General features: G+C 36.2%; 13 protein-coding genes and 1 pseudogene across 24 annotated transcripts; 8 read left to right on the top strand and 6 right to left on the bottom strand.

Moving 5' to 3' along the window:
* The first annotated feature begins 8,819 nt into the window (after positions 1-8,819).
* Positions 8,820-11,727, top strand: LOC147282600 (nucleolar essential protein-like protein). The gene is made up of 7 exons (XM_086247581.1): positions 8,820-9,252; positions 9,656-9,748; positions 10,065-10,209; positions 10,325-10,435; positions 10,510-10,592; positions 10,677-10,734; positions 11,359-11,727. The coding sequence occupies exons 1-7, from the start codon at positions 8,959-8,961 to the stop codon at positions 11,436-11,438; spliced, it is 864 nt and encodes a 287-aa protein (XP_086103707.1). The 5' UTR covers positions 8,820-8,958; the 3' UTR covers positions 11,439-11,727.
* A 7,099-nt stretch (positions 11,728-18,826) lies between these two features.
* On the top strand, positions 18,827-20,809 carry LOC147282599 (uncharacterized; annotated as a pseudogene).
* Positions 20,810-24,955: 4,146 nt separating this feature from the next.
* Positions 24,956-44,221, bottom strand: LOC147282598 (P-loop containing nucleoside triphosphate hydrolases superfamily protein). 3 transcript variants are annotated; one of them, XM_086248021.1, is made up of 33 exons: positions 44,019-44,221; positions 43,774-43,863; positions 43,554-43,672; positions 42,772-42,885; positions 42,605-42,686; positions 42,101-42,168; positions 41,948-42,022; positions 41,652-41,797; positions 41,027-41,129; positions 40,617-40,697; positions 40,365-40,433; positions 40,203-40,262; positions 39,961-40,122; positions 33,078-33,134; positions 31,334-31,579; positions 31,198-31,260; positions 30,944-31,117; positions 30,686-30,790; positions 29,508-29,594; positions 29,168-29,317; positions 28,860-28,973; positions 28,686-28,772; positions 28,394-28,597; positions 28,123-28,305; positions 27,347-27,553; positions 27,136-27,225; positions 26,875-27,015; positions 26,493-26,587; positions 26,310-26,388; positions 26,061-26,207; positions 25,793-25,912; positions 25,637-25,708; positions 24,956-25,397 (listed from the first exon to the last, which is right to left on the bottom strand). In XM_086248021.1, exons 1-33 carry the CDS (start codon positions 44,140-44,142, stop codon positions 25,167-25,169), a joined length of 3,945 nt encoding a protein of 1,314 aa, XP_086104147.1. In that variant the 5' UTR covers positions 44,143-44,221; the 3' UTR covers positions 24,956-25,166. The 3 variants fall into 3 exon arrangements, with proteins under 3 accessions (XP_086104147.1, XP_086104148.1, XP_086104149.1); XM_086248022.1 differs by having other exon boundaries at positions 24,956-25,394; XM_086248023.1 differs by lacking the exons at positions 43,774-43,863; positions 44,019-44,221 and having other exon boundaries at positions 42,772-42,903; positions 43,554-43,630.
* A 4,751-nt stretch (positions 44,222-48,972) lies between these two features.
* LOC147282597 (DNA glycosylase/AP lyase ROS1-like) lies at positions 48,973-54,824 on the top strand. The gene is made up of 19 exons (XM_086248235.1): positions 48,973-49,169; positions 49,581-49,726; positions 49,810-50,388; positions 50,541-50,631; positions 50,743-50,811; positions 50,884-51,088; positions 51,225-51,304; positions 51,569-51,653; positions 51,736-51,827; positions 51,927-51,995; positions 52,118-52,336; positions 52,731-52,949; positions 53,198-53,234; positions 53,325-53,382; positions 53,489-53,610; positions 53,718-53,783; positions 53,897-54,011; positions 54,086-54,124; positions 54,673-54,824. The coding sequence occupies exons 1-19, from the start codon at positions 48,973-48,975 to the stop codon at positions 54,822-54,824; spliced, it is 2,640 nt and encodes an 879-aa protein (XP_086104361.1).
* A 1,006-nt stretch (positions 54,825-55,830) lies between these two features.
* On the bottom strand, positions 55,831-61,766 carry LOC147282596 (Haloacid dehalogenase-like hydrolase (HAD) superfamily protein). Its single transcript, XM_086248025.1, has 6 exons — positions 61,327-61,766; positions 60,708-60,814; positions 58,480-58,588; positions 58,231-58,392; positions 57,404-57,577; positions 55,831-56,097 (listed from the first exon to the last, which is right to left on the bottom strand). The coding sequence occupies exons 1-6, from the start codon at positions 61,663-61,665 to the stop codon at positions 56,068-56,070; spliced, it is 921 nt and encodes a 306-aa protein (XP_086104151.1). The 5' UTR covers positions 61,666-61,766; the 3' UTR covers positions 55,831-56,067.
* Positions 61,767-76,810: 15,044 nt separating this feature from the next.
* Positions 76,811-81,991, bottom strand: LOC147282595 (protein argonaute 5-like). Of its 10 annotated transcripts, none has more exons than XR_015122906.1 (13): positions 81,815-81,991; positions 81,588-81,693; positions 81,244-81,422; positions 80,569-80,640; positions 80,402-80,453; positions 80,100-80,266; positions 79,818-79,936; positions 78,875-79,098; positions 78,506-78,560; positions 78,174-78,409; positions 77,893-78,042; positions 77,661-77,794; positions 76,811-77,554 (listed from the first exon to the last, which is right to left on the bottom strand). XR_015122906.1 is itself a non-coding variant. In XM_086248031.1 (12 exons), the coding sequence occupies exons 10-12, from the start codon at positions 78,323-78,325 to the stop codon at positions 77,716-77,718; spliced, it is 381 nt and encodes a 126-aa protein (XP_086104157.1). In that variant the 5' UTR covers positions 78,326-78,377; positions 78,506-78,560; positions 78,875-79,098; positions 79,818-79,936; positions 80,100-80,266; positions 80,402-80,453; positions 80,569-80,640; positions 81,244-81,422; positions 81,588-81,693; positions 81,815-81,991; the 3' UTR covers positions 76,811-77,715. The 10 variants fall into 10 exon arrangements, 7 of the variants coding, with proteins under 7 accessions (XP_086104157.1, XP_086104159.1, XP_086104155.1 ...); XR_015122904.1 differs by having other exon boundaries at positions 76,811-77,288; positions 77,458-77,794; positions 81,815-81,990; XR_015122905.1 differs by having other exon boundaries at positions 76,811-77,567; positions 81,815-81,990.
* Positions 81,992-83,746: 1,755 nt separating this feature from the next.
* Positions 83,747-85,345, top strand: LOC147282594 (uncharacterized). Its single transcript, XM_086248024.1, has one exon. The coding sequence runs from the start codon at positions 83,762-83,764 to the stop codon at positions 85,343-85,345; it is 1,584 nt and encodes a 527-aa protein (XP_086104150.1). The 5' UTR covers positions 83,747-83,761.
* Positions 85,346-87,534: 2,189 nt separating this feature from the next.
* LOC147282592 (protein STRICTOSIDINE SYNTHASE-LIKE 2-like) lies at positions 87,535-91,260 on the bottom strand. The gene is made up of 3 exons (XM_086248903.1): positions 90,930-91,260; positions 88,619-88,885; positions 87,535-88,108 (listed from the first exon to the last, which is right to left on the bottom strand). Exons 1-3 carry the CDS (start codon positions 91,244-91,246, stop codon positions 87,535-87,537), a joined length of 1,158 nt encoding a protein of 385 aa, XP_086105029.1. The 5' UTR covers positions 91,247-91,260.
* LOC147282593 (uncharacterized) lies at positions 90,175-90,898 on the top strand. Its single transcript, XM_086246328.1, has 2 exons — positions 90,175-90,816; positions 90,893-90,898. Exons 1-2 carry the CDS (start codon positions 90,175-90,177, stop codon positions 90,896-90,898), a joined length of 648 nt encoding a protein of 215 aa, XP_086102454.1.
* Positions 91,261-97,959: 6,699 nt separating the features above from the next.
* On the top strand, positions 97,960-99,788 carry LOC147282591 (uncharacterized). The gene has a single exon (XM_086248470.1). The coding sequence runs from the start codon at positions 97,960-97,962 to the stop codon at positions 99,751-99,753; it is 1,794 nt and encodes a 597-aa protein (XP_086104596.1). The 3' UTR covers positions 99,754-99,788.
* Positions 99,789-102,373: 2,585 nt separating this feature from the next.
* LOC147282589 (protein STRICTOSIDINE SYNTHASE-LIKE 2-like) lies at positions 102,374-109,218 on the bottom strand. The gene is made up of 6 exons (XM_086248234.1): positions 108,762-109,218; positions 104,244-104,269; positions 103,917-104,152; positions 103,462-103,495; positions 102,648-102,947; positions 102,374-102,536 (listed from the first exon to the last, which is right to left on the bottom strand). Exons 1-6 carry the CDS (start codon positions 109,167-109,169, stop codon positions 102,374-102,376), a joined length of 1,167 nt encoding a protein of 388 aa, XP_086104360.1. The 5' UTR covers positions 109,170-109,218.
* LOC147282590 (uncharacterized) lies at positions 105,424-107,217 on the top strand. Its single transcript, XM_086247073.1, has one exon. It carries the CDS (start codon positions 105,424-105,426, stop codon positions 107,215-107,217), a length of 1,794 nt encoding a protein of 597 aa, XP_086103199.1.
* A 9,259-nt stretch (positions 109,219-118,477) lies between the features above and the next one.
* Positions 118,478-122,165, bottom strand: LOC147282588 (protein STRICTOSIDINE SYNTHASE-LIKE 10-like). Its single transcript, XM_086247514.1, has 3 exons — positions 121,699-122,165; positions 119,610-119,873; positions 118,478-119,134 (listed from the first exon to the last, which is right to left on the bottom strand). The coding sequence occupies exons 1-3, from the start codon at positions 121,986-121,988 to the stop codon at positions 118,567-118,569; spliced, it is 1,122 nt and encodes a 373-aa protein (XP_086103640.1). The 5' UTR covers positions 121,989-122,165; the 3' UTR covers positions 118,478-118,566.
* Positions 122,166-122,453: 288 nt separating this feature from the next.
* On the top strand, positions 122,454-125,461 carry AKRP (ankyrin repeat protein). The gene is made up of 7 exons (XM_086247764.1): positions 122,454-123,216; positions 123,553-123,629; positions 123,933-124,031; positions 124,130-124,228; positions 124,320-124,418; positions 124,511-124,609; positions 124,867-125,461. Exons 1-7 carry the CDS (start codon positions 122,508-122,510, stop codon positions 124,963-124,965), a joined length of 1,281 nt encoding a protein of 426 aa, XP_086103890.1. The 5' UTR covers positions 122,454-122,507; the 3' UTR covers positions 124,966-125,461.
* The last annotated feature ends 5,986 nt before the right edge of the window (positions 125,462-131,447 follow it).

The following is a 131,447-nucleotide window of genomic DNA, read 5'->3' as shown; positions in this document are numbered from 1 at the left end:
TTTTGACTCATCAAACCTCTACCAAAATCAACAATCTTATACTCGTTTTGAAGCTATGCATCTCCTCTTTACAACCATATAAATATTACTCAAAATGGAATTCTAGAACTCTAGATAATGAATAGAGTTGAGGGTGTAGATGAGAGTGTAAAGTTCAAGGGTTAAAGTGTGAGAATTTTACTTTCAAGGAACAAAGTGAGAAAAAAAAAAAAAAAAAGGTTAGTTTCAAGGGGCAAATCTACGAATAAGCCTATATTGTTTTACAAACCCAACCCGATTTTGACATTTTTACCAGCTTTTTAAACATCGTGAGTGTATGACCCAATATTTACAACCTTTTCTATGGCTGTTAAAAATGGGCCAAGAAAGCTGGCCCAAACCCGATGTCGAACACTGATGAAAATTTGTAATGATCATTTTAAAAATTAACAATTTTACAATTTTTACATAGGGGTGAGGCTAGTCCGACCACCCTTATGTGCTAAGTTGACCACCCTAAAATATTTTTTTTATAAATCTTCCTATTTTACCCCTCCAACCCAAAACAGTCACCCTTCCCCACCTCCACCTTAGCTGACCTCCTCCCCTACATCTTCTCTCTCTCTCTCTCTCTCTCTCTCTCTCATCTTTCTCTCTTTTCTCTCTCTCTTCTCGAGTTTGGGGGGATTGGGTGGAGATAGATGGGATCGAGTCTAAGGGGTTGATGCAGGGCTAGGTAAGGACGGGGTCGGGGTTGATTCAAGGATAGGTAGGGGCTGGGTCGGGTTGGGGGGTTAAGGGGGGCTGGGCTGGGCTGGGTGGGGGCGAGGCTTGGGGAGGAGATGGGGTGGTGGAGGAGAGAGAAGAGAAGGTGGCAGGGGATGGGAGAAAGAAGAGAGGGTGGCAGGGGAGGGGAGGAAGATGAGAGGGTGGCAAGAGAAGGGAGAGAGAATAGAGGGTGGCAATTGTGGTTGTGGGATAGCAGGGCTGGCTAAGTTTATGGGAGGAATTGGTGTAAGGGAAGAATTAGTATTATCCCTAAAATAATTTTTAGGGTGGTCGGAATAGCCTTACGCTTTTACGTAGTTAGTGTTGTCCACCTAAGAGATAAACAGGGAGTACCATTGAATAATTTTATTACACTAAGTGGTTGGATCTAATATAATGAGTCAATGTATCATTAATATCAGCACTTACAAATTCAATCTAACGGTGATTATACATAATCCATTATGTTTATTCAAAATTTATTACTCATTTAAACAACTTTGCTAATGTTATTAAGCGAAAAATTCCTAACGTCTGCACATGATACCTGCTCACTTACAAATTCAACCCTAAACCCTATACCTGCTCAGTTCTTTGTTGAGAGTTAACCCTACGCTCTTCATTGGACACCACTCATATGTTTAACCTCAACTAGAGAAGCATACCCAAGTTTCTGATACAACTGTTCCAAACACCCAGCACCCCATGCATACCCACCAACTGCATCAAGATCTCGCAAGAAACTAAGATACCCCACATTTATCGTAGTAACACTTTTATCAACAAAGAGAGTACAACCTAGTAGGTATAACAAATAAGCTCTGGCTGCACACATGTTAATTAAAGTGGGCTGAGTTTATATCAGTCACACCGGAAAAAGTAGTTCGTAATCACTCAAACTTCAAAGACTAACCACCAATATCTCTCAAAGCCTCCTCAGCCTCTTCCTTAGGCACTCCCAGCCAACAGGTCGCTCACTAGATCACAAGTTGTGTCACGTTTCAATGGAGGTGTAGATAGTTCTATGCCGGTGATGAAAATACCCAAAATGTAAGAAACATCGTTCAATGTGATGGTCAACTCACCAAGAGGTAAGTGAAAACTGTTAGTCTCTAGCAACCACCTCTAAAGAAAAACATAAACAACAATTTTATCAGTTGTGTGATAAGAACACTGAACCAATGGTAATGAGTCGACATACCCTATGATCTACCCCATAAACACATTATTATTGGTTAGTGATAGCCAATTCCATTCCGAAAGCGTAGCATTTTTTGACATCAGCTTCAAGGGATCACGATAATCTTGTTGTACATAATAAAAGATAATTAAATTATACAACAAATGATATTTGTAAAATTCATAAACTAAGATACAATGATAAGTTGAATAGGGTGTGCAAATAATAGTACCTCATCATTTCAAATTTCTATAGCTACATGTGTATCAAAGCTAAGTAGTAGATACTTATCAATTGGACCTATAGGGATTGGTTGGTTCAAATAAAGTACTTGTGCCTCATCTTGAGTCTCTTCAATAGCGAGCACATCCATAGTAGCCGACACATCCTCAACAATAGGATTTGATGCCTCATTTTGCTTAGCTTTCTTTCGTCGAATGAACGTTGTAGAATGCTCTCCAGCACCTTAAGATGACCCCCTCTATGCATACCTACCATAAAAATTAATAAACTATTTAGTATAAGAAGATAAATATATACAGTCAACACACATTCAACCAGAGACAGCCAAAAACAAAACTTATGTTCGAAGATCAGCCACCGAATAATACAGTCTCATTAGGTTGGCTTCCGCCAAACAAAACACAAATATTCGATAGTTCAATACCGAATACATCTCCCCTAATTGGAAACCTCCCGCCAAATAGACATATTAAGCAAACATTCTTTTGAGTCATTTGGTGGGGTTGTGTCGAACATAATACACAAATTCAGTGGCTGGCTACCGAATATTATCATCGTATTCGACATACCACTATTGAACAAGTCCCCTTGAAATGAATACTCATAAACCTCATTTACACGCAAAAAAAATCAAATTATTGTTTTAGATTCATACAAAAAAAATAATATTTATCAACAAATATGAATAATCAATCCAAAAAACTTAGAAAAGGTGTTTGATTTACCTAATTGGGGGCTGCCACCAGTTAATTGAACTAAACTATACTAAATCATGCACTAATAAACTCTTATAAAATCCTAATAAACCTTATACAAATATAAAAAAGAATAAAAAAACAGTAAATGTCTATAGGGTTGGGAAACCAATAGAAATACAACTAGAGCTATGAAAGCGTTGGACATCCACTTGGAGGTTTCCAATAAATTTCTATTTTAAGATTGGGTGAGAGGTGAAAAACATGGTGGGTGGGGAAATAGAAAGAGTAATTTTATTCAATATACCATTTTAATACATCATAAACTATTTTGACCCCCAAGCCCAAAATATAACTTTTATGACCCTTTCACATTTAAAATGTCAAAAATACCCTCCATATAAAGGAAAAATTATAGCTAAAGAACTCCAAGTATATCTCATATCTCTATTTAGGATATGAATTTCACTTTGTATCAATTGAGGACTAAAATATTCATTTTGTGTCAATTAACGACCCCGTTTTTTTTTTTTTTTTCAATTTTTATCTCAACTTTGGCTCAATGTTGGACCCATTAAACCTACACCAAATTCAAAAAAATTATACTGGGTTTAAAGATATGCATCTCCTCTTTACAACTATATTAAGATCACGCAAATCAGACCACTATAACTCCAGATTATCGGCCCTAAACTAAGGTACCCGAAACTATCTAATTTTTCAAATATTTTCTCAAAGGTCCGAGTAGACAGTTTCAGATACCCTACTTTGGGGCCGATTATCTAGAGTTGTAAATGTCCGATTTGAGTGATTTTTATATGGTTGTAAAAAAAAGATGCATAGCTTTAAACTCAGTATAAGTTTTCTAAATTTGATGGAGGATGAATAGTTCCAATGTCGGACCAAAGTTGAGATAAAAACTGAAAAAAAAAAAAAAAAAAAGTCATTAATTGACACAAAATGAAAGTTTCAGTCTTTAGTTGACACATAGTGAAATTTATGTCTTGAATAGAGACATGAGGTATAGTTGAAGTCCTTTAGCTAAAATTTTCCCTCATATAAAACCTTTTTTTTTCTGTAGTTTTTTTTTTCTCTACCCCAGCCAACCATTGCCCCTCCCCTCCCTCCCTCCCTCCCCAGCCAACCACTGCCCTATCGTTGCCGCGCCACTCGCTGTCCCAGCCATCGCCACCCTCATCACCCACCGCTACAGTAAACTCAGCAGATGCAGCAAACCCAGTAAATCCAACAAACCTAGCAAATACCCAGCAGATGCAGCAAACTTAGCAAAATCCAATAAATTAAAAAAGTCCACGTCGCCCAGCAAAATCCACAAAAAAAATTCAGCAATACCCTCTAAATGGTTTTTCTTTAAATGAATTTTTCTCTAAAAAACCCAGATCTTGTTGAATTTTGGTCGCCACATTACTATAGCACATTCCACCATGTGGCGACCACAAAGGGAAAAATTTTCAAACAGGATATCTACTTTGGGGTCAATCTTAGTTTAGGACACCAGTTTGGGTTTGTACTAGTTTATGACACATATTTAGGATTTGTATTAATGTAGAACAATCGGTCAACTCTGTTAAGATTTCCGTTAAAATGAAGAATAATTTTGTTATTTTATATTTTAAAAACAAAAAATAATAATAAAGAAACTATAAAAAAAATTGCTACTACTGAAAAAATCATTAAAAAGTTTAAAACTGAAAAAAGTTAACATTTCAAAAAGATTAAAACTAAAAACCCACAAAAATAGAAAATTACATGAAAACAAAAAAACATAAAATGAAAAAAAAAATTACCCAAATCCAAATCGGGCTGGGCTTGCTACTGGGAGGGGATCGGGGTGGGGAGGAAAGGGGGAAAGGACGAGAGTGGGTTTTGGGTTTTAGGTGGGTTTGTGGGTTCTGGGCTTCGGGGGTTTTGGCAGTTCTGGGTTCTGGGTTTCAGGTGGGATTTATGGGGTCTGGGTTTCGGTGGTGCTGGTGGTAGAGGGTGAGTGGAAAGGGGCGGGGAGAGAGAGTGAGGCAGAGAAAGAAGTGAGGGGGTGGGTTTCAGTGGGAAGCAGGGGGGAGAGCCGGCGACAGGGAGGAGAGGGGAGGGGGCGCCTGCGCCTACTAGAGAGAAAGGGAGGGAGAAGAGAAGGAAAGAGAGAGGGGCTCAGGGTGGGGGGACGAAGAAGAAAATGAAGAGTGGAGAGGTGTGCACGGGATGAGGCTGGGAGAGAGGGAGATGGGGCTGAGAAGGTGAGTTCGGGGTTGGGAGGAGCACCGGGGTTGGGTGGAGATGGGATCGAGAGAGATGAGAGTTTTCACAAATGATAAAATTAGTTTTAAATATTTTGATTTATTTTTAGTAGTAACTGTTTTGCATTTTTGCTTTTTTTTTTTTTAGTTTTTTTAGTTTTTTTAATTTTTTTAACAGAATTGACGAAAATTTTAATAGAGTTGACAGATTGTCTCATATTAATACAAATCCTAAATATGTGTCCTAAACTAACACAAACCTAAACTGGTGTTCTAAACTAAGATTGACCCCGAAATAAGTGTCATGTTTGAAAATTTTTCCCGACCACAAATTCGACCATGTGGCGACAAAAAATTCAACAAAATCTGGCTATAGCACATTCCACCATATAGCGACCATTAATTCGATCATGTGGCGACAAAAAATTCAACAAAATATGGCTATAGCACATTCCACCATATAGCGACCATAAATTCGATCATATGGCAACAAAAAAATTCAACTAGATTTGGCTATAGCACATTCCACTAGATTTGGGTTTTCAATTTTTTTTTGTTTTTTTTGTTTTTTTCAGATTTGGGTTGGGAGAGAAATTGATGGGTTGTTGGCCAGTGCCCACCACCATCCTCCACCTCCCCCACCGACATCTCATCTCTCTCTCTCTCCCCTTCCTTCTCAACCCATTTAGAGAAAAACCCAAATCTGGGTTTTCGAATTTTGTTTTTTGTTTTTTTCAAATTTGGTTTTAGAGAGAAGGGAAGAGAAATAGAAAGAGAAGATGATGGGCATTGACCGATGATGTAGGTCGCTCTCCATGGTTGTTGTAGCCTACAGGAAGAAGATGGAGGAAACGACTGCTACAGTACACACGAGTCGCCATGGTTGCTGGATTTGTTGCAGAAGGGTATTTTGGTCTTAAAAAAAAGGTCATAAAAGTTATATTTTGGGCTTGGGGGTCAAAATAGTTCAGTGGGTATTAAAAGGGTATATTAAATAAAAGGGTTAATTTTAGGAAAAGAACTCCAACTTAGGTGTCGGAGCCAGATCATGACTCCTCCTTCAGAAGTGTATCCGTTAAAACTAATATTTCACTTAAGCCTCAATTAAGGGTCTTCCGTCAAATCTGTTACACTTTCTGTAAAAAAAATTGATTGCGTGTCATGCATGTGATCAATTTTTAAGGACAAAATTGACATTTTTCACTATTAAAATATTTATAAAAATAAATCTAAAAGAAAAATATTAATAAAAAATAAAAAAACAAACTAAAAGAAGAAAAATAGCAAAATTAGAAACAAACTAAAAAAGAAAAAAATTAAAAAAAACAAATTGAAAGGAAAAAAAAAAAAAAGGTGGACTGAGGAGCAGACCCTCCCTCCTCCACCCTCAGCCTTGCCCCACCCAGACCCAACCCCCTCCCCGCCCAGCCTAGTCGCACCCTCTCCCCTCCCCAGCCACCCCAGCCCCGTCGCCACCCTCACCCTCACCCCCACCCAGCCCCCTCCCTCTCGCAGCCACCCCTCCCTCCCACAGCCTCGCCTCGCCCTACCCATACCCAACCCATCTCCCCTCCCCCACCCACCTATCCCCTCCCACCCACCTAACCCCACCCCCACTTAGCCCCTCCCTCCCCAGCCACCCCAGCCCCGTGGCCACCCTCCCTCACCCAGCCCCTCCATCTCGCAGCCACCCCCTCCCTCCCACAGCCTCGCCTCGCCTCACCCATACTCAACCCATCTTCCCTTACCCACCCAGCCAGCCCCTCCCACCCACCCACCCCCACTTAGCCCCTCCCTCCCGCAACCACCCCTCCCTCCCAGACCCAGTCTCGACCCTCCTCCCTCCCCCTACCTAGCCCTGACCAACCCCCCTCCCGCCCAGCCCTTCTCTCCCGCAGCCACCTCCCCCCAGGACCCACCCCAGCCCCGCCTCGTTGAAGCCACAGATCTGGAACGCTAGGTAGAGAGAGAGAAAGATAAGGTGGTCGGCGTGGATGGGTGGCCGGCGCGGGGAGCCTGCCTGAGTGAGGGAGGGACGGTATGCATATTTTTTTTAATAATTAATATTATAAATTTTATAATTATTTTTTAATAGTATGTGAAGTGACAATTTTACCCTTAAAAGTAACGGATATTTGCATTAAATTGATGGAAGACCCTTATTTGACCCTTAACCGTGTGTTTGGATGGAGGAAAAAAAGTTAGAATTTGAAGGAAAGTTGGGATTACTAGAATTATACACGCTAATTACCTCGTTTGGCAACTCAAACATGGAAAAGTTGAAATTACGTGCGGAATGTTTACCTCGTTTCACTTTCCTGCGCGTCAAAGCCGTAATTATGTATTAGCACTGAGTTAAACATCCTGCTTTTTAGTACTGCCAAAGCCATGGAGATGGAAAAATGTCTACTCCTTGTAAATTTTTACTTTTCTTGGGTTGCTCTCTACTTTTCTGTTTTTTATAAAGGCTCATCAGATTTGAGATTAGACTTTGAGCATCTCATTCTATTTATGTTTTTTTTTTTTAATTCAAAACTTCAATGCTTTCAGAATAGGTTTGTGATCTTGGTACTTTCTGAATAGATTGTGTAATTTTTGTAGATTTCCAAATGGGTTTTGTGAAATTGAAATTTTTCCTTGTTTTAATTCGATACAAGTTCGGTTAATTTTGGGATTGGATAAATTGATATGAGTTAATTTGTATAAATTGATGTCGGTTCTGTTTTTCCTGCCATTGATATGAGTGTTGGCTGTTAACTTGTGTGGATTACATTTGGTGGTGTTGGCTTATACTGCCATTTTTATGATTGTTGGTTTTTACTGTCAATTTTATGGATGTTATTTGCTTTTGTCTGCTATTTAATTATGCTAGAAATGGACTCCTCGTTGGCGCCGACAACATCTCTCCCTCCAAGACTCCCGGCGAGAATCGAACAACCGAGCAAGGAGATTGATGAGTTCTTCGCCACGGCCGAGAAGTACGAGCAAAAGCACTTCACAGAGAAGTACACTTTGGAGGGTCGGTATCAGTGGGGTCGTTTGAAGCCATAAACACCAAGAAATGCCTATATATGTTCATCACAAGAATTTTCTCCATTAAAATAGGGAGGCACCATTTTTTGTTTGCGAAAAGGCAGACTTACTATTTTGATATTCTTTTGATTAATTGATTTGGTAAACATATGTCTAGACTGTCTAGTAAATATCCAAGCAATATTTTTCTTTTTTCGTATGAGTTAGTAATAGGTTAAATTTTTAATGTAAGCTTTATGAATTATCCAAACAATAAAAATTGTAATTCCTATCATTTTTCAAATTCCACATCTATGACATCCAAATAATGAAATTTGCAATTAATAGAATTTTAAATGATTGAATTATAAATTCCAACATTTAAGAATTTCTATGAAATTCAAAATTAGTTCATCCAAACACATTGTAAGTGAATTTTTAGTCCTAACGAATAAACTTTTGAAGGAAGAATCTTGATATGGTTGCGACACACAAGTTAGAGTCATTTTCCTCAAATTATCCCTAAGTAAAATTACTTAAATAAAAACAGTGCGACAATAGACCCACTCATTTTAATTTCGAATCTCATCTAATGGGTTTTGTTCCGTGGCCTCAGCACATACCCAATAAGCCCAAAATGTTAGCCCAATAAGCCCAAAATGTTGCCCTAAATCCTAAACCTGATAATCGTCTTCTCAAAAAAGACGTAATATCTCCCTTCTCAGTGCCCACACTCTCCCCTGAGAAGCAGATAAGCTGATATACTGGTGAGACAATATCTAGTTTGGTGGTCTGAGAAGCTGATATACAGTGACTGAGAGCTATAACAATGGTGAGACCATATGCGGTGAAGGGAAAGAAGCGAAAGAAGAGGGAAGGGAAATATGACAGGTCAGAAGAAGCCGCAGAACCAGAAGAAGCAGAGGCTTTTCAACCAGAGGAACCCAATAAGAGAGCTATGATTGAGAAACAGAGTAATGGAGATGAAGCAGAAGAAAAAGATGGTGACCCAGTTGAATTTCAGGGTATTCCAATTGCCCCAATAGGCCAGGACCCCAAGAATGGACCTGGGGTCATTTTTATCCTTGAGAAAGCTTGTTTGGAAATTGGCAAAGTTGGAAAGGTTCAATCTCATTGCTTGTTTTTATTTTTTATTTATATTAGTTTCATTTTGTCATTTGTATGTTTTGGTAGAGGAGGTGGTAAATGGGTATTTAGGCTTTTTCAGTTTGGGTTTCAAATTTCCATTTGTGGCTTTTAGTTATTTCTTCGGGGTTGGTGTTTCTTTTCTTAGTTCCCATTGTCATGTGCCACAAAGATGTTTAATTTGAGCTCAACTATGGCATATAATATGAATTAGAATAAACTCTTAAGTGTATTTAGAAGCTTTTTCAAAATTGAATTGGCATCATATTGCTGACCATGCAAAATTTGTTTCAATATAAAACTCTTTCTTTTCTTCTAATTCTTCTCTTTTTTTTTTTTGTTTTTTTTTTTTTTTGTTTACACTTGTTTTGTGCTTACAGACTCATCAGCTATTGAATTCTGATGATCACGCAAACTTCTTAAGGAGGAACAAGAAAGATCCTGCTCTTTACAGGCCTGATATTCTTCATCAGGTTAGCAGACTCGAGCTAATTGTTGCTTATTTGTTGTATCCGTGAAACTTCTCTCTACGAACTGCATTATTTTTCTTTTATTGTGAATAAGCTTAAAGTGAATTAGTTCTCATCGTTGTGTGCCACAGAGTTGTTTAGTTTGAACTTTACTATGGCATATACAATGAATTAGAATAAGATCTTAAGTGTATGAAGCAGCTGTTTCAAAATTGCATTGGCATTACATTGCTGACTATTTATTAAATGATGTTTCATGTACTTCTTTAGTTTCTAGTTTACAAGAGGGTTATGTGATCCTAATTATTGAGGTCTACAGGCTCTCCTCATGGTTCTAGATAGCCCAATTAATAAAGCTGGGAGGTTGCGAGCCGTGTATGTGAAAACTGAGCAAGGTGATCTTATTGAAATTAAGCCACATGTTCGTATCCCAAGGACATTTAGGCGGTTCTGTGGTGTCATGTGTAAGTTCATTGGTTTTCCTTATCTTCACACACTATGCTGAATAACTTGTTTCTGTTCTTTGCTTTATTTGGACCCCATTTTGTCATTCATTTAATCCTGCCAACCACCTTACAGTGCAGCTGCTGCAAAAATTGAGTATAACTGCTGTTGGCAAGCGTGAGAAACTTATGCGTATGATCAAGAACCCTGTAACACAGTATTTACCTGTCAACTCTCGTAAAATAGGTGAGTATATTATGCTTTATAAGAATTTGGGTAATATTTATTATGAAAAATGACGATGTATTCTTGCATTTCAGGCCTGTCATACAGTTCAGAAAAATTAATTAACATACAGAAATATGTTGCTACTGCTGAAAACAACGCAGACCTTGTTTTTGTGGTATGCTCAGAACTACGTTATTGGCCTTATATTTCAGTAGTGTCTGTTTAAACTCCTACCTCTTCTCTAATACTGCATTTTTAGGTTGGTGCTATGGCTCATGGGAAAGTTAAGACAGACTATATTGATGATTTTGTATCAAGTAAGTCTATTACACATTGTGTTTTTATTTCTCTTTCATGATTATGTTTTATAGAAATGCTAGGCATGCCTATAATCTTCACCCGCATGTTAATGCTCTTGAGGCATAATTTTGTTTCCCCTGTTTTGAAGTTAGTGGAACCTTTTGTTCAGTTTGACGACTACCAAAGGTTAAAGACCTATGGTTGGGATCTGAAATCATCTAAGGTCCATTTTAGGGGAAGGATCTAGAAAGATGATTAGAATTTTAACAACAAAGCTATATTTGTTGGAAGAACCATAAAAGTACTGAAAATACTAGATACAGTGTATTTGAAATGACTAAAAACTAGACTTGTCTAATTACTATACTAATTTGGATTATCAATGTTAAGAGTGTGATCCTTCTTTTGATAATTCTTGCTTTGGCTTTGATTTTGTATGTCATTTTTATTGATATTGTTGTCAGTGCCTTTTGCCCCCTTTTAATGTGAAAACCCCTGTTTTCTTATCCACGTAGTTTTGTTGCACTTCGTGATGTGCTTCTGTTTTTTTTTTTTTTTTTTTTTCTTCTAATGCTCGTGCCGAAATTATTGAATTCTATAATGTGCTATTTAACATCTATCTTATTTCTTAACTGTGGCAGTATCTGGTTATCCATTGAGTGCTGCATACTGCATCACGATGATTTGCCAAGCATTGGCTGGAAAGTGGGATATTTTGTGAACCTTCTTCTTCTGGTTCTTGGTCAAAATCGTAGTGCTAATGCTATTCATATTTATGTAATACATAATCTTTCAGGCTTATTGCTTTAGGGTCCTCAAAAGTATTTGTATCAGACATATATGAGATCTGTCTATTATTTGTTGAAATCTTGTGAGGGTTGAGATATTAGCATCCGATGCTATTACTAAATAGTTTAGCGCAGATTGGACTAAAATTTTGCAACAAATTTTCATAAGAATGATTGTCATAAATTTTGTATTACCATGAAGGGTAATATCCAGTTCTTACACGTTTAATCTAGTTTATCATTAAATGATTAAAACCTTCTTGAAGCAAATAGAATTAGCTTAGATGGTAAAACCCTAAAATAACACTTGGTACTTGAACAAGATAAAAATCATCCTGGCCAAAAAACAAAAGAAAGATGAAATGCATCCTATGGAAAATGAATTTTCATGTTGACGGCTTCATTTGCAATTTCACAAAAATGCAAAAATTTTCATATGCTAGATAATCTGACATTTAGGTTCTTAATGGCCTCTGCTGCTCCCTGCGTACATAACAAAGCATAAACAGAGGAAACTTGTAGTTTGAGAGTTACAAATTGTGAACAGCTATGGCACAAAGTAGGTTATTAAAATTTGATTCATTCCTATCATAAGCATGACAGAGAGACTTGTTAGACTCCATAAAAAACATTGGGGAAAGCTTTTATCAGGCCAAAGTAGCCAAACAATGTAGTAAAACAAGTGAAGCTCTTTTCCAGGTGCCACGTATCAAATAATTAATCGAATTTTTATTCAACCTTATAGAATTGTTTTTTTTATTTATAGATAATTACAAATAAGTCACACTTTTACTAGATTCCAGATTTTCTTCCAAATTGGTTGAAGAGAGTGGTTTGAACTCGCAGTTGATCCATCACCATCTGCAGGAGCAAGGTCCCTCGCAACCCAATAGCCAGATCCCAAAGTACAGTGGCCACTTTTTTTCGTACAACCCCACACTTGTCTATGCCAACCTTCTTGTTATAGGGCATTTATAGAGAAGTCCAAATAAGGGAGGCAGTGTACATAATTATTTACTGTCCTAATTTTATTTTTTCACGATCGACAAGTGACCACTTATTTTTTCAATTACAACTGGTCAATTATGTCTAAAATCTATTATACAAATCTCTATAAAAAAATATAATGGATTTTTAATTATCTCCAAGTTCGAATGGCTGAGATTGTTTCGGCTTAAATTCAATAGTTGGTTATCTATTTCTCAAATTTACTTTTCCGCTCATGAGAATTGGTTTGCCGCTTCTCTCTCCTTAATTAATTTTTCCAAATTTACTTTCCGTTATCTATTAAACTGATTATGCTTGCCAAAATATTAGTTTTTGCGCAATAGAAAGAGCCGCTTCGCATTCGCGGGAGCGAATGCGGAGAGGCTAATATCTTTTATTACATGTTGTATGCACTAATACAACATTTTAATACACACGAAGTGAGGAATGGTCACAACAAGTGAGCTACAGAGCTTGGGAGTGAGGAATGGTCAGTTTGGTGTTTTGATAGGGAGGATGGGCATGCAGCAAGGTCTATGGGACTGGGATTGGTCCAATTAAAAAGGCCTTGATGTTCTAAATAAAAGAAGATCATTCATTTACACAAATCCCAGCCAAGGACGTGAGTCTAGCCAAGAGAGTTGAATGTGTGGCTAAGACCATGTCGATGGGATTAAACATGGGTGATTAAATAAGGTGGCTATTTTTTAGCAGGGACGGATCCAGGATCCCCAACCTAGGGGGTCATGGTTAGGTAGAGCTTGGTGCTGCGAAGCGGCGGTGAAATTTTTTAGGAACCCAGCAAATGACCGGCTATGGCGGTGGGGGATTGCAACCTGGTGGGCAACATGGATTGGCGGTAGGCGGCGATGTGCCCTAATGGTGGACGCTGGTGGTGGGGGGTGGGTTGGGACGTCTGTGTGGGTTTGGGAAATTTGGTTCAAGAAGAAAAGTTGGGGACTTGGGATTGGGTATGTGAGGGCACACAGGTTGGGAATTTACTTTGCAGGTGTGTGTGTGTGTGTGTGTGTTTTTTTTTTTTTTTTTTCCTAATTCCTAGCTCAAAACGACGCCGTTTTGAGCAAGAAGCTAAAAAAAAAAATTTAAACAAGCCTGGCCAAAACGATGTCGTTTTGGTTAGGCAACAAACAAAAAAAAAACAAAAAAACAAAAAAGCCCAAGAATTGCAAACTTGCAGGCTTGCAACTGCAGCATCTCGCCCAGGAATTTCATCGAGCAGGTGAGGGGGTCACCGTTCTTCTCGAACGTTTAGTATTCATATCTTCAATGTAATCCATGTCAATGAATTTGTTGTGTGTGTGGTGTACGTAACACTATGTGACATGCTAATGTGGTGTTATCAATCCATTAAATTTTTTTATTCCAATATTACCTTTTATATATATTTTCTTATTGTGGTAACCTCGCTAATTTCATTATGGCATTTGTGTAAGAAAAAACCTTCACTGCTAGAGAGGAAAAACACTCTAAATTTTCATGTGTGGCAGTCTTGGTTTCTCAGGCCGCTGCAGGCTTACGATTTGACCATCTTAGTTTTGGTTTCCTCGGCCATGTCTTGATCTCAAAACAGGTTTGTCCCTTTCTTGATCTTAGAGATGATCTTTCTAGGGTTTTATCATAAACTAGTTTTGTTTGGTTTGAGTGTTGTCATGTCTCTTGCAGCGGTTGTGGTCATGCATTTTCCTAAACTAGCATTGTATTCCATCATCTTGAAGCGAGAAGGAAGAAAGGTTTTGTCTCTAGAGCATATTGACAAAAAGCTTGTTGGTGATTTTCCCTATTTGAATTAAGAATGACTGCTATAAAATTGGGGAAACTACTTTATCGCTTAGGGATTAAGGGGTTTCTTAGTAGTTAAACTGGGCGTACAACATGCTTTGCCTTTTATTGTGGAGTCAGACTCTCTTCAAGCCTGCTTAATGGTTAATAATCCGGTAGAGTAAGTCAAATTGTTGGGTCTAGCCAATCTTAATGGTTAATCTTCAGGCAGAATAGGTCAGATCATTATTGGCTTTAGCCAATCTCTCGGGTTTTTTTTGTGAGCCGAAAAAGCATAATATTATATATTGCTTGTTTTTGTGTTAAAGGATCGTGGTATGTCTTTTTGGTAAGACCGTAAGACAATGGTTGTGCATGGTTTGTAGATTGTATTAAATTTGTGTATCCTATAACCAATCTTGATTTTTAATAAATTAAAATTTAGTATTTTCTTCTTAAACAAACTATTCTTCATTTGATATTTCTGATTGTATAGGTTTGGATTATGATTGACCTTCCATTTTATTTGATTTGTTGCACATGCACTTTTGTTAGCTTTTCAAATTTCAAAATTTATTATGATTTGATTAGCATGGGTGATGATAAATAATAGGCTCAATTACAATTACATCCACTAACTATAGGGGGTATTTCAGATTGGTCCATTAACAAAAAAAATATTTCAGATTAATACACTAACTAATAAAAATTTACAAAACAGCACATCCGTTACAAATTTCGTTAATAAGGACGTTAAATGTCAATGTAGACAGTGCTGACGTGGATTTTTTGAATGATGTGGACACCAAATTTAAACCACATAGATTAATGATGTCATATTTAATTTTATTTTTATAAGGTTTAAAACTTTTGTTAGTTTTGTTTTATTTTTTAAATCAATATGACATTATAAATCCATGTAGAGCAAAGTGACATTCAACTATCTTTTTTGACGGAATTTATAATGGATATGCTGTTTTGTACCTTTGTATTAGTTAGTGGACCAATCTAAAACATTTTTTTATTCATAGACCAATCTAAAATACTACCTATAATTGGTGGGTGCATTTTGTAATTGAGCCAAATTACACTCATTTACTTGAAATGTACATATACCTAAAATTAAAAACCTATTACGATTCACAAAACTAACCAACAAGAACACCTAACTAAAATTCAAAATACTATTATGTATAGAAAAACTTGAACCATTCCCCAGCTATAAAAAAACTATCATTAAACCTACACATTTGTAGAAATTGTTGGAGTAGCCCAGTTTGATAGGCAATTGAATTACTCCCCTTCCCCTAATAAATAAATAATGGCTTAATTACCGATTTACCACTCAAAATTGTAATTCATTCCCACATTGCCACCTGAAAGTTTTTTTGTCCCAGATTACCACTTGTAACTTACATTCGTGTCTCATTTTACCTTTTTCTGTCAACAACTCTGTTAAAACTGCTGACTTGGCCGTTAATGTTGACGTGGCATGCTGGATGCGAGCCACGTGTCACATTTTTTCTTGTATTTTCTGATTTTTTTTCCTATTTTTATAAATTTTGAAAATTAATTAAAAATAGCTCAGAACTCAGAAAAATACACTGAAAATTCCTATGAACTCGTCTTGACTAGTGCTAATTTATGATGGGGTCAAAATACCAATTTTCTCTCTAAAAATTTCCAGAAAATTTGAGAAGTCCAAATTTATTTATAAAAAATTAAAATACTCTACACTCTTTGAAAATTCAGAGGATAACCTCCCGAACTCCAAAAAATACGAGTTCTGCACCATTAGTCTTCTAAAAACTAACAATACATTTCTCGTGAACACTTGCTATCCAAAAGACCTCTTGGTCTTAGAGAAAAGTAAATTTTCATATATAAAATAAATTTAAAAAAAATTCTAGAATTTCTGTAAAGTCTCAAAATAATTCTCTAAAACAGGCTTTTGGTAATTTCCAAAATATTTTTTAGAATTCGTCCAAGAGTTTACAAAAATTCTAGAATTTATTTAGAGGGAAATTTATTTTAATTTTTTAGAAATAAATTTAGACTTTCCAATTTTTTTGGAAATTTTTAGAGGGCAAATTGGTAATTTAATCCTATAGTAAATTAGTGCTAATCAAGACGAGTCCGTAGGAATTTTTCATATATTTTTCTGAGTTTAGAGCTATTTTTAATTAATTTTCAAAGTTTATAAAAGTAGGAAAATAAAAGCAAAGATATGACACGTTGCGCATGACCAGCGTGCCACGTCAGTATTAACGGCCACGTCAGCATTTTTAACGGAATTGTTGACGGAACAAGATAAAATAAGACAAAAATGTAAGTCACAGGTGGTAATATGGGACAAAAAATATTTCAGGTGACAATATGAGAATGAGTTACAATTTTGGATGGTAAATCAATAATTAAGCCATAAATAAAAGACCTACACATTTGTAGCACAAGCGTCCATCGATCTGGAGGCTAGTAAGGTCGCCAGCCTCTGCAACAAACCAGAGAGAGCGCAAAAGGCAGAGAGAAAAGAAAGGGAAAGAGAGAAAGGGGGTGAGTGAAAGGGTAAGGGATGACAACCTGCCAACGATAGTCGCAGAAGGTTGGACCGCCAACGGCGGGTAATGGGGGTGTGCTAGGTTTTGTTGTATAATGAGAGTATTTCAAGAATTTTAGGGAAGTGTATTAAGAAATTGATAAAATTAAAAAAAATGGGGTGTGAGGTGAGAAATGTGTGTGTAGTGAGAAGAAGAGGGGTGCACATATAGCAGCCCTTAATTTTTTTGACAACATTAGTAGATGTGAATGCATCAGCCCAAAAATGGAGATTTTCATAGACATATCATTTATATATGGGATTAATACCATTTTGCTCCCCCGACTATTACACTTGTATCAGTTTGCTCCCCAGACTTCTAATTTGGAAAATTAAGGACTCTGACTTTTTCAATTTTGCCAATTGAGGTTCTTTTGTCAATTTACACATTTTTTATCCAAATCTTTGAGGGCAAAATGGTCCCTTCCAATTAGATCTTATCATTTTTTCCTCATGCATCATTTTTCCTCTTTTATTTCTTGCTAAATTTTGCTTGATCATCTCGACATTTTAAATGAAAAATGTATAAATTGACGGAATAACCTTAATTGGCAAAATTGAAAAAGTCAGGGTCCTTAATTTTCCAAATTAGAAGTCTGGGGAGCAAACTGATACATGTGTAATAGTCTGGGGAGCAAAATGACATTAATCCCTTTATATATTTACATATACGCCAAATTCAAAAGTAGGCTTTTTAACATTTTATCCATCTGAACCTTGTGGTCGATTTCATTTTATCACCTAATAAAAAATTGTACCAATTTACCATCTAAATTTAAAAACTTTTTCAATGTGAGACCTCATGCAGATTACATCACACTTTTAGTTAAAAATAAGCACGTGAATCACATATGACATAAAAATACTTAAAAGGTACGTGCATCGTAAATGCTTATTTTTCACAAAAAGTGTGATGGAATCTCGGCGAGATCTAACATTGCAAAACATCTAAAATTATGGTGGTAAATTAGTACAATTTTATTATTAAGCGATGAAGTGAGATCGATATTAAAGTTCAGATGGATAAAATATAAAAAAAGCCTTCAAAAGTGATCATGTAAAAGAATAGAAAACTATTTTGACAAAATAAAAAAAGAAGGCTATATACCACTTTTGCCCTTGACATTGCAACGAAATCTCAATTCACCCATCTCGTTTCATTTGTATCAATTTGTCACCTAATAGTATATTTCGTGTTTCAATGTGTCCTTTTGGCTCAATTTCGTTATAACCTCCATCAATTTTGATGACGTGGCAGGGCATATTGGTCATTTCGTCACCTAGATCATATATGAGTTGGCACGTGTACCAAAAAAAAATTCTAATATTTTTAAAAACCAAAAAAAGCTCATAAATATATAAAATGGGGCACACGGCACACGCAAGGTTCTGGTCGAATTCTCAGTTAGCTAAAATCACAGACTTGATCTTTCTGAAGAAAATCCATTTGAGCTTTGTTCCCAGCTTTCTCTGACCGTGGGCTCCGAGATGCTGAAGACGACGATGTGGAAAATTGTAATTTCTTTCTGGATAAAGCCTTAAGCTGAAAGGATTTTGGACGTCCGTTACATTTGCAAGCCCACCCAGCAGCCTCCCAACCCAGCCACTAGCGGGTGGGCTGGAAATTGGGCTTGAAGGCTCACCCACTAGTCCACCTGCAAGCCCACCCAGTAATCCAAACCGAGATCCATTAGTTCATGCACTCCTCAACCGGTTGCTCCAACACACATTCCAAAACCACTTGAGCTGACCGTGTGCTCCGAGATGCTGAAGACGACGATGTGGAGAAGTGCTTCTTCTTCTTGCAACAGACACAGAGGTATTCCTTTGCCTTGTCTTCACTACTCTACTCATCTTCTTTTCTTCAACAATTACTTTGCCTTGTTTCATTCTCAATCCTCAAACCCAACAAAATCTACAAACCCCCAACCCAAACCCACTAATCTCCACGATGCTTTCAATTTGTTCAATACCATGCTTCAAATGCGTCCTCTGCCTTCGGTTGTCCGTTTCACTCAAATCTTGGGTCAACTTGCCAAATTGAAACATTATTCGGCAGTCATCTCTTTGAATAACCAAATGTGCCTGTTGGGAATTGCACCTGATGTTTATACTCTAAACATTATCATTAATTGTTTTAGTCATCTGAACCAAATGGGTTGTAGTTTATCTGTCTTGGGAAAATTCTTCAAATTTGGCTTTGAACCAAATGTTGCAACCTTCACCACTCTAATCAGGGGCTTTCTTCTCGAAGATAGAGTTGCTGAGGCTGCAGGACTGTACAGAAATATGGTGGAGGGAGGTTGTAAGCCCGATGTGGTCACATATAATACATTAATAAACGCTTTTTGTAAAATGGGTAAGAATGGCGCGGCTATTCAATTGCTTAGGAAGATGGAACAAGAAGGCTGTAAACCTAACGTAGTTTCCTATAGCATGATCATTGACAGTCTTTGTAAAGACACGCTAGTTGCTGATGCATTGAACCTCTTTACAGAAATGATTAGTAGGGGTATTCCTCCAAACGTCATTACTTATAACTCTTTGATTGATGGAGTTTGCAAATTAGGAGAGTGGGAAGAAACTACGAGATTATTGAAGGAAATGGTGAGTAAAAAAATCTTTCCAGATGTACGCACCTTCAGTGTCTTAGTAGATACACTTTGTAAGGAGGGGAAAGCTGTGGAAGCAAAAAGTGTGGTTGAAATTATGATTCAAAGAGGTATTGAACCTGATACAGTTACGTACTGTTCGCTTATGGATGGTTACTGCTTGCGAGGAGAAATGGACAAGGCAAAAAAAGTTTTTGATCTAATGCGTAGCAAGGATACCATTGTCAATGCTCATAGTTATAACATATTGATAAACGGATATTGCAAGCATAAAAAGATCGAAGAGGCCATGATGCTTTTTGAAGAAATGTCTCTCAAGGAAATCATTCCAGATACCATTACTTATACCACTCTTATGGGTGGTTTTTGCAAAGTGGGGAGAACACAAGATGCTCAAAACTTGCTCTCTAAGATGCAAGCTTGTGGCCAACTTCCAAATGTCCAAACTTATGCTGTTTTACTGGATGGCCTTTGTAAAAACCAACGACTTTCTATGGCAATAGAATTGTTTAGAGAGATAGAAGGCAAGAAGTTGGATATGAATATTGTGATTTACAATATTCTAATTGAAGGTTTGTGCAAAGCTGGAAAACTTGAATCTGCAAGGGATCTCTTTTGCAGTTTATCATCAAAGGGATTTGAACCTGATGTGTGGACATATAATATAATGATTAGTGGATTTTGTAAGAGGGGCCTAATAAATGAAGCAGAGAAGTTGCTTGCACAAATGAAAGGGAAAGGCTGTTCTCCAAATGGTTGCACGTATAACACAATTAAGGGGTTGTAAATAACAATGAGGCATTAAGGGCGACGGGACTTATTCAAGAAATGGTGGAAAGGGGTTTCTCCGCAGATGCATCAACGTTGGAATTGATAGTTGATTTATTGTCTAAGGATAATGTAGATCCTGCTTTGTTGGCATTGATAACATGAGTTGATTTGCATCTTTGAAAATTCAAAGTTTTTTCAAATCCTCCTCATTATCACAATAAACTTTGAAACTACTGCACTTTTAACAACGATAGATGTCGGTGTCTATGTTATGTGAAATTTATGTCTCTTATCATGTAGATTCTTCTGGTCTTTAGAGCTGGGTGTGAAAGTTTGTTGGTGTGGTAGTTGTTGCAGGTTGGTTGATTGTGGTGATGGTGGTGTTGGTGCAATGATAGTTTGTTGTGTTGGTAGAGGTTTTATGGTCCAAGTGGTTCACAGTGCTTATGGGTATGCGAGGACCTGGTATGAGGCTTGACCTGGTATGGTTCTTCCTTCGAATGGAACAAAGATATCCCTGAAAAGTTAATATGTAAGTTTAGTTTACACTTGGTGGATATTCTCGCGTATAACCTTGTATTTTCTTAGGACTCTTATGTTTTAAATGAAAAAAATTCTGTGATAATATGTCACTTCTTTTACATAGAAAATGTAGGAAGCAGTTTGGGTTTTGTGTTGGGCATTGAAAATCTTGAAAAATATTCATTTAACTTCACAAAAAAGAAAAAGGGTTGAAAGCAAAAATTGCGTAAAGATGAAATTACCTTATTGACAACCAAATCCATTTTGGCAATTGGTAGAAAACCAAAAAAAACATCGAGACTAGCCAATCCGAACCAATCCAGGCGGTTTGGTTTGGTTAGCCAACAGAAATAGTCAATCGGTCCAAGCAAACCATGCCAAACGGATCTAAGCCAGTTCCATGTTGGTTTTGATTTTCTAAAAATTGTGAAAACCAAACTCAACCACCCCTTCTAATATTATATTATTAATGCTATATTTACCACATTCTTATACCAAATTTTTATAGCATCTCACTTGTCATTACTTTATCATTAATGCTAGATATACCATATTTTTATACCACAATTTCATACCACCTTATGTGACAACTTACATAGCATTCATATATTGGATACTAAAAAATCAAAATAAAAACTCAAAAAAGAAAAGAAAAACTCTGTCCAATAAAATAATGACACGTGAGATGGTATAAAAATGTGGTATAAGAATGTGATAAGTATAGTATTATTCTTACTTTATTGGACATAGTTTTTCTTTTCCTTTTTGGGTTTTTATTTTTATTTTTTAGTATCCAATGTATGAATGCCATGTAAGTTGCCACATAAGGTGGTATGAAATTATGGTATAAAAATGTGGTATATCTAGCACTACTGTATTTTTTCCATGTGTATTCCTATGATTAGTGTTCTGCAAAACTAAACACCCTCCCACACTTGATCATTCTCTGACTCTCTCTTTACAATTGTTGCCCAGCTCCACTCCCTCATTTCTCGTTAACTGAGAAATGGTTCATGATCCATTATTAGGCTAGCTTTTTGTTTTGTGTAGGTTTTTTTGGCTTATCTCCTGTTAAAATAAACATCTCAACTAAAAAACTATTTTTCATAATCATTTCAATTCTTCCTTGACCCACAGTTAACAAAAGCATCAACATATTTTACCAAGTTCTCAATTCAAGGTAGAAAGTTATGTTAAAACAAAACAAAACAAAAAAGAAACAAGTGCTTTACATCGAAGTAATTGAGTAAGTTCTTTCCATGATGACCAAAAGAAAAAAAAGATTTTTAGATTGAAGTCCTTTAATAAGATCATTTTTTTTTTTTCATAGAAACTTGATGGGGGTTTGACTCCCAACTGTACGTTAGCATTCATATCTTCAGTGTAGTCGGTAGCTCAATGAAATTTTTTTGTCTATGAGACGTAGCATGCTAATTCGGTGTTACCAATCTACTAAATTTTTTTTGCTTCAATATTACGTTTTTGCATATATTTTCTTATGGTAGGTCAAAAGAAAAGGGTAGGAACATAATTGAGTAATTTTAATCAATATACCATTTTAATACCGCATAAACTATTTTGACCTCCTAGCCCAAAATATAACTTTGATGACCCTTTTGCATTTGAAATGTCAAAAATACCCTTCATATAAAACCTTTTTTTTTACTGTAGTTTTTTTTTTTCCTCTTCCCCAGCCAACCACTACCCCTCCCTCCCTTGAAAAAACCCAGCAGATGCAGCAAACCCAGCAAAATCCAATGAAAAAAAACCTACGTCGCCCAACAATACCTTCTAAATGAGTTTTTCTTAAAAAAAAAAAAACCAAGATCTGGTTGAATTTTTGGTCGCCATATGGTCAAATTTGTGGTCGCTACATGGCTATAGCACATTCCACCATGTGGCGACCACAAATTCGACCATGTGGTAACCAAAAATTCAACCAAATCTGGCTATAGCACATTCCACCATATCACAACCATAAATTTGACCATATGGCTACCAAAAATTCAAGCAGATATGGCTATAGCACATAGGGGTGGGTATAACCCGATGCAACCCGACCAACCCAACCAAAATGGGTTGGGTTGGTTCGGTTTCTAACACCCAATTTAGAATGGTCGGTTCATAACCTGACCAACACGATCTCAAATGGGTTGGTTAGCAGGTAATCGTGTTGGTCAGCAGGTTGAGGTTCCAAATAACCGATCAAACCCTACCCGACCCAACCCGACCTAAAAATAAAATAAATTAAATATGGCTTAATTGTGTTTTTACCACCCAAAGTTTGGGGTGATTCCCACTTTACCACCCAGAACTTTATTTGTCCCACTTTACCACCCAAAGTTTACATTGATTCTCACTTTACCACCCAGAACTTTATCTGTCCCACTTTACCACCCAAAGTTTACATTGATTCCTACTTTACCCCCTGAATCTAGAATGACAGAATAGACGGAAAAAGGTTAACTGGGACACGAAAAATAGTTTTGGGTGGTAAAGTGAGAATCAATGTAAACTTTGGGTGGTAAAGTGGGACAAATAAATTTCTGGGTAGTAAAGTGGGAATCAATGTAAACTTTGGGTGGTAAAGGGGGACAAATAAAATTCTGGGAGGTAAAGTGGGAATCAATGTAAACTTTGGGTGGTAAAAACACAATTAAGCCATTAAATATTCACATGTCTAGTTTCTCATCTCACCTTGTTTAGAATGGTCAAAGGCTCAAAGCAATGGGAACTCATCTCACCTTCCCTAGTTTCATGGTCTATGTTCTTTAATATCATAATAAGTTAATATTAATCTTTCACATGACTTTGTTCTTTAATATATTAATATTAATGTTTCACATATATGGCTTTCTTGTTTTACGTGTGATTGTAATTGTTCCACTATAAAAGCAGGCATGCACTGAATTGGGTTCAAGTGTAGAAAACAGAGACATTAATTTTATAACTTAAAGAAAGTTTCATTCATTTTTAATTTGAGCCTAAATTTTAATTGTATTTTGGGCCAAGCCCAAACTGATCAAACCGACCAACCCAACCCAATTTTAATTGGTTTGGTTTGGTTCAGTTTTTTCACTTTTATTGGGTTGGTTTGGTTTAAAAAATCACCAACTCGAAGGCAATGGTTTAATCAACGGTTTGGGGACTAAACCGAACCAAACCGACCCATGTCCACCAAATCTAAGTTTTCAATTTTTTTTTGTTTTTTGTTTTTTTTTCAAATTTGGGTTGAGAGAGAATATGATGGGTCGTTGGCCGATGCCCACCACCATCCTTCACCTGCCCAACCGACCTTTCTCTCTCTCTTTCTCTCAACCCATTTAAAGAAAAACCCAAATATGGGTTTTTGAATTTTTTTTTTTTTTCAGATTTGGTTTTAGAGAAAAGGGGAGAGAGCTATGGAGATGATAGGAGTTGGCCGGTGATAGAGGTCACTCTCCATGGTTGCTGCAGCCTGTAGGAAGATGGAGGAAACGGCTACTACAGTTACTCGCCACATGGTCACCAGGAGGACTGTCTGGTCGCTACAGTGTATTTGTATAAGGGTATTTTGGTCTGAAAAAAAAAAAAAGGGTCATAAAAGTTATATTTTAGGTTGGGGGGTAAAAATAGTTTATGGGGTATTAAAATGGTATATTGATTAAAATTATTCAACATACTTTGCCAAGATTTTGTGCTGGAGTTATTAAGTTGTTGGCATTGGAAAGCTTCTAGAATAGAAGTTAGTAATGTTGAGAACTGCTTTTTCATGATGGATTAGGAAGAATGGAATTGATGTATTATGCTGATAGGGCAATGCATGAAAATTCGTAGGTGAAGACCCAAGTTATTGGATATGTACCCAAAAAAGTGCCGAGTGAGATGGGGCTTTTCAATGACAATTCATTTACATATATGCCCATTGAAAAAAAAAAAAAAAGCTAACCTGTTTTTAAATTATTTTAAGATTGTCTGTAATCAAGATTGAGCAATATGGGGATGCGAGATCTAAACCCACATCTCGATTCACATATAGACGACCTCAACTTGATCATTTCAATTTCGAAGGAGTGAGAGAGCATTCAAATACCTTGCATTGTGAAGAGTAGGGGTGGAGGAAAGGAGAGATCTATGGATCCAATGGAAACTCTAATGATTGATTAAGCCTGCAGTGTGAAGAGGATAGAGTAGATGGGTGAGATGAGCAATGTGCGATGGTAATAGAAGCACTCATTCATAAGTCTCCACAAGACAATAACAACCATGATAGGTAGTATAACATGAAACTTTGAGAACCATTGTTCGTACTATCTATTCATAAATACTACACAAGGCCCTAATTAACGAGAAGTCTAATAGAAGGCTATAATTACAACCCATAAGAAGAAACTTATGGATGCATTTTTGTTTCATTATAACCCCTTTGCAGCAGAAAGCTGCTTCTTGAGGTTGAGGACCTCGACTCCTTTTGATGCTAACAGGTCCTTTAGCTTGACTGTAGCCTCCTCATACTTCCTGTTCATAAGATCGGACTCGTCCAGTGCTTCCTTGTATCTACTGCGAAAGGCATCTAACTTTGCTTGTGTCCCTCGAAGCCTCATCCGAAGCTTTGCATTTTCTTTGTTGTTTTTGACTTGATCCTGCTTAAAGTATACAAGGCCAAATTAAGGACTAGATTTGTGAAATCTGACAGCTCAACATGAAAAATTTTAACATTTTTTTGTCCTGACTTCATTCGGAGAGCGTAAATCACAATATCCAAACTGATATTTAACCAAAAGCTAGCGAACCCAATTGTTAAAACTTTTGTCGTACAACTATTGTTTATAAGCAGAAGATGACACCTGCATTGAACAATAAATGCAAGTACACAAACCCTTACATTGTGAATCTTGACCTCCATGCTTGAAATTCTTCTTGTCAGTTCCTCCACTTGAAAGTTTGCCTCCACCAACTGGTAGTAAGTTCATCATTACGTAAGATGACTCTCAAAACAATTTAGGTGTCAATGAGAAAAAGTATCTTTTTAGTGACCTACCAAGTCATTGTAATGTTTACTGAGAATTTGTTCTTCAATTACATGTTTCTGCTGCTCTTGGATCTGAGTCACTAATTTATCCCTTTCCTTTGTCATAAGAAGGAGCTGGTTGTTGAGACTCTGAAGACAACATACAATCACTCAAACAAATGCAATAAGTTTTCAAGAATTAATCCTAGTTCCTCACCATAATTGCAATAATTTTTTCCCAAACCATTATCAAATATTTTATCTGCTAGTCTGTAAAGAATGGAAGTGGAGATGATACCTGGTAGTCATTTGAAAGTTCTTGTAACTCTGTTATTCGAATAAACAGATCTTCTCTTTCTTTGTTCAGAAAGCTGAGCTCCTTCTGAAGCACATTCATTTCCTCAAAATCATGAATTTTGCGCATCTCCAAATTTGAGTTCAACATCTGAATGGTTTAAACTTTAAAGTAAAAAAGCTAACTTGTGCATACCAAAATAATACCTGGTGAATGACCATAAAAATATTCTAAGCTAAGGCAAATACTTACTTCTTCAGACTGTTTGCTCAGATCATCAGCTATATGTTGGTCATTATTTAGTTGATCAATCTCCAAAGACTTCTCCATGCTAAAACAAAAGTAGAATAAAATAATAATGTTTTGTTCTTCGAAATTATAAGAAAGAAACAACCAAGAGGGTAGAAAAGATGGGGAAATGACACTGAAACAAACCTGCATGTCTTTTGTCCTGCTGTTTCCTCGGAACAAGTTAATCTTTCCCTAAGGACCATGCATTCTTGTCTATGAGACTCCAATTCATTCCTCACCTTACATTTTGGCATAATCATAATCAGAATAAGCATATATCATTATGTGAACAATCAAGTAAAGAATAGTGCGTTTTAAACATTCAATTGCAAAATATTATAGTCGCTTGCGTCAATATGAGACCAAATGTATATATTTATATTATAAATAATTACACAATGACAATAATACCCCTAAAAGTCAAATCCTAATGAAGACTAATAAAATACAATAGCAAGGCCAAATAACACAAGCTACACAAGTAGAGGTGAGTGTCATGATTTACACAAGTAGAGATGAGTTTCACCTCTGACATTTCCCTGGATAATGATGTAATCTCCATGTTGTATAAATTTGATTTCTCTTCTATGGCTTGAAGGGAAGCCTTCTCCTTAGCTGACCATATTGCCCTTTCCTCCTCCATTTCCAAAAGAGAATCTGTAAGTTGCTGCAAAATCAAAGATACAATCAGATAAGTAACATACACCAAGAAACACACACAGATGCAATAACACACTGAAAAAAAAAAAGGAACATTCACACAAAGGGAAACCCAAAATTTGGCTACCATTGCCAACACTTCCTTTTCTTCAATGAACATTTTAATGGAGCTTTCCATCTTTTGCTGCTCAAATTTAGATTCTTCCAACCTATGCCTCTGGATATAGAAAAGAATAGCAATGAATAAGAACACTTCACACAATAAAGCACACCAGCCATTTATTCTTTGAAATGAAAATAAGAAAGGACTATGGAAGTGTAAAGACAAACAAGCTTACCAGGGCCGAAAGCTCTTCCTGCAATGCATTCAGTTCCAAGGTTGATGCACTCAACTTTTCAGACAGGGTTTCTAACTCAGATGCTAAACCTTCATTACTAGACAAAGCATCTTCCTTTTCCCTGTATACAGCTTCTAATTCTTCTTCTAGAGAAGTAATCTTTGTCTCCATTTCAAAAGCATAAACTTCCAGCTTTTTGTATTCTTCCTGAAAAAAAAAAAAAAAAACAAAAAGTATATAAAGATTCTATTGAGTTATTTTAACTAAATGGAGACTCAAAAAGCTTAAGCAGAGTAGAATGACCTAAGAATCATTAAACATAACAAGTAATTTCATGTAAATTTTACTATAAAAAGTTGAACAAAATATTAACTATGACATGTTCTCTTCAGCATTGACAATTTTCCTGATAAGTCTCTTCATTTAGGCACTGACACTTAAAGCTAACAATAACTTGCATGTTGCATCACACAATTGATGCAGTATAATATTGGGTCGGCATTGTGGGCATCAGTATCTTCAGATTTTAGGGGGATATCTTTTTCTGCTATCATGATAGATTTGAAAGCTGCTGTTAATGTGCTAGTTTAGAGGTTTGTAGTGTTCTGATTTAGGGGGTGGCATTCCATGGTGTAAGAGGTTCTGTTGTTGGGGACACCTTGTCCACAATATGTATTTGGATTTTTTCTATAATGAAAGTATCTGTTTCTTTTAAATATATATATATATATATATATATATATATATATCGGAACAGAAATTATCATTGTCACCACCTGCAATGTCTGTTCAAAAGCAAGGCCTTTTGCTCTTTTAGGATCAGACATCTTCAAACCCTTATCATTAACTGAATCACGCCTTCTACCAGCAAGTGAGTCACGCTTATTTATGTCACGTTCAAGAAGAGAGTTCTGACCGTGCAATCGTTTTATTTCTCGTTCAGAAAATGCTTTCTCACCCTACAAATGGGCGAATATGTTAGTGAAAGGTTCTGATTTGATGATAAATCAATCAGCATACGAAAAATAAAGGAATATAGGATCAAACCTCCAGTTTGGTTTTCTCCTGTATAGCATTCTTAAGCTTAAACTCAGTCTCCTTCAACTTCATTCTTGTTTTCTCAAGATCTTTTCTCAAATTATCCTTTTCCTTGGCCAAGGAACACGATGATAGACCCGATATTTCCTTCTCAAGAACTTGTATATGAGAAAAATATTCTCCCTTTTCCAAATCCTGTTGTTCCAAAAGTTCCTGAAATAATACCACAATATCAGAGAGGCTCTTACTATTTATTAATACTAATAATACCAATAATGATGATCTAATAGTAAAAGCTTACCGTCAAGGACTTTTCAGAATTTTGAGCATCTAGTTTCAGTTCTTCTAACTGGTTCTGAAGATCAACTGATTGGTTGTACAAAAGACACTGCATACCAGATATTTATGCAGCAAAAAATATTTGAATTGGTCAGGAAGTAATCAGAATTTCATGTAAATTTAGTCACGACCAGACCTTTTCATTCTCAAGTTCAGAAACCTTCTGCATCATGTAAGAGTTTAACTTCTCGTGGTTACTGATAAGTAGTTTTTGTTGCTGAGAACACTGGAACATCAAAGTCTTGAAATCCTACATCCAATGAATTTAAGCCAATGGATGTTCAGAAATATACAAGCGTGTATAGACCACATAAGATTGAGAAAATAAAACAAAAGAAAAGAAACTCAATGATAACAGCTTAAGATATCTACAAACAATTTCTTTAGAATACTAATCGAATATAGGAATAATCATTTATGAAATGATATTTCAAAAATACTTACTAGGAACATATCAAATACCACAGAGAAACTCTTAGAGACCTCTTCCACAAGTGAAGATACACTCTCAATGACAATTTCTGAGCTTTGAAATTCCGATATTATTTCTTGAACTTCCTTTTCAACCTTGATAAAAAATTCAGCATTCCCATCCTAAATGAAGCTATAAAAAGTTAGCTGCAGAGACTTCGAGAGAGAGCGATTGTGTATACTCTAAAATTATGAACACCAAAAAATCTTGTAAAGAAGAACAATAACTAAATGGTTCCGACTAAAAAAAAAAAAAAAGAACAATACCTAAATGATTGTCATCACAGAAATTAACACAAAAGGAGATACATACATCAACTTTTCTTACAGATTCGTTCCAAGTATGCTGTTCACGAGCGACCCTGGCCTCCTCACGTGCAATTAGAAGCTCTTCATAGAGCTAAGAAGATGAACAATTACATGCCAATTTAAAAATCAAGAGACAGAAAGAAATACATTTAATAACAACTTAAGACAATGAAGTCAACAAAATAAGAGTTCTGTGGATCATACTAGAAAGAAAACAGAGAGCAGCAAGTGGGTGGGCAAGCACATTTATAGTTGGAAACTTAAACAAATATAACAATTTGAATTGATATGTAAGCCACTCACTGAAAGCCCAAAAAATTCAATTTATCCAAACCTACTACTTTTGGCCAAATTTATGAAACATGGCTTCTTTGACAAGAGAACATATGAGGGAAATATACTTAAAATGTTTCAGCCAATAGGCAAACCCTAACATACATCTTTTCATTGTTGAGACATTCAAATCGCATACTTTTCTCACAAAATGCTCTAATTACTATTGATGAAGTATCACCAAATTTTGACCCTTGAAATGGAACTTAATTTGAGTATCAGTAGCACCACATTATAAAATATTTCCACAATAGTTTGGAGGGATTTCATAGGTGATGTGCCACTCTAGTTTTAACTTATAATTTTATTAAGAGATAAACTAGATAGATTAGTTTGGACTTTGGAGGCTTTTCACGATTTAGCACTCTAATTTAATTTTTGGTTTTACTAAGGGATAGTTAGATAGAGGGAGGGAAGAAGAAAGAGAGAGAGAGAGAGAGAGAGAGAGAGAGAGAGAGAGAGAGAGAGAGAGAGAGCTTAAACCCTGCTATACATTAAAAATAAATAAATAAATAAAAATGTAGATGCAAATTTTGCTGAAATGCACTGAGTCTCACATGCAAGTGCATGTATTCTTCACCATTTTTCTTCTTTTCTTATTACAGATGGGTGGGTGATAATAGGCTTAAAGTTTAAAATTTTGCAGCATATAAGCATATTAGAACTCCCAAAGAAAAATATCAGGAAGCTTGATTGTTCAGTGCAATTATCCACATAAATGTTTATGCCTCCTAACACCTAAAAAAGTCCAGCAGATTAGCACTCCAAAATAATTGATGAGGCTGCCTGTAGATTGACATCTATTCACAAGCTTATATAGCACAACTGACTAACACAAACCAAGATTACCTCACCAAACTTCTCCCTGGCACATATGTTTTGCTCTGTTGCCAGCTCGACAACACTATCCAGATTTTGCTGGCTTGAAGACTTCTCCATTTCTAACATCTTAATCTACAAGATAGAGGACAGACAAGAAATGAAAAATATGCCAAAACTAATGAAAATAATAAAAACAGCATTAACAAGATATTGATTGTCAAGAACCTGCAAAACTAATAAAGTAATTAAAAAATTAAGTACAAGAAAAAACAATGAGAGGCCAACTTGCTCTTGAAGTCGCTTAATCACAAGAATAGCCTCTGACTCTCTTAAACTAACATTCTTGTCCCCAGTATTGACATAAGTTGTGGATTGGTCATTATACATTGCTCCAGAAAACATATTAGCCTCAGCAAGCTTCTGTGTCAAGCAATCGATTTGTATCTCACTCAAAGTTCTCTGCAAGAGATAAAGATCAATATAGAGCAAAAATACATATGCCGATGTATTGAGGAAAAGAGAAAATGAAATATAGTAACCTGAGTTTCAAATTTTATAAGCAAATCTTCATATTCTGCTTGCAAATCTACTAATCCATTGTCCTGCCAGATGTATGGAATTAAAAATGTGGATTGCCAAAAGTTTACATGAAAATGTAATGAAAATAGTACAAACCAGGGGTAAGCTTCTCTTCCTGGGTGGCACCTTTCTCCTGTTAGTAACATGCAATAAAGCGCATGGATCAGGAATAGCACAGTCCTCCAATGTGTTGTTTTTGCATTCTTCTTCTTCTTTGCAAGACTCAGCCTCAGCAACTTCAATCTGATGCACCAGTTCTTCAAATGGAAGAAGTGGTCCCATCTCACGCTTGATTCTCAAGGGCTCTACATCAGATGCCTTTGATTGGATGGTGGATGGAACCTAAAGTTGAGCAAAGTAGCAATAGCTTAAAATTATAACATAATTGATATGACATGCTCAAAAAAATTTTAGAGATCACACCAACAAAGATAACATTAGTAATTAATAAAATATTGACAGCAGTCTGTATCTTATCTTATTATCCAAAAGTGGGCAATATAACAATTGTAAAATAAAACTTAACAGTTTTACACAATCTATATATATATATATATATATATAGAGAGAGAGAGAGAGAGAGAGAGAGAGAGAGAGGACCCCTCAAATGAGGTATACCTCATTTTAGCCATAATGAGGTATCCCTAGTGGGACCCACTCCGCATTGTAGTTTGCAAATTGGAGCCGTCTATTTTCTAAGTCAAATAGATGTCTCCAATAATCGAACTACAATGCAGAGTGGGTCCCACAAGTGATACATCATTATGGTTAAAATGAGGTATACCTCATTTGAAGCTTCCTCTACATTGAATCCAGCCAGCTTTAAAAAATTTGTGGAGTTACACAACAGTGGACTTCTTGTCCACTGCTAGGTGACCACTTTTTTACATAGCAATATTACCTAATTCCCACTAAGGAATGTCACAGAAGTATTCTACTTAACAATTTACTTTGTATGCAGGAAAAGGAAAAATTTCTCAACACAACCGAATGTTAAGTTCCAGCTGCAGATTCCTTTTCCCCTATATGCAGGACTATTTAGGACCATATTCATCACATGCCATCACTTTTCTAGGTGGCAGTTTGCTCCATTTTTTTACCCTTTTTTCCTCATTGTCTCACTTATGGTTGTAGATTCTTGACTCAATGTGAGACCAAGCATGTATATTTATATTAGAAATAAAGTTAAATAACACGCACTAAACACGGTTTCCAACAAGTCCCAATTTAGAGGCTCCATAAATCAAGTGAAACCAGAAGGGAGTGGTTTTTTAACCTCAATCCCTCTCACAAAAAACTATAATCAGTAAATTGATTTACAGTTCAAAACTTTTGAAATCCATACATTTAAGCTGAGCAGAAGTTACTAAATCCAATTAACCTAAGAATATCATGTACAAGATTCCTCTTGCCATGATACCTTTTAAAACTCAATCAAAAGAAGAAAATGTAAAAGATTGACAAAATAGAAAAAGTGACGGATGCCATCTTGAATCATTGGTTTCCTAGACAAGCTCAACTTTTATAAGGGATTCTTATTACGAGTTATCGGAAATCCCCCCACATTCAAAATAGTCCCTCAAATCCACTAATCATCACTTGCCAATTGCAACTTTGTAAATTTTCATGCAATTATTGATAATCACATTTCCAGTAAGTACCCAACAACACTATGTACGATTTTCGGATTTTGCACTGCAAAAAATAAGAACACAATATGCATGCAATAAAACATATGTAAAAGAAAAAATCTTTGACGTATATTTTGAAATTGGGAACTTACAATTTAGTGAAAGATGAGAAAGTAATCATATGCACTCAAAGCAAAATAAAGTATTACCTCTCCAACAGTCTCCCTTGAGAGCTTACCCGGACACCAAGTATCCCGCCTCTTCTCCTGCAGCAGAAAATAGGAAAACTTTACAAAAACCAGAGAGAGGGAGGGAGAGAGGGATAGGCACAAAATAGGGAGGAAAAGCTAGTAGGACTATATTTTTTTTTGAGAAGAAACGAGAACTTTTATTAAAAAGACAAAGTAAAATAAAAAACACAGAGTGGATCAGGAATCCACAAACTTATAAGAAGAATAAAAGTAAAAAAACAAAACTGATCTTAGATAAGAAAAACCCAAAACATCGCCCCAGAACTAGTCTCACTGCACAACAGCTAACACGTTCAGCATAATAGAGGATATAGAGTGTGCCCAAAAATCAGCCGTAACTGATGCCCATAAAGCAGCCCAAAATTTCGCTCGCTCCCAAAGAACTTCCACTTCAACCCCCTTATAATCATCGAAAATTCTTCTATTGCGCTCCATCCATAAAACCCAAAAAACAGCCAGCACCAAGCATCTCCATAGGGTTTTTGCTTTTTTCCCCTTCCCTAAGGCTTGAAAGCAGGTACTCAAAAGCTCAGAACAGTTTTGTGGTATTACCCATGAAGCGCCAACCTCCCTAAACAACTTCCACCACAATTGTAAAGAGTAAGAGCAATGAAGGAAAACATGGTCCACACTCTCCTCCCCCACTTTACATAGAATGCACCATTGAGGTGAAAAACAGCTAAAAGGCCTCCTCCTTTGAACAAGATCACAAGTGTTTACCCTCCCAATAGCCACCAACCAAACAAAAACTCGAACTTTAGGAGGAACTTTTGCTGCCCATATTTGGGGATAAGGAGAAAAATAAGGGTCATTGCTTTTGTTGCATAAAAGAGTACTATAGGATTTGGAAGAAAAACACCCTGACCCTTCTAGCTTCCATCTTCTAGAATCCACCCTTGACGGAAACAGAAATAATGGAATACAGTTTGGCATAATGATGCAGGAGCATCTGCTAGGGTTTCCAGAATTTAGTAGTTTTTTTAGTAACTTTCTAATTTTTGTTTCCTAGTTCAATTTAGAGTGTTTACTCTATGTTTTCCTAGTTAGCTAAAGTTTATTGCTTTCCTAGTTAGTTAAGGTTTATGCCAGTCATCTTAGGTTTATGTTTCCCCATATAAGTAAGTTAAAGGCTGAGGTTGTAATAGAGAGTCTATGCATTATATTTTTCTGATAATTCAGATTTGAGAGTTTCTTTTGGGCTCCTAAACCCTAGAACTCATCTATCAACGTTCCATCTTTGATTCTATAGCTTAAATCTCTATTTTCTCAACTGTTTGTTGCTGGAAAATCTGTCTATTCTAGACTTTTTGCCCTAATATAGCAACAAGACAGCAGCCTTTGCTTCTGTCGTGCATCACATAAGCTATACATGGTCAGGATATTGTCGGGCTCTTTTTCAAAAATTTCGGTCCTGCGATCTACTTCAAGCAACCCTTCACATGTGTCGTCAGTTTCCTGAAAAATTGTTTTGGTCCATAGGTGCAGCAGCAATCCCCTCCACTGCAATTTAGCCTCCATAGCTAATTGCCTCACCTTTATTTGTCATGACACTATGTCCCCACCTTGATAATAAGACGTTAGGCTTTATGGAAAGGGTTCCTAACTCTTCTATCATAAATGCTTCCCCTTTATTCTTGCAGACAAACAAAGCTTTATTGCTCTGAAAATAATACAGGTTAGTTTCTCTACGTATCAACTCCAATAATGGCCTCTGAATCACCCCCCATGATTAGTGTAAAACCTGCCTCTCACATACCACCGCGCACCCCCAATTGTATTCCTCTTCCTCAGCTTTCCTCTTGCTCCAATTTCTCTCTGCCCAGATCTTCTACTTCTTGCTTATATATGTTTTTGATTCTCTCAAGTCTTTCCTTTCATCACAATCTCTTTCTATTTTAACTGTGGAACTACTCTTGATACAACCTTTTACTTCCCCCCTCTATTTTGATGGTTCTCCAACCTTTTCTCTTGTACAGGAAAGAATATTGTTGGGATTAAATTGGTGCAAACCGAGAATTAGATAAAAACACAAAACTAACCACAATTTGAGCAGAATAAATAAACGAAGAAGAAAGATAATGCACACATGATTTATGTTGTTCGGCAAATTTCTTGCCTAAGTTCATGAGAGATGATTTATTCTTCACTATAAGACTATAAATGGTACAAAAAACACTTGCGCTAACTCACATAATCCAAGCCCAAAACCCTTGTACACCGACTCTCATAGAATTCCCAAGAACCCACTCTCTCTCTCTCTCTCTCTCTCTCTCTCTCTCTCTCTCTCTCTCTCTCTCTCTCTCTCTCTCTCATGCACTCTGTAGTTGACACTTGATGCTTATTCATTCGCACCAAAGCCGCCTACATACTTATAGGAACTAAGAGTTGGAATGCATTGAAGTAGCAAGCAATTTTCCTTTATAGTGAACAATTTGGCACCTACAAAGTAAGTGTAGTGAAAAACACCTTTCAGCCTTGTCTTAGATGTATTCTAGAGTTAGAATAGTTAGCACACAATATATAGCAGCAAAAGTAAACACAAAGAACACCAAGATTTGTTCTCGAGGTTCGGCTAACTTTGCCTACGTCCCCGTGTGATCCTTTGAGAATCACAGCTGCACTATGATTAGAATAAGAGTACAAGAACTTGTTGAAATAACCCTAGAACTAACCCAACCCGCAGCCACTACTTCTCTCTCCCTGATCACTGAAATCTCTCACCCTGTTTCTGGTGCTCTATCTACATTTTTCTAGCCTTGCAGCAGCCTATTTATAAGCTTATAGGCTGCGGCATACAATAGGTTACAGCTGGGAAATCCTATTCCTAGTAGAATTAGGTAATAGGCCTAATTACTAATTCTAACCTTGTACACTTAGGAAAACTTAGAACTTCCTTCCTTAACTAGGAAAACCTTGCGCAAGCTTTTTAGCATTCCTAAGAAAACTGTACTCAACTAGGAATTATCTAAAAACAGCTACTTTCCTATTTTAATCAATTTCCAGAAATATTCCGGCGAGCCAAACACAACAATCTCCACCTTGGTGAGTCGGAACCAAAGCTACGAATGTTGCTCCTTCGAGATATCCTACCAGTCTTGAAGTAACCCCGAAACAATCCTCCAAGAACCCTTCACATTGGCAAAAAAACCTATTGCCTCAATGCACCTTAAGTGAGAAGGTGCTCCACCTCAATCAACTAAGTTTGAAGATTGAACAAGCTCAACCCGAGCTTGTACCTTCGAATCTTAATTGCAGCCTCAAGATTGTCTTCGCCTTTTGTTCCATAAACCCATTCATAGCCAACGTTCTCCTTGGATTTAGGATCTAACTTCCAACTGAAGTTCCTTTGTAGAGACAACCTAGCACACCTCCGACGTTCCCATTCCTTGCTCTCACAAGCCCCCTTGAATGTAGCCAGATTTCCCTTACTAACACCATAGTAACCTCTATCCTTTTCCCACCAAAACTTGTGAGTTAGCTTGATGGTACTTTTGGGCTTGGACTGCCTTGTGCTCTTTTTCTCCACCTGTTCTTGAACCTTTGTTGATTGTTGTTGCTGTCCAAACTCTTCAACCCTTGTGTCATGCTCCACTAGCTCAGAGTTGGCCTTCTCTTGAACTGAATTTACCTTCATAACCACCTTGGTTGCCTTCATGGTTGCATCTTCCTTAACAACAATCAAACCTTCCTCATCTTCCTTGACTTCCCTTGTTGCATCTTTGAAGTCAATCTTTGATGAATAACTAACCAAGCAACAATCATGGTTTGTTGCTTTTTCTTCCTTAGCCGTAGCACTTATTTGATGAGACTCTTCCTTTGTGAGATGATGCCTTTGCTCTCCCTTGTTACAATGCTCCATGAGCTCAACATCTAAGCTCTCTTTGGTAGACGCAGCTGCTCCACCTATCACTGTAACCCCGTAAGCTTGTAGAGATTATTAGATTGCACAACTCCCTTCAGGATCACACTTGATCCTTTTGAGACTTGGAGCTTCCCTGCTCTAGACTTGAATGCATACCCATTCTTCTCTAGAGTTCCAAGAGAGATAAGATTTCTTTTCAATGTAGGAATATATCGCACATTCCCAAGCAACCTAGCAATTCCATCTTGCATCTTCACCTTGACTGTGCCGACGCCATGAACCTTGCACACAGAGTTATCTCCCAACAAAACTTTGCCCTCACTAGATTCCTCATATGTATGAAACCACTCCTTGTTTGCACACATATGAAAACTACATCCGGAGTCCAAATACCAAGCATGTGGAGTAGAATTACCTGAAGATATCACCAAAAGCTCCCCATCGTCGACCACGACGTTACTTGAGTTTTCAGCCCTTTTCTTCTTCTTCTCCAGCCATATCTGGCAATCCCTTTTCCAGTGGTCTAGTGAACCACACTCGAAGCAACCACCTTCTTCATCGGAATCATTGGACTTCCCCTTTTTGCTAGATCTGCCCCTCCTTTCCTTCCATCGACTCTTCTCCTTGCCCTTAGCGTAAAGGCCTTGTGATGACTGAGTGCCTTCAGTTAAATCATCTAACTTTGCATATGACTGGAGCGCTTGCACCACGTCATCAAGCTTTAGAGTCTCCTTTCCGAACATCAAAGTTGTTCGGAAGTGCTTGAAAGAAGATGGCAGGGATCTCAGCAAGATGATAGCCTTATCATCATCCTTGTAAACTTCTTCGACCTTGTCGAGATTAGCTATGCAATGCTGAAATTTGCATACATGATCCGCTACATCTCCACCTTCTTCTAGTCGAAGTCCGAAGAGTTCATCCTTCAAGAAGAGTTTATTGGACACTGTCTTGCCCATATAAACACTCTCTAACTTGTCCCATGCTTCTTTTGCTGTCATCGCCTCTGTGATGTGAGACCTCACGGATCTTGTGAGGTGGATCTCTATTGAACTCTTGGCCTTCTTGAGAACCTTGTTCCATGTTCCTTCTGACGTGGTTGTCGGCTTCTCACCAAGAAGTGCATCATCCAGATCCTGCTGCACCAGCACGTTCTTCATCATCCGTTGCCAATCTGTGAAATCATCCTTGCCATCATATGGCTTCAAAGCATACCTTAAATTCCCTAAGTCCATGCTTCGACCTCCTCTGGACATCGCGGACACCTATTAGCCAACCTGGCTCTGATACCAATTGTAGTGAAAAACACCTTTCAGCCTTGTCTTAGATGTATTCTAGAGTTAGAATAGTTAGCACACAATATATAGCAGCAAAAGTAAACACAAAGAACACCAAGATTTGTTCTCGAGGTTCGGCTAACTTTGCCTACGTCCCCGTGTGATCCTTTGAGAATCACAGCTGCACTATGATTAGAATAAGAGTACAAGAACTTGTTGAAATAACCCTAGAACTAACCCAACCCGCAGCCACTACTTCTCTCTCCCTGATCACTGAAATCTCTCACCCTGTTTCTGGTGCTCTATCTACATTTTTCTAGCCTTGCAGCAGCCTATTTATAAGCTTATAGGCTGCGGCATACAATAGGTTACAGCTGGGAAATCCTATTCCTAGTAGAATTAGGTAATAGGCCTAATTACTAATTCTAACCTTGTACACTTAGGAAAACTTAGAACTTCCTTCCTTAACTAGGAAAACCTTGCGCAAGCTTTTTAGCATTCCTAAGAAAACTGTACTCAACTAGGAATTATCTAAAAACAGCTACTTTCCTATTTTAATCAATTTCCAGAAATATTCCGGCGAGCCAAACACAACAGTAAGACCAAAGATTGGTCTTTAACATCCAGCTTCCTAAATAACGCTTGCCTCGCCATCTTTCAGTCAGTGCCTAGCTATACAGTAAGCTAAACTTGTAGCTTACTATTCCTTCCTTCATAGTGAAGGACTTTCACGGCACAACACCAAGACATAGCTTGGTCTACAATTGTAGCTAACTAGTGGACCCATAATTAATGCACCAATATATGAGCCAATCCACCAATACAATTTTCCCCCCATCTTCCTCCAGCCCTCCACATTTTTCCATTTTGGAAGAATGAGGCTCTTCATGAAACCTTCCACCCCACACTCAGAAAATCTCAAGAAAGTTGCATGTTTATTGCTATATTTGTACCCATAACTGATAGTTATTTCCCCTATATTTTTTGAATAAGTTCTACTCCACCATCCTTACTTTTTGTAACTGATCTGTGAGCCACGCTACATATCCCAACCTAAAAGAAACTAGGTAGCACTTCAATCAATTTATTTCTGTGATTAAGAGAAGCACGCCGCAAGACTGATTATTGATCTTGATGGAAATGCTCTTGAATTCTATTCTAAAGACTCTAGACAAGTGTTTGAAACCCATATTTCTCTCTTTACCTCCACTTTCTGCCTCTTACCTTTTCTCTACCTGTCATTGTGCCCTCCCCTACATTTCTACTTCTTTCTCCCTATCTGCATTTCTTAACCTCTCCACATGCAGGATGAGGCTACACGTGAGGGAATGTATGGCTTGATAAGTATTGTTGGGACTTGGATCACTCCCCAAAAGTTTAAGTTTTTCGGGTCTAGTGGGTGTCTAACAACTAATGATACTACCTCTCGATGTATAATATACCAAATCTTCAAATGACAAATCTTACTTCAAGATCCTATAATATTAAGATCAACTAAATCTTGTCTCACTGGAAATGAAATAGTAAGTAACCAAGCTCATATTTGTGTTTATAGATAGATAATGGAAGTTTGAACTTTGAAGCAGTTAGACTCACAATATTAAAACAACAGAAAAAGATAACCATGATACATTCATTTGAAAACCAAAGAAGCTCATTATACAGAAGGTAAGAGAAATGAAAATTAATTAATCATCATGCAAACCTTCTTGAAGCGATCACGTTTCTCGTCCCTATTTGAATACAAAACCATTGAGCTCAAATTTTCAATTTTCTTAGCTTGCTGTTGCACCATCTTCTCTCTTTCAGCTTGCGCTTTCTTTTCCTCCTCCAACTCCAAAGCTATGCGCTCCCTCTCCAACTCAGTCTGCACAGTAAGTATGCAAGTTTTAGAATACACTTGCATTCTTCTAATTACAAGAAACCATAAATCGAATACCATCAAACCTGTAATAATGTATTCCGCAGATTGAGGATTTCTTCTGCCCAATGTTCTGAATGAGAATCCTGAAACACAAAGAATAATAAAAAGACTATATTTCATATACATGATGTACAATTGATAATGATTATACATGAATGAAAACACCTGGTAGCAATAAAATCAACCTGTAATTTGGCTCGAAGCTCCTCAATTTCTTTCTTTTGACGCTTTAGAAGAGCAGCATCTGTCAAAATCTGACATGAAGAAAGAAAATAGGTTGAAATTCAAGTAATTAAAACATATGATAGGCATAAAAGAATCAATTGGCAACTGTTTGCCAATAGATGCTATTAGGAAGAATCTCAAAAGGAACATTTAAAAATTGCCAAAGAAAGGATGCCAAAAATAAGAAATGGCAAGCCAAATTAAAGAAAAACCTCATTGACATGAGCACAGTTTGTGACACGTAATGCTCTACTTGCAAATTGGAGACTACTTTTAGTCTCATCTGCATGAACCTGCCATAAAATCAGAGGTACTGAGAATAAAGACAGATCATACATAACAAAAATTCAAAATTAAAGAAAATTCAACTACCAAGGTACAGAAAGGTAAACAAAAACAAGACAGAGGGTGCACGTAATACGTTGGAAAACAGATTCGAAGAACTTGCTTGACATATTCAGGATCAATCCAATTTAAGCTAACAACCAAAAAGGCCAAAGATATGAACTCACAACACAGATGCATACATATGTGTAGGTTTTTTTTTTTTTTTTTGGTGCACATAGAACCCTGCAACCAATATGTGTAGTTTAGCATGTTTAATGACTACAGGAAAAATTACCTGTGCAAGTGTGATGTTGCATATTATGGCTGTATTTGCATTTCCACCCAAAGCAGGTTGCAAAATGCGTGTAAGTTTGCTATCCCGATATGGAACATGTCCCCTGCATCATATATTGAATAAAGTCAATCTCACGTACAAAGATTTAACATATCCCTGCAACATATATTGAATAAGGTCGATATTATAACTGTATTTGCATTTCCACCCAAATGTCTAATCTTCACTTTACCAGCAGCACCATATTCTTCACCACGGGGGAGAAGGACAAGTTTGTTAGGTTGGTCAAGATTGTTGACCTGTTTGGGTTAGTGTCGGCTCATACAACTAATCTTTCCAAGAGTGTGTTGGTGGCCATCAATTTATAGGAGAATAGGCAAGTATCTTTAGCTAGTGAGTTGGGGTGTGAGCTAGGTCAGTGGCCTTTGGGTTACCTGGGTCTTCCCTGGGGAGAAACCCGTCTGCAGTTACTTTATGAGATTCAGTAGTAGATAAAGTTAGGAAAAGACTAGAGGGATGGTTCACTTAATTGGCTGGGACCTAGCACAAAAACCTAGGGAGAAGTATCTTCTTTCCTATCAACAAAAAAAAAAAAAAAAAAACATTCAACAAATGCAGAACCTACCCTTGACTCTCAGCACCTTCACTCAATTTTTTAATGACAGTTCCCAATGTCATGAGGCTTTTATTAATGTGGGAACCCTCTTTGAGCCGGACACCTTCTGCACCAGTTTTTGCAGCACGTTCCGAACCAGCAAGGTCCACTAAATTCTGGAACCAACAGAAAACATGAAAAGCCAAACAAACGAATTTTTAAAAGACTTGCAAATTTAACAAAAAAGGTTTGATCCAAAAATAAGGCTAAACAAAATAGGAGGGAAAGGTAAAAGTAAAGAGATTTATAGTTCTAATAAAACATACCAAAACTGAAACACGGACCGCATCACAGGAACTACCAACATCTCCGTCTTCATTTTTATCTCGACTTTCAATTATCTATTTAAAGCATAATAATAAGCCATAGAAGATGTATAGTTAAATGACACACAGCAATGGTAAGGACAAAAAATTTACCATGCGGAAAATAGTGTGGGACCTGCTACTGTAGAGATTCATATTTGTCTCTCCAATATGCCGATGAGCTGAAATTTAAAAGGATGCCAAGCGTCAAATGGCCAATATATTTAACAGAGGGCATCAAACAATGGAAATCTATGATTCCTTGCTTTCAAGTGAAAGGGGGGATTGAGAGTGTGTGTGAAGTTTGGGGATGGGGGATGTCGCTATGTGTGTGTGAAAGAGACAGATCTAAAGATTGAATTGATAGAAGTTCATATCTTATCAAAAAAGATAGAACGAGTTCAGAGAGACGACGAATTAATGAGAAAAGAAAAAGGCTTATAGATGGAATGAGTTTGAAGATTGATTGCAATACTTGCAGCTCATACGTATTTTAAGCTTATATAATTCAGAAATTATAAAACAAAGAGTTAAGCCATTTTTGGGAGAACTAAATACAGTGATTCGACTAAATAGTTTAAAACAGAATACGTAAGAGAAAGTGTAAAGGGTAATTACACTCTCCAAACTCCATGAGATCAAGGACTTGCTCAGGAGAGGCAACAATTTCTTCTCGCAGCCCAGCAACATATATCCCCCGCTGCATACACAAGGGGAAACGGAACTTGCATTTATTTAAGTACTGACAAACTACCACAATAATTAGACTGTAGTAAATTCAATACCTCTAGACTTTCATGAATCTGCAATTTTCGATGCTCAGGAGCCAATAAATCATTTATTTCCTCATTATAGATCTCCATATAAGACATCCGCAAAAGAAACTCCCGATCCATATCCTAAAAGCAAGAAGGAACCTGATTATGTACGCACAATCACATTACAAACATAATATTAAAATAAAAAATTTATTGAAAGCCAAAACCATGAAAGACTTATTAAACAAATTTATAAATTCAAAAATAAAGAATTAAGATCACTGGAAAATTTCAAAGAAGATTTGACTTCAAGAGCTCTATCCACTAACACACAAATAATAGTTAAGCTGCATAAAGCCATAAATCAGATGTAACCTAATGAGTTCAGCTGTTAAATGTTAATGTAGTATAACTTCAGCCACCCTTACCCTAAACAGGACCAAGCTGCATTTTAGAGTCCCAAAACATGAACAAAGTGGCACAGCTACAAAAACGATAACAAATTCACAGATGGATTGATCTAAATATGCTGGCTACCTTAGCACTAAATATTACCAAACCCGGAAAATATTATTACAGAAATTAAACAACATGGTGCAGTAAAGTTTTCTGAAGCCAACAACCAAAATGATAACATGATATTTAGAACATGTAATCATACAAATTTTCACTAAAACTTTTAAGCATTAGAACTAGCATCTAATTTGGTCAGACAGTTTGCGGAAATTAGTTATGCTAGCAATTTACAATGTTACCACTAATTTAAACCATTTAACGCATTTCAAAATTCAACCCACACCAAAAAGCACCTCTTGAATGAGCTCGAACATATCGCGCACTGCAAGAGGAATCACCCCAGGCTCAGTAGCGGACCCTCGGATTGTGTAAGTTTTCCCGCTGTTAGTTTGCCCATAAGCAAAAACTGTTCCTACAAATAAGCAAAAAATAAAAAATAAATTAAAGTGAAAATTCAAAAAAAATATTTTTTTTAAAAAGGAAAAATATATGAATTGGTATTGTTGAAGGTACCATTGAACCCGCGAACTGCGGCCGCGACTAAATCTTTGGTCCGAGATTGGTAGACCTCGATTGTCTTACAGTCTTCACCGAAAATCCGATCTACAAGCCAAAAAAGAAAGTAAGAAAGAAGAAGAAAATGTGAGAAAATTGAAAATGAAAAAAAAAAATGCAAACTTTTCCCCTGAGTGTAAACAATTTGAAGTGAAAATCGAAGAGTAACAGAGGCGAGAGAGAGAGGAGGGGGGGTTGAATACCAAATTCGAACTTGGAGGAGTTGTTGGGGATGAAGATGGAGTTGGCGGAGATACGCCAAGGGCTGGTTTTGGCGTCGTCAGCTGAGAGCGGCCGAGCACGCACCGATACGTGTATTCTCTCCATTCTCTCTTTGAAGAATGGACAAGGCGGTAGCGACTGGCGAGGACCAGCGATGAAGGTGGTTTTCGAAACTTCTTTTGGGTTTTGGGGCGAGGCTGATTTTCCCGCCTCTGTCTACGCCTTTCTCTACTTTGCAAGTGCAATACACAGTTTTTTTTAGGGCTGCTATTTGCACACCCCTAAATTTCTTTTTGCACACCCTTTTTGAAAAAAAAAAAAAAAAATTCAAGAGAAAAGACCATTTGGCCCTTCCCTCACCCACACACCCCCATCCCCATCTCCCCCCGGCACACACCCCCTTGCTCTGTTTTTTTTCCCTCCGCCCGATCACCACCTTCCTCGCACCAGCACCACCACCACCTTCCTCGCACCAGCACCACCACATTCCTCGCACCACCACCACCGCGCGCCACCATCTTCCTCGCAGCACCACCACCTTCCTCGCAGCACCACCACCGCGCGCAGCACCACCCAAAACAGCCACCATAACCAGCCCGGCAACCCCTCCTCGGCTCCTCCCTTTCTCCTCTCTCTCTCTCTCTATCTCTCTCTCTCTCTCTCTCTCTCTCTCTCTCTCTCTCTCTCTCTCTCTCTATCTCCTTCCCTCTCTCCTCTCACCCAAGCAGACAGCCAAACAAGTTAAAAAAAAAAATTGCAACGGGTTCGGTGGACCAGTGCCGAACCCGGTGGTTTCGTTCGACAGGTACCCGCCGAATAGAATAGGATTGTTCGGTGGGTACCTACCGAACGAAACCATTGGGTTCGGCACTAGTCCACCGAACCCGATCCAATTTTTTTTTTTTTATGTTTTCTTCTCCGGCGCGCGACGGTGAGCTTGCTGGAGGAAGGGAGGTGGTCCGAGTAAGGGGAAGAAAAAGAAGAGAGGGTGGGGTGGTCGCCGGTGGTGGTAGGCTGCTCGGGGATGGGTGTGTGCCGGAGAGAGAAAAGGTGGGGAGGAGGTGTGTGGGTGAGGGGGTGTGTACGGGGGGGAGGGGGGAGATGGGGATGGGGTGTGTGATTTTTGGGTGTGTGTTTTTTTTTTTTGTTTAGGAAGGGTGTGCAAAAAAAAAAAATTGATGGGGTATAAGGTCTTTTCCTTTGAGTTTTTTTTTTTTTTTTTAAGAAAGGGTGTGCAAAGAGAAGAAAAGGGTGTGCAAATAGCAGCACTCTTTTTTTTTGGCCACTAAGTGCAATACACAGTTTAAATTACCGAAAAGGGCATCATTTTCGTACTCTTCTAAAAATAGAGTTAAAAATGTGAATACGTAAAAATACGAAATAATACGGGAATAGCACGTGTATGAGATGTTTCGATTGAAAAATATGCATTTTTGTTCATATCGATCTTTTGAAAAATATGAAAAGCGGAAGTTAAAAAAAAAAAATGTACGCACGCGTATTATATGCGAATTTGCTAACTATGCTCACCACCATCTCACTTCATTTAAAATTTTGGGTCAATTAATTTCCGCTCAAAAAGTAGTTTTAATATTTTTTTTGGGTAGTTTAAGTAAAAATCAAAAATGAGAAATAAATTTAACTCACAGCCCAATCAGTCCAAAAATTAAGTAGAAGCTCAAATTGTCCACCGAACACTCGACAATTCCTATCGAGCGTTTGGCGATTCTTTCTGAACACTTGGCAAATGCATCTGCAACCTAATCATGCACCTGAAAGCTCCATCTACAATCTAAAACATGTCATCTGCAACCTAAAAAGATGCATCTGCAACCTAAAAAAAGACATTTGTAATATAAAAAGTTGTGACGCAGTGTAGATGATGAATCACAAGTCACAACACACACACATAAACCCTAGACTTGTTGATTCTCTAGACTGAGAATACCAAGAACAAGGGGGTCTATAACCTTGTTAATCCGAAAATTACAGCTGATAAAAGATGTTTAAATGTCACCAAACCCTAGGTAACTCTCAAGAGGTCATAAATTGTAAGTTCAACAGCCAAATTAAATACTGAAAGCAATAAAAAACAATTAAAAATGTCCAAAAAAATTCAAAAAAAAAAACAATCCGTCTTAGCTCACCGTCTGTGGCAATTTTTGGATTCGCCTCGTCATTCCCTTTTTGAAAAGGTATTGTGCGCAAAAAACGGACACCGAGAGCCTAATGGCCAGATTTGCACATATAACTTCGAAGCCAATAATCATGCGCAATATTTATTGCATCAAGATGCATCTGCAATCTAAAAATATGCAGATGTAGATAGATGATGCATCTGCATCCGCCGAGCTCTCAGAAGCCTACTGAGCGCTCGGCCTACCGAATCCTCAGAAGCCTACTGAGTACTCAGTATCGTGTTTTTTTCCCTCCGTACGCGCGTACATAGATAGATTAGGCTTCAAGCCTTCAACTCAATTTTGTATTTGGCTGAGTTTCTAGTTAAAAATCTTTCAAAAACTATATTTAGGAGTAATTTTTTTTTATTTTATTTTTTGTTACATTGGAATGAATCAAAATCCTGGACCTAGCCTAATCATAACTCTTACCCCACCCTCACCACCTAGGCTAACCCCAATGGCTTAAGTAGATTTAATATTTAAAACAAAGAAATTGTATATTGCAATAATGAAATTGGTTTTGAGTCTAGATTATTCTAGTATTTAGTGTTCTTAGTTTTAAATAAAATATGCAACATGTTGGTGGGAGTTTATAGCTCTGGTGGTTGATAGCATTTGCCTTTACATCCAATACTAGAATTCGAATCTCCTAATCCCCTTTAGCCTCCCTTGTAACAAGAAAGAAATATGCAAATTACTACTAAATTACTACTCACTCTAACATGCTTTGTTATATCCCCTTAATAGTAAATTAGATACTGGTACCAAACCATTAAATAACTTGGTGAGAAATACATTATCCTAATAAGTTGATGTAAAAAACAAAATGACAGATGGATCTCTTACAGAGGTAGATGATAGAATTAGAGCGTCCAACCCAAAACCAATTGGCAATGGGTGGAGAGGCTCAAGATTTATAAGCACATATACGAAGCTCTAGTTTTCCGATGTGGGACATTGCTCCACATTACTCTCAACACGCCCCCGCACGTGTGGCGAGATTTTGAGCCTTACACATGAACAAATTGTATTGGGTGACGTGGGAGCACGTGTGGCCGTTGGGCCTTACACGCGGATAACTTGGCTCTGATACCATGATAGAATTAGAGCATCCAACCCAAAACCAATTGGCAATGGGTGGAGAGGCCCAAGACTTATAAGCACATATACGAAGCTCTAGTTTTCCGATGTGGGACATTGCTCCACATTACTCTCAACAGATGCATCTCTTGCAAAGGCATATGCAACTCCCGCAGAGGCAGATGCATCTCTCGCAGAAGCATATGCAACTCCCGCACATGCATATGCATCTCTCGTAGAGGCAGATGCATTTCCTGCAGAGACATATGTGTCGTCTCTCGTAGAGGCAAATGCATCTCCGGCCCGCAGAGACAGATGCAGTGGCCGGCCTGTTTTTTTTTTTTTTTGAGAAGAAATGAGAATTTTATTAAAAATACAAAGATTAAAAAACACAGAGTGGATAAGGAAGATGCAGTGGCCTGTAACTCAATATTTTGGGCTGATTGTGCCAAGAATAGTTGTAGTCCATCCCTTAAATCTAATGCACCCTTTTCTTAAACCCCTTTTGCTCTGTTCTTTTCTATTCACACGTAAATACTGTTCCTAATTAAGTCTGACTTGATTCATATTCATCATTTTTCTGATGACATCAATGGTTTACTGTATTACTTACCTTCTCCTGCTACATCTAAAAAGTGCTTACCAACTTCTCACCTATATACATGCATGATCTAATTAAAATAAATAAATAAATATACATGCATGATCTAATAGAAGAACTTCAGAAACACATGTCAATGGCATCAACGAAACGTGGCGATCAACACACTGCCATTGTCACATCATCATATGGTTCGGGTTGCTTGGAGAGGATGGCTTCTTTTTTCTTTTAATATATATATATATATATATCATATATAACCTTTTTTTGTAGCTAGAAAAACTTAATTTGGGTGTACAAAACCCACTGATCCACGTTAATGCTTTCAACTGTTGTTAGTTCTTAATCAGATGAAAAATCAGATAATTTCCTCAGCAGTCAATCCTTCAGGTATGCTCATTTTCTTGCTCATACTTGTCACTCTGCGCGTGTGACTCTGAAATTTCTACTTTGTCGTTTGTTCTATTTATGTTTTTTTGTTTTCAATTTGTGACTATTTATCACATAATCAGGATAATTTATTACAATATTTCACTTCCGCTTGAAGTAATTATAATTTTATATTAGATTGCATCATTGCATGTATGTTTTGTTCTAATTTTATCACCTACATACAATTGTACATATTACACATATATATTTTTTATTTTTAGGATCATGCAAAACTTTTGAGAACTCTATTTTTGTGTTTGTGTTGTATATAGCTGCAATTCTAAGGTCATCCAAAACAGGTGAATTTTTTTTTTTTTTTTTTTTTTTTGTGTTTCCTGGTAATTTTTGTTTAAGAATGGCCATAATTTTCAATCCATGCAGCTTCCCCAACCCCTTTTATTTTTTTGATCGAATGCTCTTGTTATTTAATTATCCATATATTTTCTATGAAAAATTACTGATTAAAAACCAGAAACAAAATTTAAAAAGTTTCTGCGTAGTGTTAACTGTTATAGAGCATAGGAGAGACATATTTTTATTTAATTACTCTGCCTATGTTGTCTAGAATTGGCAGGTCCCCAAGAAGTATCAAGAGGACTACTTAAAAGCCATTTAGAGGAAGCCAAATTCACATCCCAAACCATGGCAGAGCAGACTTTGGAAGAGATTGATGAGATTCAAAAGAAGATTATAGAGTTTGTAGCAAAGCGGAGAATACTAATGTCAATGCATGAGAGCAAAGAGTCTGAGATTGCCAAGTTGCAAGCAAATGCAGATGAAATCAGAAAACGCATCCGCGAAGTTCGGATTGATTTTGAAAGTTTAGCTGTTGATCCTTGGTAACTACTAACTAGCATGATTTTTGTATATATTATCCTTTCTTGATTACTAATAAATTTGACTCTGAATAGGAGTAAGACTAATAAATTAATAATGGTAATTGTGCATTTGCTAATTTAATCTTGTTAACAAATCAGACTAGTTGCATTGTTGTTTGTTGTTGTCTCTCTTCTCTTCTGATGGCTTTTGTGCACTCAGGCCTTCTTTGCCTGCTGACAGCTTTTTTCCTTTTATTTTCTGTCCTGGTTTTTCTATAATTCTTCACGAAGATTGCTTGTCCATCCAACTCATACATGAAGTAGAGAAATAATAAAAGGAATAATTTCGTAATAGAAAGCTTTTATCTCATTTTCTGCCTCTAATGTTTCGTACTCTTGACATTAATTGGCTAAAATGTTATACAAATTTAGGTTCAGAAACAAGACAATACTAGAAGAAATGGAACTAGTATTTGACAATCCATATGAAAGAGAGTTTCAGAAAGAGGCCAGCTGCTGGATTCCAATGACCCCTCCAAAGCCCATTCCAGCAAGGCCAGAAATGCAACAAGGAAATGGTAATAGTAGTAATAGCCTCTGCCATGTTGATATGACTGCTCAAAAACATTTGTGTCTTCAACTTCTACTTCCACTGATGCAGCAACTGCACCAGGTAACTGTAGGTCGAAGAAGAGAGGCTTTGATGGCATAGACCTGAGTCAGAAGCTACTGAAGAGAGCAAGAAGAAAAATGGAAGATAAGTCCAAAGCAACAATTATTGGAGGCAAGCCCAAGAAATCTCCAAAACCAGGAAGTCTGAAAGAAACTTGCAGGAGAAAAGCTAATCTCACAGAGAAAACAGATAATCCAATCACTTCTAAACCTACTACTAGGTCATCTAAGCGTCTTACCACTCAAAAGTTTCCCAGTATTCAATGTTCTCAAATTACAACTAGATCTTATAAGAAGGTTTCTGTTCTAAAGTTGCAAAATGATAAACAAACTCAACTCATGAAGCAAGATCAGAAGGCACGTGGGCGGATTAAAAGAAAGTGCAACAAATCGGTTCCTCATGTAGGGTCATCTGATTGTACCCTGAGATGGCATTTACAACCTCAAGTTGATCTAAGCATAGGTGAAGCTGACAATAATAAAGAGAAGGAGAAATGGTGGGAAGAAGAAAGGGAACTGTTCCATGAACGCGCAAAGTCCTTCATTGCCAGCATGAATCTTGTCCAAGGTGACAAATTGGGGTTTGAGGCATTATATCCAAATTATAGACATCATATAAAAATTGACTAATCATTTTCTTAACCAACTTTTGAAAAATGACTAGCGCAGAAATTGTAATTTTCTGCAAGTTTACTAATAGCACACTGATAAGTTTTGCAGGCAATAAATATTTTTGGATGTGGAGAGGTTCCGTAGTGGACTCAGTTGTTGGAGCATTTTTAACTCAAAGAGTGACAGATCTCTTCTCAAGGTAAAACTTGTCTATACTCTAATTCTCTGACAGAATGTCTTATGACCTGCTAAAAGAATATTTAGAAGTAGGCTGAGAAAGGAGTATATGTTGGCCTTTTCTGGTGTGCAGCTCTGCCTTCATGTCACTTGCTGCGAAATATCAGAGTGGTCGAATCGAGCAAACATGTGATCAGATAAAGTCAAGTAGGAACGGATCAAATTTGGAAAAACATGAACTTTCCTTTGGTGCAAAGGCAACTACCTCTAGAAGAAATGACAAAAATGTGAGGAACTGTGTCAAAGAAGATGATTGGGATAGTTTAAGGAACGTCTACTCCGGAGGGACACAAAGCGAGAGAAGTGATGATACAATGGACTCTTTAGACTGGGAAGCTGTTAGACAAGCGCCTTTGACTGATATCTCCAAAAGCATTTTGGGGAGAGGAATGAGTAACAAGCTTGCAGAACGCATCAAGGTATACGATAATTGTAGCACGAACAGTTTAAATAGATGAAGACAGCTCAAAAAGAATATGATGATGATGATTATTTTCTTAAGATCTCAAATCCCTTGAAGTGAAGGAATGTCAATAATTGCTCTAAACCTTTCAGGATTTCCTTGAAAGACTGAAAAGAGATCACGGGAGCATTGATCTTGAATGGTTAAGATATGTCCCGCCAGAAGAAGTGAAGTAAGTCCATATCAAAAGTTAAAGCTGATATTATGGATTGTGGTTCTTTTTAAGCCAGATCGAAAAGAGAAATATTGAATTTTATCTTGTTCTTTAATATGCATAAGTGTAATTTCCACCTGAAAAAGTAAATTCAAGTTTACATGAATCCTTCAACCTATAATTGTAGGAATAGTTTTCATCTTTTCTGCATAAAGATTTTGTAGCTCTTTAAGATATGTTCTAATGAATGTGAAGATTTTAAATGTTACCCTATGTATGTAGGAATTACTTGTTGAGCATAGAAGGAATGGGTTTGAAATGTGTGGAGTGTGTGCGGCTCTTGGCGCTGAAGCAGCTTGCCTTCCCAGTAAGAATTTGAAAGAGCATTAGTAGTTGGCATGACAGAGTTTCATTCTGGACCTGATATTTTGCCTTTTCTCTTCTATCAGGTTGATTCTAATGTTGGTCGGATAGTTGTACGACTCGGTTGGGTCCCTCTTCAAACATTGCATGGGAAACTTCAACTACATCATTTAAAGAGGTCAGAAACACACACACACAAACACACACACACATATACTGAATCATCAGTCTAGAATTTTTTAATTGCATTTGAATATCTAGCATTCTTTCTGTGTAGGTACCCGAAGGAAGATTCAATTTATAAATATCTGTGGCCAAGGCTGTCTAATTTTGACCTACAAACATTGTATGATTTCCTTTGATGTGTTGTCTTCAATATAATCTCCACCCCATAAAATTACTGCTTCTCAATTAACAGAGTTGTACTCAAACAGCACTTGTATTGATTAAAATACTAATCTTTGACAGGTATGAATTACATTGTCAAATGATTACATGTGGTAAGGTATGCATATTGTTCTTTCAAGATATTGTACAAGAAAAGAATGCAGCTTGGTATCTTCCTTGTTTCTCAATCATCACATTGTGCTTTGAACATGTGCAGGTTTTCTGTACAAAAAATCAACCAAATTGCCAAGCATGTCCTATGAGAGGAGATTGCAAGCACTTTGCAAGTTCTTTTGCAAGGTTTTGGATCTCATTCCTTGCTTAATTATATATAAATATATACATATGTATATCTTGTATTAATAACTTGGTGATTAAAATGGGTTCAGACATTTTAAAGGAAAAAGAAAGAAAAGATAGATTTAACCTGGCATTGAAGGTTTTAGGTTGTTCTTAAATAATGCAACATTAAGATGACCTTAATTTCACCATAACTTTCAAATTTTTCATGTACAGTTATAGAAGATTTATTATTCAAAATTATGAACTATACAGTGGGCTATTAGATTTCCCATCTTTTTGAAAACACAGAAGAACCTCTTATAGAAAATTTTACTTTAATTGGAAAAATGAAATTCATATGGGGTGTTTCTTTGATAATAATATTTCCCATTCATGTTGAATGAAGTGCAAGGTGTGAAGGTGACATTGAAGATTCTTTTGTAAAGTCTCATGAGAAGATTGCTAAAATCAAAGTCAATGATAAAGAGTCTGTAGAAAGCTTGCAGAATTGTTTAGACGGGACTAACGTGTTGCTTCAAAAGGGTAACATGTCAAATAATATAGCTCAAGTTGCAACTAGTCCCACACCCAGATTGAAGAAAATGAGGCGATATAGGACAGAGCATCTAGTGTAAGCACACAATTTCCTTCTTTCATGACTGAAGAATCATCTGTACACACACACTTATACTGAAACTAGATGCAATTTCTTTTCAACCTAAATGTATATGAAACTGATAGCCAGCTTTTCATAGAGCCAAAAATCTACTACCAATATGATTTTTGTGACTTATATTTTTTGAAACAAGTTGTTAAATATTATCACGGTAATTTACATTATTAAATTGCATATACTGATACAATTCTATACATATGCAGCTATGAACTCCCAGATACTCACCATATTTTGGAAGGGGTTAGCTATCTCAATTCTCAACCATCCTCGATCAGATGGATGTATTTGACTTTTAGATGCAATAACCCTTTTCATGAATAATGAATGCAGCTAGAGAGAAGAGAACCTGATGACCCCTGCCCTTACCTTCTTGCTGTATGGACACCTGGTATGATTGATAAAAGCCATTGTTGTGATGATGCAGCATTATTTTACAAGTCACTGGTTATAATAGTTTAAATTACTGTAATTGTTGATGAAAGTTTTAATTTCAGGTGAAATATCCAATTCTGTTGGATTAGCTGAATGTCAAACCAATTGGTTTGATGAGAAGAAGCCATTTTGTTGCAACAATGTTGCAGAAGATACTGGCCGCACTGTTCTAGGAACAATTTTGGTAAGGAGAACACATAACCCCTGGCATGTATTTTAACTGTGGCATATTTTCTTATGCTAAAACAACAAAAGGTGAAAATCTAACATAAACAACAATTCATGACATAGATACCATGTCGCACTGCATTGAGAGGAACCTTCCCCCTTAACGGAACATACTTTCAAGCCAATGAGGTAAAGGTTTCTGAAGTTTTTGTTCTCGTCTAAGCTTACATGTCCAGCATACTTGGGAACTATACTCTTTGAAAACAAGCTGGTCTGCTGAAATAACAATATGATCACCACAGGTGGTAGCTGATGATACAACCAGTAAAACACCAATTGATGTTCCTGTAGCATCCATGCAGAATTTGACAATGCGAACTTTATATTGTGGAACTACTGTCTCAGGAATTTTTAGAGGTATATCTTTTTACAGCACTTGTTTACAATGGTTGGAATCTTTTGTATACTAAAGCTCAATATCTCTGAACTAGGTTTATTAACTGAAGAAATCCAGCGCTGCTTTAAGGAAGGTATGATGTGGAATATTAAATTGCATGTTATCGTACTACACTTACCAAAACATGAAATTATTAAAAGAAAAAAAGAACCAGATGCTCTCCTTTAGTTCGAATTTGTAGTTTCTAGTCAAGAGAGAGATGGACAAAGCTTAAAACCTAGGATTGCAGACACTTCTTGCCTCTTCATTTGTAAGCAGCAATGTTGTACAATGCAAGAACGTAATAATGAAAACACTGAAGCTTTCTTGGGTGTAGACACATTACTTGCTTACAAAAATAAGCTGGACAATACATGGATTTCAGGCTGGATTCACTCGATTTCACTGCATATTTCGTTAAGGCTATATAAGAAAGTGGACAATAATCTTATTGATGCAAATTTAGCTATCATAATTTATTGAAACTGTGCTTGAAGAGTGGATTGTGAGATCAGTTGTGGTGATAATGAACTCTGTTAAAGCTGTTGTGATTGAAGAAAGTGAATGTATGTTCCCTGCTATACACTTGGAATCATGCTAGCTGCTTAATTTACTAATGAAGTTGGTGATTATATTTTGCAGGCTTCATTTGTGTGAGAGGGTTCAATCACAAAACAAGGGAGCCTAAACCTTTAGCAAAAAGATTCCACCCTCAACATTCAAGCAAAGGAGATACAAAGTTGAGCAAAGAAGATACAAAGTTGAACAAAGGAGATACAAAGTTGAGCAAATGAGATACACTAAGTTGAGATGGGGTTTGACTCAGAAAGGAGAAGAGCAGCTAATTTTTTGTGCATCAGATATGCAATTCTAATGCTGGTTGTTTTGAAGCATATGGTATCCAGCTTTTGTATATGCTTGGAAAGTGGTGGTGGATTGGATATGGACCATAGTATAGTAATAGGTGCAACAAAATTAAGGCTCAAATTAGCAGTAGATCAGTCTTTTTGTTTTCTCAGATTTTGATTGCTTCCACACCACTTTTGACATAAACTATATGGCTTGTTAAAGTTGGATTCACCTAATATACATTCACTTCTCAGGAATGAAGCTACATTTCAGAAATCAGTGTCAAGTCTCTAATTGTATACTTAATCGTTACTAGTATATGGAAATGCCCTTATTATAGCTGAAATTAGCTACTATGATAAATTAGCACCATCTAAGGATAAAAATAATTTGGTTATTTTTTTTTTGTCTTGAAACTTGATCTTAATATTTTTAAAACCATAAAGTAATTCTATAAATGTTCGACACAATTCGTACAATAATTATTAAAAATGAGAAAAACTAGACATTTCTTTCATATAATACTAGTTTTTTTTTTTTTTTTTTTTGCGTCAAATTTTCATTTTTAACACTAATCTCATCGATTTATTACATGCCAATTAATGATAAACTCAAACTCATTATGCCAATTAATGTCAAATCGTCTTGTAATAATAATAATAATATTATCACCACCCCTAGTTGATCACACCACAACCACTGCTTAGCATTGAGACAAAATTGATTCATTTGAGACAAAGCTGATTCTAGAAGTACCCGCATCACTCACTCATCTTTAAATTATATATTTTTTCTTTTTTGGCTTCTCATATATTATACTAATTTGTTAAATGATTCAGACTTCTGATATTTAATTCATAAATTGCAGGTACTAAAAAGTTTCTAAGCAATTTTTGAGGAATTGATCGTCTTAGGATCTTCAAATAAGGTCTAATTCAAAACAGTAACAGATGAGGACCAGAAGCATAGAAATTGCACACCATTTTTCACAAGAAAGACATAAATGTCTTAACATTGTCTCACATATCTCTTTAGGTTTCACATAGGTGTTCTTGCCTCACGTCTCTCTTTATGCAGATTACAACAAAGCAGAAATATACATCCCCCACCTACATCCCCCACCTCCCCAAATGAAGCTAAAGAAACCTGTACAAAGAGAGCATCATTCATGTTGCACAAGACATTATTTTAAACCTGAACGCCTACCCTCTGAGCCACCTGCATCAGCAGAAAGTAATGAAACTGTTATAATAATAAATTGGGAGACGTAATTTACTAGAGGTAACTCTGTATAATTTTTAATTTTAAACCATGGATATAACTTTTGTCAAAAACAAAAATGTCAGAAAAATGAATGACAGGACATAATAAGGAGGATGAATGCCGTGAGAGTTTGACGCATTTTCTATCAACCCTCAAATCAAAATATCAGATCAACAAGTTCAGTAAATTGGGCTTTTCGGAACTGAACATATATACAAATGCTAGAGGAAGACAAAGTATGTTCACTCCTATGCCTTTAGAGGACCTAGAAAGCATAATATAAACAACATCTATGTATCCTGGTCTCTTACACATGACTACAGTAACTGCTAAGACACTAGATATCCACAACTCAACTTAGTTACCATGTTACTGTTAGCTTGATACGGCAGCACCCATGAGAGAGAGAGAGAGAGAGAGAGAGAGAGAGAGAGAGAGAGAGAGGAAGAGAAAAAGAGAGAGGTGGGGTTTTTTATAACTGTTTTAGGCTTTTTTATTATATTTGAGGATAAAATGGGAACTTCTGAGGGAAAAATATTCATGGGGTACAATGAGCAATTTTAGCGGGTACACATCGAATTTCTCATCATGGTATTAGAGCTCTGGTTCTAGAAGGTCTTTGGTACGAAACATCTCAACCCTATTTCCTACTTATTTGTTAATTTGCAATGTGGGGCTACACCTATATGTCTCTATCTATATCTCCACCTGAAGGAAGGATGTTAGCTTGACTATACATTGTTGAACCATTCTCATCCCTAAAAGCTTAAGCTAATGGGGCCTAATGGTATCTATTAGTTTCAAGATATAGCTCAAGTTGAACGCATTTCTCTAGAGGACCTAGAGAGCATGTCCACTCTTATGCCTTCTTAGAGATTTTAAGCAATTTCCTCTTTCCAAATTTTGATTTATTTTCTTCATTTTCATCTATTCTTACTTCTCATTGTTAACTTTAAATAGGATGAAAAGTTGAAAGACAATTATGAAGACAAAGTTGGGATATATGTTACATAACTCTCAAAGGTTGCATGGGAAGCAACATCAAGGGGAGAGAGGGGAGAGGGAGGGAAGGAGAGAGCAAGGGAGAGAGAGAGAGAGAGAAACTTTGCTTCAAATTGAATAACCTGAAGTGTTATTTTCAAGAATATGACCCATGATAGGCCCATGCTCCTAGAGGTTTTTTAGGACATTGTAAATTACACATCGTAAGCACCCTTACCCAAACATCCCATAGTGTAGTAGAGATGTGATGAGAACGTACCTCCTTAAAGGAGTAAACATCACTTCCCCAAAGCCAAGCATCACAGCCTGCATCTCTAGCGCCCCATATATCATTCCTACGATCATCCCCCACATGCACAGCATCCTCAGGTTTGACTCCTAATAACTCACAAGCTTTCAGAAATATTGTTGGATTTGGCTTCTCTGCTTCAACCTGTTTATAAGCGAGAATCACTCCATCAACAATGGAAAAAGGATGATGGGGATACTAAGTCCTAACAACAGAACTATTTTTTCATGAGAAATGCATATCTTTAGACTGTGGGGAACAAAAAACACATTTTGTGAGTATTTCTTGTATGTATATACAATTAGGTAATTTCTTTTTAACATGTAAAGTAATCACTTCATGCAGGATACATGCATACTTCAGAAAGATTCTAAATATGCATTTGTGTGCATGAGAGGGAGAGGGAGGGGGGGGGGGGAGGGAGAGAATTTCTGTTCAACATGTAAATTAATCACTTCATGCAAGATACATGCATACTGCAATTCCAAATGTGTATGTGTGTGAATGAGAGGGAGAGGGAGGGAGAGAGAGAATTTCTGTTCAACATGTAAATTAATCACTCATGCAAGACACATGCATACTGCAGAAAGATTCTAAATGTGTATGTGTGTGCATGAGGAGGAGAGGGGAAGAGAGGGGAGGAAAAGGGAAGGAGGGAGGGAGGGAGGGAAAGAGATAGGGAGAGAGAGAGAGAGAGAGAGAGAGAGAGAGAGAGAGAGAGAGAGAGAGAGAGAGAGAGAGAGAGAGAGAAGCAAGACACATGCATACTGTGGAAAGATTCTAAACAATTCACTTACTTCAGCTGACACTGCTACTGCATCAAACCAATGTTCACAATTTAGAGCCTGCAAAAGTGGTCTTAATCGGGTATCAAAATTTGAGACAACAGCTACTTTGACACCTGCTTTTCTTAGAGCCTCAAATACTTTCTCAGCTTCAGGATCACAGAGGTGCCAAGCCTATGGAAGAAAAATCAGAGAAAATATCATAACCAAATTCACACTTCTACATGTCATACAGAAAATGGTACTTATAGATCACCCAACCTTGTCAGTTGTATAGTAGTTATAAAGTTCTTCAAAGTACTGAGAATCTGAGCAGCCAGTGGAAGAACTGACTATATATTGCCAGAAGGGTCTCCCATCATTTACATATCTGCAATGGAATATGAGAAAAAGGCACACTTCAAGATTAAAACAAAAACAAACAAAAAAAGATTTATTAAAGCTAAACTTCTATATTTATCTGAAGCAAAGGATTAAGGGAAAGAAAAAGAACGGAAAATAATTTCTTTCATTTGATAAGCACAGAAAGGATTCATATTTACTTGTCCAAAAATTAATTACATGTTAATCATATTTTAGTAAAAGTATTTAAGACATAAGACCTGGATTTATGTACCAAGACGTGATATATCCACTAGTCAGGGTTATGAAGAACCTGCAAGCACTACACATGAATAATTGGTCCTGGGAAGTGGGAAGATATTCTGATTGGCTTTTCCTTTACAAGAATAAAGTTATTTAAAAGTTTAAACTATTTGACCCTTCAAATAAAAAAGAGAAGAAAATGCGGGAAGAAAATGCGGGAAAATAAACTAACACCAATCACATAACGACAAATTTACAAGGAGACAAAAAGATTCAATTCGGTTACCATTCCGATCAACCAAACCAAAAATCAGTTACCATAACTTTAGACAATCAAGGCATGCAGGAAGATACAAATAACTCATTTAAAATATAAGCAGATGCCAATGTAAACCTTGAAATGATGCAAGTGAGCGCAGGTCTTGGGCTTATACAGGACAAAAACCGACTGCCCCCAAAATTTCCCTTGCATCATGTGCAGAAGGACCAAGGAAAAATAAGGAACTTCTCTATCCAATGGTTTTATGTTTCATTACAAGTTTGGCAGAGTGAAAAAGGACACAAATAGTTCAAGTTTGTTCATAGTTGAACCAAGTAGTACAATTTCCATATTAACTCAGGGACCATATGTGACATTGTTACCACCTCTTGGCTAAAACAAATGAGACATCACCAAAGATAATCACCATTTCAAGAACTGTAGCACTAGATTTTTCAACATTAATAAATAAGTTAATATCCATAAAATAAAATAAAAAATCACCTACCAAACAAAATTGGAGAATTGTGATTTCTATTGCCATCATACAAATTTTATCTACTCTTAATTGTGTGCATGCATACTTTTTAAGTTATTCTCAAGAGCACAAATGTAGGAATAAATTAAATTAAAAAGGAAAAGGTATATTTAAGTGATGCATATGCAAGCCTGTTAGTATGAGCTACTATCAAGAGCCATGCAGTGGATATAATATAATCGAGGTCCACCTTTTTAAGGCAAGTTATCCAACCCTTGATTTTTTTCTAAACCTGAAATGCCTCAGGATATGCGCATTGGAGCATCAAAGTTCCCAGATCAGCCACAATTGCAATTTTCTTTTCTTTTTTGCTAAATGATTGATTTAACTTGACTCATTTAAGTTTGGGATATGACAAACATTTGGTCACCGTGCCTCAAAAGGACATCATAGTAGTGAATGATAGGTCATGCATAAGCAAGCTTTCTTATTTGCAAAGCCAATAGGACCCCACACCCTTATCTTAGCACAAATTTGTCCAAAACTTACACAGATTCATGACAGAATCATCTCCAAATTTCCCTGTGAGTACGAGCTTAAAGATTTGGACCATTGGTTGTTGAGTAAAATCAGAAAGATCCCTTGACCAAACCCATTGATTACACATTGGACAGAAAGGGAATATTCTATGATAGGACTTAAGGACTGTCAATATATTTCACAAAATGGAAGAAGGAACCACAATTTTTTTAGACTGTTAGATCTCTCCAAGTCACTCAATTGTAAGAAAAGAAAGTGAATTAGCTCTCCAACACAATATTTTGAACTTTACAAAACAGAAGTCATGAATTAGCTTCTCACCCCCCATTATACCAACAAAAAAAAAAAATTAGCCCAACTTCCAGATGCAAAATCATAGCTATTGAAGGCAGAAATTGAGTCCATTATTTTTATACAACACTTCCAAACAACTGTCCTGATAGCAAACCAAATCAGGCAAGAACAAACGGCAGACAGAAATTCATTATAACTAATGGGAAATAAAAATATAAAGACATAAAATCCAAATTAAAAAAAATAATAACAATAGCAGATGGATAACTGGAAACCATATAATCCATTATAAAAGTAGAAGTAGAAAAATGGAGAAGCAAAATGGGAAGAGACCTGAGACGAGATTGACCCCAAGGCTGCTCGTAAGCCCTTCTGTATCTGTTCAAAATCTCTGCCTCTGAGTACTCCACCCCATACTTCTCCCCTATCTTCCTATATATCTATGTCAACAGCACAATATTCAATGTATCAGCAAAGAAATAAAGAGACAGATAATGGCGCAAATATAAAAAAGGCATAATCGTGCAAAACCTATAATTTCTATACTCAAAAGCCACAACGATAATGTAATTTAAAAAAAAAAAAATCCCAGAAATCCAATTCTACCACACATAAGTCCAGAAACGCAGAAAGTAAATACATGCTTTAAAAATCAATGTGGATAAATATAATCGTTCCACGCCAATATGCACAAGTAAAGTATGTTAAAAGAAAAAACTAAGAGTATGTTATTGTATTTGCATTTCTGTATAAACATAGCCCAAAACACAAAATGAAAAAAAAAACCAAAAAATCAATTCTCAGATATACAAACCCAGAAACTCAAAAGTTGAATTACATTCATACAAATCTTGTGTACAGAAATGAATATGTGGTTGTGCATGTAATCTTTGTTTGTGTGTGTGTGTGTGTGTGTGTGAGAGAGAGAGAGAGAGAGAGAGAGAGAGAGAACCTGAGCCATTGGCTGAGAAGGAACAACAAGGGTGCCAACAGCATCAACAAGCACAGCCTTGTGAGTGATTTCACCATAAAGAGACCTCCTGTAGTCCTCATAGTCTTTCACACCCAACATCTCCAATCCCATGTGCCTCGACCCAACAGCCTGTGTCTCTTTCTGTGCCGCCACAGCAGAGGACGAATACCAAATCGACCCACCGAGTCCACTTCCAGGGTCGACCCGGACCGGTCCCTTGACGCCATTGGAGCAAGACCCAGATCCGAAAATCGATGTTTTTGCGGTGAGATTCGTCAGGAGCCTAGAGAGCTTTGTTCTGGTTGCCATTAGCGCCATTGCTGAGGCTTCATTTGAGGCTCTACTGCCACACTCTCTCTTTGTTTGTGTTTTTTGGCTCTCTGCGTGACTCAGCTTATAGCCTTATACCAGAGCAACAATGGCTGCCAACATGGTTAAAGATCCTCATTGTGGGCAGTATTTATAGAAACGCTTCTCGGAATCTGTAGTATGACGATAATAGCCTCTACACTTTTACAGTTTTACTAATTTCCACTGATTAGTGATTAGTAGAATTATTGATTTCCAAAACATTAATTGTTACAACATTAGTGATTAGTGATTAATTTCCACATTAATTGTTTAAAGTACTCTTGCAACATTAATTTTGTTATAATAATAAAGAGTGAAGTTTCATCTGTTAAGTTGATCATTCTAACATATTTTGTCAAACTTTTTTTTTTATTTTACCTTTTATTGCAAAAATATAATGAAATCACTCAGATCTATTCAGTGGTCATCTACCGAAACATCTACCAATATTTGACAAATAATTGTCGAATAAACACAAACATTGCGGCAGATATTTATTGAATGCCTTTTTCATTTTCATTTGGTGGTTATCCACTGAATAATTCACCAATGTTCAGCAGATTACTGTCGAATAACTATAAATATTTTGGTAGATAACTATCGAATGAATCGACGAACAAAATTGAAATTTGTTGTTTTAAGGGTAAAGTTGAAATTTTGAAATAGAGTAGTCAACTCAGCAATTTAGGGTGGTCAGAATAGCACTGGCCAATAATAAATTAGGTTTATTTTTAAAGTCCAAAACAAAAAAGCTCATGATCGGTCGGCCCACTTGCAAAAACAAGATGACAGGCCAATCCACTTTAATGAGCCAAGCGCTTAGCACTTTCACCGAACACTCGACACCTTCACCGACCACTTAGTACTATTCACCAAGTACTCGATAATTGCTATTATGCGACAATAACTATTTAATTGTATAAAACATTTGTGTTATACTATTACTAATTGCTACCATTAAACATTGGCAATTAGTGTCAATTTGCCAGTTCCAAAAAAAAAATAAAAAAACACAACGAGTGCTCGGCACTAAAAACACGGAAGAAACGTAAGCTTTATTTGTACAAAGTGGACCTATTTATCATTGCAACGTTTTAGGTGAGATTTTTATCATTAAGAGCTGTAAAATGGACTTTAGAGTAATTCACTTTATTAAATTATACAAACACCTTATGAAATTAATATAAAAGGATCTATTTTTTTATTTAAAGTTATGATTTTTTTTTTTCACTAGCATTTTTATTTATATTAGAATTCGAAGGGTTGTATTAAATTGAGATTGTAATGGATTTTAAAAGAGTTATAAACTCTTGCAGATTTTATGAATGCTATAAATTCTTATTGAATTCCATTCCAAAAGTGAAATTATTCTATATAACCGATATACTGTCACGTAGTGTAACCAATCCAACGTATCATAATATGAGTGAATGTTATTAATATTATACCCTACTAATATAAATATATCGTTCAGTAATACCCTTACACGTTAGATTGGTTACAACATATGGCAGTGTACCGAATACACCGAAAGAGAAAATGCTGGGATTCTCATAGTCTTTGTTATTTCAACAAAATCCACCAAAATCCACTAATAATAAAATCATTTAAAATCAATGAGTTTTTTAATACACTGGCCTAGATTTTCATGGAATCATTAAAATTCTGAATTGAATACACCTATATTTTTATAAAATTTTTAAAAGGGAAAATATTTTGTATCACAGGAGGGCATAAGATCTATATGCCATAATTTGATGTGGCAAATCTACTTCATACATATCATTAATTATTTGCCACATAGATACCGTTATACCGCATCACTTTTAGTAATTACGATATTACTCTTCCCAAATTCAATTTCTCTAATTCATCTCACCCATTAATTTTTCTTTCAATTTATTCTTCCCACAGCTTTAAATCCTGTTCTTATGATTCATCTTTCAATTCCTTTATATTTTTTATTTTGTTATATAATTTTTCATCACAAGTCTTTTTTGTTTATATTTTAATTTTAAACCCAACTATAGTCCAAGAAGGAGGGGATAAGTAGAAAGCTAGAATGGTGATGGTGGGTCTTTCCTCTTAATATATGGCAAGATTTCGCAACAATGTTGCAAGAGGAGGAGGATATTGTTTTGGTGGGTGGTGGGTGGTGGGTGGTAGGTGGTGGGGTTGGAGAAACTGATGGGATGAAGGGAAAGAATGGCAATAGTGGGATCGGGCAGTGAAAACATGGTGGATGTAAAGAAGAAACTAGGAAGTTATGATGTATTTATTTCTTTTGCTTTTTCTATGCATTTTTTGTTTGTGTTTAGGTTGTAGGCAAGGAGTGAAATTTCGAATTTCGCATAAATTTCGATGAAAATTTTAACAGAAATTTCAACGGAAATTTCAATGAATTTTAACTTTCGACAAAAATTAGACAGAAACAACAGAAATTGCCATCAAAATAAATAAATTTTGAATGAAACTTTACTATATGTTTATTTAACATATTATCTATTACATTGATAAAAAACATTAAAGAAACCAAATTATATAGTAGGTTTCATGTAATATAAGATGAATATAATGCGCGCTGGAAATAAATACTGTTAAAAAAATAGTTCACTAATTAATAATTACATAAATTTGATTAAACAAACACCTCAGAGCTTGTGTAATTTATTTTTCAGTTTTTCATAAATGAAAAGAACTTTTCAGAGCTTTAGATTGTTGTTGTTTGTGCTTATTTGAAGTTGTTCCATTATTACTTTCCTTGAAAATTTCAAGAACGAAATTCTTTTAAGGGAGTAGATTGTGAGACCTCGTATTTTTCTAAGTTTTATTTTGAAAAATATTTTAAATATTTTTTAAATTTATTTGAGAAATAAAATATTTTGGATTAATTTTATAATTTTTGTTTTAAATTAGTTTGACATGTTCTTTGACTTTTTGAACTATTGGGCTTTTGACTTCGATTTGTGGCTTGTTGGAAAGGTCTCAAACACACGAACACGTGAGCACAAACTGTGCATCGATCGAAGCTACGGTTTAAGAGATACGAGCATTTGAAATGATGGACATTTTTGTAAATTTATAAACATGAGTTTTAAACACTCAAAATCAAATTTTTTATTTTAATTTATCTTTTCTCATTTTACATTCACGCAGCCCACCACCTGACACTCTCATTCTATCTCTTCTCTCTTTCTTTTTCCTTCTCCTTTCTCTTTCTTTTTTTTCTTCTTCTCCTTTCTCTCATTCCTCCATCAGTAAGTCCATCCTTTCTCTCCTGTGCCGACCACCAGCCCACCCTCTCTCTCTCTTTCTTCACCTGCGCCGACCACTAGCCCACCCTCATCTCTTTCTCCTTCCTCTTGCCCCCTATCGTCACCCTCTGCCGCTAAAACCCACCAAAACCCAGAAATCCCACCCAGCCGAAAACTTCGCCGAAATTTCAAGAATTTCGACAAAATTGTCGAAATTTCGGCAAAATCATCGAAATCCAAACGAAATTTTGTTGGTTTAGTTTAAAAATTTCTATATCTCAAAAAATAAAAAATTTCAGCAAAATTTTTGAAATTTAAATCCTTAGTTGTAGGTGGTTTAGGATAAAAAGAAAAAAGATTTCTGATAGAACTAGATTTCTTTAATTGATTTTATTTTTTTCATAATTTAAATGTTATAGGAATTATATGAAATGTTAAAATGGTCTTTGCCAATAATAATGTGGCAAATCAATAATAACTTGTATTTAATCAAATCAGATATTTCAATTATTCAAAGTCGTTTATTTTTTAAGTTTCTATTCAAACACGATTTCTACAAAAATTAGACAAATCGAAAACCGTTCAACAATTTGGTCATCATTTCAAGTGTTTAATGAGAATATTATATTATATTATTTATTTGATTACAATTAGATGATTTAGTGGTTTCAGACTATTTTTGTATAGGTAATCCTTAAATGGAGACTTAAATAATAAACAACTTCAATTATTGAATTACAATACGGATAGCGTCTCACAAGTCATATCTCATTATAACTAAATAAGGTATACATCATTAGAAGTGTCTTCCTCATTTACAAACGGTTAATAGGTTTAATTAAACTTTTTTTAGTCCTAGAATTTTTAACATTTTCTACTTTTCCAGTTAGTTAAATTTTGGCTTATTCGTGGATTTGCCCCCTGAAACTAACCTTTTTTTTTTTTGTTCACTTTCCCCCCTGAAAGTAAAATTCTCACATTTTGCCCTCCAAACTTTACACTCTCATCTACACCCTAAACTCCATCCATTATCTGGAGTTCTAGAGCTCCGTTTTGAGTGCTCTTGATATGGTTGTAAAGAGGAGATGTATAACTTCAAAACGAGTATAAGATTGCTGATTTTGGTAGAGGTTTGATGAGTCAAAAGTCGGGCCAAAGTTGAAATAAAAACTGGACTAATAGATGAAATTGATGAAACTTGGCTATTAGGAGTCATTTGTAAAATTCGGGAGACAAAGTGAGAGAATTTTAAATTTCAGGGGCAAATCCATGAATAAGCCTTAAATTTTTTTCATGGATACATTTTCTATTTTTATTTTTCTATTCGCTTAATAATATAGTTATTATAACCTCTCTTAATTCTTTTTTTTTTTTTTTCTCTCTCTCTTCATCTTTGGAGCTTCAATATATCACTTAGACATAGCTCTTAATCCTTTGAAAGGCCTACATAAAAAAATAAAAATTGTTTGAAAGACAAAGACACATAGCTTTACCAAAAAAGAAAAAGAGTATCCACCTACATGATCTACATCAAGGCATGCGTATGCCTAAAATCAGTTTTTTTGTTTTCCTAACATTTTAAATAAGATCCGTCTTATCTCTTAATCGTTACTTCATATATGGCATAATTAAGGAATACTATGTATTTGATGACTGTATGAGAAAATGTATCCAGTCTTTGTACATCTTAATTTATGTGTACAATGTGTACGTGTACATATAATTGAATGTATAAGTAAATTAGATTAGTAATTCAATATACTTTTGCCTATAGTTTTTTTTTTTAAGAAGATACTTTTGCCTATAGTTAAATCTTGCGCTCATTTTTATGGTTCTAGATAATTTTATAATATAATCAGATAAATAACATGCTTTGCATTGAATGTTTTAATACATTGAATACAGAGGGGATAAGAAAGAACAATGTTTCCTCCTTGTTTATTCTGGTAAACGGATCATAATTTAATATGTGTTGACTTATAATAAAAAATTAATCATTAAAAGAATGAATATGTGTTAAATTGCTACTGAATTGTAACATGATCTTACATACATAGAGTCGGGTCCTTTTATGAAAAGGATGAACCAATTCAATTAATTTTTTAGAAAATTAGGATTAAATATCAAATATCAATAGTTTTTTAATAAAGCAGCAAGACACTAATTTTTTTTAGTTTAGGTACTAACCTATAGTAAAACATTTTGGATTAGGTCACAAATCAGTTTGTTATACAGTTGTGACTGTCAAACAGTTATAGTTGTAATTGTCGAACAGTCACAGTTGTGATTATTTAAAATTTATAAAAAATCAAAATTTTTAAGGGTTTCATACTTTAGATTTAGATTTGAGGGATGAAGTCCTATAACCCAAAGACTAAACATTAAAGTTTAAGCCTTGAAAATATTGAAAAAACAACAAATCAATAAAAAAGTTATGACTGTTAGACAGTCACAGTTCGATATAATCATGTTTTTTAAAGTTGGTACCTAAACTGAAATTTAGTACCTAAAGTGAAATGACATAAATGTTTTAGTAGTTGAAATGAAAAAATATTATAATTTGGTACCTAAAGTCAATGGACCTTTAATTTTTTTTTGTTACATTGAAGGGAATCAAACCTTGAACCTTATTTAATTAAGGGCAAATTACACAAAAGTACCTCAACTAATCACCCTATTTCACTTGAGTACCCCAATAAAAAAAAATTTGCTCGTAAGTACCTCAATTACTGATTTTGCACACCCAGGTACCTCCGTCAACTATTTCGTCATGAAGCCGTTAATTGTCCACGTGGCACACTGACATACCTTTAAAAAAAGTGCCACGTGGACAAAAAAATAATAAAAAATGAAATAAACTTTAAAAAATGAAATAATTATTTTAAAAAACTCAAAAAATTAAAAACTAAAAAAAAAACAAAAACAAAATAAAAAAAATGGAGTTGCAGGGGCTAATGCAGCCTCCCTCAGAGACCCACTCAACCCAGCCATCCACCCCTCCGACCCCAGCTACCCTGTCGCCAATCCACCCACCACGCCGCCGACCCACTCGGCCACCCACCCCCTTTTTCTCCCCCCTCTCCTTTCTCTGCCTCACTTTCTCTCTCCTCGCCCCTCACTTTCTCTCTCTGCCTCGCTTTCTCTCTCTCTCTCTCCTCGACCAAGCCACCCACCCCTCTCTCTCCCCTCCCCTCTCCTCTCTCTCCCCGAAACCCCAGCCCCGACCCGCCCCGTCCCGAGCTCCACCTTTGTTCAGATCTAAAAGAGAGATGCGAAAGCATCGGAAGCTTCATCCATGGCAGCCTTTGGCTTCCACAATATGTTCTTAATTCCAATTTTCAGAGCTGATTAATTGGCTCAGTGTGGTCCTGCACAGCAAGCCGCTCTGACACATCACAAAGTGATTTGAGATTGCACTGGATCAAAGCTTCAGCAAAGTAGTAGGTCTCATCCTTGGTGGGTCACTGGATTGGGTGGCCGACGCGGGGGAAGAAGAGGGAGGAGGGCTCGGGGCTGGGGTTGGGCTGGGGTTTCGGGGAGAAAGAGAGAGGAGAGGGGCGGGGAAAGAGAGGGTGGGTGGCTGGGGTCGGCGACAAGGTGGCTGGGTTGGGTGGGTCTCAGAGGGAGGGGTGGGAGGCGGAAGGAGGGGTGCTGCAACAGTGCTCCCATGTTTTCAGATTTTGGTGAAGACGATACCAACCAAAATCCAAACAATTTCAGAGAAAGAGAGAGGATGGGAAAGAAAAAAAGAGAAAGAGGATAATGCTTGAATTTTGGTCATGTTGATCTTCTGCCGCTGGTTGTTGTTTTTGTGGGTTTAGGGTTTCCATTGAGATTGGGCTAATGCTTGAATTTTCATAGGGTTCCTACCTAACGTCAGTCGACGACGACAATGCTAGGACCTTGTAGATCGGCGTCATGGTGACCGACCGGAATAAAAAGAGGCGTCGATGGTGTTGGAGAAGGGGATGCCAGAAAGATGGGAGGGGGATGAAGTGGGTTCCTGCAATTGGGGCTGCTGGGTTCTTTCATTTTTTTATGTTTTGGTAAGGTAGCTGGGGTCGGAGGGGTGGATGGCTGGGTTGGGTGGGTCTTGGAGGGAGGGGTGGGAGACGGAGGGAGGCTGCACTAGCCCCTGCAACTCCATTTTTTTTCTTTTGTTTTTTGTTTTTTGAGTTTTTAATTTTTTTAGTTTTTTAAAATAATTATTTCATTTTTTTAAAGTTTATTTCATTTTTTATTATTTTTTTGTCCACGTGGCATTTTTTTAAAGGTATGTCAGTGTGCCACGTGGACAATTAACAGATTTCTGACGGAATAGTTGACGGAGGTACCTGGATGTGCAAAATCAGTAATTGAGGTACCTATGAACAACTTTTTTTTATTGGGGTACTCAAGTGAAATAGGGTAGTTAGTTGAGATACTTTTGTATAATTTGCTCTTTAATTAATCATAATTTTTACCTCATCCACCCTCACTACCTCGATTAACCCCAAAGCTTAATTCAATTAGTTTTTTTTTTTTAGCACAGATGTAATCATATTTTGTAGCTTCATTGTGGTGGCAGAAACACCTAAACTTGATCGGTATGTATGTGCATGTTTATCAATAATTTATTATGTACAACGTTGTTTTATTAAATAATTTGGTATGTTATGCTCTATTATTGATATACTTTGTTTTTAAATATGATCAGATTGATATGCTATTTTTTTTAATAATTATTTGGTCTAGTGGTGACATTCAATTTTTTTTTTGTTAGCGTAAATTCTGAATTCAAAACTTATAGACAATAGTTGATTAATAAAAAAAAATTGATATACTTTTTTTTGTGGGCATTGACAATTTGTAAGTAGGTAATTAATAAGTGTGAATTTGTTTTTGTCAATACGATTAATATAAGAGACAAAATATGAGAAACAAGTGGAATACATCACATCTGAGAATTAGATTTATTTCAATAAAGTAATTACTACTTGAATTAGTCACTATCATTTATGAGGGTGGTGCTGTGCGAATGTGCGATCTGTACAAAAACTGATTTTCACTTGAGAATATTTCTAAGCCCTTTCGTATCAACCTGCAAACATCAATCGGTGAAGGTGATTCATACCTGGTTTGTGACTGTTTGTTTTTTTTCCCCATATTACCGAGCTGGAGACCATACATGTACATATTGATAAATATATGGGGCCAAAATCAATGGTAATTATCTCGAGGATGAATTAGAGTTAAGGACTTAACACCAAATTCACCAATTTTATCCTTAATATATTTATTGTTTATTACTTTAAAGTCCTAAGATTACTTAAAAAAGGTAAATTTAATTTGTTATTTTAAAATTTTTTTTGTAACAATAGAGAAAATTTTCATGTGCATCATGCGATTCTTATACCTCGATCAATCGGCAAATGTAGTTACAGCTGTTGATCAATTGTTTTTCTTTATTTTCTCCTTGAATCATAAATTTGTGATGTTTATTAGGATTTTTTTGGTGTGTTGAAGTATGTTATAGGGAGTTTATTGATTTAAGATTTAAAGGTTGTGCTTTTTAGGCTTATTCGTTAATTTGTCTTTTGAAACTAACTTTTTTTTTCTCACTTTGCCCCCTTAAAGTTAAATTTTCTCACTTTGTTATCCGAATTTTACAAATGACTCACAATAACCAAGTTTCGTCAACTTCATCCAATAGTCCAGTTTTTATCTCAACTTTGTCCCGATTTTTAACCCATCAAACCTCTACCAAAACTAACAATTTTATACTCATTTTGAAGCTTTGTACACTCAAACTCAATTATGCTAATTATGATAACTTTTTATAACTACAAAATGATAAAATGAATATATTTAAATCAATTCGTTTTTTAGATGTGAAATTAAAAGAAAAAAGAAACAAAAATTAAATTTGAGAAAGAACCTCATTCTCTAGTCCTCTAACTCTCTTTCACAAAAGCATATTTATTTTCTTTGAGAAGGAGATGAGTATTTTGTAAATCGTTGTAATAATGGGTGAATCAAATGAATTTATCAAATTCGGTATTTTTATTATAAAATTTGAACTCACAATTTTCTCTACAATATATTATATAAGTGAATTAGTAACACTTAAGTGGCAATGTTATTGTCCCACTCAAAAAAATTCTGATTTTAAGAGTCACCACTAAATCAAATTGGGTGTATTTTTAATAACTGAGAGTGTTTTGGGCCAGTTTTTATGCACCAAATTAAATTAAATTGGGTGTTTTTTTTGGCAGACAAAGGAAAGCCGTTTCGAATCCGTGTCAGCAAATTTTCCCCTATGCAGCATCAACCATATCGCAAACTAAAGTTGGGTCCCACCTCATGACTTCCCACGCATGTGTGGGTCCCACTGCTGTTTTCCGTTTTCCTTAATCATCGCCATTCATTCGTCAGCTTCTCTTCTTTTTCTTCTATGATTCTATCAGACTATCAGTTTGTCCTCATCCTCAATTCCTCATACACCTTGGATTTTGGCGTTTTGTGTAAAATATTTGAGGGCTGCTATTTGCACACCCTTTTTTTTCTTTTTGCACACCCTTTTTCTCTTTTTTTCTCCTACACACCCCACACACTTACTTCAAATTCAAAATCTCTCAACACACACCCAACCCATTACTAAAATACCCTCATTTCATTACACACCCTTCTTTCTTTTCCTCTATTTTTTCTCACGTTCACACCCCCCTCCCCCTGTTTTTTTTTTTTTTCTTCTTCTTCTCCAGCCAGCCAGCCAGCCCCTCCACCCAACCAGCCAGCCAGCCCCTCCACCCAACCCACCAAGCCCCTCAACCCCCTCACCCGACCCACCCCTCCCTTGGCGCCATCGACTGCTGGTGGTGAGGGATGCGATAACATGACCATGATCTTGGTGCAGTTCAAGAAGCCCCTTCGGTCCACTGAACCTGCAAATGACCAATACTCGCCAGTCGAAGCAGCAGGAAGTGATTCAAAGTCAGGTGAAATTGAATCGAATTAGTGGCTGCCTTGGACCATGAATTACAAGAGCTTTCATTGCGTTTTACTCTTTCAAAAGAAATGGTTTCTCAGATTTAGTAACTGTAGATGATGGTTTAGCATGAAGATGAATGGATCAGTATTTAGTAAAATTCGTTTTTCTGCTCGTGAATGTTTGCTTATGCTTGAAATGCAAGAATATCACAACTTGAATAGTATGTACAGATAATGACAAGTCAACCAACTGTTTGAACAACAGCAGCATCTACCCTATATTTGAGCTGTTTAATATCATCATCATTTCTTTTCTCTTCCCCAGCCCACCCCAACCCAGCTCCGACCACCCCTCACAGCCCACCCCAGCCCCGACCCACCCACTCAGCCCCTCACCGGACCACCTCATTCCCTCCCGCACCCCAGCCCTGTAGCAGCAGCACCTCCTCTCTCTCTCTCCTCCCGCGCGCAGCTGCGCATCCGTTCGACACTGGCCCGCCGAAAATGTCACACTCGTTCGGCAGGCATCCGCCGAACGATGTGAGTGTTGTTCGGTAGGTACCCACCGAACATCAAGGACCCGTTCGGCAAGTGCCCGCCGAACCAGCTACTCGGAGAGAGAGAGAGAGAGAGAGAGAGAGAGGGAGAGAGAGAGAGAGAGAGAGAGAGAGAAGGGCACGCCGGTGGTTGGAAGCCGCTGCGCGCGGTGGCTGGAGGGCTGGGGTGGTCGGGGCTGGGTTGGGGTGAGAAGGGGCGGGGCTAGGGTGGTCGGGCCTGGGTTGGGGTGGGCTGGGGCGGGGCTGGGGTGGTCGGCAGAGATGGTAGAGAGAGGGAGAATGGTGGTGGGCGTGGCTGTGCAAGCTTGAGAAAGATGGAGGGGCTGGCTGGCTGGCTGGCTGGAGAAGAAGAAGAAAAAAAAAAAAAAAAACAGGGGGAGGGGGGTGTGAACGTGAGAAAAAATAGAGGGGGGGGGGATGGGAATGGGGTGTGTGGGTGTGTGGGTGAGGGGAGGGTTAAAGTGGTATTTTTCTTGAGGCTTTTTTTTTTTTTTTCAAAAGGGGTGTGCAAAAAGAAAAAAGAGGGTGTGCAAATAGCAGCCCTCAAATATTTTAGTGCAATTATGCAAATGACAAATTAATGTGTCGTTAACTTTGAGTGTAATTATTGGAATGGAAGCCTCAGAATCCATTATATTAGTCTTGGTTTTTCATGTGTAATTAGAGCTCGTCGCTTTCATTCTCTCTCTTTTTCATTTTTGTAGAATTTTTTTTCTTATTATATACAAGTTAATTATAAAATAATTGACATCAGCCAATTACAAGTCTTAGATGTACAAGAATTTTACTACATTTATGACCGGCATTATGATCTCAAGAATCCGCAGCGAATTATAAAAATGGGTGAACCATTCTTTAAACAAAAAGCACATCACCATCTTGATGAATACAAATATAGAGTTCAAAGAATTTCTCATATTTAGTTTATGTTTTGTTCTTTGCTATTTGATAAAAGAGTACTTTGGGTGTATTTGAGGTTTGGGTTTGTGAAAGTGAAATACTTTTTTGTAATCTCCTTTTGATTAGTGGAATTTTTTCACCGTCTTCACACGAAAACATAATCCAATCACATTAATTTAGTAAACCATCGAAATCTTAACGTTATGTGTTTTGTGAGATTTGGTGTTTGTCATATTTTGCAATCACATTGATTTGTCAATTTCGCATAACAATTGTGTAGCACTACTCTCTAAGTTTGTCATGTGTCTTATAAACTAACTCTTACAATAAATACATATATTATGAAATATTAAAGAGAGAGACCAAAGTCTCATCTCTCTCTCTTTCTCACTATATAAATATGGACTAGGTTGATTTATAATGTCAATTGGTTGATTAACTTTTAAGTAAGGACCAGTCGAAGGCTCATTTATATTGTGGACCGGATTGATTTAATTATAGATTAGTAAATTTATATCATTGACAAGTATGTGGATCATTAAACTTTTTTAATTACATTATAAGTGATAATAACACTTTTAGATATTTAAATTATTGTTTCACCATATCAATCAACTTTGCTTATTTTTTATATACTTTGTTTTCAATATTTGGTTAATTATTCCACTTTTGGTTGTTATAAAGGCGTCCTAGTCAGTGCCACGCACCTTGGTAAGTAAAATCAAAGCATTTGGGCTTAATTCAAATTTTGTGTTGATGGTTACAAAATATCCAAGGCAGTGCACTTACCTACTTAATTGTAGTTTGTAAAGCTAGCCAAAATGACAAGTCGGTAGAAGATAGAGGACATTAATGGATAAGTGAGTACGTTTTTAATTACTAATTAATAATGTAATGCAAGTCGATTAATAATTTACCATATATGATTAACCTTTGGTGAATGGATTTCTTTCTGTTTTGATTACCACTCTTATTTTTTAATTACATGTTAACCTCATCTGACCTTACTCCAAACAAGGAAATCCCAATTGAACCAAATTTGGAAGTGAATATACTTTGTTGTTTACTTTTCATCTTCTCATGGTAGTTAAAAGTTAAAACACTTGAATAGGACTAGTTTCCACGGTTAAATCCTTTCGCATCTATGAAGATAATTATTTTAATTTTCTTTTTTGAAAAAAAATTCACGGGAAAATTAGTTGAATGATATCACATTCTATTAGTGTTGACATTTCGTATCTCAAAAGAGCTTAGAAAAGGATCAGAAGAAAAAAATTGTAGTAGAGAACCAAATTGTAATTGAAGAAGCTAGCTTGTCTTATATGAGACGTTGGAATATATCTTAGAATTTTCTTTAAAAAAGTTATTAAATCTTAGAATTTTGTATGCATGAAGAAGGCTATTTATTTTTTAGAATTTTCTTTCCTTTTCATTTTTTTTTTTGAAAAACTATATAATTGGTGAAGATGTTATAAAAAAGTTTCAGGAAAAGGATGTCAAGAAAATTTTATATGAAAAACAATCAATTGTCAATAAATAAATGCAATAACAGTTGGCAGTAAAGAAAAGTCTCACATAATTAAATAAAGATGTGTAGGGTACGTCTTATATTCGTCAACTCCTACACATGACTTGGAGTTGTGTATCAACATTAATTCTAAAGTTGTAGATTGTAGATGATCATGGTGCAAAACACTAGATGTACAAAATAAATCATGACCATTGATTCTTTTGAATTAAACTATTGATTCATAATCATAATGTAACTGAACAAACCATTTAATTGATTAAAATATACAGTCGTTGAATGAGACGAAACAAAATGGATAATGTCATATACATTCTTGTCATTCTCATCTTTACTTTGTTCTCCAATCTCTAATTTTTCTTTTTCATCAACTGTATGTTATCTGCTTAGAAAAATAGAAAGAAAAGAAAATCGTCCTTTAAGTCAGGCTCTTTCAAACAAACAAGGAACACATATAATCCATGGACTAATGCCCCACTCCTCCAAGTCCAAGCACGACATTGGTGAAGCATACTCCTTGGTTCATCTTAGCCACATGAATGATATATATTGGGTGAAAATGACACATGAATTTGATGGTTGAAAACTACGAAAGAGACATAACCAGACAGTGTTGTTGAGGAGTGTGACTGAAATTAGATCATTGGGCTTGGGCAACCAAGCTTGTGGACATAGTCTTCTAGACCTTCTCCACCTCAATTTCTGATAATTTTATGGGGCCACAGTGCCACACCCACACTTTCTAAACCTTGTGGCCTTTTTTCTACATCTTTTTGCTACAATTTAAAATGTGTGACACTGCTTTGCTTAGTAAAACAAGGACTTTGTTGTGATGGAGAATCATGTAGACCGAGGACCCACCTGGTCCTATGACTCACTCCTTCATATGGTCATCTGAGTCATGACATATGTGAGCAAGGGTCCAGCTGTTCTCAAAAGGATTAGATAGTTCTTAACACACTACTACAAAAAAGTTCATACATATCAATAATTTACTGATATCTAAGGCCCCTAAAATTCGATATAGGAAATCGTGATATCTATTCTCATTAGTTTACATATCAGTTTTGAACTGATATCTATAGAGGTTTTTAAATTAGTTCCTTTTTTAAATGCGATATATTTTTCCTTCCTGGATGGTTAAAAACTCAATAAATGATATATTTATAATATATTATATTAGTATTATATTTATAACTGATATCATATACATTAATAATGTGTTTTAATCGTATAACTGGTATAATTATTTCCATAGACATCTATATTGTGTATAAGAACAGATATCTTAAATCAGACTTATATGTTCTTGAATTATGGAACTGGTATACACTATATCATAGACATTGGTTTAGTTCTCATAAATGATATATGATATGTGAATTATATGTGTTTGAAATATGAAACTGGTATTCATATTCTTATAGATATCGTTATTTTTTATAAGAACTGATATCATATATGTGAATTATATGTTTCAAGAGTATGAAACTGATATAAATATTTTTATAAATATCGGTATTGGTGATAAAAAATGATATCGTATATTTGACTTATATGTTTTAAAAGTATAAAACTGGTATAAATATTTCCATAGATATCGGTATTGGTGATAAAAATGGATATCGTAAACATCTATTATATGTGTTTTTATTGTAGAATTGATTATGAAGCCATGATTGATATCAGTTTATTTTCCCAAAATAGATATCTATTCTCTATACCATTTCAGTTTTTATATTAGAATTGATCTAATATATTTCGAAATTAGGGTTATGTGACACCTGTTTTGATATCAGATTTATTTTCAAAAAACTGAAATAATTGGTTAACACCATTGAACCATCCAGTGCATATTTATTTAGTGGCCAATTTTACCTGCACAGATAAGCTAAACTGATTCATTTCATTCAACAATCCATTCCATTCATCAAATGTCATATATTTCAAAGGACCCAAAAGTTGTCATATCACAAAAATTAGGGGGAGATCTCATCATCTCTAACTACCCCTTCCTTCAAATATGTCTAAGCTATAGCTAGGCTAGGCATCACTTAAAACTACCCTTTACAAAAACTATTAGGCAGTAGGCTAGGCATGCATTTTCCCAAAAAACTAGGCAGTAGGCATGCAATTCCCCATTTCCCTTTACAAAATATGGGCATAGCAGCATTTAAATTAATTGATCTAAGTTCTATAATATCCACAAAATGGCACATCCAGCCATCACCACATATACCTAAGCCTACACATAATTCAAGTTAACAAGGCGAGAGAATATTATCTTCGTGGATATTTGCAATGTAATTCACAGGAAGTGATATCCAAAATGGCACCAAGTCAAAATCATTCACAATAAGAGGTTTGCACTCACAGAATAGCCTTGAAAACAAAATGCATACAACAACCGATTACATGGGGAAATTCAATAGATCTTCATGTTAACATATTCAGCTTATAATATAACCTATAAATGTTATGAATAACTTGTCCTTCACATTCAGAAAATTAGCAGGCAATTTATGGTGAGTAACAGGAAAATGGTGAATACCTTAATACAATCACGCTAAGGCAAAGGCCTGGACATATCTCAATAGTTAAAATGCTTAGCAAGAAATTCAGTCACCAGGATGGGATCATAAAAAGATCTGGCAGACACATTTGCAACATTGAAACAGAACATGAAGCCAAGTCATTTTTATTGCTTGACTTAGAATAATTCTTAAGACAGGGAAATGTAGGTAGAAGCCTTACCAACATTGAGCGACAGCCCCAGCTGGGTTGGCCTCAGACTTTGGTAAAATCCTCTCTAGTATTCCAGACCATCCCCAAGGTTGCCTGGCTGCCCAAGCTCAGTGGAGAAAAATGATCTCCCGACAACAGTGTACCTGTGCAAGAAAATACAAAATTCAAACAATAGTGAGAAAACCAAGTCATAAAAATTTAAAACAAAAAACTACACATTTTTAACAAATAGAGACATTACTTTTCAGATGGTGTGGCCCTAAGAACAACATCAAGAACTTGTATAGCCTCTTGAGGCATTTCAAGGTGTCTGCTGCGTAAGAACTGTTGTAGTTGATAAATGTCAGGCTTATTGGCCAATTTGACAGCCACCTTAAACTCTCTATCCTTCCTGCAGGTTTAAATGAGTAGAGCATACAAATACAATGAAGTTCAAAACCAGAAAGAACTATAAAAAAATACGTAAAGAAAAACAAAAAGACAAACAAGCAGTGACACGGTGACACCTCACTGGGAAAATACCTCTTTGAACCTGATGGCCCAGCACGACCATCTTTTTCAGGTAACTTAACCAAAAACTCCTTTGAATCAAATGGCAATGACCCAGCTGTATATAAGCTTTTCCTGCCATCATAGGCCGGCATTCTCTTGCCCAAATGTGACTCAGAGTACATACGAACAATGTTTATCTTCAGTAAACATTTATGCAAACAGTACAATGTTTATCTTCAGTAATTATGGTCAACATCCAATGCGACCTTTCAAAAAGGGTAGCACTATAATTAGCATGCATGAATAAATGGCAGGCATAAAAAAGGTTCAAGAAAGTCAGTTAATCATCTAAACACCCTTACCCAGAATTGTAAGGCACCAAGAAAACACGATTGCTTTTTCCTTGCTGAAAACGAGCTGCCATGTAGGTTGATCAAAGAGTGGACTTATATCAAAGAGTGGTTACATTCAGGCACTGAACTTGTTAGTAAAATACAAGGCTGAAAACAATAAATAAATAACCAAATCTAAATGCCACTTTCAAGCATATTTTTTTAACAGGGGGGGAAAACAGAAGCAACATCATTGATGTATTGGTTATGAAAACACACACACACACACACACAAAATATAGATGACCATAGTCCATAAACAAGTAATTCCATAAAGAAAAAGAAGAAAAAAAAAAACAAATTCAGAATGAGTAAAAGAAGCTAAGAAAGGTAGTGTACCAGTGACTCGGTGGAAAAGCTGAGTATCAGAATTTGAGATACAATGAGAAGATGGGTGGTTTAGAGCTGCTTTTAAATTGGGTTTCATCCTACAACTCCGAGTAGCACTTTTACCACAAGGAGAAATCTGAATGTGTATGTTTTGAGAGTTCTTTTTCCCTCAAGTATTGACAACACCAAACATCTTCGAAAGTTTCTTGAAAACCTTGTTGCATATTTAATCCCTGCATTAAGTAAACAAAAAATATAATATGTGAGAAATAAAGTTATATCAGCACAATGAACTGATTCATAGGACAACTACCCACTCGAATGAGAACTGTCTGCTACACAAACATAAGAAAAAATAAATCATTAAACATCAAAAATTTTGAATTTGGTTATGTCATTAGATAAGGCACTAGGCTTCTATAATAATTTGATTAATTTCTAAGGGCCTCCTTAAGAGAATGTAGAATAAAGTAAAAAGAATTTAGTTATTTCTTTCTCAACATATTGTTTCTTAATTTCTTGGTTGTGGAGACTCCAACCTCAGGGGAGAGGACTATATTCATTACTTCAGATAGATCAAAATTACAAAATATCATATATAAGAAACCATGTATGTAATAGCATCAGGAAGAAAAATCATAGTTGACCTTTATACATACTCTCAATGGATTCTTTCAAATCGGGGCTTAAAAAAAACCTTAACTCAACATGTAAAGAACCATCTACCTCAAAAATGATTAGGAAATTAGTTGAAAAAAAGGTAACCATATGCTTTAATTACCACACACCAATTCATTTAATCACTTTGATTTGTACAGATTTTTATAGGAGCTTTGATTTTACAGTTGAAACATTGGAGAGGGTTTAAAATTTGTCATACAATTCTTAGAACAAATTATACCAATAAATGCTCCTTCCTTTCCTAAGGTAAAAAGTAAGCAAACAAACTTACAAGTAAACCTGGCAATAGAAATGTGAACTCCCAGAAAAATGAGTTCTTAAACCCTTGGCAAGATTTCCAATAGCTTAGATGGCTTCAACTGCAATAGCTATGTTCACATCTGTTATGAGCTGCGGGAAAAAGATAGGCATTGAGAGAAAGGGATTGTAGAGGATAAAAAAATCATTTATGTGGTAGATCAGCTGTACTGTTACATTGGAAATGCAATTGACAAAGGACAATGTTGAGGTTGGAAGATGAAAATAGTTTGTTCAACTAAAAATAAATAAGTACCTTCTTTAACGTCCGACAGATTTCTGTAAAATCACCAGGGGATATTCTTTTAGTTGAAGCAAGCTTGGTTAGCTCTGCAACAGCCTCCTTTCGCTCTGACCACTTTGTAGATTTCTAGAACACAGTGGCAACAGTAACAGCAATAGGCAGCAGACAAGACAATTAACCTATATAACTTAAAAGGTAATATACAACAATACACAATATGAGATTGTATTTTCTGATGAATAATAACCATGTCATTTTTCCTACTTGAACCCAAGTAAACAACAAAAAAATGGTCTACAGATTGTTACACATACCCGATTACCATCAAGGTCAAATCCTATCCTTGTAAGGAAGAACAACCATATTCTGAGGAAAGCCAAACAAGGAATGTTCAACAATTTAAAAAGGAAAAACCTACCATAAAGAAATAGGTGAAATACGACACAATTTAGAGAGTATAAATAGAGTGAGCAAATAATACCTTGGATCCTAACCCATCAGAAGCCCAATACTACCAGCATAAAGCAAGCAATGCAGCAGGGTTATTCCTAACCTGAACAAAAAAAAAAATACATAATACATTTATCTTTTGTTTTTCACTCCTATTTTGGTTAGGGGAAGTACGAGACAAACAACAGAACTAGTCATTACTACCCAATTAATTATGCTATTTTGTTTTCATGGGAATTCAACTTGTAGGTCAGACTGGAAAATCATTCACAAATAATTATCTTACAACAAAGAATAAGAAATGGATTTACCGCTGGAATCTAGGATGATGAAGTACTTTCTAGCTTAAACACTACATAGCATGGGGTTGATCTTTACCAAACAAATTAGCTCCAAATGCTTTCTATGACATGAACAAATACCAAATTGATTTCATTCTACGTCCATAACAACTTGAGTATATCAATAGATCCATAACAACTTGAGTATATCAATAGATCCATAAAAACTTGATTGATCCTGTAGCATTGGATATTTGAATAATGCTTCAAAAAGTAAAAGCAACCTCAAAGGAACATGGGAACTTGGCAAGATGGATCAGTGGAGGATTATTATACTTTGAGTTTGCACAATTAACATATAAAAATATCATCCCAACAATCTAGATCTAACAAGACATTTTATATTAAACAAAATGTAAGCTTACCTGTGAAGACAACAATGCCAACTTTCAGTCTTCAACTTGGCATTGTTCAACTTGTAATAACCATTGTGAATGTTGTCTTCAACTTGGCTTGTTCCCGCTGAACATTATCAAACAAATGCAGGATGCAAGTAATCTCAACAGGAACCACCTCTGTCCTCCCACGCCTAGAGTCATAAACCCTAAAGTAATCTCAAATGTATTAAATAGAAAAATTAACTAATAAAATCACAAACCAAATTGAATCACAAAAATAAAAAAACAAATGAAGTATGGAAACCCCAACGTTCCAGGCCGTATCAACAAAACCTAAAAGAAAATAAATAAGAAATTAATAGATGAGTAACCTGAAGCTCAGGGTGACGGCGCAGGTACCGGAGATGATGAACGACACTTTCTTTCCAGGTTGTTCGCAGGTACCAGGGCTTCAAATTCTCGCAATATAGATTTGACCTAGGTTTTCAGAAAGAGAGATAAGGATTGCGAAAAGGAGAGATATAGAGGGAAGTAAAGAAACGGTGAAAGAAGAAGAGAAAGAGAGAACAGAGAGAGAGAGAGATGGAAGAAATCTAACCCCAGGGATTCGCAGAGAAAAGAGACGAGCTGATATCAGGCTGACCTAGGTTTTGCTGAGAGAGATGAGAGGAGTAAGGGCTTGAGTGAGAAACAAAAGAGAGAAATAGAGAGTAGAAGGAGATCGATGAGAGGAGTACCTAGCGATGAATGAGGTCGCGATGAAAGAGAGAGTGTGAGTGTGTGTGGATGTGGCTCTATCAGAGTCACAGAAGTGAGTGTAGGTCGTGTTTTGAGTTCTGTTTTAGGCAAAAAAAAAATAAAAAATTAAGTTCTATGAACAGTAGCGCCTTTTTTCTTGGCACTAAGCTTGCGATCAGTTTTTTACTTTAGATATCACTTTTAATGAATAGTTAAGTAAATTGAAAAACTTAAGATATCATATTGAAAAACTTGGTGATTTATAAAATATTATATATATCAGTTTTTTGAAAAAAAAACACATAAGCGATATTAAAAATCCTATTATATCGAATACCTTTAAAATTGATATTAATGTATTGATATGTATGAGCTTTTTTTGTAGTAGTGACACTCTATTGTATAGTATGGAGGGGAAGCTATATGTCACTTAGAAGTTTGCATTGATCCTTAATTATAACAGGCTTACCGCATTTGTTGTTTGCTTGTATAGCTTTTGTGCATGGCAGAGATCAATCAACTAATTCTAAGAAGAGGGACCAAAATTGCTTGAACACTTATAGAGTAGTGCAAGAAGACTTTCCTTGGGTAATGTTAAACTGTAAACTATATATAAAACATCCAGTTATATATACTTGAGACATACATGTATAAGAACACGAAAATCATCACTACCTGCAAGTTCAAACTTACCATTAGATGAGGAAGACATGGTGGAATCAACAAACTAGCCTTCTACTCTCTCTACAACATGAAGCAATTGATTCTATGGAGCTCAATATTCTGCAGTGTGTATGAGAGCAAGGACTAGCTCCATTTTATAGAGGTTGCCTCGGCAAGTCCTTCCCATGGTAGACTACTAGACTTTGTGCCGAGATACAATCCTGCTCCTCTAAGGTTGAGATCAATCAACTAATTTGAAGAAGAGGCACCAAAATTGCTCGAACACTTCTACAGTAGTGCAAGAAGACTTTCCTCGGGTAGTGTTAAACTCCCTTGAACATTATTCGACAAGGTTGAAGCACAACTTGAGAGAATTCGAGCACTATTTGAGATTTCATAATTGAGAGTTATATTTATAAAATTTCAAAAAACGTGTTAAGTGTCTTTAAAGAATAAAGACTCAAAATTGACATAATTTAAAAATTTCTCAATACATAAAAATAATATTTGCTATTGCGGTATCTATATTATCTAACAAAAGGTAAATTCCCGTCCAACTGTAAGAACTTTTTGACTTTATGTCGCAAGCCCACTAGTCACCACCATGCAATATCGATAAACTATTTACAACCACAAGTAAAATGAACAATTTTAGGTATTTAAATGATCTGTTTCATCATATTACACTAAAAAAAATTAATGTATATGTTCTCGTATTATTTAAATAGTTTAACATATTATAATATTAGACCGTGAATTCAAATAATTAATTATAAAGATGCTTGTTTTGTTATAATTTTAGCCCACCACCATAATATTTACCACTCCAACGCCGTGGGGTTTCAACACTATTGGCTAGCGCACAGCCTTTATTCGTTAACAGACACTTGATCGGGAGCTTTGTTCCCAGCTTTCTCTGACCGTGGGCTCCGAGATGCTGAAGACGACGATGTGGAGAAGTGCTTCTTCTTCTTGCAACAGACACAGAGGTATTCCTTTGCCTTGTCTTCACTACTCTACTCATCTTCTTTTCTTCAACAATTACTTTGCCTTGTTTCATTCTCAATCCTCAATCCCAACAAAATCTACAAACCCCCAACCCAAACCCACTAATCTCCACGATGCTTTCAATTTGTTCAATACCATGCTTCAAATGCGTCCTCTGCCTTCGGTTGTCCGTTTCAATCAAATTATGGGTCAAGTTGCAAAATTGAAACATTATTCGGCGGTCATATCTTTGAATAACCAAATGTGCCTGTTGGCAATTGCACCTGATGTTTGTACTCTAAACATTATCATTAATTGTTTTAGTCATTTGAACCAAATGGGATATAGCCTAGCTGTCTTGGGAAAATTCTTCAAATTTGGCTTTGAACCAACTGTCACGACCTTCACCACTCTAATCAAGGGCTTTCTTCTTGCGGGTAGAGTTGCTGAGGCAGCAGGACTGTACAGAAATATGGTGGAGGGAGGTTGTAAGCCCAATGTGGTTACATATAATACATTAATTAACGCTTTTTGTAAAATGGGTAAGAATGGCGCGGCTATTCAATTGCTTAGGAAGATGGAACAAGAAGGTTGTAAACCTAACGTAGTTTCCTATAGCATGATCATTGACAGTCTTTGTAAAGACACGCTAGTTGCTGATGCATTGAACCTCTTCTCAGAAATGATTAGTAGGGGTATTCCTCCAGACGTCCTTACGTATACCTCTTTGATTGATGGAGTTTGCAAATTAGGCAAGTGGGAAGAAGCTACGAGATTGTTGAAGGAAATGGTGAGTAAAAAAATCTTTCCAAATGTTCACACCTTCAGTGTCTTAGTAGATACACTTTGTAAGGAGGGGAAAGCTGTGGAAGCAGAAAGTGTGGTTGAAACGATGATTGAAAGAGATATTGAACCTAATACGGTTACGTACACTTCGCTTATGGATGGTTACTGCTTGCGCGGAGAAATGGACAAGGCAAAAAAAGTTTTTGATCTAATGCGTAGCAAGGATGTCATTGTCAATGCTCATAGTTATAGCATATTGATAAACGGTTATTGCAAGCATAAAAAGATCGAAGAGGCCATGATGCTTTTTGAAGAAATGTCTCTCAAGGAAATCATTCCAGATACCATTACTTATACCACTCTTATGGATGGTTTTTTCAAAGTTGGGAGAACACAAGATGCTCAAAACTTGCTCTCTAAGATGCAAGCTTGTGGCCAACTTCCAAATGTCCAAACTTATGCTGTTTTATTGGATGGCCTTTGTAAAAACCAACGACTTTCTATGGCAATAGAATTGTTTACAGAGATAGAAGGCAAGAAGTTGGATATGAATATTGTGATTTACAATATTCTAATTGAAGGTTTGTGCAAAGCTGGAAAACTTGAATCTGCGAGGGATCTCTTTCGCAGTTTATCATCAAAGGGATTTGAACCTGATGTGTGGACATATAATATAATGATTAGTGGATTTTGTACTGCAGGCTCAATGAACGAAGCAGAAAAGTTGCTTAGAGGAATGGAAGAGAAAGGTTGTCCTCCAGATGGTTGCACCTATAACATAATTATCCGAGGGTTTTTCAGTAACAATGAGACATTAAGGGCGGTGGGACTTATTGAAGAAATGGTGGAGAGGGGTTTCTCTGCAGATGCATCAACGACGGAGTTCATAGTTGATTTATTGTCTAAGGATAATGTAGACCCTGCTTTGTTGCCATTGATAAAAAAATCATTATGAAGTTAATATGTATCTTCAGAATAGAAAGTTGATACAGATCCTTCTCACCATCACAGTGAACTTTGAAACTTCATCACCTTTTACAACAATGAAAGTATCATATGTGCTATTTATTAATCAATCATGTGCAATTGCAATGTCAGTTTGTGGTTGGGCCCAATTTATTTTGGTTAAAATTCCTCAAATGTTGAAACTTATTTGCATTTTTTGTTTCGTGCAAGGAGAGAATATACTGTCACTTAAAGGTTCATGGCTACTTCCATTGCATGCCTGTTTATTTATTAAATCCATTTTTTCGTGGATCAACCTATGCATCAAATGAAATCGATGGCTCGCTTTTGTTTGCATATCCTATTTTGTCTAGAGAGGAATTCCTTTATTATGGGTTACAGTACATGTTGAACTAGTATAATAGTTATTCGATCTGAAGTTCTATATGAGTAACATAAATAACACTCTCATTTTATTTTTGTTTATGGAGTTGTATACCATTTAGTAGCTTTCACTGCAGGACTGGAGTCTTGTAATAAAGCTCTCATTTTGGGTTGGTTGGTGCAAAAAGTTGGGAGCGTAACAGCAAAAAGCGATACAGTACATGTTGAACTTGTATGATAGTTACTAGATCTAAACTTCTATATGACTAACATAAATAAAATTCTCATTTTCTTTTATCTCTGAAGTTGTATAAAATTTATTAGCTTTCGTTGCAGGACCGGAGACTTGTAGAAAAACTCTCATATGTTATTGTTGGTTGGTGCAAAAAGGTGGGACAGTAGCTGAAAATTGAAGTGCTTTTAAAGAAGATTGGATTCTTGGGGAACTAGAGAATCTCAGTTTTTTAGTTTGTCTCCAAAGGTAAATATTCCGCTATTAATCATACTTTCCTGCTAATTGAACATGTATTCAGAAATCTAAACAGAAATTGGCAATGCATTCAGTTTTCAGTTTTTCTGTACCATTCTTTTGTCCTGGAGTAATAAGTGGTTGGCACTTGGCAAGCTTTTAGAACAGAAGCTAGTAATGTTAAGAACTGCTCTTTGTTGTGTTTTATGGTGCATTTGGGGGAGCGAAATAGGGCACATTTAGGAGATACGGAATTGATGTGTTATGCTGAGAGGGCAATGCTTGAAAATTCGTGGATGAATACCCAAGATATTGGAGATGTACTACAGAAAGTGCAGAGTGAAGAAAGTTTATGAGTACCTTTACCAAGAAACTATGTTTTTCAAGAGGTTTTTTAAGCTTAACTTCTTGTTGGTGATAATTATACCATTATTTGATGCAGAAAAGTGAAAAGTTGACTGCAATGCTGCAATATCTTCATAATCAGCATTCAATGTGACATGTTGTGGGGGAATAAAAAGTTACCCAATAAAATTGGGCCACTTAACATAGATAGAATATTCGGATAACCCACACTATTAAGTCGACGGAATGAAAGTGATTATGGGCTCATGATTGAGGAGTAGGAGGCCCATTCTACTAGCCAATAACCAACCCGAAACCAAAAAGCCCAATAGCAACTAATGCAGTCCGAAACTATATCTACAATGTCATTATCCATTTCTATGTATGTGCCAATAAAAAGGGACCATGAGCATGAGAACAGGGATTGTGCAGAAAGTGGGGGAAGTGGAACTTGGAGCCCAAGTATTGAATGTCTATCTAAAGGCCAAATAATCTACATATCTGGGGGAGAAAGAAATATGTACTTTGAGTACTTGCAAACTTCTTGAACACACACTAACTTAAGCATCAGAGAGTTTTTTCCAGGTACACCCCCCTTCGCCCTTAACATGGCCATCGGAGACGGTGTCTAGCTTCTCAAGACCAACCAAAGGAGATCACTTGTTGGAGGTATTTCTACCAGAGATTTTATGCTCCAACACATGTTTTCTTAGCTGAATACAGGTTTGAGTTTCTCTTATTCTTTTCCTTAGAGAATCATAATTACTATTTGCATTTTTTAAACATTGGATTTGTTTTTACTTAATTACTGAACAACTAATAGTTGTCTTGGGTCCTCAATTAAATTTGAGACTTTTTATTTTTGGTTGATAACAAAATATGAGACTTCGAATGAAAGGAAATGAACTTTACTTTTATTGTATAGCATTTTAAATTTAGAGTTTCAAATATATAAATAAGAAAAAACTAACACCATAAAAGAAAAAAGGGGAGAAAAACCCTTAAATTTTATGCTTTCCTGCAAATGGCATATTTATTGATCCAATCCAAAGAGTTCCATTCTTTTCCTCCACTTCACTAATAGACTTCCATCTATGCCCACTTGTGTCTTTAAGCATTTCCAACACAACACCTTCCTCACTCAACCTGATTGCCAATCCCCTACTCCCTGTCCATTTTGCCACATATGAATAAGCTTTCAGAATGTCCAAAAAGGGCAGCTTAAGCAGTATATTTCCTATCAATGGGTATGAAAGAACCCATTTCAAAATCCACAGCCTTCTTGAGTGAATTGCCACCCAAAAGCCCCCTCTAGGACTCCTCTTGATGTTGTCTGGAAATCCTGGAAGCTCAGCAAAGACTTCGAATGTTCCGGCTTTCGACGTTTTCAACCAGTACCTCATGATCCTGCAAGGAATGGTCTCTGCAACTAGGATGAAGTCTCCATTTTTGCTCAGTGCCACCCCATTTGGGAATGAGAGGTTTTCAAGAAGAACATCTACTTGTTTGCTTTCAGGGTCATATTTCATTAGCCTTCCAGTTTTGTCCCCACTTAATATCACAGAGATGTAATTCCTGAAAAAGTATGACAAGTGCACAACTTGCTTAGCATTGTAGGGTTGGAAAATTTGTGCACCAACGTAGCTGAGTAATTCACAGCATAACTATTGGTGTTTTGTTTATGTATGTAATATATATGTACATATCATGTTTATGTAGTTATTATATTACATCAAAAAATGCAGCTCAAATCTAATGACCATTTTTATGGAATAAAGTAGAGACATAAGACTGGGGAGGAGGTGGCGAGAGTTAAGCTCTTACTTGGGTGCAGGATTAATACTGTCAATCACTGGAGCTACAAGCCTTTACTTTTGTAATGACATTTTTGAAAGCTATGGGCTTTAGCATATGCAAGAAAAATAACATTTAAAAGAAATAAGAAAAGCCCAGAAAAATGTTCCTTTTTTCTGTAGAATTACTCTCCCTGCTCTCAAATTCGATCCCCCTCCCCGTAAATATATAGTATAGTTTCTCAAAGTAAAAGGGAGTATCTATATACATAGAGGGTATGTAAAATTGTACCTTCTCTGATACTGTGAGCTGCTATCTGTGAAATACACTGCTCCTTGTTCTTGATCAATGTCCAAGGCATTGGTAAATCCAAATGGAGTGCCTTGTGCACTTGTCGCAACTGTAGTAGCCCAGCCACCTTCAGGCCCCACAATAAGCAGGCCCATATAAGCATCAGCAATGTAAAGGTCACGACTGGTTTGGTTGAAACACAGGCCCAATGGACGCCCACAAATGTGCTCCGTTTGATCGTGTTCATGTGGCCCTTCACAACCTTCTCTGCTAACCGATAAACCAAGTTTTTACATAAGCAACTTAATTTTTTCACCTGTGCTATCTAGTCAAAAATTGATGAGAAGTCTCCTAAAATTACCTTTTTTTGATGAGGTGAGGGTTAAACTATTTAAGTTTCAAAATATAAAGAGTGCTGTTATATGCATATCATTTCTCTTTTCATTACACACCCTTATTTCTTTTTAATATATTTTTATATTTTTTCATTACACACCCTAATATTTCCCAAAAACTCATACCATAAAAAAAAAAAAAAAAAACCCAATAATAGAGACCCAACCCCTATATGCAGCCTCCCTCCCCTTTGTCGGACTTCGCCGTCGGTCTTTAATTAAAGATCAATCTTGCAAAAAATCAACCAAAATAAAAAATTATTTAGCCATTTGATTATCATTATAATCATTTCATGTTTTATAAAAAAACTTGTGTTTGTCCATTTACATGAGCACAAGTAGCTTACTAATAGTTGACTAAACAATTTTCAATCTTATTGATTTTTTGCGAGAATGATCTTTGAATGTGAACCTAAAAAAAAAAACGGTTCAGATCATGTGATTACATTATGTAGTATGCTCAAAATGATAGTTAATATCGTATTATCTTACTAACTGGTTAATTCTAGAGCGCTGCTCACATTTTATATTACCAATATAAAAAAATATATAATTAGTTTTGGACTATAGTTTCCTTTTGGTCAAGTATGATTGTTTTTTTCTTTAGCTATATTATGTGCATTTAAAGTAAAATTTATTTGTTAAAAATAAAAAATAAAAAATAAATTTTTTTAACTAATGTAGCGAATTCGGGAATAGGGATCCCAGTTCCCGCGAATATGAGTACGGGAAATCCTCGAATTGAACAATGGATATAATGTTGCATATCCATCCCCAATGCCATTCCTAGTTTTCTGTAAATCTGCATTTGCAGTTTACTGAACCAGAGCCTGACCAATGAGCACAGGCTTTTTTGGAAATTTGTGATTTCTTTCAAGATAAAGCCTTAAATTGAGAGGATTTTTGGACGTCCGTTACATTTGCAAGCCCGCCCAGCCGCCTCCAAACCCAGCCACTAGTGGGTGGGCTGGAAATTGGGCTTGCAGGCCCACCCACTAGTCCACCTTCAAGCCCACCGAGTAGTCCAAACCGAGATCCATTAGTTCATGCACTCCTCAAACGGTTGCTTAACTTGCTTCTTCCAACACGCATTCCAAAACCACTTCAGCTTTGTTCCCAGCTTTCTCTGACCGTAGGGGCTCTAAGATGCTGAAGACGACGATGTGGAGAAGTGCTTCTTCTTCTTGCAACAGACACAGAGGTATTCCTTTGCCTTGTCTTCACTACTCTACTCATCTTCTTTTCTTCAACAATTACTTTGCCTTGTTTCATTCTCAATCCTCAATCCCAACAAAATCTACAAACCCCCAACCCAAACCCACTAATCTCCACGATGCTTTCAATTTGTTCAATACCATGCTTCAAATGCGTCCTCTGCCTTCGGTTGTCCGTTTCACTCAAATCTTGGGTCAACTTGCCAAATTGAAACATTATTCGGCGGTCATATCTTTGAATAACCAAATGAACGTGTTGGGAATTGCACCTAGTGTTTATACTCTAAACATTATCATTAATTGTTTTAGTCATCTGAACCAAATGGGTTGTAGTTTATCGGTGTTGGGAAAATTCTTCAAATTTGGCTTTGAACCAGATGTCACGACCTTCACCACTCTAATCAAGGGCTTTCTTCTCGAAGATAGAGTTGCTGAGGCTGCAGGACTGTACAGAAATATGGTGGAGGGAGGTTGTAAGCCCGATGTGGTCACATTTAGTACTTTAATAAACGCCTTTTGCAAAATGGGGAATAATGGTGCAGCTATTCAATTGCTTAGGAAGATGGAACAAGAAGGCTGTAAACCGAACGTAGTTTCCTATAGCACGATCATTGACAGTCTTTGTAAAGACACACTAGTTGTTGATGCATTGAATCTCTTCTCAGAAATGATTAGTAGGGGTATTGCTCCAAACGTCATTACGTGTTTGGAGAAGTTAGAGCGAAATTGATCCATTGGTGTTTGTGTTGTTGCCATTTGAGTATCCTGCCATCTGAGACTCCAGTATAGGGACCTCCACCAAGAGGATCAAAGGCAAAGCTCTCAGGGCCAACACCACCACTACCCAACATTTGAACACCTGCTTCAAGCTGCTGCCCAAACTTGTTGTCATAATTGGAGAGCAGCTTCTGTGCTTCATCTTCTGCATGATGAGACCAAAACTTGATGGCGTTGAGTGTAAGCAGAGCTGAGAGGAGAGCACCCATTGTTGCTGCCAACAACAGCTTTGTCCTCATCATGCTTCTCTTGCTTGTCCAGAACACAAGCCAGTTATATATGAACAGAGCAATGCCACTGACGCCTATATATACGTGGCCTCCCGCATGTCATACTTGCACCACTTCTCTTTAACTCAATCAAATGTGGGCCCACTTCTGTGGATAAAAAAATAAAAAATAAAACAACACTAGTGTTTGGAGTTTCTGCTCATTATTTTTCTTTTTGAGTTTATTTTGTCTAATATTATGTAGTTTTAATTTTTTATTTAATTTTTTTTCAAGGTAATTATGAATGATTCTAGGCATTTCTAGCTCTTTTCCTTCATTAGAAAGGAAAATAAATTTTAAACACTAAACTTGAAACATCAATTACTTACCTACATTTTAAAATGGGGAGCTTTAGGGGGTGGACTTTAGTTGGGACCTTTCAGCTTGAACTTAGCTACGTCTTCTCCATCTGGTGGACTTTAGTTGGGTTGGTTCAGTCACCGAACTTTAGTTGGGTTGATATGTAGTTTATTTGTTTATTTGTGGGTTTAAGAGGTGATGTGGATCTGATTAATTAATTTGTTTGGTTGCTTTTGATTGCAGAAGCTTTAATTTTGGTTTATTTAGATTTGATTACATGTTTAAGAGTGACAACCTATTATTGTGTTTTTTACATTCCTTTAGGCTATGATATTTTTTATATATATATATATATATTTTTTTTTTTCATATTGAATGATTGTCACTGTCAGATCGTAGTAATAGGTGATTATTACTGCAAAGCAGTAGCAATAAGTAATTGTTACTATCAAACAATAACAATACCTGATTATCACTGCAAGACAGTAGCAATAAGTGATTATTACTGACAGGTAGTAGCAATATATAGGTAATTGTTACTATTAAATAATAACAATACATGATTGTCACTACCATGCAGTAGCAATAAGTAATTGTTACTATCAAACAATAACAATACCTGATTGTCACTGCCAGACAGTAACAATGACACTAAAGAAAAGTCTCACATAATTAAATCAAGATGTGTAGGGTACGTCTTATATTCGTCAACTCCTACACATGACTTGGAGTTGTGTATCAACATTAATTCTAAAGTTGTAGATTGTAGATGATCATGGTGCACAACACTGGATGTACAAAATAAATCATGACCACTGATTCTTTTGAATTAAACTATTGATTCTTAATCATAATGTAACTGAACAAACCATTTGATTGATTAATATATACGGTCACCGAATGAGACGAAACAAAATGGATAATGTCATATCCATCCTTGCCAAGGACCCATCATGAGGATTACTAGTAATTCTCATCTTTGCTTTGTTCTGCAATTTCTAATTTTTCTTTTTCATCAACCGTATATTATCTGCTTAGAAAAACAGAAAGAAAAGAAAATCGTCCTTAAGTCAGGCTCTTTCAAACAAACAAGGAACAATTATAATCCATAGACTAATGCCCCACTCCTCCAAGTCCAAGCACGACATTGGTGAAGCATACTCCTCGGTTCATCTTAGCCACATGAATGATATATATTGGGTGAAAATGACACATGAATTTGATGGTTGAAAACTAGGAAAGAGACATAACCAGACAGTGTTATTGAGGAGTGTGACTGAAATTAGATCATTGGGCTTGGGCAACCAAGCTTGTGGACATAGTCTTCTAGACCTTCTCCACCTCAATTTCTGATAATTTTATGGGGCCACAGTGCCACACCCACACTTTCTAAACCTTGTGGTCTTTTTTCTACATCTTTTTGCTACAATTTAAAATGTGTGACACTGCTTTGCTTGGTAAAACAAGGACTTTGTTATGATGGAGAATCATGCAGACCGAGGACCCACCTGGTCCTATGACTCACTCCTTCATTTGGTCATCTGAGTCATGTCAAATGTGAGCAAGGGTCCAGCTGTTCTCAAAAAGATTAGGTAATTTCTTAACACTCTATTGTATGGTATGGAGGGGAAGCTATATGTCACTTAGAAGTTTGCATTGATCCTTAATTATAACAGGCTTACCGCATTTGTTGTTTGCTTGTATGTCTTTTGTGCATGGCAGTCTTGGCAGAGATCAATCAACTAATTCTAAGAAGAGGCACCAAAATTGCTTGAACACTTCTAGAGTAGTGCAAGAAGACTTTCCTCGGGTAATGTTAAACTGTAAACTATATATAAAACATCCAGTTATATATACTTGAGACATACATGTATAAGAACACGAAAATCATCACTACCTGCAAGTCCAAACTTACCATTAGATGAGGAAGACATGGTGGAATCAACAAGCTAGCCTTCTACTCTCTCTACAACTTGAAGCAATTGATTCTATGGGGCTCAATATTCTGCGGTGTGTATGAGAGCAGGGACTAGCTCTATTTTATAGAGGTTGTTTCGGCAAGTCCTTCCCATAGTAGACTTTGTGCCGAGATACAATCCTGCTTCTCTAAGGTTAAGAGTCCTAGTTCATATCTAGGTGGAGTCCTACCTATATATACGTAGGACAGAGCAATGCCACTGACGCCTATATATACGTGGCCTCCCGCATGTCATACTTGCACCACTTCTCTTTAACTCAATCAAATGTGGGCCCACTTCTGTAGATAAAAAAATAAAAAATAAAACAACACTAGTGTTTGGAGTTTCTGCTCATTATTTTTCTTTTTGAGTTTATTTTGTCTAATATTATGTAGTTTTAATTATTTATTTATTTATTTATTTTTGTGTTGAAAATAAGTAACACACCACACCTTGGTGTTCGGTAAAAAAATGAAAGTTATTTATTTTCAAAACTGTTGTGTGGGGAAGTAATTTTTGGGGGTTGAAAAAAAGCAGGTAGGGTCGGAGGGGTAAATTGACGGCTATATTGACTTCAACATCATTAATTTTGTAAGCTATATTTTGGGTGAAGGTGGAGGTAAATTGACGGCTAGCCCAATTCTAGCCTACAGAATTAATGAAAGTCTCCACCTAGGTAATTCCAATAGCCCCTTCCCCCCAAAAATGCAAAAATTATTGAATAGATCTTGTTGGATTCTAACAAAAATTTAATACGATTCACTACTAATTTGTGATAGGCTCTTGTCTGCTATTAGAGTTTTGTGTAGTACACTCGACATGTTACATAATATAGTGGATTAAATATAATTGTCATATATCGGATAAGTCCATAATTAGGTATATCTAGTAGAATATTTCCCTAAATTTCATCACAGTCTTTTGAGATAAATTAAACTTGACACTTGTTGCCATTTCAAGTGGTTAAATTAGGGACAATTTCGGTGCAACCTTGGAAGCCGAAAGACGTGAACCCCTAACAAGTGGTTAGGATGCATCCCACATTAGATTTGTAATTATATTGCATTGAGTTCTTTTGAGTTAAGAGTTGACACATGTTATCTTTCCAAGTGATTTAATTGGGGATTCATATTGCTTCAACCTAGCTTGATAGTCCAAGGGCGTATAGGCTCCCAACATGGCATGAAAAATTGAAAAACTCTCAAATTAAAATGCCCTTGTACACATGACGGTTGTTTCATGGAGTCTAATTTAAATGAAAGAGTAAACCAATCCCAATCCCAATTTTTTTTTTTCTTTTTTTCTTTTTTTTGAGGAAGCCCAATTATATAAGTTGATCGATGTTGTTATTTGTTAATGGCCGGGTAAGTGCATCCAAATTAAGTTTACTTTAAATTTTCAAGAGAGCTTTAAAGGCCGGTCCATTTTATATATACCTCTTAGGCTTCGTTTGGGATTGCGGTAAAGGACCCAAAAGCTACTGTGGATGACAATTCTCAATCACCTACAGCAGTTTTGGTGTTTGGTAAAAAAATAAAAAACTGCTTTCCCCCACAATTCTCAACTCCCCACAACAAAAACATAAAGCAGGTTTCTAGGTACTTTTGAAAACTGCAGTGAATCACAACAACAATGAATATTTTATTTTACCAATACTACCCTTATTGATTTCTATAATTTTTATTTGTTTATTTTAAATTAAAAAATATGTTCATTATTAGTTATATTTTATATTGTGATAATTAATTATGATATTTTATTTGTACGATTAAAATTATAATATACTTAAAAAAATAATAGGAATACTTATTTAATAATGTTATTCTTAAAAAAATTAATGCTAATAAAAATTTGTAGCCACAAATTTAAAAAATAAGTAAAAAAACATTTTAGTTTTACCAAACAAATAAGTGAAATACACTTTCAGCATTATGTCCATTTTAATAATTATACACAGTCACAACACTTTTACATTAACATTTACCAAACACTTTGATATTGTTTTTTGCATTCACAGCACTTTTGAAAACATAATTTACCAAACACTCAACTGCTTTACTTTACAGCTGACTTTACTTCACAGCTGTTTTTTCTCACAGCAATACCAAACTGGCCCTTAGTCTAATACCATAATAGTTTATAATAATTGATTGAGATATAAAAATATTGTACAGTTGCCTACTCTTAATATTATCCTAAAATTTATGAAATTTAAATCCCAAATATTGTGAGATTTAAGTTCCACTATTTAAGGAATTTAACGAATTTAAATCCCATAATTTATTGGATTTACATCGTAGAAATCTCATAAAATATGTACCTGCAAAAATAAAAATAAAAATACATTAGTCTACAAGTCTACAACATGAAAAAACTAATTAAGGGATTGGAAAAAAAAAAAAAAAAAGAGTCTATTAATTATAAGGTACTAACAAAGCAAAATATTAACTAAAACCACTCAATCTATTTTTATTAACTTGTGGACACTATCTACCAGCCCAAAATATAATATGCGGACACCTTCCAAAAGAAATGCATCACAATCAAACCAACTACACAAACAACCCAAAACTGATCTTCTTCTTTTCTTTGCCAAATCAATCTCTTTCTTCAACTTTACCAAATCAACAATTGTTCATCTTCACTTACAAGCATCGTTCTGCAACTGCAAGCCTGCAACTCCAAAAAAACTGCAGTTTCAGTTCACTCTGCAGTTTTAGAAACTGCAGTTAGTAACTGCAACTGCAAGCATGCAGCTCCAATAAACTGCAATTTCACTTACACTACAACTGCAAGCTTACAACTCAAATAAACTACAGTTTTAGTTCATTTGCAGTTTCAGAAACTGCAATTAGTAACTGCAACTCCAATAAACTGCAGTTTCAGTTCACTTGCAATATTCCAGAAATTGCAGTTTCAGAAATTGAGCTTAAAAAAAAAAATCAAGAACCTTCTACTGATAAGAAATCAAAGTAGGAGTTTACGTACCACAAGCTATGGTCAAAGCAGATCTAGAAGACTTCGATCAAACTCGGAGCAGATCCATTAGAAGGCTTCGATCAAGCACAGAGAGAGAGAGAGAGAGAGAGAGAGAGAGAGAGAGAGAGAGAGAGAGAGAGAGAGAGAGATCTGGAGCTTGTGAGATTTGGAAATACAGAGACTCTAAAAATAGAGCCAAACAACGTACAAACTATACTAGAAAAGAAAAAGATAAATATTAAATATTCTATAAAAAAATAAAAGAACGGAAAAATGGTTATTTAATGTGGGTTAGTAAAGGACAGTTGGCCCCCAAAATACAAAAAGTACCGTATTGTTAAGTTTAAACAATATGTATAGTTGAAGGTAAATATAAAAGTTGACATGTAGTAGGAGATAATTAATTCAAAAAAAAAATATGGGTTGGTACATTTCAATTGTATCGGTACGTAGGTTGTTCATATCATATGTACATATACCCTAAATCTATAACCTAAACTTGAAACCTATACCATTAACCTAAACAAAGATATGGTTTGCCACCTAAAAGTATGAGTTGATATATTTCAATTATACCAATACCTAAAAGAAACGCAACAAAAAATTCATATCCCTCTACTATACGCCTAACTAATGCATAGTGTTTTGGACCTTTTTATCTCAATTACTGAACAACTAATAGTTGTATTGGGCCATCAACAATATATGAGACATTTTCCTTTTGGTTGATAACAATATATATATATATAGGGATTAATGTCATTTTGCTCCCCAGACTATTACACATGTATCAGTTTGCTCCCCAGACTTCTAATTTGGAAAATTAAAGACCCTGACTTTTTCAATTTTGCCAATTAAGGTTATTCCGTCAATTTATACATTTTTCATCTAAAATGTCGAGATGATCAAGCAAAATTTAGCAAGAAATAAAAGAGGAAAAATGATGCATGAGGAAAAAATGATAAGATCTAATTGGAAGAGACCATCTTGCCCTCAAAGATTTGGATAAAAAATGTGTAAATTGACAAAAGAACCTCAATTGGCCAAATTGAAAAAGTCAGAGTCCTTAATTTTCAAATTAGAAGTCTGGGGAGCAAACTGATACAAGTGTAATAGTCGGGGGAGCAAAATGGTATTAATCCCATATATACATATATGAAAGTATGAGACATCGAATAAAAGGAAATGAAGTTTAGTTTTATTGTATAGCATTTTAAATTTAGACACTACAAGAAAATGAGGCTAATGCCACCTTACATATACGCCACTAGAGGATTCCGGTGGGTTTTAAATTTTTAATACGCTTTAGCGGTTTAGCCCACCACCATAATATTTACCACTCCAACGCCGTGGGGTTTCAACACTATTGGCTAGCGCACAGCCTTTATTCGTTAACAGACACTTGATCGGGAGCTTTGTTCCCAGCTTTCTCTGACCGTGGGCTCCGAGATGCTGAAGACGACGATGTGGAGAAGTGCTTCTTCTTCTTGCAACAGACACAGAGGTATTCCTTTGCCTTGTCTTCACTACTCTACTCATCTTCTTTTCTTCAACAATTACTTTGCCTTGTTTCATTCTCAATCCTCAAACCCAACAAAATCTACAAACCCCCAACCCAAACCCACTAATCTCCACGATGCTTTCAATTTGTTCAATACCATGCTTCAAATGCGTCCTCTGCCTTCGGTTGTCCGTTTCAATCAAATTATGGGTCAACTTGCCAAATTGAAACATTATTCGGCAGTCATCTCGTTGAGTAACCAAATGAACGTGTTGGGAATTGCACCTAGTGTTTATACTCTAAACATTATCATTAATTGTTTTTGCCATTTGAACCAAATGGGTTGTAGTTTATCGGTGTTGGGAAAATTCTTCAAATTTGGCTTTGAACCAAATGTTGCAACCTTCACCACTCTAATCAGGGGCTTTCTTCTCGAAGATAGAGTTGCTGAGGCTGCAGGACTGTACAGAAATATGGTGGAGGGAGGTTGTAAGCCCAATGTGGTCACATTTGGTACATTAATAAACGCCTTTTGCAAAAAGGGTAATAATGGTGCGGCTATTCAATTGCTTAGGAAGATGGAACAAGAAGGCTGTAAGCCTGATGTAGTTGTCTATAGCACGATCATTGATAATCTTTGTAAAGACACGCAAGTTGCTGATGCATTGAACCTCTTTACAGAAATGATTAGTAGGGGTATTGTTCCTAACGTCATTACGTATAATTCTTTAATTGATGGAGTTTGCAAATTAGGCGAGTGGGAAGAAGCTACGAGATTGTTGAAGGAAATGGTGAGTAAAAAAATCTTTCCAGATGTACGCACCTTCAGTATCTTAGTAGATACACTTTGTAAGGAGGGGAAAGCTGTGGAAGCAGAAAGTGTGGTTGAAACGATGATTGAAAGAGATATTGAACCTAATACGGTTACGTACACTTCGCTTATGGATGGTTACTGCTTGCGAGGAGAATTGAAGGAAGCAAAAAGAGTTTTTGATATAATGCTTAGCAAGGGTGACATTGTCAATGCTCATAGTTATAACATATTGATAAACGGATATTGCAAGCATAAAAAGATCGAAGAGGCCATGATGCTTTTTGAAGAAATGTCTCTCAAGGAAATCATTCCAGATACCATTACTTATACCACTCTTATGGATGGTTTTTTCAAAGTTGGGAGAACACAAGATGCTCAAAACTTGCTCTCTAAGATGCAAGCTTGTGGCCAACTTCCAAATGTCCAAACTTATGCTGTTTTATTGGATGGCCTTTGTAAAAACCAACGACTTTCTATGGCAATAGAATTGTTTACAGAGATAGAAGGCAAGAAGTTGGATATGAATATTGTGATTTACAATATTCTAATTGAAGGTTTGTGCAAAGCTGGAAAACTTGAATCTGCGAGGGATCTCTTTCGCAGTTTATCATCAAAGGGATTTGAACCTGATGTGTGGACATATAGTATAATGATTAGTGGATTTTGTACTGCAGGCTCAATGAACGAAGCAGAAAAGTTGCTTAGAGGAATGGAAGAGAAAGGTTGTCCTCCAGATGGTTGCACCTATAACATAATTATCCGAGGGTTTTTCAGTAACAATGAGACATTAAGGGCGGTGGGACTTATTGAAGAAATGGTGGAGAGGGGTTTCTCTGCAGATGCATCAACGACGGAGTTCATAGTTGATTTATTGTCTAAGGATAATGTAGACCCTGCTTTGTTGCCATTGATAAAAAAATCATTATGAAGTTAATATGTATCTTCAGAATAGAAAGTTGATACAGATCCTTCTCACCATCACAGTGAACTTTGAAACTTCATCACCTTTTACAACAATGAAAGTATCATATGTGCTATTTATTAATCAATCATGTGCAATTGCAATGTCAGTTTGTGGTTGGGCCCAATTTATTTTGGTTAAAATTCCTCAAATGTTGAAACTTATTTGCATTTTTTGTTTCGTGCAAGGAGAGAATATACTGTCACTTAAAGGTTCATGGCTACTTCCATTGCATGCCTGTTTATTTATTAAATCCATTTTTTCGTGGATCAACCTATGCATCAAATGAAATCGATGGCTCACTTTTGTTTGCATATCCTATTTTGTCTAGAGAGGAATTCCTTTATTATGGGTTACAGATCTGAAGTTCTATATGAGTAACATAAATAACACTCTCATTTTATTTTTGTTTATGGAGTTGTATACCATTTAGTAGCTTTCACTGCAGGACTGGAGTCTTGTAATAAAGCTCTCATTTTGGGTTGGTTGGTGCAAAAAGTTGGGAGCGTAACAGCAAAAAGCGATACAGTACATGTTGAACTTGTATGATAGTTACTAGATCTAAACTTCTATATGACTAACATAAATAAAATTCTCATTTTCTTTTATCTCTGAAGTTGTATAAAATTTATTAGCTTTCGTTGCAGGACCGGAGACTTGTAGAAAAACTCTCATATGTTATTGTTGGTTGGTGCAAAAAGGTGGGACAGTAGCTGAAAATTGAAGTGCTTTTAAAGAAGATTGGATTCTTGGGGAACTAGAGAATCTCAGTTTTTTAGTTTGTCTCCAAAGGTAAATATTCCGCTATTAATCATACTTTCCTGCTAATTGAACATGTATTCAGAAATCTAAACAGAAAATTGGCAATGCATTCCGTTTTCAGTTTTTCTGTACCATTCTTTTGTCCTGGAGTAATAAGTGGTTGGCACTTGGCAAGCTTTTAGAACAGAAGCTAGTAATGTTAAGAACTGCTCTTTGTTGTGTTTTATGTTGAACTTGTATGATAGTTACTAGATCTAAACTTCTATATGACTAACATAAATAAAATTCTCATTTTCTTTTATCTCTGAAGTTGTATAAAATTTATTAGCTTTCGTTGCAGGACCGGAGACTTGTAGAAAAACTCTCATATGTTATTGTTGGTTGGTGCAAAAAGGTGGGACAGTAGCTGAAAATTGAAGTGCTTTTAAAGAAGATTGGATTCTTGGGGAACTAGAGAATCTCAGTTTTTTAGTTTGTCTCCAAAGGTAAATATTCCGCTATTAATCATACTTTCCTGCTAATTGAACATGTATTCAGAAATCTAAACAGAAAATTGGCAATGCATTCCGTTTTCAGTTTTTCTGTACCATTCTTTTGTCCTGGAGTAATAAGTGGTTGGCACTTGGCAAGCTTTTAGAACAGAAGCTAGTAATGTTAAGAACTGCTCTTTGTTGTGTTTTATGGTGCATTTGGGGGAGCGAAATAGGGCACATTTAGGAGATACGGAATTGATGTGTTATGCTGAGAGGGCAATGCTTGAAAATTCGTGGATGAATACCCAAGATATTGGAGATGTACTACAGAAAGTGCAGAGTGAAGAAAGTTTATGAGTACCTTTACCAAGAAACTATGTTTTTCAAGAGGTTTTTTAAGCTTAACTTCTTGTTGGTGATAATTATACCATTATTTGATGCAGAAAAAAGTGAAAAGTTGACTGCAATGCTGCAATATCTTCATAATCAGCATTCAATGTGACATGTTGTGGGGGAATAAAAAGTTACCCAATAAAATTGGGCCACGTAACATAGATAGAATATTCGGATAACCCACACTATTAAGTCCATGACGGAATGAAAGTGATTATGGGCTCATGATTGAGGAGTAGGAGGCCCATTCTACTAGCCAATAACCAACCCGAAACCAAAAAGCCCAATAGCAACTAATGCAGTCCGAAACTATATCTACAATGTCATTATCCATTTCTATGTATGTGCCAATAAAAAGGGACCATGAGCATGAGAACAGGGATTGTGCAGAAAGTGGGGGAAGTGGAACTTGGAGCCCAAGTATTGAATGTCTATCTAAAGGCCAAATAATCTACATATCTGGGGGAGAAAGAAATATGTTCTTTGAGTACTTGCAAACTTCTTGAACACACACTAACTTAAGCATCAGAGAGTTTTTTCCAGGTACACCCCCGTTCGCCCTTAACATGGCCATCGGAGACGGTGTCTAGCTTCTCAAGACCAACCAAAGGAGATCACTTGTTGGAGGTATTTCTACCAGAGATTTTATGCTCCAACACATGTTTTCTTAGCTGAATACAGGTTTGAGTTTCTCTTATTCTTTTCCTTAGAGAATCATAATTACTATTTGCATTTTTTAAACATTGGATTTGTTTTTACTTAATTACTGAACAACTAATAGTTGTCTTGGGTCCTCAACTATATTTGAGACTTTTTATTTTTGGTTGATAACAAAATATGAGACTTCGAATGAAAGGAAATGAACTTTACTTTTATTGTATAGCATTTTAAATTTAGAGTTTCAAATATAGAAATAAGAAAAAACTAACACCATAAAAGAAAAAAGGGGAGAAAAACCCTTAAATTTTATGCTTTCCTGCAAATGGCATATTTATTGATCCAATCCAAAGAGTTCCATCCTTTTCCTCCACTTCACTAATAGACTTCCATCTATGCCCACTTGTGTCTTTAAGCATTTCCAACACAACACCTTCCTCACTCAACCTGATTGCCAATCCCCTACTCCCTGTCCATTTTGCCACATATGAATAAGCTTTCAGAATGTCCAAAAAGGGCAGCTTAAGCAGTATATTTCCTATCAATGGGTATGAAAGAACCCATTTCAAAATCCACAGCCTTCTTGAGTGAATTGCCACCCAAAAGCCCCCTCTAGGACTCCTCTTGATGTTGTCTGGAAATCCTGGAAGCTCAGCAAAGACTTCGAATGTTCCGGCTTTCGACGTTTTCAACCAGTACCTCATGATCCTGCAAGGAATGGTCTCTGCAACTAGGATGAAGTCTCCATTTTTGCTCAGTGCCACCCCATTTGGGAATGAGAGGTTTTCAAGAAGAACATCTACTTGTTTGCTTTCAGGGTCATATTTCATTAGCCTTCCAGTTTTGTCCCCACTTAATATCACAGAGATGTAATTCCTGAAAAATTATGACAAGTGCACAACTTACTTGCTTAGCATTGTAGGGTTGGAAAATTTGTGCACCAACGTAGCTGAGTAATTCACAGCATAACTATTGGTGTTTTGTTTATGTATGTAATATATATGTACATATCATGTTTATGTAGTTATTATATTACATCAAAAAATGCAGCTCAAATCTAATGACCATTTTTATGGAATAAAGTAGAGACATAAGACTGGGGAGGAGGTGGCGAGAGTTAAGCTCTTACTTGGGTGCAGGATTAATACTGTCAATCACTGGAGCTACAAGCCTTTACTTTTGTAATGACATTTTTGAAAGCTATGGGCTTTAGCATATGCAAGAAAAATACCATTTAAAAGAAATAAGAAAAGCCCAAAAAAATGTTCCTTTTTTCTGTAGAATTACTCTCCCTGCTCTCAAATTCGATCCCCCTCCCCGTAAATATATAGTATAGTTTCTCAAAGTAAAAGGGAGTATCTATATACATAGAGGGTATGTAAAATTGTACCTTCTATGATACTGTGAGCTGCTATCTGTGAAGAGTGAGGCTATGCAAACCACCCTTTTGTGCTGAGTTGACCACCCTAATAAATTTTTTTCAACTTTTTTCCTATTTTACCTTTTATTGCAAAAACATGATAAAATCACCCAGATCCATTCGGTGGTCATCTACCGAAATATCCACCAATGTTCGGCAGATAAGTGTCGAATAAATGCAAATATTTCGGCAGATAACTGTTGAATGCCTTTTTCATTTCCATTCGGTAGTTATCCACCGAATAATCCACCAATATTCAGCAGATAACTGTCGAATAACCATAAATATTTCGGTAGATAACTGTCGAATGACCCAACGAACAAAATTGAAATTTTTTTGTTTTAAGGGTAAAGTTGGAAATTTGAAATAGGGTGGTCAACTTAGCAATTTAGGGTGGTCTGAATAGCATTGGCCATCTGTGAAATACACTGCTCCTTGTTCTTGATCAATGTCCAAGGCATTGGTAAATCCAAATGGAGTGCCTTGTGCACTTGTCGCAACTGTAGTAGCCCAGCCACCTTCAGGCCCCACAATAAGCAGGCCCATATAAGCATCAGCAATGTAAAGGTCACGACTGGTTTGGTTGAAACACAGGCCCAATGGACGCCCACAAATGTGCTCCGTTTGATCGTGTTCATGTGGCCCTTCACAACCTTCTCTGCTAACCGATAAACCAAGTTTTTACATAAGCAACTTAATTTTTTCACCTGTGCTATCTAGTCAAAAATTGATGAGAAGTCTCCTAAAATTACCTTTTTTTGATGAGGTGAGGGTTAAACTATTTAAGTTTCAAAATATAAAGAGTGCTGTTATATGCATATCATTTCTCTTTTCATTACACACCCTTATTTCTTTTTAATATATTTTTATATTTTTTCATTACACACCCTAATATTTCCCAAAAACTCATACCATAAAAAAAAAAAAAAAAAACCCAATAATAGAGACCCAACCCCTATATGCAGCCTCCCTCCCCTTTGTCGGACTTCGCCGTCGGTCTTTAATTAAAGATCAATCTTGCAAAAAATCAACCAAAATAAAAAATTATTTAGCCATTTGATTATCATTATAATCATTTCATGTTTTATAAAAAAACTTGTGTTTGTCCATTTACATGAGCACAAGTAGCTTACTAATAGTTGACTAAACAATTTTCAATCTTATTGATTTTTTGCGAGAATGATCTTTGAATGTGAACCTAAAAAAAAAAACGGTTCAGATCATGTGATTACATTATGTAGTATGCTCAAAATGATAGTTAATATCGTATTATCTTACTAACTGGTTAATTCTAGAGCGCTGCTCACATTTTATATTACCAATATAAAAAAATATATAATTAGTTTTGGACTATAGTTTCCTTTTGGTCAAGTATGATTGTTTTTTTCTTTAGCTATATTATGTGCATTTAAAGTAAAATTTATTTGTTAAAAATAAAAAATAAAAAATAAAATTTTTTAACTAATGTAGCGAATTCGGGAATAGGGATCCCAGTTCCCGCGAATATGAGTACGGGAAATCCTCGAATTGAACAATGGATATAATGTTGCATATCCATCCCCAATGCCATTCCTAGTTTTCTGTAAATCTGCATTTGCAGTTTACTGAACCAGAGCCTGACCAATGAGCACAGGCTTTTTTGGAAATTTGTGATTTCTTTCAAGATAAAGCCTTAAATTGAGAGGATTTTTGGACGTCCGTTACATTTGCAAGCCCGCCCAGCAGCCTCCAAACCCAGCCACTAGTGGGTGGGCTGGAAATTGGGCTTGCAGGCCCACCCACTAGTCCACCTTCAAGCCCACCGACTAGTCCAAACCGAGATCCATTAGTTCATGCACTCCTCAAACGGTTGCTTAACTTGCTTCTTCCAACACGCATTCCAAAACCACTTCAGCTTTGTTCCCAGCTTTCTCTGACCGTGGGGGCTCTAAGATGCTGAAGACGACGATGTGGAGAAGTGCTTCTTCTTCTTGCAACAGACACAGAGGTATTCCTTTGCCTTGTCTTCACTACTCTACTCATCTTCTTTTCTTCAACAATTACTTTGCCTTGTTTCATTCTCAATCCTCAAACCCAACAAAATCTACAAACCCCCAACCCAAACCCCCTAATCTCCACGATGCTTTCAATTTGTTCAATACCATGCTTCAAATGCGTCCTCTGCCTTCGGTTGTCCGTTTCAATCAAATTATGGGTCAACTTGCCAAATTGAAACATTATTCGGTGGTCATATCTTTGAATAACCAAATGTGCCTGTTGGGAATTGCACCTGATGTTTATACTCTAAACATTATCATTAATTGTTTTAGTCATCTGAACCAAATGGGTTGTAGTTTATCTGTCTTGGGAAAATTCTTCAAATTTGGCTTTGAACCAGATGTCACGACCTTCAACACTCTAATCAAGGGCTTTCTTCTTGAGTATAGAGTTTCAGAGGCAGCAGGGCTGTACAGAAATATGGTGGAGGGAGGTTGTAAGCCCGATGTGGTCACATTTAGTACTTTAATAAACGCCTTTTGCAAAATGGGGAATAATGGTGCAGCTATTCAATTGCTTAGGAAGATGGAACAAGAAGGCTGTAAACCTAACGTAGTTGTCTATAACACCATCATTGACAGTCTTTGTAAAGACACGCTAGTTGCTGATGCATTGAACCTCTTCTCAGAAATGATTAGTACCGGTATTGTCCCAGATGTTGTTACATACACCTCTTTGATTGATGGAGTTTGCAAATTAGGCAAGTGGGAAGAAGCTACGAGATTGTTGAAGGAAATGGTGAGTAAAAAAATCTTTCCAAATGTACGCACCTACAATGTCTTAGTAAATACACTTTGTAAGGAGGGGAAAGCTGTGGAAGCAGAAAGTGTGGTTGAAATGATGATTGAAAGAGATATTGAACCTAATACGGTTACATACACTTCGCTTATGGATGGTTACTGCTTGCGCGGAGAAATGGACAAGGCAAAAAAAGTTTTTGATCTAATGCGTAGCAAGGATGCCATTGTTAATGCTCATAGTTATACCATATTAATAAATGGATATTGCAAGCATAAAAACATGGAAGAGGCCTTGATGCTTTTTGAAGAAATGTCTCATAAGGGAGTGGTTCCAAATACTATTACTTATACCACTCTTATGGATGGTTTTTTCAAAGTTGGGAGAACACAAGATGCTCAAAACTTGCTCTCTAAGATGCAAGCTTGTGGCCAACTTCCAGATGTTCAAACTTATGCTGTTTTACTGGATGGCCTTTGTAAAAACCAACAACTTTCTATGGCAATAGAATTGTTTAGAGAGATGGAAGGCAAGAAGTTGGATATGAATATTGTGATTTACAGTATTCTAATTGAAGGTTTGTGCATAGCCGGAAAAATTGAATCTGCAAGGGACTTTTTTTGCAGTTTATCATCAAAGGGATTTGAACCTAATGTGTGGACATATAATATAATGATTAGTGGATTTTGTACTGGAGGCTTAATGAACGAAGCAGAAAAGTTGCTTAGAGGAATGGAAGAGAAAGGTTGTCCTCCAGATGGTTGCACCTATAACATAATTATCCGAGGGTTTTTCAGTAACAATGAGACATTAAGGGTGGTGGGACTTATTGAAGAAATGGTGGATAGGGGTTTCTCTGCAGATGCATCAACGACGGAGGTCATAGTTGATTTATTGTCTAAGGATAATGTAGATCCTGCTTTGTTGCCATTGATAAAAAAATCATTATGAAGTTAATATGTATCTTCAGAATAGAAAGTTGATACAGATCCTTCTCACCATCACAGTGAACTTTGAAACTTCATCACCTTTTACAACAATGAAAGTATCATATGTGCTATTTATTAATCAATCATGTGCAATTGCAATGTCAGTTTGTGGTTGGGCCCAATTTAGTTTGGTTAAAATTCCTCAAATGTTGAAACTTATTTGCATTTTTGTTTCGTGCAAGGAGAGAATATACTGTCACTTAAAAAGGTTCATGGCTACTTCCATTGCATGCCTGTTTATTTATTAAATCCATTTTTTCGTGGATCAACCTATGCATCAAATGAAATCGATGGCTCGCTTTTGTTTGCATATCCTATTTTGTCTAGAGAGAAATTCCTTTATTAAGGGTTACAGTATAATAGTTACTCGATCTGAAGTTCTATATGAGTAGTAACATAAATGAAACTCTCATTTTATTTTTGTTTATGGAGTTGTATACCATTTAGTAGCTTTCACTGCAGGACTGGAGTCTTGTAATAAAGCTCTCATTTTGGGTTGGTTGGTGCAAAAAGTTGGGAGCGTAACAGCAAAAAGCGATACAGTACATGTTGAACTTGTATGATAGTTACTAGATCTAAACTTCTATATGACTAACATAAATAAAATTCTCATTTTCTTTTATCTCTGAAGTTGTATACAATTTATTAGCTTTCGTTGCAGGACCGGAGACTTGTAGAAAAACTCTCATATGTTATTGTTGGTTGGTGCAAAAAGGTGGGACAGTAGCTGAAAATTGAAGTGCTTTTAAAGAAGATTGGATTCTTGGGGAACTAGAGAATCTCAGTTTTTTAGTTTGTCTCCAAAGGTAAATATTCCGCTATTAATCAGTTTTTTAGTTTTTTAGTTTTTTAGTTTTTGATATATGAGTGTGTAGGGTAGCAGCCAGCCTAAATGCCTGATATATACGAAACTTGGTAGTTGGTAGTTTCTTGGGCCAATTGAGGCAGTGCTAGTTCGCTTATACATCCAGCCTAGGCATTACACGAACCTCTACTCAATATCTACCCTTGTACAGAAATTTACTTAATGTACTTGAAAGCAAGTTACCACTACCTCCTCATTCCACATCCGTGGCTGGCTGTTTTGTTGGACCTCTAATATTTTCTTCACATCCACCTAGCTTAATAAAAGAATGTTTGACTCGTTTGTTTAATTACAATTTGACACGTATTTAATGTAAAAAAATTTAAGGCTAAATTACACTTATAATTATTGTAGTTTTCACGATTTTTCACTTTAGTCCCTATAATTTTAATTGCTTAGTTGATAAGATTGACAAAATGTAATTAAATCCAAACTAAAGTAAACTACCAGCTTTCAATTTTTTACAATTTCGTCTATTTTTTACAAGGACATGAGGCCGGTATAATTTGGTCTATTTTTTACAATTTGACAAGTATTTTATGATATATATTTTTTGTATTTTTCGTAATGACTAATTTCTGTTTATAAATTTAATACGTGTCTGGTTAAAATTTTAAAAGAGGAACAAAAAAAAAAAAAGGAAAAAGGAAGCTATAATTAAAAATGAAGGATATATATATATATATATATATGAGTATAAATTGATACCTGTTTGGAGAAGTTAGAGCGAAATTGATCCATTGGTGTTTGTGTTGTTGCCATTTGAGTATCCTGCCATCTGAGACTCCAGTATAGGGACCTCCACCAAGAGGATCAAAGGCAAAGCTCTCAGGGCCAACACCACCACTACCCAACATTTGAACACCTGCTTCAAGCTGCTGCCCAAACTTGTTGTCATAATTGGAGAGCAGCTTCTGTGCTTCATCTTCTGCATGATGAGACCAAAACTTGATGGCGTTGAGAGTAAGCAGAGCTGAGAGGAGAGCACCCATTGTTGCTGCCAACAACAGCTTTGTCCTCATCATGCTTCTCTTGCTTGTCCAGAACATGCACAAGCCAGTTATGAACAGAGCAATGCCACTGACGCCTATATATACGTGGCCTCCCGCATGTCATACTTGCACCACTTCTCTTTAACTCAATCAAATGTGGGCCCACTTCTCTAGATAAAAAAATAAAAAATAAAACAACACTAGTGTTTGGAGTTTCTGCTCATTATTTTTCTTTTTGAGTTTATTTTGTCTAATATTATGTAGTTTTAATTTTTTTTTTATTTTTTTTTTAAGATAATTATGAATGATTCTAGGCATTTCTAGCTCTTTTCCTTCATTAGAAAGGAAAATAAATTTTAAACGCTATACTTGAAACATCAATCACTTACGTACATTTTAAAATGGGGAGCTTTAGAGGTGTCTTCAACTCAGATTTCATTGGATTTTAAATGTCCAATGAAATTTAGGTGTCCCAAGCTCAAATTTTAATGGAATCCAAAAAAATCAAGGTATCTCCAATTCAAATTTTAATAGATTCCAATGAAATCTAGGTGTCCTAAAAAGTCATGGATTTCATTAAGTGAAAGATTTTAATAGATTTGGATGCATTTTGATGCATTTTTTACACATAACAAATTTCACGAGAATTCTAACCAATTCCCTTGGATTTTGATAGATTATATAAATTTTAAAATCCATTAAAGTCCTTTGAAATCTAAAGTTGGGAACACCCCCTTTAGAAAATAAACAAGATTATAAATCAACTACCTATTGGATTAGTAGTATTTTTCTTTCCCCAACTTTAGAAGGGGTTCCAAGTTCAACTACCCCTCCTCCCAATAATTATTATTATTTTTTTTCAAAAGAAGATTATGAGTACTTAAAAAAATCAGCATAATATATAGAGAGACTTAAAGTCCAGTTCATTTTATGAGTCTTTCTTAGACTAAAACCGGTAGTGATTTAGAGTTTTTAATAAAGTCTTTTTATTTTTCTTCTTTGACGGCTTTATATTAGGTTTTAACTCCGGGAATTTGGGTGGAGGAAATACTACTCTACACCCTATGAGGGGAAATACCCTTCAAATCGGGGGAAAGACCCTTCAAATCGGGGAAGGATTTTATTATGAATTATTTATTTTTTAATAAATTAAAGGACTTTATAATGAATTAAAAGAATTTTCTTATAAATTTTAAAACACTCAAGGTTTCCATCTAAAAACTATTTTTCTAAAAAATCCAAGTCTAATTATCTCTAATATATATCCTATATCTCAAAAAAAGAAAGAGGTGGTGTGGAGGCATGTCCTCTCATGATTACTTTAACTTAAAGTGTGGAGGGAGAGTGGGATAATTAATGTAATCCGAAATATAAACTTTTAATTTCGATAATATTTTGTAATTATGGTTTTAAAGTTTGACTTAAAAAATTGTAGGTTGAATTATGAGATTAGCACATAAGGAATTAGTTAAGAATCTTAATATTATGTGGTGGGTCCAAAAAAGTAATTAACTATTTTTAGATTACTAAGAAATTATTATTTGAGCGGTACTATGGTTGTGGTGTGTTGAAAATAAGTAACACACCACACCTTTTGGTGTTTGGTTAAAAAAATGAAAGTTATTTATTTTCAAAACTGTGGTGCGGAGAAGTAATTTTTTGGGGTTGAAAAAAAGCGGGTAGGGGTAAATTGACGGCTAGATTGACTTCAACATCATTAATTTTGTAAGCTATATTTTGGGTGAAGGTGGAGGTAAATTGACGGCTAGCCCAATTCTAGCCTACAGAATTACTGAAAGTCTCCACCTAGGTAATTCCAATAGCCCCTTCCCCCCAAAAATGCAAAAATTATTGAATAGATCTTGTTGGATTCTAACAAAAATTTAATACGATTCACTACTAATTTGTGATAGGCTCTTGTCTGCTATTAGAGTTTTGTGTAGTACACTCGACATGTTACATAATATAGTGGATTAAATATAATTGTCATATATCGGATAAGTCCATAATTAGGTATATCTAGTAGAATATTTCCCTAAATTTCATCACAGTCTTTTGAGATAAATTAAACTTGACACTTGTTGCCATTTCAAGTGGTTAAATTAGGGACAATTTCGGTGCAACCTTGGAAGCCGAAAGACGTGAACCCCTAACAAGTGGTTAGGATGCATCCCACATTAGATTTGTAATTATATTGCATTGAGTTCTTTTGAGATAAGAGTTGACACATGTTATCTTTCCAAGTGATTTAATTGGGGATTCATATTGCTTCAACCTAGCTTGATAGTCCAAGGACGTATAGGCTCCCAACATGGCATGAAAATTGAAAAACTCTCAAATTAAAATGCCCTTGTACACATGACGGTTGTTTCATGGAGTCTAATTTAAATGAAAGAGTAAACCAATCCCAATCCCAATTCTTTTTTTTTTTTTTTTAAGGAAGCCCAATTATATATAAGTTGATGTTGTTATTTGTTATTTTGTTAATGGCCAGGTAAGTGCATCCAAATTAAGTTTACTTTAAATTTTCGAGAGAGCTTTAAAGGCCGGTCCATTTTATATACACCTCTTAGTCTAATACCATAATAGTTTATAATAATTGATTGAGATATAAAAATATTGTACAGTTGCCTACTCTTAATATTATCCTAAAATTTATGAAATTTAAATCTCAAAAATTGTGAGATTTAAGTTCCACTATTTAAGGAATTTAACGAATTTAAATCCCATAATTTATTGGATTTATATTGTAGAAATCTCATAAAATATGTACCTGCAAAAGTTAAAATAAAAATACATTAGTCTACAAGTCTACAACATGAAAAAACTAATCAAAGGATTGGAAAAAAAAAAAATATATATATATATATGGGTTGGTACATTTCAATTGTATCGGTACATAGGTTGTACATATCATATGTACATATACCCTAAATCTATAACCTAAACTTGAAACCTATACCATTAATCTAAACAAATATATGGTTTGCCACTTAAAAGTATGAGTTGATATATTTCAATTATACCAATACATGGATTAATATATTTCAATTATTTTAGTACGTGGATTGGTACATTTTAATTATACCACTATGTGGGTTGATACATTTGAATTACACCAGTATATGACTTGATATATTTCAATTGTACCAATATGTAAGTTGGTACATTCAATTTGGTATATTTGACAACACAACCAAGAAAAATTCTTTAAAAAAATTCATAACAAATTCGAAAACCTTCTAATTCAAACCATATAACTACTATATTGCGACCAAATGAAATTTGACAAAATAGTGAGGGTAAGAGTGCATTTTTTGGGTTACTAGTGATGATATATATTCAACAAAATTCTGTGGTCTGTTAAATTAGGATTAATAAAGACATAGTTATGTTGACATCTATATAATTAAGTTTTCATAGGGTTGGTTATGCATCCATAGGTTCATTTACTTCAACGTATTTAATTTTTGTAAGTTATATTTGGATGAAGGTGGAGCCGTGGAGGTAGATTGACGGCTAGCCCAAATATTCTAGCCTACTAACTGAAAGTCTGCACCTAGGTAATTCTAAATTCTAATAGCCCATTCCCTCAAAAAATGAAAAAATTATTTGATAGAAGATAAAAAATTATTATGATTCACTACTAATTAGAGCTACGTGCAGTACACTTGACATGTTACAAATAGTGGTTTGCCTTTTTCTCAAAAATCAAACATAGTGTTTCCATTTAGGCTTATTCACGCCAACGTCTCCTAAAAGTAATTTTGATTTTTAATTTGCCCATTGAACTTTATTCCTCTCACTTTACCCCCTGAACTTTACAAAATATCATATTTCGTCAAGTCAATTACAAATTCCGTCAAATAAGCTGACGTGACAGTTTATTGCCCCTTCCACATAAGCGCCACGTAGGCCTTTTTGACGGACTCATAGATAGACTTAACAAAATATAATATTTTGTAAAATTTGAGAGGCAAAGTGGGATAAATGAAGTTTCAGAGGGTAAATTGAAAATCGAAATTACTTTCAGGGGACATTGACGCGAATAAGCGTTCTATTTACTTGTTTCGTAGCAATTTGTAGATGTTGTATGGAGTTGCTATATATGATTGTACTCAATTTAACATAATTGAATAATATGTTTGGTTGATTAATAAGCTTGATAATATGTTTATTTAAGAATCTTGGTAATATTGCTTGTCATTTTTATATTTTAGTACCAAATGCGTTTTTATTGTTTTTAATCTTATAAACATATTTCAAATTAAATTACCATATGCATTCTCAGATCTTGAAAATACAAATTCATTTTCTCATTTTTCATTTTTTGAAAATGTTTTACATAAATAATTTTGTAAAACGTTACCAGACGATCTAGTTTTTTTGTGTTTCAAATTTTGGAAAAAGTTTGGCAATTTCTACAAAGTTCAAATTTATTGTTAAAATATCGGCCAAATTTCATACTTATATTGTACAATTTGAACAAGTTCGGATTCCATATATAGCGAAAAGCTCAGGCTAAAAGAATTCCAGACAAAAATTCATAGATCAAAGATCATGCACCATTACAAGTACATTAAGTACCTCCTTCCTAGTTCCTATAATGTATAAATGCGTAGGGAAGGCATTGAAATTGACCCAATCCACAACTTCCCATCTTTCTCTTCCACTTCACTAATGAACCTCATTCTCTTCCCTCGCAATTTTCCAAAATTTCACGTTTCTTGCTTAAATTTATAAGAGTATGTTTGGATTCTTGAATTTGGATTTGGATTTGGATTTGGATTTGCATTTGGATTTTAATATATGCATTTGAAATCCATGTCATTGAAATACCTATATTTGAAATTCTATTGTTTGGATACAAAATTTAAAGGTGAGGATTTAATTAAGGATTTCAATTTAAGAATTTTTAATTTATATATATATTGCATTGCAATATATGATACATATATTGGCCGGAAAAGTGACCGAAGGGGGTCGTCGGAAAAGTTGGCTGGAGGGGTTGTCGGAAAAATGGGCCGAAGGGTCGTCGGAAAGTTGCCGGCGGTGGTCGCCAGCAATGATGGTCGGAGAAGATGAGAGAGAGAGAGAGAGAGGTGGTGAAATTTCAATTACCTAGTTTGAGAAGTTATTTGAAATTCATGGATTTGGGCTTCTAAAATTCATCATGAATAGGCTAAATCTAAATTCATTCCTTAAATTGAATCCAAACATAAAGATTTAAATTTGAGGATTCAAAATCCAAATCCATTCCATAAAATACAGGTTTCCAAACAGAACCTAATGGTTGCATGGGCTTTCCCTCGTACTAATTAAAAGTGAATGCAATCGCTTAAAAGTAAAACCAAGCGGAAGCTTTAAAAGCAGCTTCAAAACCCATGTGTTCGAGACAAAAGTTTAAAAGCAACACCGTTGACAAAAGCAAGACCTCGACTTCTATGTTTGATTTATAGTATTTTAGCAATCTGTCAGTCTTTTCTCCACTCGAGAGTGATAACATGAATTGCCTACAACCAAGGAGTAAAATTTCGGTTTCGAGGAAATTTTCGATGGAAATTTCGACGGAAATTTTCGCGGAAATTTCGATTTCGATAAAATTAGACAAAAACGTCGAAAATTGGTATCAAAATATGGAAATTTTGAATGAAACTTGATCATATGTTTATTTAACATATTATCTACTACATTGATAAAAGACATTGAAGAAATCAAATAATATAGTAGATTTCATGTGATATGTGATGAATATAATGTGCACCAGAGACAATACTGTGAAAAAAATACTTCACTAATTAATAATTACATAATAAAATTACACGAATAAATCACTAATGTGGCAACGAAAAGTAGCAAGCTTGCTCAAAGGGACTTGGAAATGGTCTTCGATAGTTAAATTAAGCCGAATTGGGTTAAAATAGAACCAATCCGATAGCAGCAGCGGCGACAACTGTTTACTTAAAATTTCAATTTTACAAATTATCAAAATTGGAAAACCATTAAGAAAATGAAACTTCATGATAAGGGGATAAATTTCTTTTTCATAATTTATGTTTATAACTAAACGAAACACAAAAATGACCAGATCAAACCCCAAATAAAATCTCAAACCTTTTTTTTTTCTTTCCAATTGTCTAAAGACTCCAAATCTCAATCTATCTTAAAAAAAAAATAATTCTTTCCTTTTTTCTCTTCTTTTTTTCTTTCCTTTTCTTTTCTTTTTTTTTTCTTTTCTCTTTTTTTTCTTTTCTTTTCTTTTTTTTTTCTTTTTTTTTTTCCTTTTCCTTTCTTTTCTCTTCTTTTCTTTTTCTCCCTTTTCCTCTTCTTCCCCCGTGCCCTTCCTCTTCTTTTTTTTTTTTTTTCCTTTTCCTTTCTTTTCTCTTCTTTTCTTTTTCTCCCTTTTCCTCTTCTTCCCCCGTGCCTTTCCTCTTTTTTTCTTTTCTTTTCCTCTTCTTCCCCCACTGGTCTTCCCTTCCTTCAGTCTTTCCCCAGCCACCAGATCTGCGCCCACCTCCCGCGCCGCCCGCACCGCCTGCGCCTGCTGCTTGCCTTCTCCCTCCTTCCCCAGCCAGTCTAGCGCTGCTCGCCTCATCCCTCCTTCCTCAGCCAGCCTCGCGCCGCTCGCTCACCTCGCACAGATCTACCGTCCGCGCCCATCGCTCGCCTCCTCCCTCCTTGCCCAGCCAGCCTCGCGCCTCCTCACTCGCCCAGAACTCGCGCCTCCCACCCGCGACTCGAAAATTTCCTCCTCACTCGCCCAGAACCCGTGCCTCCCACCCCGCGACTCGAAAATTTCGCCGAAATTTTTCGAAATTTTTCGAAATTAATTTGGTATAGTGTTAAAATTTCCATACTCTTAAAAAACGAAATTTTACTCCTTGCCTACAACCCCAAAGAAGCATAAAATTCTAAACTTGAATGTTATTTTAGCCAAGAATTTCTACACATCGCAATAAATCTAAAAAAAACAAGATTATAAACCAACAAGAAAAACTTGTGTATTTTTTAAAGTTGCTTGCCACCTTATCATGCGTGGCAAAACCACCCACTAAAAACTTGCCACTTGTTCAATTGTTACTGTAAAAAATAAAATAGACAATTCAAAATATAAATGCAAAATGGGGCTGCTATTTGCACACCCCTAAATTTCTTTTTGCACACCATTTCTGAAAAAAAAAAAAAAAAAAAAACTCAAGAAAAAAGACCATTTGGCTCTTCCTTCACCCACACACCCCCATCCCTATCTCCCCCCTACACACCCCACCCCTCACCTGCAAATTTGGCCCTCCCCTCACCTGCAAATTTTTTTTTTTCTTCTTCAACGTCGAAGCCCACCCCCCACCCTTTCTCTTCTCCTTCTTCCCCCCACCCCAACCACCTCCCTCCGAGCCCTCCCCTCCTTTCCTCTCCGACTCCTCCCCCCGAGCCCTCTTCCCCCTTTCCCCGCATGCACCACCTACAAACAGGCACCACATTCTTCACCTCTCTCTCTCTCTCTCTCTCTCTCTCTCTCTCTCTCTCTCTATCTCTCCTTCCCTCTCTCCTCTCACCCAAGCAGACAGCCAAACAAATTAAAAAAAAAAAATTGCAGCGGGTTCGGCGAACCAGTGCCGAACCCGGTGGTTTCGTTCGACAGGTACCCGCCGAATAGAATAGGATTGTTCGGTGGGTACCTACCGAACGAAACCATCGGGTTCGGCACTGGTCCACCGAACCTGCTCCAATTTTTTTTTTTCTCTTCTCTCCGACGCGCGACGGTGAGCTAGCTGGAGGAAGGGAGGTGGTCGGGGTAGGGGGAAGAAAAAGAAGAGAGAGTGGGGTGGTCAGGATAGGGGGAAGAAAAAGAAGATAGGGTGGGCTGCTCGGGGATGGGTGTGTGCCGGAGAGAGGAGAGGTGGGGAGGGGGTGTGTACGGGGGGGGGGGGGAGATGGGGATGGGGTGTGTGTGTGTGTGTTTTTTTTTTTTTTCTGTTTAGGAAGGGTGTGCAAAAAGAAAAATGGATGGGGGGTGTGTGGGTGAGGGAAGGGCCAAATGGTCTTTTCCCTTGAGTTTTTTTTTTTTTTTTTTTTTTTTTTTTAAGAAAGGGTGTGCAAAAAAAAATTTAGGGTGTGCAAATAGCAGCCCTCATGCAAAATTATAATAATAATACAATTATATGGGCCACTAGCTCTGATTAGAGGGCATAGGTAAGGGTGGTAGGAGTACATTTTTTTTTTTTTTTGCCACTAATGGTCTAAGGAGTAAGCTACATAAGCAATAAATGAATTTTCTTCTCCAGTGTTGATACGTATTCCACAAAATTCTATGGTCTATTAAGTTTGGATTGATATGGACATATAGTTATGTTTTCATATAGGCCCCATTTAATTCGCGGATTGGAAGTTAGGAATTGGAAATTAATATCATTTTCATATTTGGTAAAGTGCAAGCATGGTAAACAAGTTCGGGTTCATGGGAAAGTGATGCCCCAAATGGGGGAAAATGAAACCCTCTTGCTAGCTTGGGTTTGGTTTTCCCTTCCTATGGGAAAACATTAATTGTCTTTTTTCAAGACCATATTATTATTACCCCTTTTAATAATTGAAAATATCAATTCTATCCAAAAATTTGGTAGCATTCTTTTTATTTAGTGTATATAATAAATAGAGATATAATTTAAAAGCTAAACTATTTTTGTTTCCTGTACAAACCAAACATGAGAAAAGAAATAATAAAAAAAAAATTTTGGTTACTTTCCTAGCATTACCAAATATAACAATGAGAATCTTACATTCATTTCTTACTGAAAAATGTATATGATTTCGCAAATCAAACGGGTTTCATAGGATTATTGGTTCATTTACTTCAATGTCATTAATTTTTGTAAGCTATATTTTGGGGAATCCATTTTTCCTCGCCACAAAAAGGTGGTAGTGAGCAAAAATGAATCCATATTCTGGGTGAAGGTGGAGGTAAATTGATGGCTAGCCCAATTCTAGCCTACTGAACTGAAAGTCTTCACCTAGGTAATTGCAATAGTCCCTTTCCCTAAAAAATGCAAAAATTTTGAGACTAACTTGGTCACTTCTCTTTCTTTTTCTAGGAACCTTTCGGTTTAGGAGGAAGAGCGGACAGAAACATTGATCATACCATTGTAATCTTGAAAATACGAATTCATTTTCTCATTTCCGTTTTACAAAAATGTTTTGCATAAATGATTTTGTAAAACGTTACCAGACAGATTCTTAGTTTTTCTGTGTTTCAATTTTTGGAAAAAAGTTGGGCCATTTCTACTAAGTTCAAATATATTTGTAAAATGTCCACCAAATTTCATAATTAAATTGGACAATTTGAACAAGTTCAGATTCCATATATAGCGAAAAGCTCAGGCTGAAAAGAAATCCAGGCATAAATTCACAAATCAAAAATCATGTACCATCACAATTACATTAAGTACCTGCTTCCTAGTTCCTACAATGTATAAATGCCTAGGAAAGGCATTAAAACTGACCCAATCCACAGCTTGCCATCTTTCTCTTCCACTTCACTAATGAACCTCATGCTCTTTCCCCCACAATCTTCCAAAACTTCCAAAATTTCACCTTTCTCGCTTAACTTTATAGCAGTTGCATGGGCCTTCCCTCCTACTAGTAGTGAATGCAACCTCTTAAAACCAAGGGGAAGCTTTAATACTGACTTTCCAACCCATGTGTTCGAGACAAACCACTTCGTTAAAAATCCCCTCTTTGCATGTAGAGCAACCCAGAACTCCCCTTTTGAGTTCCTTCTAACATTGTCTGGAAATCCCGGAAGCTCTGCAAAGACATCAATATTTCCAGCATTTGGACCATGAAGCCAAAGCCTCAAGATCCTGCAAGTGGTGGTTTCAGCTACAAGCACAAAAGATTGGTCTTTGCTCAATGCAACACCATTGGCAAAAGCAAGACCTCGTAGTATAACAGTGACTTCTTTGCTTGATTTATCGTATTTTAGCAATCTGCCAGTCTTGTCTCCACTCAAGAGTGATAACATGAACTGCCTGCAAACCAAAGAAGCATAAAATTCTGAACTTGAATGTTATTTTAGCCAAAAATTCCTACGTATCACTATTGAGGGAAAAACTTTTTCTTTGATGTTCCTACTGATGCATTCTATAGACACAACACATCTATATTATTCCAAAAGCCTTTTAAAATTTTATACATGTGCAGCAAAATGTTTGACCATTGAAGTGATGACAGAATATAGATCATCTCAAGTTTGAAATCAAAAGTGAAATGCCAAAGTTGCCCGAGAAATTGCTCTGGAATGCACCATTTACATGAAAAATTTTTTTGGTTTAAACCGTAAAAGGCTACATACTTTTGGCATTTCTTACCATTGGACTTCCACCATCACATTGTTCCCTGACAACAACTGAACTAGCTGCTCAAAGTGAAAATTTTCCTTCAAATCACTTTCAGATGCAACCTTTATACCAAAGAAGATAAAGCAAATCTTTGTGCTTAAATTACCTTCTGTGGAAGTTTGTGCTTGAATCTGTGAAGTAAATAACATCCTTATGCTCGTCAATGTCAATATCATTGGTAAAGCGAAGTGGCTGACCTTCAACTTCTTTGACCACTTGAGACGCCAAACCTCCGGCAGGACCTACTACTTGAAGGCCAAAATATGCATCAGCAATATAAAGATCTCCAGTTTTCTTGTCGAACCTTAGTCCTAAAGGTCTCCCACAGACATGCTCCAGTTCTGGTGCAAAAGGGCGAACACACTCCTTCCTTGAAAAGAGTGTTTTCAATTAATTAAAACTTAACAAAGTAAAAAGTATTGCTATGAAAAAGATACTATCAGTAATTTATTTAAGATTGAATTTTATTTATCACAGTTTGGAGTGTAATCACAATGGATAATGCCAAATATCTCTCAATTTCAGCTGAGTTCCAAATCACCACTTTTAACTCCTTTCCATAAATAGATTGACAGAAGTTTAGCATGAAATAAACAGAGAATATTTTTATGGCAAACCTTTTGGCATAGCATAATTGTACAACTGTTATAGCAATGTTATCCATCGTTATGCATCACAGAGTAAAATATACAAAATATCTTTTTACTCTTTTTCATGTTAAAATCTCCGTGATCGTGTATGGTGTAACTCTAAACAGGGTATTAAGTGCTACATGGTACTATGCACAATCATTTTCTATGGTAATGCTCCACAAGTTGAAATTTTTTTCTAGGAGAAGGCTTTCTATTGAAATAGTATGTGGTCATGCACCAATTTTGGCATACTCATGACATCCTGGGTTAAATCGTTTAGACTGGGTTCCCTGGAATACTGCTTCTGAAAAAAGCCATACTGTAGAAACTGTCAAAGACTTGTGAGGTTGAGTTCTCTCTACAGAATGACATGCTTCATGCAATTACAACAAAGGATGTCAATTCCCAGTTTCTAGAACAAGTTGGAAAATAATTACATGGGATTAAAGCTCTTTTCTTGGAGAAAAACTATTTATCTCATTCTTTGAAAATGAGTGTATGATTGTAAGTACAGGGTTCATCCATATCCGTTGGTTCAGATGGTTTATGTGTTCACTGAAGGTCTCCCTTGCTTCTCAGCTTTCTGCAGCTAATCAAATTCCTAGAAAGATTTGTCTGGGAGAGAACATCCTAATTTTATCAAACCAAATCCAACACAACCGCAGTCAAAATGTATGTCATTTCCTAATAAGGTTATTACAGATGTGTTTGTGTTTGCTCTTGGTTAATTCCACTCATTTCTTTGAAAAGAATCTTGAAAAGTTATAGTGGTATTACAACCTTTTTACTGACCAAGGACCTTTAGCCCAATAAGGGTCCAGTCTTCTTCCAGTTTAATCCCACACTGTCCATTCAGGTAGACCTTGGATATATGGTGAGCTTGAACTCTACTTTAATTAAAGTTATGTAATTTAGAGGTGACTGATTGGAATGTGACCGAAATTCTTTTAAGGCAGAGAAAATTCGTATGCATCAAAATCATCAGAAGAAAAAGAAAAAAAATTCAGCAAGAAACATAAAGTGAGTTTTTCTATAATTTGTTCTCCTCTATGTTAATTACACTGGTGAAATCCACAAGTGTGCTTCTGGCCACAGGGTTCACAAGAACTGAATAGAGCCTAACTGGATTATACCCATCATTGAAATTCAGGAGTATTTCATCCATCACATTCAATGGTTGCAATTCCAGTGCAAGATAGGTGGACTACACATGAAGTGATGAAACTTGAAACGGGTAAAATCTTATTCCAACAACTCTTTGCAATCCATGTGTGGTCACATGACTTATTGTTAAAAGATCAAATTGTGCATTTTGAAAATTTGGTCAAAATGTATGAACCCAAATAAATATTTTCTAGAATCATCAATCATATATCCACCACCATATTAGAAATGCATTTGCTCAAAGCCTCAAGCTTTAAATTGCCTAATGCCTATTGAACTCATCGTCACACACAAAGTATAAGCCAAATGTAAAAGTCATGCTTGCAAGCACAAACACCACACGGTCCACACACACTTTGACTTAATGCTTGAACAAGTAAACTATAAAAGTAAGGTTACCTTTGAGAAGTGGTGACAGCGAAATCAGTCCAACGACGGTCGTTTTGGTCCCACTTGAGAATCCGGCCGTCGGCGACCCCAGTGTAGGGCCCATCTCCGATGGGATCGAAGGCAAGACTCTCCGGTCCGACGGCTCCGGTGACTTCGATTATTTGTGCGGTGTGGAGGAGGTCGTGGGACTCAGGGATGGGAGGAACTGCAAAGAGGTTGAAGGTGGATGATGGGTTCAGAGCCACCACTACGGACACCACTGCCACTGTTGCTGCAATCAACCTTAACTTTGAATTCATGGCTTTTTTTTTTTCTGTGTCTGCGGAGATTACTGTAAGAAAGGGCTGAGCTTTTGCTACGCCTCTTCCTAGTAGTATTCAAAACTTTGAATATTTGTAATAAGGAGGTTGGTGTAGGTGTGAATAACGAGCTCTTACTAGTGCTTGCTTGCTTCAATTTTCTCACCCAATTTTCTTTCCAACCACTTTATTATGGTTAATGACAATTTATGTCCCAAACAGTTAAGTAAACTGTAAAAGTCATGCCTCTCTTAATCTCTTTCCTCAGTACATTTCCCATTTGTCATTTATGGAATCTGGTGTCTATTCATCACGGTTAAAACATTAAATTAGTTTTTTTTTTTTTATTTGGAAAATTATTAATTGCTGATATTTTTTGGAATTTTCAATTGATTTGCTTGTTGCATTGTTGCCTGCCTTTCTAGTGTTATAGGTTTGATATGATACCGAAAGTGGCCAAAAAAAACAAAAAGGTTTGATATGATACTGAGGCTGAGGCTCAGCAACTGATGCAACATCATGTCATTCTCAGCACTAAACCCCCAATCCTCCAAGGTTTTCTCTCTCCTCCCCACCTCTCCCCTCTCTCTCACCACCTCACCTCACAAGCTCTCACCACCCACAACCTTGAAGTTCCCAAGAAAAATACACACCCTCTCAACCTCTTTTCACTCCTCGTTCTCCACCCACGACCATGTTGAAGAAGACCCAGTAATCGGTGACTGCGTTGTATTCGAAGATGGTGTATTCGACGACCCTTATCTTCAAAACGACACCGAAGTTGATAGTTCTAGAGAAAAACAAACCAAACCCAGAAAAGGTGGCAATGAAATTGAGACTGAGAATTTGGTTCCAGACCAATGGAGGGAGGTGCAGGCAGAGATTAACATAACGAAGAAAGAGAGGCGCAAGATTGCTCAGGAAATACAGTTTGGGACGACGGTCGAAAAGAAGAAGAAGGGGTTGGAGCCTATAAGGAAATTGAATTTGGAGGAGTACTTGGCGTATAGAGAGGCCAAATTGAACCAGCTGAAGCCGCTTTTTTTGGATGACGCTTCGAGTTTTGCTCAGGTTGAGGAAGCTAAAGAGTTGAATGAGTCTGAAGGTAATGGGCCTTTGCGAGTGGCGCCTAAGAATCCCAGGTGGGCAGTTTATGGGAAGGGTCTGGAGGATGTTAATGAATTCTTTAATAGTGGGAATTATGAGCCTGGTGCAAAGAAATCTGAAGGTAATGGGTTATCTCTTTAATTTGTTATTTACTTATGTATTGGAACTGAGATTTTCTAGTATGTCTATCTGGGTTCTGTGCATTTTTCGTTTTAGCTTTTAAATTGAAAATGTGAGCGTTGAGTTTAATTGAAAAGTAATAAATTTTGGTATAGGTCTAGTCGTCTAGCATAATGTGATAAATATGATTCTTTTTGCACATAAGCATTACTGAGCTCTCATCTTATCCAATTTTTAGACATGGATAGCACTTCCTTGGTTGAGCTTGAATTGGTCTCTTGGGTTTTGTTCAATAAGATATTGTCTTTGAGACATTGTTTGTTGCTTTGATGAATAGGACCCCGTAAGTTGTTTTCGAAGGAAGAAAAGGCTCTGCTGAATAAGCGAAAACCTGATGTAGCTGCTGCTACCTCTGTAAGTGTTGCATCTGTTTGGTCCATTAATACGTGATAGTATTTGTGTTTGTTCCTAGTGCGTGCATTAATACATGATAGCTTTTGTATTCGTCCATAGATTGTTATCTTTCTCTTTGTAAAATCATTCCTTGAGTGACAAAGTTTGAGTAAATTTGACTGGTAGCTGAGGATGCTTACACTCTTCTTATTGTGGTAATAAATAAATAGTTATTGATATTGCGCATAATCACAATTTTATAGTTCTAATTTGATGAACTTTAAGCTTTTAAGTCCATTCTAAACTATTGGTAAACTATTTCAGAGCAAATGGCTACCCCTTCACACTCTTGCTGCATCAGGAGAATTTTACCTTATGGATGCTTTATTGAAACACGATGCTGATATCAATACTCTGGATAAGGTATATAAATGGACACCTCTTTCCTTGGAAGGTTAAATGCAGAAGATTGTTCTTTCCTTTTTCATTCCTGTTTTGAGCTTTGCTTCGCTGTTTCCCAGTATGGTTGGAGTGCTCTGCACAAAGCAATTATTGGTAAAAACCAAGCCATTATGAACTATCTTTTGAGAGAATCAGCGAATCCATTTGTTCGTGATAAAGTGAGTAGAAATTTACCTGGCATATCTATCAATACAGTTTGGTACTAGTATGACCCTTATTGTTCTAACTGAATTCCTATGTTGAAAACAGGATGGCGCTACCTTGATGCACTATGCTGTCCGAACAGCTTCCAGTCAAGCAATTAAGATTCTCCTGTTATATAATGTTGATATAAACCTTCAGGACAATGTATGGTTTTATAGTTCCCCATGTTTGCTTACACTTTCTTATGCAATTTCAAGGAATAATTAATTGAAAAAGTTTTTATTTGAACCTTATAGGATGGGTGGACACCATTACATCTAGCTGTTCAAGGCCAAAGAACAGATGTAGTGAGGCTTTTATTGATTAAAGGTGCAGATAAGACATTGAAAAATAAGGTGACTTTTTACTGATTCCATTAGTTTGTGCTGTATGCATAAGATTCTTGTTATGCACTCTGCACATGCTTGAATGCTTAAAAATTATGAAGCCATTGCTTCTGGCGCTGCCCTCCATTACAGCTGTTGTTATTATGCCTTGCAGTTTGAGTCTAAGCAAGTTATTGACTTTCCATTATAAGTTTCTTATTGCCTTTATGTGCACAGTAAGATCTGCTTATGCTTTGATAATTGATTGCAAGTCTTGATTGCTTCAGGATGGTTTAACCCCTCTTGAACTCTGCCTCTATTCGGGTCGAGACACAAGGACTTATGAGCTAATTAAGCTGTTGAAGCTGGTTCCCAAGCCACGTTAATGGTTTAATGTTCTATCGACAAAACTCACCTCATTAATGTTTCATTTGCCCAGAAATGGATTGGTGACAAGCTATGGTTTGATCTTCCATGACTTTTACTTGAAAGTTTCAGCGATCATCCAACAGTCCAACTTACTAGTGGATGCAGCAACAAGTCTGGTGCCAACCAGAATATCACACAGAGAAGATCTTACTCTCAGAGTCTTTGACTTTGTTACTTGTAATAGTCTGTAATTATGAAATTATTTCAATTGAATTGGAGAATGCACTTATTGTTATAATTACATTGATAAATTATCATTGTTTATTTGAGCTGGTCACGTCAATGTTAGACCTCCAAAATAGGTGTAAAACATGTTGGCTCAACACGTGCTGGACACCATTGAAATGACGTTCGAGCACAACTTATGCTGTGTCGTCTCAAGAATAACACATTTAAACATTACTTATTTGTAAATGCCTTGCCATTGAATGCCTGTTTATTCATTTAAAGCTGTCGTCTCAACTTATGTTTATTTATTTTAAGCTGCGTCATCTAAACTTATGTTTATTTATTTTAAGCTGTCTATTGAATGCCTGTATATTCAATGGCTACTTCCATTGAATGCCTGTCCATACCAAGAAGCGATGTTTATCAAGATGTTTTTTAAGCTTAACTTGTTTGTTGATGCCCAAAAATGGTAGAGCAGTCAACGTCGAGTCGAACCACGTAGGCCCGTTGACCCACCACTGAGCGGATGACACGTCGAAGCGGGGCAGGAACGGGTAGCTGGGTCCGACTGATGAGTAATGAGATAGAATGGTATTCGGAGCACCCTGCACAGATACACAAGAGTGAGCGGGAAGGGCACCGGTGTGGTGCCGGCCAAAGCTCCTCCGACGCTCAAGTCAGTGTTCAGAGAGATCTGAGAGCAGAGTGAGTGAATAGTATAATAATGATTTCAGTTGTCCTTTTGTGACAAGAAGGTACCTTTTTTATAGTACCTTTGGAAGAGTGTCAACCAATCCGGTGACGACACGTGTCCTTTGTGGTGACTTGCACTGTAGGAGCGCCACGTGGCACCGGTCTCGAGGATCCGAGTTAGTTGACACGGGCCGGGGGCCCGGGAGGCTTGAGCTTGGGAGGCCGGAGCCTAAGAGGCCGGGGCCCAGGGGGCCGGAGCCCATGAGGCCGGAGCCTAGTGGATCATGGGCTAGGAGCCCAGGAAGGGCTTAGTCTTTTGGGTCTAGGCCCAAACAGCATGGTGTTGGGCCTTGTGTGACTTGTCGTTATGCCGAGATGATTAGTCATACGAACATTGTTGGTGATAATTATGTCATTATTCTATGCAGAAAAGTGAAACCTTGACTGTGATGCTGCACTCTGTTGTTGTCCATGTGTTTCTGTTCAAATGAGAAGGCTCTAGACTTGTGTGTGAGTGGAGATTAGTAGGTAAGATTGTGGGAGAGAGAGAGAGAGAAAATGTTGATGAAACATAAAAAGGTCGGTGTCATCATGTTATGTTATTAAATTGAGATATCAAGTCATCCTTATCCTTATTGTAGGGAAGTTTCTATCATAATGAGCTCAAATGCTAATTAATATCATTCACACACAAACACATATGCATACATCATATTTCTTATAATTGATATATGGGTAAACATGGAAGCACATTTTGAAACAAAAGATATCTATGTATTACAAATTAAGAGGAAGTGCCTATCTCTTTAGGATTGGCTAAAATAGAATGAAGTATTCCTTTTACATCACGCAGCTGCCTAGCCTGCATTATGTGAAGAAATGCATGTTTAATTGCAGTAAAAAATTTTTATTCACAGCAATGAATGAATATATAGCTTTTGAATATCACTGATGGCTAATTATATCATTGATGAATATGGCCAATCATTGATGCGTGTCATGGAAACTGTTATAACATCACAGTTATAAGAGAACACCAAGATGCCACATTTGTATACAATGATTTCACACTTGCACATTTGTATAAATGATTTAATTGTAGTCGACTTTAGTCAGTTCTTATCCTTTTCTTGACAGGATTTTGCACCCAGCTGACTAGCTGAGCTTATAAGCCAATGCTCATACTCATAGCAAAATCACAATAAGTTAAAATGATTTTAACAAAGATTGAACTATGGGCGATCGAGATCAGGTTATTTCATTTTTATGGTATACAGAGGTCTCAAATAAGAGTAGCAGCAGCAGTATATAAGACAATATAAAAGATTATAATGACAGCTTTCATTCATCTACTATAGCAAACATTACAACTCAATAATAACAAGAAAGTCAGATACATGAAGAGAGACAGCAAAAATGAATGGAAAGCCACGTAATTTTATTGTAAACAAAAATTAAAAATCCGAAAACAGAGATTGAAAAAAAACAAAAACTAGAAGCACAAACTGAATACAACAGAAACTACCCAACCAACTTTTTGTTACGCTCCCAACTTTTTGCACCAACCAACCCAAAATGAGAGCTTTATTACAAGACTTTAGTCCTGCAGTGAAAGCTACTAAATGGTATACAACTCCATAAATAAAAATAAAATGAGAGTTTTATTTATGTTACTCATATAGAACTTCAGATCGAGTAACTATTATACTAGTTCAACATGTACTGTAACCCTTAATAAAGGAATTCCTCTCTAGACAAAAAAGGATCTGCAAACAAAAGCGAGCCATCGATTTCATTTGATGCATAGGTTGATCCACGTCGTTGATGCATCTGCAGATAAACCCCTCTCCACCATTTCTTGAATAAGTCCCACTGCCCTTAATGTCTCATTCTTACTGAAAAACCCTCGGATAATTATGTTATAGGTCCAACCATCTGGAGGACAACCTTTCTCTTCCATTCCTGTAAGCAACTTTTCTGCTTCGTTCATTGAGCCTCCAGTACAAAGTCCATTGATCATTATAGTATATGTCCTCACATTTGGTTGAATCCCTTTTGATGATAAACTGCAAAAAAAGTCCCTTGCAGATTCAATTTTTCCGGCTATGCACAAACCTTCAATTAGAATACTGTAAATCACAATATCCATATCCAACTTCTTGCCTTCCATCTCTCTAAACAATTCTATCGCCATAGAAAGTTGTTGGTTTTTAGTTTTTACAAAGGCCATCCAGTAAACAGCATAAGTTTGAACATTTGGAAGTTGGCCACAAGCTTGCATCTTAGAGAGCAAGTTTTGAGCATCTTGCAATCTCCCCACTATGCAAAAACCATCAATAAGAAATGGTATTTGGAACCACTCCCTTACAAGACATTTCTTCAAAAAGCATCAAGGCTGCTTCGATGTTTTTATGCTTGCAATATCCGTTTATCAATATGTTATAACTATGAGCATCAACAATGACACTTCGCTACGCATTAGATAAAAAACTCTTTTTGCTTCCTTCAATTCTCCTTGCAAGCAGTAACCATCCATAAGCGAATTGTACGTACATAACCGTATCAGGTTCAATATCTCTTTGAATCATCATTTGCACCACACTTTCTGCTTCCACAGCTTTCCCCTCCTTACAAAGTGTATCTACTAAGACACTGAAGGTGCGTACATCTGGAAAGATTTTTTTACTCACCATTTCCTTCAACAATCTCGTAGCTTCTTCCCACTCGCCTAATTTGCAAACTCCATCAATCAAAGAATTATAGATAATTACGTCTGGGGGGAATACCCCTACTAATCATTTCTGAGAAGAGTTTCAATGCATCAGCAACTAGCGTGTCTTTACAAAGACTGTCAATGATCGTGCTATAGGAAACTACGTTTGGTTTACAACCTTCTTCTTCCATCTTCCTAAGCAATTGAATAGCCGCGCCATTGTTACCCATTTTACAAAAAGCGTTTATTAATGTATTATATGTAACCACATTGGGCTTACAACCTCCCTCCACTAAATTTCTGTACAGCCCTGCTGCCTCAACAACTCTATCCTAAAAAAGAAAGCCCTTGATTAGAGTGTTGAAGGTTGCAGCATCTAGTTCAATACCAAATTTTAAGAATTTTCCCAAGACAGATAAGCTACAACCCATTTGTTTCAATATTTTCCCATGTGGTGGTTGGGATCGCAGAGGGAGAGAGAGGTGAGTTAGTGGGATCGCATAGAGAGAGAGCTGAGAGGGTGGGAACTGGTATTGAAATGAGATGGTGAATTGGTGATTGACTAATTGATCGAATTGAGATGGTGACTTTGGGCTTGAGTTAGAATAAAAAAAACACAAGAAAAAGCCCCAAAAAAACAAAAGACAAAGGCCCAACAAAAAAAGAAAAGAAAAAAGACAAAGGCCAGATCGAAGAAGAGAAGGAGGAGAGGTATCGGTCGATATCGGAACACCGACGGTCTGGTTATTTCAACACCGGCTCCATCTCCGCTTATTGCGGGCACCGATTGGTCGGAGTTCTTATGCTGAAAAAAAAAAACACCAAACCATCAGTACCCAAAATTGGACGGCAGTTGGGAATTTTCGGGAAGTCGGGAAAAAAACTCAGCCCTAGGTGTGAGATTCTACATTTAGTGTTAAATGTGGGATGAGGTGGATGGGCCCACTCCATGTTGTTTTTCAACAATCTGAACCGTCTATTTTGTATGCCTTTATTCATAGATCATTCTTGCAAAAAATTAGCCAAATCGAAAAATCATTTGCGTATCTAACTTTGATCAAACAAATAGACGGTTTCATTGAAAATATTTTGTTCGTCCATTTGTTTGATCAAAGTTAGATAGACAAATGATTTCCGATTTGGCTAATTTTTTGCAAGAATGATCTATCAATGAAGATGTAAAAAATTAACTGTTCAGATTGACACAAAACGACTCGTGTGGGCTCCAATAAGATATACCTCAACATAAGCTATATATATATATATATATATATAAGAATGTTCGAAAACTAACTGGTTAGTAAGTTAATACAAAGCTAACTACCTTATTGGGCCCATCGTACTATGTAATCTCAAAATCTGAACCGTATATTTTTTAGGCCCTACTTTAAAGATCATCATTGTAAAAAATCTTCAAAATCGAAAGTCATTTAGTCATTTAATTATAACAACAATTATCTATATACTTATATTAAAAATACTAATCGTCTATTTATTTGATTTCAATTAGATGACTAAATAATTTCCGATTTAGTTGATTTTTTACAATGATGATCTTTAAAGTGTGACCTAAATAATTGATGGTTTGGATTATAAGATTAGTTATGTGGTGATCTTAAAAGTATGGTTAGTTTTGTATTTATTTACTAATCATTTAATTTTAGAGCATTCTTATATATATATATATATATATATATATAGGGCTCTTCCAATAAGGGATCCCTCATTTAGTGTTAAATGAGGGATCACCTTGTGTGGCTCACACGAGTCATTTTGTGTTAATCCGAACCGTCCATTTTTTACATCTCCATTGATAGATCATCCCTGCAAAAAAATCAGCCAAATCGGAAATTGTTTAAGCGGTCAAAGTTTAAAACAAATGGACAAACAACAAATTCATCTATAAACACCTAAACTTTGACCGCTTAATCGAACGAGTAAACGATTTCCGATTTGGCTGATTTTTTGCAGAGATGATCTATCAATGGAGATGTAAAAAATGGACGGTTCGGATTAACACAAAACGACTCGTGTGAGCTCCACAAGGTGATCTCTCATTTAACACTAAATGAAAGATCTCTTATTGGAAGGGCCTTCAATATATATATATGTATATCAGGCTCCTTCTGTTGAGGTATACCTCAACTTATTTATGTTGAGGTATGACCTTGTTGGGGCCCACACGAGTCGTTTTGTGGCGATCCGAACCGTTCGCAAGGATCATCTTCATTGATAGATCATTCTTGCAAAATATTAGTCAAATCCGAAATCATTTGTCTATCTAACTTTGATAAAACAAATGAACGGTTTCATCGAAAATATTTGGTTCGTCCATTTATTTGATCAAAGTTAGATAGGGAAATGATTTTCGATTTGACTAATTTTTTGCAAGGATGATCTATCAATGGAGATGTAAAAAATGAATGGTTTGGATCGCCACAAAACGACTCGTGTGGGCCCCAATAGGGTATACCTCAACATAAATAAGTTGAGGTATACCTCAACAGAAGGAGCCTGTATATATATATATATATAGAGAGGATGGACAACTTACCCCACAAGCCCAATTTCTTCTACATTGACTGCAATGCATTCCTCTTTACAAAAGCAGGCCAGGCTGAGTCTGGCTGACCCACTATACCCGGCAAGAATCATTGATTTTGAAACCGCCCAATATGCCAAGGATCATTTGTTTTCAATATCAAATCTTTTCATTGGAATAAGAGCTTGGGACCATTCTTCCCATTAAAATCAGCCATAACTATAGCAGTTTGCAGATCATTTGTAAGTGTAGACATATAATCAATTGGTATTTGTTCTTGACTTTTCTGTATTGGTATATGCATGTCGAAGGACAATGAGTAG

This window comes from Dryas octopetala, chromosome 6 (genome assembly GCF_963921425.1).
Source record: "Dryas octopetala chromosome 6, drDryOcto1.1, whole genome shotgun sequence".
In the NCBI taxonomy this organism is placed as follows: Eukaryota; Viridiplantae; Streptophyta; class Magnoliopsida; order Rosales; family Rosaceae; genus Dryas; species Dryas octopetala.
Note: the sequence above shows the minus strand (reverse complement) of the source record. Positions and strands in the feature narration are given on the sequence as shown.

Excerpts from the sequence above, each read along its gene's own strand:
- LOC147282598 (XM_086248021.1), bottom strand. The coding sequence starts at position 44,142 with ATGGAGAGAATACACGTATCGGTGCGTGCTCGGCCGCTCTCAGCTGAC. Across the intron at positions 43,864-44,018 it reads CTCCTCCAAGTTCGAATTTG|ATCGGATTTTCGGTGAAGAC; the intron begins GTATTCAACCCC and ends TTTGGCTTGTAG. Across the intron at positions 31,580-33,077 it reads CAAGGGAGACTGTTGGAGAG|GTTCCATCCACCATCCAATC; the intron begins GTAATACTTTAT and ends GCTCAACTTTAG.
- LOC147282593 (XM_086246328.1), top strand. The coding sequence starts at position 90,175 with ATGTGGAGAAGTGCTTCTTCTTCTTGCAACAGACACAGAGGTATTCCT.
- LOC147282589 (XM_086248234.1), bottom strand. The coding sequence starts at position 109,169 with ATGTTCTGGACAAGCAAGAGAAGCATGATGAGGACAAAGCTGTTGTTG. Across the intron at positions 104,153-104,243 it reads CCTCACCTCATCAAAAAAAG|CAGAGAAGGTTGTGAAGGGC; the intron begins GTAATTTTAGGA and ends TTTATCGGTTAG. Across the intron at positions 103,496-103,916 it reads TCAAGAACAAGGAGCAGTGT|TCTTCACAGATAGCAGCTCA; the intron begins ATTTCACAGATG and ends GCATAGCCTCAC.
- LOC147282590 (XM_086247073.1), top strand. The coding sequence starts at position 105,424 with ATGCTGAAGACGACGATGTGGAGAAGTGCTTCTTCTTCTTGCAACAGA.
- LOC147282588 (XM_086247514.1), bottom strand. The coding sequence starts at position 121,988 with ATGAATTCAAAGTTAAGGTTGATTGCAGCAACAGTGGCAGTGGTGTCC. Across the intron at positions 119,874-121,698 it reads GCTGTCACCACTTCTCAAAG|GAAGGAGTGTGTTCGCCCTT; the intron begins GTAACCTTACTT and ends ACTCTTTTCAAG. Across the intron at positions 119,135-119,609 it reads AGCACAAACTTCCACAGAAG|GCAGTTCATGTTATCACTCT; the intron begins GTAATTTAAGCA and ends TTTGGTTTGCAG.
- LOC147282591 (XM_086248470.1), top strand. The coding sequence starts at position 97,960 with ATGCTGAAGACGACGATGTGGAGAAGTGCTTCTTCTTCTTGCAACAGA.
- LOC147282600 (XM_086247581.1), top strand. The coding sequence starts at position 8,959 with ATGGTGAGACCATATGCGGTGAAGGGAAAGAAGCGAAAGAAGAGGGAA. Across the intron at positions 9,253-9,655 it reads AAATTGGCAAAGTTGGAAAG|ACTCATCAGCTATTGAATTC; the intron begins GTTCAATCTCAT and ends TTGTGCTTACAG. Across the intron at positions 9,749-10,064 it reads GGCCTGATATTCTTCATCAG|GCTCTCCTCATGGTTCTAGA; the intron begins GTTAGCAGACTC and ends TGAGGTCTACAG.
- LOC147282592 (XM_086248903.1), bottom strand. The coding sequence starts at position 91,246 with ATGATGAGGACAAAGCTGTTGTTGGCAGCAACAATGGGTGCTCTCCTC. Across the intron at positions 88,886-90,929 it reads GCTCTAACTTCTCCAAACAC|AGAAGGTTGTGAAGGGCCAC; the intron begins GTAATGACGTTT and ends ATCGGTTAGCAG. Across the intron at positions 88,109-88,618 it reads AGCTCACAGTATCAGAGAAG|GAATTACATCTCTGTGATAT; the intron begins GTACAATTTTAC and ends ATACTTTTTCAG.
- LOC147282597 (XM_086248235.1), top strand. The coding sequence starts at position 48,973 with ATGGCAGAGCAGACTTTGGAAGAGATTGATGAGATTCAAAAGAAGATT. Across the intron at positions 49,727-49,809 it reads AGAAATGCAACAAGGAAATG|CAACTGCACCAGGTAACTGT; the intron begins GTAATAGTAGTA and ends CCACTGATGCAG. Across the intron at positions 53,383-53,488 it reads TCTTGCTGTATGGACACCTG|GTGAAATATCCAATTCTGTT; the intron begins GTATGATTGATA and ends TTTTAATTTCAG.
- LOC147282596 (XM_086248025.1), bottom strand. The coding sequence starts at position 61,665 with ATGGCGCTAATGGCAACCAGAACAAAGCTCTCTAGGCTCCTGACGAAT. Across the intron at positions 60,815-61,326 it reads CTTCTCAGCCAATGGCTCAG|ATATATAGGAAGATAGGGGA; the intron begins GTTCTCTCTCTC and ends CTGTTGACATAG. Across the intron at positions 58,589-60,707 it reads TGGGGTCAATCTCGTCTCAG|ATATGTAAATGATGGGAGAC; the intron begins GTCTCTTCCCAT and ends ATTCCATTGCAG.
- LOC147282595 (XM_086248031.1), bottom strand. The coding sequence starts at position 78,325 with ATGTACTCTGAGTCACATTTGGGCAAGAGAATGCCGGCCTATGATGGC. Across the intron at positions 78,043-78,173 it reads GGGCCATCAGGTTCAAAGAG|GAAGGATAGAGAGTTTAAGG; the intron begins GTATTTTCCCAG and ends TTAAACCTGCAG. Across the intron at positions 77,795-77,892 it reads AGGGCCACACCATCTGAAAA|GTACACTGTTGTCGGGAGAT; the intron begins GTAATGTCTCTA and ends TTTCTTGCACAG.
- LOC147282594 (XM_086248024.1), top strand. The coding sequence starts at position 83,762 with ATGCTTCAAATGCGTCCTCTGCCTTCGGTTGTCCGTTTCAATCAAATT.
- AKRP (XM_086247764.1), top strand. The coding sequence starts at position 122,508 with ATGTCATTCTCAGCACTAAACCCCCAATCCTCCAAGGTTTTCTCTCTC. Across the intron at positions 124,229-124,319 it reads ATCCATTTGTTCGTGATAAA|GATGGCGCTACCTTGATGCA; the intron begins GTGAGTAGAAAT and ends TGTTGAAAACAG. Across the intron at positions 124,419-124,510 it reads ATATAAACCTTCAGGACAAT|GATGGGTGGACACCATTACA; the intron begins GTATGGTTTTAT and ends TGAACCTTATAG.